This window comes from Hylobates moloch, unplaced genomic scaffold (assembly GCF_009828535.3).
Source record: "Hylobates moloch isolate HMO894 unplaced genomic scaffold, HMol_V3 SCAFFOLD_11, whole genome shotgun sequence".
Classification (NCBI taxonomy): Eukaryota; Metazoa; Chordata; class Mammalia; order Primates; family Hylobatidae; genus Hylobates; species Hylobates moloch.
Window position 1 is genome coordinate 96,732,347 of NW_026652286.1, and position 122,338 is coordinate 96,854,684.

General features: G+C 37.9%; 7 protein-coding genes across 7 annotated transcripts; 3 read left to right on the plus strand and 4 right to left on the minus strand.

The window, feature by feature from the left end:
• Nucleotides 1-7,386: 7,386 nt before the first annotated feature.
• LOC116476237 (olfactory receptor 10S1) lies at nucleotides 7,387-8,673 on the minus strand. The gene is made up of 2 exons (XM_032165914.2): nucleotides 8,477-8,673; nucleotides 7,387-8,398 (listed from the first exon to the last, which is right to left on the minus strand). Exons 1-2 carry the CDS (start codon nucleotides 8,506-8,508, stop codon nucleotides 7,387-7,389), a joined length of 1,044 nt encoding a protein of 347 aa, XP_032021805.2. The 5' UTR covers nucleotides 8,509-8,673.
• A 14,463-nt stretch (nucleotides 8,674-23,136) lies between these two features.
• Nucleotides 23,137-27,850, minus strand: LOC116476220 (olfactory receptor 10G6). The gene is given in 3 exon segments (XM_032165901.1): nucleotides 23,137-23,841; nucleotides 23,844-24,143; nucleotides 27,728-27,850. Coding segments are annotated over 3 exon segments (1,128 nt in total).
• Nucleotides 27,851-36,440: 8,590 nt separating this feature from the next.
• Nucleotides 36,441-42,003, plus strand: LOC116477463 (olfactory receptor 10G4). Its single transcript, XM_058446854.1, has 2 exons — nucleotides 36,441-36,555; nucleotides 38,832-42,003. The coding sequence occupies exon 2, from the start codon at nucleotides 38,859-38,861 to the stop codon at nucleotides 39,792-39,794; it is 936 nt and encodes a 311-aa protein (XP_058302837.1). The 5' UTR covers nucleotides 36,441-36,555; nucleotides 38,832-38,858; the 3' UTR covers nucleotides 39,795-42,003.
• Nucleotides 42,004-46,192: 4,189 nt separating this feature from the next.
• LOC116477465 (olfactory receptor 10G8-like) lies at nucleotides 46,193-47,115 on the plus strand. Its single transcript, XM_032168149.1, is given in 2 exon segments — nucleotides 46,193-46,352; nucleotides 46,355-47,115. Coding segments are annotated over 2 exon segments (921 nt in total).
• A 7,652-nt stretch (nucleotides 47,116-54,767) lies between these two features.
• On the minus strand, nucleotides 54,768-55,712 carry LOC116477466 (olfactory receptor 10G7). The gene has a single exon (XM_032168150.2). It carries the CDS (start codon nucleotides 55,701-55,703, stop codon nucleotides 54,768-54,770), a length of 936 nt encoding a protein of 311 aa, XP_032024041.1. The 5' UTR covers nucleotides 55,704-55,712.
• A 19,642-nt stretch (nucleotides 55,713-75,354) lies between these two features.
• LOC116476221 (olfactory receptor 10D3-like) lies at nucleotides 75,355-90,227 on the plus strand. The gene is given in 3 exon segments (XM_032165902.2): nucleotides 75,355-75,906; nucleotides 75,909-76,291; nucleotides 89,978-90,227. Coding segments are annotated over 3 exon segments (1,185 nt in total).
• Nucleotides 90,228-114,440: 24,213 nt separating this feature from the next.
• On the minus strand, nucleotides 114,441-121,690 carry LOC116476222 (putative olfactory receptor 10D4). Its single transcript, XM_032165903.1, has 2 exons — nucleotides 121,659-121,690; nucleotides 114,441-115,404 (listed from the first exon to the last, which is right to left on the minus strand). Exons 1-2 carry the CDS (start codon nucleotides 121,688-121,690, stop codon nucleotides 114,441-114,443), a joined length of 996 nt encoding a protein of 331 aa, XP_032021794.1.
• Nucleotides 121,691-122,338: the final 648 nt, after the last annotated feature.

Here is a 122,338-nt window from a genome sequence, read left to right on the forward strand (position 1 = left end):
GTATTTGCAATATATTTTGATGTCAATTAGTGTGAAACCTCTAGCTTTGTTTTCTTACTCAAGATTGCTTTGGCCATTTGGGGAGTTTTGTGGTTCCATATGAATTTTAGAATTGTTTTTCTATTCTTCAGAAAATGCCATTGGGATTTTAATAAAAGTTGCATTATATCTGCAGATTAATTTGGATATTATAAATATTTTAATAACATTTTCATTTAATCCATAAGCATGAGATCTCTTTACATTCATTTATGTCAGCCTTAATTTCTTTCATCAGTGTTTTCTAGTTTTCCTTGTACAAGTCTTTCATCTCCTTGGTTAAGTTTATTCTTAAGTATCTTATTCTTTTTGATGCAATTGTAAATGAGATGGTTTTCTTAATTTTTCTCAGTTCATTGACAGTGCTTAAAAACATACAGCTGCTTTTTGTATGTTGATTTTGTATCCTACAAATTCATCAAATTAGTTTATTGGTTCTAATGGTTTCTTTCACGTGTGTGTTTGTGTGGGTGGAGTATTTAGCATTTTCTATATATACGATCATGTCATTCACTGAGAAAATCTTAGTTTTTCTTTTCTTATTTGGATGCATTTTATTTCTTTTTCTTTCCTAATCCTCTAGTTAGACTTTCAGTAGTACGTTGAAAAGAAGTAGAGAAAGTGAGCATCATTGTCTTGTTCTTAATCTTAGAGACAAAGCTTTTACCTTTTCACAGTCGAATATGATGTTAGCTGTGGGCTTGTATATGGGCTTTATTGCGTTGGGGTTCATTCCTTCTGTACTTAATTTGTTGAGGGTTTTTATCATGAAAAGATGTTTTGTCAAATGCTTTTTCTGCATGTATCGAGATGACCTTATTAATTTCTATTCTTTATTCTTTCAGTGTTGGTATTATATTTACTGATTTGGGTATGTTTAACTATCCTTGCATCCCAGGGACAAATTCCACTTGATCATGGTGTATGATCCTTTTAATGTGCTGTTAAATTCAGTTTGTTAGTATTTGTTGAGAATTTTTTACATCTATGTTCTTTAGGAATATTGGACTGTAATTTTCTTGTAGTGTTATTTCTGGCTTTGGTATTAGGGTAATGTTGGCTTTATAAAATAAGCTTGGAACTTTTCCCTACTTGCCAGGTTTTTGTGAAAAATTTGAGAAGGATTGGGATTGAATCCTCTTTAAAAATCTGGTAGAATTCACCAGAGAAGCTGTCGGGTCGTAGGTTTTCTTTAATGGGAGATTTATTACTGGTTTAATCTCCATACTAATTGTCAGTTCAGATTTTTTATTTCTTCATGATTAATCTGTTTTTTTTTTTCATCAGTGTCTCAATCTTGTCACACAGGCTGGAGTTCAGTGGTGTGATCTTGGCTCACTGCAGACTAGACTTCCCAGGCTCAGGAGATCCTCCGCCCTCGGCCTCCCAAATAGCTGGGACAACAGACATGCACCACTATGCCTGACTAATTTTTGTATTTTTAGTAGAGACATGGTTTTGCCATGTTGTCCCTGCTGGTCTTGAACTCCTGGGCTTAAGCAATCTGCCCATCTTGGCTTCCCAAAGTGCTGGGATTGCAGTCATGAGCCACTGTGCCCAGCCTATGATTCAATCTTGATAGGTTGTATGTTTCTAGAAATTCATTTTTTTCTAGGTTATAATATCTAATTTGATGATGAATGCTTGTACATGGTAGTCTCTCTCTTTTTTTTTTTTTGAGACAGAGTCTCACTCTGTCGCCCAGGCTGGGGTGCAGTGGCGTGATCTTGGCTCACTGCAAGCTCCGCCTCCCGGATTCACGCCATTCTCCTGCCTCAGCCTCCCGAGTAGCTGGGACTACAGGCACCCCGCCACCGCGCCCGGCTAATTTGTATTTTTAGTAGAGACGGGGTTTCACCGTGTTAGCCAGGATGGTCTCAATCTCCTGACCTCGTGATCCACCCGCCTTGGCCTCCCAAAGTGCTGGGATTACAAGCGTGAGCCACCGTGCCCGGCCTGTACGTGGTAGTCTCTTATGATCCTTTGTACTTCTGCAGTATCAGTTGTGTCTTCTCTTTCATTTATAATTTTACTTGAGTCTTTTTTAACGAACACCTTGCTAAAGTTTTATACAATTTGTGTATCTTTTCAAAAAAACGAATCTAGCTTCACTGATCTTTTAAATATATTTTTGTCCCTATTTCATCCATTTCTGCTCTGATCTTATTATTCTTCATTCTGCTAACTGGTGTGGGTCTGAAGTCTGCATCTGTGGGGATGAGTCTGAAGCCTGGGACTATGTGGGTTGGCCTGATGCGGGGTTTACTGGGCTGGTCTTGGTGCACAGGTCCACGGACAAGCCTGAGGCTGTCATCACTCTCCTTCCTGTGCTGTCTGTGGTTGGAAGAAGGGTGACATGGATGATGTAAAGCTGTCCTTCCTACTGTCTTATTTCTGTGCTTCACTCAGGTGCTGTCACTTGGATTCTTTAGTTCTTGCAAAGGTATTTTTGCATGTGAATACTTGCTCAAACTGGTGTTTTTTTGTATTAGGACAAGTGCTGGAAACTCCTATTCTGCCGTCTTCCTGATGTTCTCTTTGTGTTATTTCTTACAACTACCTGTAAATCTACATTTATCAAAAATAAAAGTGTAATAATATATGAATGTAAAATGAATAAAATGAAGACTTTTACAGAAATAACAAAATCAAAAGAATTCATCACCAGCAGACTTCTGGTGTAAGAGATGTTATAGATATTAAAAAGTGTTCATGACATTAGAAAATGATACTACATTGTAACTTGTATATACAAAAAGAAATAAAGGGTACCAGAATGATAACTAGATGGGTAAATATAAAGCCATTTTCTCTTTTTTTTAGTTTCTCTCTAAATCTTTCTTTTTTTAAAAAAAACTTTTAGGTTCAGGGTTACATGTATAGCTTTGTTATATAGGGAAATTGCATGTCATGGGAGTTTAGTGTACAGATTAGTTTGTCACCTAGGTAGTGTGCATAGTACTTGATAGGTAGTTTTTCGTTTTCTCCCGCCTCCCACCCTCCACCTTCAAGTAGGCCCCAGTGTCTGTTATTTCCTTCTTTGTGTCTACGTATACTGAATGTTTAACTTCCACTTATAAGTGAGAACGTGTGGTGTGCATATGTGTATATATATACACATATATACACACATACACACACACACACACACACACACACACACACACACACACACATATAGTTTTCACTCCCGTATTAGTTTGCTTAGGATAATGGCCTCTATCTCCACCCACGTTGCTGCAAAGGATATGATCTCATTTTTTTTATGGCTGTGTAGTATTCCATGGTATATATGTACTACATTTTCTTTTATACAGTCTACCATTGATGGGCATTTAGGTGAATTTCATGATAAAGCAAAATTTTTATTATTTAATATCTTTTAAAAATAATGACTTATTCGGAACGAAAAACCCACAATAACAATATTGTGGAGTTTTAAAAAGTTGTGTAAGTACAGTGTATGAGAACGATCTATTAATAATTTTGTATCAGACATTCAAGGAAATAAATAATACCAATTACCAAAAATTGAAGAGTTTAGAATACTTACCATCTCAGTTAATGAAGACAATATTATTCTGATACCAAAAGTAGACAAAAACATTGCAATAAATAAAATATATAAGCCAATATCTCTCAAGAATATATACAAAAATACTTAACAAACTTCTGGCATATCAAATTCAACAATATGTAAAAGGATAATACATGAAGACAATTGGGGTTCATTCTAGGAATGTAGATTGGTTTAACACTGAAAATCAAACATTGTAACTCACCATATTAACAGACTTAAAGAAAAATTAGATGACCATCTCAGCAGATGGAAAAAAAGCACTGGACAATATCCAGCACCCATTAATAAAAACTCTCAATAACTTAGAAGAAAAAGGGGACTTCCTCAACCTGATGAAGGACATCTATGAAAATCCTACACCTAACCTAAGCAAATATCTTGAAAAACTAAATGCTTTCCCCTAGGATCAAGAACAAGGCACGTATGAAAGCAAGTTATTTGGGATATTGTTGTATTCACCTCTGGAAAGTACAACATGTCTCAGTATTTTAGAATTTTGGTAAATTTTTGAGTGTGTGTGTGTGTAATAGAGAATGATCTAAGTTCAAAGACCTCTAATTCAAAGATTGAAGAATCTGTATCTCAAAGAGAACCTCTCTTGATTAAAGACTGATAAAACTGGTTCTGAAACATTTGACTCCAAAGCTTATACATTTCTACAAGATTCCTTGGTCAATGTTATCTCACCATAGCTGTGCTACAGTTTGTGCTCTCCTGGGTTTAGTGTTTTCAAACATTTATTCTAATTTACATGGCAGAATTGTTAGTAATAATGTAAGCAGGAGGTGGATATAAACTTGACAATAAAAACTCTCACAGAACATCTTTAAAGAAATGCTATTTTATTAAATCCTGGCACTGCCAATGATGGTGGACACAATTATACATTTTACAGATCTTCCTCTTATTTAAACAATAGCCTGAAATCACAAATCAGTTGTATATTCATGATTTGAATGCAATTCCTCCTGTGGAAGTCCTTCATTCTCTGAGGGCATTTAGTCAGCTTGATTACATGTATCATAATTTCCTTTGTACAGTCAACCTTCAAGAGTACTGGTAAACTTCTTCCTCAGAAACTCTATGCCATAGGATGAACAACAGCAAGTTAGTGAGTCACTCTTACAGCATGTCCTTCCCTGCAAATTATCCTGTCCAAGTAATGCTTTTGTTTCCTTTCCATTTGACATATATTTATTATAAGGAAAATACCAGTTTGTGTACTATTTTCATTATAGGGAAGCTGGGAAGATGATAATCTTATATAGTTCTCCTTTTGTGAAGTTTTTTTTCCATTATCATTAATACTAGTTAATTTTCTAGTCCCCCTTCCTTTTAAATTTCAAGTAAACTTGTACTAGTATATACACCACATCTCATAAATCTGAAAATCAGACCCAAAGATAGAAATATCCAAAAGAAGAAAACAATTGGAATTAACAAATTTCTTTCCCTTACTGGATACAAAACAAATATTCTTATTCAGTAAATTTGTTGTGAAAAATGTGTATGTGTCCTGTTTTATTTTCAAATCCTGAATACTTGACTGAACAATTATTTTACCTGGTTTCTTTGCTTAGAGCACATAAGAAATATAAGGGGTCTTTGCTCTTCAAGTTCTTACAATCTAGTTATGCAATGAAACATTTAATAAAAATATAAGGCAGGATATCAAGTAGTGCCATTTTGAAGGACTATTAGATGCCAATGTGTTGGAGAATTCTTGCTGCCAGTGTTAAGGTCAAAGTTCAGAAAAAGAGAATAATTGGTATTGTACAGCCACAGTCTTCTTCCATAACTTATCCTTTCATTTCTAGAAGGCAGCCATTTAACAAGATTGAGGAATGCTGTAAGACAAGACCATAGCTTGTTATCAAGACCATAGCTTGTTTCAACACCATCTCCCATTCTACATCTGACTCTCATACGTTCCACTTTCACTTCAAGTCTACTCTAACAGGAATGATGAGTTTGCCTGAGCTACTTCCTAGAGATACATCAGTGCCTCTGAGACAATAGAACAAGGGAGAACCGCCCTGAGTTCTGGATGAATGCTGCATCTTCACTGCATTTCTTTCTTTTTTTTTCTTTCCGTGAATGCTAGGTTCAGTTTCTGCATTTACAGTGGAATAGGCACTATTCAAAGGCCAAGGAATCCTTATCTCAAAAAGTGCCTCTGTTTATTAAAAGCCTAAAAGGATTTTGAGACCTCTAATATATAGGGTAAAAAATGGGGTGGGATTTGATTATCTCTAAAGTACTATTGTCTAACTGAAATGTGTAGTCTTTGAAGACGTACAGATTTGAGTTGAAATCCTGGCTTTAACAATTACGGTTGGCATGGCCTGGTAAAAGTTATTTTATCTTACTTTATCTGTATATCATAAGTAACAATAAAAATATTGCTGCAAAATATATTTCTTAGGAGGATTAATACAGACCAAGCAACTAGCACAGTGCCTTGTACATATACATGTCAAAAATTATTATAGTTATGATTTCTATTCTAATAGTCTAATAATTTTTTCTCTTCAAAACACTTCTGATCTAATTCTATAAAGTGTCTCTTCATCTAGGTTTAGCAATACTTTTATTATCTTATGTCTCTGATGTTATAATAGTTTATAAACTGGCCATTCTACCATTTGTCCTTTTTTTCTCTCTCTTTTCTAATTTATCTCATGGTTTAGCATTTAAAGAAGTGGCTTCTCAGGATAAAGGTATTTCTATAGATGATAAGGAGGAGGAAAAGTAAAGAGGTAGGATGCCTAGGGCATAATCTGAATTTTTTAGATTGGCATTCAAGGACATTTTCATTTTATAGAATAGTGTAGGTGAATACAACACAACTCCTTCCTCTTGTAAGGAAGCTGGTTTAACTAAAACCTTGAGTTATCTTTTATAATTTTGAAGTCTAGAAATGCCCTTTCTTTTGTAGCTGCCCTATAAACTCAATGAAGATATTAAAACCTTGCTAATCCTTCAGAAACAATTTGAACCTTAGCTTGTATGATAAGCTGTCTTTGATTTCTTCAACCAGCTTGGTAAGAAATATGAGCACCTATTTTACATGACACAATATAATTATTTTATTTAGACCTCACAATATCCTACAAAGCAATTATTTTAAATCTTACTCTTAAAAGTGGAGACTAAAACTTCAATTATAACATCTGTACAAAATTCTACAACTAGGGCTGGTTGGATCAGTATTAGAATACTGGTAGGTTCAATTGACACCAAAACCCATGTTATTTTCTATCTCTCGGTATGGCCTTAATTATATACCACCATGAGTGGGAGAATAAAGATAATGTCACTTTCTAAGTCCCCTTGGAGAAACGCTTTTCTCCTTGTATTTTATCATTTTAAAAAATGTGGTTTCTAAGCTGGGAAATATGTATACAAAGGTTATTTTCATTGCATTTTATATTTTTGTTTACAGTATCCTGTATTTATGTATTTAATAAAGTTATTTCATAAAAAGTAAAACAATCATTTACTAATACAAATGAGGATATGAATAACATTTCACATACCTCTGAACCATAGAACTTAGATTTTGGAGAGACTCTAGACATCATCTAATCCAGTCTCCTCATTTTCTAGATAAAGTGTTTGCAAGGGAGAGAGTGAGGTAGACCATTTGGCCAAAGCTGGGGGAAAGTGTGTGGCTGAGTTGCAACTCAGTTATTCTAATTTCCACCTGAATGAGATGTGAATAGCTGCTTTCCTGGCAGGCAAATTGTGAGTTTTGATAGCACAGACTATGGGGGTGGGCTGCCTGCTGTAGACTCTCGAAAGCTGCTGCACAAAAGCCTTTGCAGAGCTTGCTTCACCTCCTTGTTCCGCAAAGTGTAAATGAAAGGGTTGAGCATTGGAGTTACGATTGTGTAGAAGACAGCAGGGGCCCCAGCTCCTGCCTCGCTGGAGCGAGGCTGCAGGTAGATACAGACAGGTGGCACGTAGTACAGGAGCACCACAGTGAGGTCGGCAGTGCAGGTGGAGAAGGCCCGCTGCCGGCCCTGGGCTGTGCGGATGCGCAACACAGCTGCCGTGATGAAGATGTAGGAAATAACGATGAGGATGAGGCAGACTGCAGCCACGATGCCAATGCTGGCAAGCATGACTAGCTCATTAATGGCGGTGTCTGTACAGGCGAGCTTTAGGACAGGGGGTATGTCACAGAAGAAGTAGGCAATGTGGCAAGGCCCACAGTAGGGCAGGCGGAAGGTGAGGGAGGTGTGGATTGCAGCGTGCGTGGCACCTATGGCCCCGGTGATTCCAGCCATTTCTGCACACATCCTTCTGTTCATGGCCACTGGGTAGTGCAGGGGTTGACAGATAGCCAGATAGCGGTCATAGCCCATGACTGTGTACAGGAAGCACTCAGTGCTGGCCAGAAAGTGGAAGCAATAAAGCTGTACTGCACAGCCCTCAAAGGAGATCACCTTCCCATCCGGAGTCAGCAGGCCTGCCATGACCTTGGGCACTGTCACTGTAGACAAACAGGCATCCAGAAAGGAGAGGTGCCCCAGGAAGTGGTACATGGGTGAGCTGAGGTGAGAGCCAGAGCCCACAGTTAGGAGGATGAGGAGATTCCCAGCCATGGTGATGCTGTAGATGAGGAGGAAGAGGAGGAAGAAGAGGCTAGGATGTTTAGCTGTGTACCTCAAACCCTCCAGGAAGAAGTGGCTCACCACAGTCTGGCTGGGGTTCTCCGTTGTCATGGTCATCTTCTCACACACAGAGCGGCTAGTCATCCCCTTTGCAACAAAACTGACATTAATGGAATAAATAGCTGTATCCCTTTCCTGAGATGTCATTATCCATCAAGCCACACCACCTTGGTCTTACCCAGTAAGCAAGAGAAAGATGTACAAGTTCATCTTACAGTTTTGTTCTGCTCTAGTCTAGTGCTTCCTTGCTGTTTATTTCTTCATAATGAATCTTTCAATACAAGATCTGCAGTTTTGGTGAGGTATATAAAGGACTGTAAGAATTATTTGCAAAAATGTACTTCCTAAATAACAGCAATAAAAATATGTATTGTTCTGCACAACTCTCAATGAGTATTTTTTGCAAATATTTCAGAACTGTGATGCCTCTGCCCTCCTACTCTATGTACTCTGCCATGTAGCTGTGGAAAGGCAGGTTCTTATTGCTGTGTCATCAGGGAGATGCTTCCTATTTTCAGGTGAGACTTGCCTAGAGTTTTGGTGCTATTACATCAGCCAGAAACACAGCAGCCCCACCCATTACTCACCCAGAGGAGTTCTTTGGAATTTCAGTTACCCACAATCCTCAAGTGTGTAACCATGGAGCCTTGGAGAATAGACTGAATAATTATCAGGACAATTTTTTTCTGTACATTTTGTGTTCTTCCTGTAAAGCTCTGTATCAAAATTTGGGGGATTGTTTGCCTTTCCCTTTCTTGTTGAGCCTTTCCGCTGGACTGTAATTGAGATTTAAAGAGTTCTCTTTGATTCTTCCATCTTTCACCTCATTAGCCTAACAGATGTTGCATTAGGTGAAAAATTTCCTTAAACTGCTTTTTTTCCCTGTTGTCTTTTCAATTCCCGTAGATTTTACCTAACCCTGCCTCTTCATATTTTACACCTAGATTTTCACAATGGCATCTTATGTCCCATCTCTTACTTACTCTCTGATATACCAAATGATGCAGTATTCAACTTTTTTGTGCCAGTTTTCTTTAAAAAATTCGAACATATCTTTTCTTACTGTTCCCTAGTGCCTGAGATATAAAATGTATCTCTGTCCTATATTCAGAATTATCTATAAACTATTTCTATTATCATGAAAAAAATCCTTATCTCCTGCAATCCCCTAAGAAACTCCTGTTATCCAGGGATGCTATTTGCCTCATCTCCTCAATTTGCCATAATCTCTCTCTGATCTTGTCACAGGATCCTTAGGATGTCACTTTTCCAGACAGAAACCTCTGTGGCTGGTGCTTCCTCTGCTTGAGTTTTGCTCATGCCTGCTGGGCTCTTTCCACCCACTTGGCCTGGCAGGCTGCACTTGGCTCATGCTACCAGCCTGGATTCCATGCTTGCCAAGGGTGGGAGCGGTGAGAGGTGTGTGAGTTAGCAAGCACAGGGGTCTGGCCACTGCACACAGCCAGGCACACTTGCTGCTGTGGTGGGGTGGGCAGCTCCAGGTGCCAGCAGATGCACCAGCTTCATGTGAGGCTATAGTTGGACTAGGCATACTGCAAGTGGCTTCCATTATGGGCACCAGCATCTGGATGAGGGGAATATGGGGGCACCCAAAATCTCAGAGATGCCAGGAACTGCAGAGCCCAAAGAGGGTATTACAGCCAGTCACAGCCCTGGCTCAGGGAGTCCTGAGGTCTGGGCTCCCAGAAGCTCTTCTCTCCTTCTTGTCACCCACAATGCAGCGAATGAGGGGGTGAGTTTGGGGGTTTGTGTTTCGGTCTGTTTGTGTTACAGCCCTTTCAGTCCCACCGCCCCACTCTGACCTGCAGCTCCTGGGCTGGCCTGGCCCGCCTCTGCTCCCTGTCCCATGGGGTGGCCACCCAGCACTGGCAGAGGTTGGGAGGGCTATAGTGTTACAGCAGCTCTGGCTTGGGGAGTCCCGAGGTCTGGGCCACCAGGAGGGTCACCACTTTTTACTCCCATAGTCCGGGAGCATGTCACCACCCACAGCTTGGCAAATGAGCCAGGAACATGTTACAGCACCTTTAGCTCCTACTCTTCGGTGGGTCCCAAGTTCTCATCCTGCATCCAGGAAGAATGAGGATACTAGAGGACAACTAGAGGGTGAGCAAGGTGCAGAGGAGCTTTATTAAGCAAGAAAACAGCTCTCAGGAGACCTGAAGTCAGTAGCTCCTTTCTGCAGGTAGGTCCCCACCATGAGTGAGTTTGGCTGCATCTGAGGCTTTTATGTGCTTAGAATGGAGGAAGTGCATGCTGATTGGTCCATGGGTGGCTATAGGTGGGTCTGGAAAAAACATCATCCAATTGGCCAAAAGGTGTCAATGAAGTTCTCACTCTGGGTATGGACTTCACCCAGAACTGGCACCCCAGACCCCAGGCTCCAGGCTGTCCCTGGCATGAAGGTGGGGTTTCACTGGGGACCCACCCCTCCCACCTAGGAACATGTCTGCCTCCTGCCATCCGTGATACACAGGCTGTCCAGGCCAAGGGGTGCCTGCAAGCCTGCACTGAGCCACCCTCAGCCCCTTGGCCTCCCTCCTGTGCTCTTTGGCACCCAAAGTCCAGAGGGAGACAAGGTGGCAGGGAGCTAGCTGAATGTTATTGCCTAGGTTTTCTTCTAGGGTTTCTATGGTTTTGGGTTTCACATTTAAGTCTTTAATCCATCTTGAGTTAATTTTTGTATGAAGTGTAAGGAAGGGGTCCAGTTTCTGTTTTCTGCATGTGGCTAGCCAGTTTTCCCAGCACCATTTATGAAATAAGGAATATTTTTCCCACTGCTTGTTTTTGTCGGGTTTGTTGAAGATCCGATGGTTGAAGACACGTGGTCTTATTTCTGAGGTCTCTATTCTGTTCCATTGGTCTATATGTTTGTTTTGGTACCAGTACCATGCTGTTTTGTTTACTGAAGCCTTATAGTATAGTTTTAAGTCTCATAGTGTGATGCCTCCAGCTTTGTTCTTTTTGCTTAGGACTGTCTTGGCTGTGTGGGCTTTTTTTGGTTCCATATGCAATTTAAAGTAGATTTTCTAATTTCTGTGAATAAAGCAGTTTGATGGGAATAGCATTGAATCCATAAATTACTTTGGCGGTATGGCCACTTTCACAGTATTGATTCATCCTATCCATGAGGGTGGAATGTTTTTCCATTTGTTTGTGTTTTCTCTTATTTCCTTGAGCAGTGGTTTATAGTTCTCCTTGAAGAGGTCCTTCACATCCCTTGTTAGCTATATTCCTAGGTATTTTATTCTCTTTGTAGCAATCGTGAATGGGAGTTCATTCATGATTTGGCTCTTTGCTTGTCTATTGTTGGTATACAGGAAGGCTCGTGATTTTTGCACATTGATTTTGTATCCTGAGCCTTTGCTAAAGTAGCCTATCAGCTTAAGGAGTTTTGGGGCTGAGACAACAGGGTTTTCTAAATATAGGATTATGTCATCTGCAAACAGAGTCAATTTGACTTCCTCTCTTCCTATTTAAATACCTTTATTTCTTTCTCTTGCCTGATTGCCCTGGCCAGAACTTCCATTCAAAACCGTGTTCAATAGGAAGGATGAAAGAAGGCATCTTTGTCTTGTGCTGTTTTTGTAAAGGAAATGCTTGCAGCTTTTCCTCATTCAGTATGATATAGGTTGTGTGTTTTTCATAGACAGCTTTTATTATTTTGAGATATGTTCCATTAATATCTAGTTTATTGAGAGTTTTTAGCATGAAGGAATGTTGAATTTTATCAAGGGCCTTTTCTGCATCTGTTGAGTTAATAATGTGGTTTATGTCATTGGTTCTGTTTATGCGATGGATTACAGTTGCATATGTTGAACCAGCCTTGCATCTCAGGGATGAAGCCGACACGATCGTGATGGGTAAGCTTTTTGATGTGCTGCTGGATTCAGTTTGCCAGTATTTTATTGAGGATTTTCACATTGATGTTCATCAGGGATATTGGCCTAATGTTTCTTTTTGTTGTTGTTGTTTTGTCTCTGCCAGATTTTGGTATCAGGATGATGCTAGCCTCATAAAATGATTTAGGGAGGAGGCCCTCCTTTTCAATTGTTTGGAATAATTTCAGAAGGAATGATACCAGCTCCTCTTTGTACCTCTGGTAGAATTTGGCTGTGAACCCATCTGGTCCTGGGCTTTTTTTGGTTTGTAGGCTATTTATTACTGCCTCAATTTCAGAACTTGTTATTGGTCTATTCGGGGATTCAACTTCTTCCTGATTTAGTTTGGGAGGGTGTATGTGTCCAGGAATTTTTCCATTTCTTCTAGCTTTTCTAGTTTATGTGCAATGAGGTCTTTATAGTGTTCTTTGATTGTAGTTTGTGTTTCTGTGGGGTCAGTGGTGATTTCTCTTTTATCATTTTTTATTATGTCTATTTGATTCTTCTCTCTTCTTTATTAGTCTAGCTAGTGGTCTATCTAGTTTATTATTTTAGTTTTTCAAAAAACCAGCTCCTGGATTCGTTGATTTTTTTTAAGGGTTTTTCATGTCTCTGTCTCTTTCAGTTCCACTCTGATCTTAGTTATTTCTTGTCTTCTACTAGCTTTTGGATTTGTTTGCTCTTGCTTATCTAGTTCTTTTAATTTTGATATTAGGGTATTGACTTGAGATCTTTTTAGCTTTCTGATATGGGTGTTTAGTGCTATAAATTTCCCTCTTAACACTGCTTTAGCTGCTTCCCAGAGATTCTGGTATGTTGTCTTTTTGTTCTCATTGGTTTCAAATAACTTATTTCTGTGTTAATTTAGTTATTTACCCAGAAGTCATTCAGAAGCGGGTTGTTCAATTTCCGTGAAGCTGTGTGGTTTTGAGTGAGTTTCTTAATCCTGAGTTCTAATTTGATCACACTGGGGTCTGAGAGACTGTTTGTTATGATTTCCATTCTTTTGCAGTTGCCTGAGGAGTGTTTTACTTCCAATTATGTGGTCGATTTTAAAGTACCATGTGACACTGAGAAGAATGTATATTCTGTTCTTTTGGGGTGGAGAGTTCTGTAAATATCTATTAGGTACACTTGATCCAGAGCTGAGTTCAAATCCTGAATATCCTTGTTAATTTTCTGTCTCATTGATTTGTCTAATATTGACAGTGGCATATTAAAATCTCCCACTATTATTGTGTGGGAGTTTAAGTCTCTTTGTAGATCTCTAAGAACTTGTTTTATAATTCTGAGTGCTCCTGTATTGGGTGCACATAGATTTAAGATAGTTAGGTCTTCTTGTTGAATTGATCTCTTTACAATTATATGATGCCCTTCTTTGTCTTTTTTGGTCTTTCTTGGTTTGAAGGCTGTTTTGTCAGAGACTAGGATTGCAACCCCTGCTTTTTTCTGCTTTCCACTTGCTTGGTAAATTTTCCTTCATCCCCTTATTTTGAACCTATGTGAGTCTTTGCCGTGAGATGGGTCTCTTGAATACAGTGCACTAGTCTTAACTCTTTATCCAGTTTGCCATTTGGTGTCTTTTCATTGGGGCATTTAGCCCATTCATATTTAATGTTAATGTCATTATGTGTGAATTTGATCTAGTCATCATGATGTTAGCTAGTTATTTTGCACACTATTTGATGCAGTTTCTTCATAGTGTCATTGGTCTTTATATTTTCATGTGTTTTGCAGTGGCTAGTACTGGTTTTTCCTTTCCATATATAGTACTTCCTTCAGGAGCTCTTGCAAGGCAGGCCTGGTGGTGATGAATTTTCCCAGCATTTGCTTGTCTAAAAGGATTTTATTTGTCCTTCGCTTATGAAGCTTAGTTTGGCTGGATATGAAATCCTGGGTTGAAAATTCTTTCCTTTAAGAATGTTGAATATTGGACCCCACTCTCTTCTGGCTTGTAGGGTTTCTGCTGAGAGATCCACTCTTAGTCTATTGAGCTTCCCTTTGTAGGTGACCTGGCCTTTCTCTCTGGCAGCCCTTAGCATCCTTCATTTTGACCTTGGAGAATCTTATGATCATGTGTCTTGGGGTTGAACTTCTCATGGAGTATCTTAATGGGGTTCTCTGTATTTTCTGAACTTGAATGTTGGACTATCTTGCATGGTTGGGTAAGTTCTCCTGGATAATATCTTGAAGTATGTTTTCCAACTTGGTTCCATTCTACACGTCTCTTTCAGGTATTCCAATCAGTCATAGATTTGGTCTTTTTACATATTCTAGTTAGCAGCTCCTCTTTATCAAGGTTCTTAGCTTCTTTGCATTGGGTTAGAGCATGCTTCTTTACCTCAGTGAAGTTTGTTATTACCCATCTATTGAAGCTTGCTTCTGTCAAATCATCCATCTCATCCTCCATCCAGTTCTGCACCCTTGCTGGAGAGGAGTTGTGATCATTTTGAGCAGTAGAGGCATTCCGGCTTTTTGGGTGTTCATCATTTTTTTTTTGCTAATTCTTTCTCATCTTCGTGAGTTTGTCTAGTTTTGATTTTTGAGGCTGCTGACCCTTGGATGAGGTTTTTGTGAGGACTTTTTTGTTGTTACTGATGCTGTTGTTGTTGCTTTCTGTTTGTTTCTCTTTCAATAATCAGATCCCTTTTCTATAGGGATGCTGCGGTTTGCTGGGGATTCACTTCAGGCCCTATTCATCTGGTTCACTCCCGCACCTGGAGATGTCACTTGAGGAGGCTGGAGGACAGCAAAGATGGATGCCTCCTCTTTCCTCTGGGATCTCTGACCTTTAGGGGCACTGACCTGATGCCAGTAGGAATGCTCCTATATAGAGTGTCTGACAACCTCTGTTGGTGTCTTACCTGTTGGGTGGCACAGATAGCAGGACCCATTTAATGAGGCACTTTGGCTGTCCCTTGGTGGAGGGGGTGTGCTTTGCTGGGGGGAAACTCACTTGTCTAGGCTGTCTGGATTCCTCAGAGCTAGCAGGAGGAAGGACTAAGTCTGCTGGTCCATGGAGACTATGGCCACCCCTTCCCCTAGGGGCTTAGGCCCAGGGAGATTAGAATCTTTCCCTGGCTGGAGTTGGAGCTCCTGCAGGGAGGCCCTGCAGCCACAATATTGGCTGCCATCCCTCCTCCAAGGAGCTCAGATGGCTTAGACTGCAGGCAGCCACAGCGGTTATGACTGCCCCTCCCCCCGGGAACTCAGCAGGCTTAGGCAGATTCTAGTCAAGTGGGTGCTGAGAATCTGCACAGCTCCGTGGTTGAGGCCCAAGACTCCGGTGGCGTGGGGTCCTGAGTGGGATCTTCCAATCCATGAGTTGCACAGTTCCGTGGAAAAAGCATGGTTTCCCAGGTTGGGTGGCACGCTCACTCACTGCATCCCTTGGCTAGGGGTTGGGGCTCCACTGCCTTCTGTGGCTCTCATGTGGGCTGCTGCATCACACTGTTCTTCCTTCCTCCCCATGGGTCACGTCAGCCGCCTAGTCAGCCCTTATGACAGAACTGGGATGCCTCGGTTGGCAGTGCAGGGTTCACATAGTCTTTTGGATCTTTTTGATGAGATCCTCTGATTTCCACTGCTTTTAGTTGGCCATCTTGGCCCCACCCTCAGCAGTTCTTCAAAATGGTAAACAAAGAGTTACCATATGACACAGAAGCAGTTTCACTCCTAAGTCTACTGAATAGAATGGAAAACATATATTCACAGGAAACTTGGATATGTGGGCTGGGTGCAGTGGCTCTTGCCTGTAATCCCAGCATTGAGGGAGGCTGAGACTAGAGAATTGCTTGAGGCCAGCAGTTTGAGACCAGCCTTGGCAACATAGTGACACCTTGTCTCTATAAAAAAAAAATTTAATTAAATCAAAAAGGAGATTCGAATGCAAACATTTATAGTAGCATTATTAGTAATAGCCAAAAGGTAGAAACAACCCAAATATATATGAACTGGTGAATGGATAAACAAAATGTGGTATGTGCATATTATGGAGTACTATGAAGCTGTAAAAAAGAATGAAGTATGTGCTACAGTGTGGGTGAACTTCAAAAACATGCCAAGTGAAAGAAGTCAGACACAAAAATCTCACATGGTTTGTGATTACATGTATATGAAATGGATAAGTACAGAAAATACATTAGTGGATGCCTGAGCCTATGGGTGGGAACGCAAACTGACAGCAAATAAGCACAAGGTGATAGAAATCTTCTAAAATTAGATTGTGGAGATGTTTTCACAACTGGTATAAACTTGTTTAAAATTATTGAAATGTATAAATAAAATTTTTAGCTCTTATCTAAAAAAATCTGTTTAAAAAACAGAAAACACAACTTGGATACTCCAATTAAGTTAGTATCCCATGTAATGAAAAGATTGTACATTTCATGATCTTTAAGACACTGTGATATAGAGAAATGATATGATATGAAAATATATATGTATTTCACTATATGATGTGAAATGATATCAACAGAAAGGTCTGGACAGAGGTAGATCTACATTTAAATCTGGCCCTCATAGGAGCTTTGTAGCTTGGTAAACTCCGTTGAAATTTCTAAGCCTCAGTTTCCTCATGTGTAAGTGATTTTAAAATAATCAAGTTTAACATTTTAACAAGAAATATATCTATAAAGTGTGTGTATATATAAAATAGTAATTGTTGAGTAATTTACTAATTAATTGGTAGCTTTTATTATTGCATACCAAATATTCCATTATTTCATGCCCTCCTTTGAAGTAGTTCTAATGTCTATAATTCTATTTTTCTACAATCACTATACTTAATAACTTAAACTCTCACATTTGGCTTATTTTAATTTCTGTTGGTCACATTGACATATGTCACCATCCTTCTCTAAACTTTTCCCATACGATGCTTTCGCATTGACCATTTTTCATTTTCCGCTTAAAAGATGGAGATTCCACTGTCCAAGGCATAATCTAAACTTTTCAAGACAGGTTAGCATGCTCTCTGAGCATAGCACTTTCTTCCTAAGTAAATAATCAATTCTTTTTTATTAGTGCTTTATCCTCCATTGGGTTATATTTATATTTCCTGCAGGGCTTAGGAATTTTTTAAAATAATTTAGATAGTAAATAAAAATAGTTTAGTAAAGACTAAACAAATGCTACCTACATCACAGTGATACAAAAAGAGAAACAGAGAAAAAAGGGTAAGGTTCTGAGCCCATAGTCATTAGGATGAGAGGTGCTTAGTCACAGTGACACTAGGTGTGGGTATTGGAGTTGGGCCATTCGTCCTCATTACCTTATTTTCATTCATAGTAGCTGGTTAGTTACTCCCCTTTTTACTTAACTGAATTCATTCCTTTGATTTAACATATTCTTTTCCTCTAAGAAGTCACCTCCAAGTGCAATTTCACCATGGTACATATAAAGACATGTAATATTACTCTGAAGATCCTTATTATTACTATTGTCTGCTTTTTCTTTGAATCTCTCAGTAGAAGAATTGTTAATTGCATTAAGCACACAAATTATAGCCAAGTGATGTTAGTACTAATCTTCTATTCAAATAAATACCTAGTCTCCAAAAGGGCCTGGAAAATCCACTTCCTATAGAAGTCTTATAACAGTGGATTTCTTCCAATCTTTTTCTGTTCCTGCTTTTGTTGGATTCTTCAGTAGAGCTACAGATGGAGATGGGCAGTGCCTTATTTCCAGGAGGCATGGGAAATTTCATCCAATACCTGTGAACTTTTGCCTGGAGTCTGAATTTCATTACATCGATAAGAGTACAGGAATCCCACCTGCCGCACACCCAGAGCGAGTCTTGGAATCTGAAACTCTTTCAAAGCTTGGAATTGTGTGTTCACTTAATAAGGCAATTTCTGTGGTTTGTAGTATTCTCTGGATTTCATCTCTAAATTTTTAGGACTTGTCTTACTACACACACCCTTTCTATTCTCTTCAATGGGTAAAGCTTGATATCAGAATTCCATTTGAATTTTTCTGGTTTTTAAAAAACATGAATAGCCTTTTTCTTGAAATGTATGTCTTATTTGTATCTGCATTTAATTTTTTTATAACCATTATCCTTAGTCTCTCATTTCATAATGAGATGAGACCCATCATAAGTCATTCTCATAACGAAATGAGAGCCTGAAGGTAATGGTCATAAAAGACTTATTTCCTGATGAGTCTCTCATTTCATTACGTCTGAGGGATTATAATTATAATCTCCTACAAGGTCTTCTCAACTCTCACCTCTCCCCTTTAATGAATCACTTCATCCTGCATAACATTGACTGATCAAATTTCAAAAGAGTTTATCTCACTGGTCCCCTCCCACAAATGCTAATAATCCCAATTTCACATACTGATTTACTGTGCAACACAAAATTCTCAATTTATAACTCGAAACTTCTAAAATGTGATTGGTATCCATTTATTCTTATCCCCTACAACTTTTCTCTGCTCAAGTACATTTCTCTGTTCAATAAGCATTTCTTTATGCAAATAGATTTTCTCAACCTCTCCTAAATTTACTGTTAATCTCCTCTTGTTCTCCTCACCCTACTCAATCCCACCTTGAAGAAATCAACTTCATTTTTATCTGATAACATCTCTAAAGCTTCTCGGACTTTAGTGTTCACATGAGTCACCTGGGACTCTTGTTAAGCTGCAAATCCTAATTCAACAGGTCTGGAGTAGGGACTGAGATTCTGTCTTTCTAATAAGTGCCTAGAGATTTCCATTATGTGGTCTACGGCCATACCACCCTGAACGCGCAGGATCTCGTCTGATCTCGGAAGCTAAGCAGGGTCGGGCCTGGTTAGTACTTGGATGGGAGATTTCCATTATGTGGTTCCATGAATTGTACTTTGAGTAGCAAGAATCTAAGCTATTATTCGAGGTTAAGATCAAGCCTGTCCTCTCCATGTTGTCTTTCTACCCTAAGAATGCTTTGGTTCCCCTGTAAACTCAGTGGCATTTAACAGTGTGTTTTGATATGTAGCCTGTTTAAAAACTCTCAGCAAACTTCTACACTTTTCTATGTGTATGTGATATAGTTCCCTAAGAAGAAGAATGTTTTCCATAAACATCTTTGAAAGAGTGCCAAAAAATGGCATGAACTATGAAGTTAGATGGACTTGGGTTTATTGTCCTGTCACTGTCACCTACTGGTTGAAGGATATTTGGCAGATTGCTCACTTCCTCTTCTCCTCTTGCTATATACATCAATTCCACGTCTTTAAAATGAAAATAATAATGCATAAAGAGTGTCCTATTAATAGTTGCTATTAACCCTGGATAGTATGTGAAATAACATAAAATCTTAACTTTTTAAAAGTCAGTTACTCAAATCGCTGATTTTTACATGACCCTTTCAGTATGAGAATGTCACTACTTCACAGAAAAGCCAATTCCAATATTGGACTGTTCATATACAATTTATACCATATACTGCTATACTGTTCATACAATTTAAATCAACATAACTAAACTTCCCCCAATTATTTTTAGCCTAATCCTTTAAGCTTAATGAAATAGTCAAAATACCAAATAAATGCAAATAGAAATAATTTTTTGAACAAATCATGCTTACTGTATTTCACCACCTGCATGTAGCATAAAAATGGTAGATGAGAAAAATTTGGCTAGTGACTGTCAACCTGACAAAAAAATTGAGAGTTTGCTATGACACCTCTTTTCTTATCTCTTTCCTAGGAGTGTTTTCCTCCATACTCCTCAACTTAGAATGGAATTAATGTCCTGATAAACCCATCATAAGTCAAAAATATCATAAGATGAAAATGCATTGAATACACCTAACTTACCAAACATCATAGCTCGGTTTAGCCCACCCTAAATGTGCTCAGAACACTTCCCTTAGCCTACAGTTGGGCCAAATCATCCAAAAGAAAGCCTATTTAATAATAAAGATTTGAATATCTCATGAAATTCATTGAAAACTATTCTGAATATGAAAAATAGAATGATTTTGCACAATCATAAAGTTGAGCCATCATAAATTGGAGACCATCTGTATACTCATTTTAAAAAGCATATATCATGAACTTTTATGAACTCAGTGGGACTGGCACAATTATAGAACTTTTGAATATCAAAATATGGAATAACTTAGAGATCATCTTGCTTAACTTCATTTTACAGATAAAGAAAATAAATCTGGAAAGACTAAGTAGATACCGACAAATTGAAATGTCTTCTAGGAATTTAGAAATAAAGATAATTAGGGTTCTTGCTGAGAATTAAAATTTAAGTATTACCACATAAATGATCTGAGCATATAAATACAAACTTAGAATGGCTATCAGGTCATGACAGGAAAGAATGTATTTATAAAAAGTAAGACACTCTAGTGAGGTATATTCAGGAAGACATGAACAAGCGTAGGTATATCTCTTTCTAAGACAAAAAAGGCTGAATATAATGTGAATGGTAAATAAATTTAAAATGGTTTCTATTTTTAATATGAGTTCAGTTAAGATGGCAGAAATGTTTCTGTTTATTTAGTACTTGATAAAATATCTGGAAATTAATCTAAAAAAACAGATATGAGAAAATGGCCCCAAATAATCTGAACCTGATTAGAAATGAATGAGAAAATAACCTTACTAGATGTTTAAAAGTATATTAAAGCTGCAGCTGTTTTTAAAGTTTGGTACTAACATATATATAGTAATGATATCTGCACATATGTCAGCATATATATTTGAATTTTAAAATATACAGCCAAAGAATAAAAAGACACCAAAGAATATTTAATATTCAAACTCTAAACAGTAGTACGTTTTTAGCTTCTATTTTCAAGAATGGAGAAATATTCATACAGTCTAACACTACTTTTCCTTTTCTGTCTTATTTATCCATTTTTTATTCTCCATATTAGATAACCTCAAAACAAACTTGAAATCAAAATACCCTCTTAAGAAGTGAAGTTGCATAAAAATACTACCCTGTGTAGCTCTTTCTAGTGGAGAGTTCAAATGCTGGGCTCACAGAAATAAGTTCACATATTAGCCCTGCTGCTCATTGACTGTGTGGATACAGTATAAAGTAAAATTTGCTGTTTGATGTTGTTTGTGGTAGTTTTCTTAATATAAAATAATAAGATGTATTTTTTATTTCTCTATTAAGAGCAAAACAACCAATTAATTTTTTTTGTTATGTGACCTTTTTCTGTCTGTGTGATGTGTCATTGGCCCTGATGAGAAAAAGAAGTCCTCATGTTTGCCTTAATTTGACTTTAAGTAGGCACTTCTCTGGGATCAGAGGACTGATTACATAATTTCTGCCCCCCTTTGTGCCAGGGAGTGTTTATGTGCCCATTGCACTGCAGTTCTGTAGGTCTGCCAAATAGAGTTTGTAACTGTCTTGGGCTGCTCTTCCTAAGACAGTTAATTAGGCTTCTCTGGAGCATCCTCCTAGGATTATATCAAGGGTTTGTTTTCATCACAGGAAAAAATCACTGCCATCTGACTGACTAGATCTTACAAGACCTTCAAGCTACAGATTATCTTAAATTTTTCAATAAGCTAGCTTTATAAATTCCAGGTTTAATACTCTCCCTCTCTCTCTGCTTCTCCTGAATAATATTCATTGCACACTGAATTATACCAGTCATTTCTTATTTATTTTATGGTCATATGTTTTATCTCTCTGCCTCGTATATAAATGCATTTTCTTTTTATAAGATTATAAACCCATTTGGAATAGACAACAATGTCATGGTTTTAGCGATACACTAAAAAAAATTGTGTCACGTTGAATTGGATTGCCTATTCATACATATTTTGATGTTTAACCTTGCATCTCTGCTGTTCAAACAAGCAAAGTCACTGACAACACACATTTTTCTCAGAAAGCTTCTGGTGCACAGAAATCAATTCTCCATTATTCCAGTGTTTTTACAATTGGAATTGAATTTGGGGGAATGTAGTGATCTTCTTGGACTGTATTTGCCCACATACATTTGAAATATCAACAAAAGCATCTGTAGCACCCAGGGGGTCCTGAGGGTGAAGGACCCACATTTAGACACTGACAAGATTGTTATAAGACATAAGTGACTAGGACATGCTTCAGGTTACTACTGACTCATTTTGTTGCAGCCAGGTACATGCTTCATCCCATCTGCCCCACACTCATACTCAAAAGCTTTGTAACAAATGCAGGAGTGTGGTAGCACATGCATTCGTCTACTATCTTAGATGCTGTGCTTCCTCAACATCCACAGAAGCATCAGGGAGACCCAGTTTATGTGGCACAGCAGGAAAGCTTATCCTTGATACACCCACATCAATCTTACAAAAGTGGGGCTCTGTGCAAGCTCAGATGACTTGGCCTCCGCAGGTCCTAGTGCAGTGCATGCGTAACCGGCTCCCTCACCTTGAGATGAAATTGCCCCCTCAAGTTTAAGTCCAAGGTCATGACCTACCATTTTCATCAAGGTAAAAGGCAGAGAGGAGGAAGTTTGGATAAGCCTTTTACTTGAACTTCAGTTTCCCCACAGTTACATGGGAAAATAATACCTACCTCACATAATTATTGTCAAGGTCAAATCAGGTGGTTTGCAGGAAAGTTATTTATAGCCTGGAAAGAGATAACAGGTATCAATGCAGGGACTAGAAGCAATAATAGACATGTAGATGAATGCCACAGAGAAGCAGAGGCTTCATGCAGACATTTTCTTATCTTGGGTCTTTTTAACAAGGTGCCACCCTTGCTGAGTTGCCTTAACTGCTTTTCATTGTCACTGAAGAAAGATATATGGAAAATCATGTTTGAGAACAGGTTACAATGTGGAACTTTCTGAGTTCCCACCCAAGAGTCCTCTATTCTCTGCGTGAATCTTTCTTTCTATTTCTGCTTTAAAATTTCCACTTATTTGGCGTCCCATCCAGGGCCCTGCATTATAGTGTTTCCTTCATGTCCGTGATGGATGAAGTCAGTGAGGCTGCCCTTCCTTGTGGCCCGCCAGCCTCTGTAATGCTGCCTTCATTTCTTTGTTATGCAGTGTGTAGATGATGGGATTAAGCAAGGGAGTGATGACAGTGTAAAAGACAGCTACCACCCCATCCAGGGGCTCCTGTGAACCAGGCCGCAGGTAAATGAAGGTGCGGGGCACGTAGTAAACAATGACAACAGCAAGATGGGCAGCACACGTAGAGAAGGCGTTGCGGCGCCCATCTGCTGACTGGATTTGCAGGATGGCAGCCACAATATAGCCATAGGAAGTGAGGATGAGCACGAAGCAGGTGAGGGCCAGGAAGCCAATGTCTGCAAAGGTGACCAGCTTGTTGATGGCGGTATCAGCACAGGCTAGACGCAGCATAGCAGGAATGTCACAGAAGAAGTAGTCGACCCGACTGGGGCCACAGAAGGGCAGCCGGAATACAAAACTTGTTTGGAAAAGTGAATGGATCGTCCCTCCCAGCCAGGTGCCTAAAACCAGGGAGTTACAGACTCTGCGGGTCATGATGGTAGCGTAGTGTAAGGGCTTGCAAATGGCAGGGAAATGGTCATAAGCCATAAGTGTGTAAAGGAAGCACTCAGTACAGCCTAGGAAATTGAAAGAAAATAGTTGGATTACACAGCCCCCAAAGGAGATAATCCTACTATCCAAGAGAAAGCCAGCCAGCATCTTGGGGACAAGATAGCACAAGAAATGGTCATGTCCAAGGAGAGGTGACACAGGAACCAGTACACGGAACAGTGGAGCCGGATGTCCAATAAGACAGTGAGGATGATGAGCCCATTTCCAGAAACTGTGAGGAGATAGACGACAAGGAAAGCTAAGAAGAGTGGCGCTAAGAAGAGTGGCGCCCCCAGCTGTGGTGGGTGGTGCAGGCCCACCAAAATGAAGTGAGACACAGAAGTCTGGTTTCCACTTTGCAGTACCTTGCTGTTCACATCTGCCAAAAGAAGTAGCAGACGGAGATGCTCAATACCCCTCTAAAATCTCTAGGCTCAGCACATCAATTCTGTGTCACTCCCAAATAAGGGCAGAAAAAGATTCTTACTTACCTATTATCTCTATCTATCTATCTATCTATCTATCTATCTATCTATCTATCTATCTTCTATCTATCTATCTATCTATCTATCTATCTATCTATCTATCTATCTATCTATCTATCTATCATCTCTCTATCTACCTATCCATTCTCTCTCTCTTCTCTCTCTCATTCTTGCTACTGGTCTTTATCATTCTCTCACCTTACTCCCCACCAACTCCTGATTCTGAGATTCTGCTTGGTGTCAGGGAGCAGTTGTTCTCTCCAAGGTTAAAGGTAAATGATGATGTGTACATAATTTAGGAGAATGAAGGAAAGACCATACACAGAAGAAGTAATCTTCCTTTCCAGTCAGGAAGAAGTGCAATCATATAAAAGCTAAATTAATTGATAAAGGAAGATCCGTTCCATTGTTTTCCTTCAGTTTGATCTCTGATCTGTACACCAGAGAGTTAGCTTGCATCTTATTGATTTTCTAGGAACATCTGAGTTGTGATTATATTTCCTATCTAAGTGTGCCCAATAAAAAAATTTGCAAGTTAAAAAAAATATACTATCTGACCTGCACAGAGAACCTAATACATTCAGAACCTCTGATGTTTTAGCTAAAAATACCTATTTTCAAAAAATCTATATAAAACTTTACATGTCATTTAAAATCTTTCAGAATAGTGGAGCAGTACAAAATCTTAGCCCCAAGGCAGTGGGTTGCCTTTTTTTCTCTCTACTTCTGGAAAGTAGAGTCCATTTGTCTATCCATCCATCTGTCCATCTGTCTATCCATCCATCTATCCACTCATCCATTTACCTGTACACCCATACAGTAGGGCACTATATATTGTATCTTATGAATATGACCTCTGAAGTCTTACTGGGTTCAAAGACCTAGTTTACTTATACTTGTTGGTAATCACATTTTTAATATGTTTTTACAATTATAAGTGGGGATAATAATAGTGTCTACTTCATAGGATTGTTTTAAGGATTAAATAAGTTAATTCACATAATTTACAGTAGCACTCAATCAACATTAGCTATGATTTTTCATCAAATATATGTTGTAATCTCATATTGTTAGAAAAATTCCGTATTTGCATGTGTGGCTCTGGTCTGAAGTGAACCTGTGGTTTCTAGCGAGTTGTTCAGTGCTCGATGACACCCCTGCAAATTTGGAGCAGCATCACAAAGGGCTTCTTCTCCCAGGATTACTGGTGAATGGGATCAGCCAGGTGTCAGGGAGAAATCAGGAAAGCAACTGAGAGCAATGTGAGGTGTTCTTCCTTGTGTCACTTTACTTCCATCAACTTTTTTTTTTTTTTTTTGAGACAGTTTTTCTCTGTTGCCAGGCTGGAGTGCGGTGGCATGATCTCGGCTCACTGCAACCTCCGCCTCCTGGGTTCAAGTGATTCTCCTGCCTCAGCCTCCTGAGTAGCTGGGACTACAGGCGTGTGCCACCAAGCCCAGCTATTTTTTGTATTTTTAGTAGAGACGGGTTTAACCATGTTGGCCAGGATGGTCTCGATCTATTGACCTCGTGATCGCCCCACCTCGGCCTCCCAAAGTGCTGGGATTACAGGCATGAGCCACTGTGCCCGGCCCCTTCCATCAATATTTACTCTAATAGTCTGTTTACAAATTGGAGGCAAATATCCAAATGGCGTGTCACCTTCAAGAAGGTTCAAGGACAACGCTGAATGTCTCAGAAGGCTTCAGAGGATGTGGAAGGAAATAGGGCTTCCAGCTGGGCTCCTGGTGGGTGAGGGAGCTGCAGTTATAACTGCCTGCCCTCTGATTACTTCTCTCCCCTCTACACTATGGATTGCCTCGCATCCCTCATCAAAGCCTCTCAATCTTTAGTGCCACAGAGACTACACTTCTCGGTAAAAGTAACTTTGCTGAGGATTGAGCAATTTCCAAGGTTGGGACTTTCTGTGCTAAACCTAAGAGTCCCTGGTAAACCGAAACAGTTGGTAACCCTAAATAAGAGTTTAAACTGCATCGAAGCTGAATAGTCTTTCCCAAGGTAGCTATAAAATCTATTTTGAAACAACTTCTGGGGCAATTCTTAGTGATTTCTTAGGCAATTCCTTGATTACCAACCTTTAATGGTACCACATTGCCCAAGGGGAAAGTGCAAATTGACTGGCGTGGTTGTGTTGACCTACTTCTCCAGCCTCCTCTCAGCACTCCATCCCTTAACTGTGCTTTAACCAAACATTTTCTGTTTCCTTATACAGTAGCCCCTTTAATCTAGAATGGCTTTGCTCCTCTGATGTCTGAAAAGTTTCCACTGACCTTTCAAAATCCCATTCAGATGTCATCTACTCAGTAAAGCCTTTGCTCTCTTTCCTCCAAATGGCCACTCATTGTTCACCGCCTCCACAGTACTCCATTCACATTTCTGTGATAGGCTTACTATGAGCATGCTGAAATTTACCCTGTGCCTGTGTCTAATTTCTTCGTTAGGCTGTGAGCTCCTACAGGAGCTTTGTCTCATCTTTCTTTTCATCTCATTTGTAGCATACCTTTCACAGAAAGATTCTCAAATAGTATTGAGCAAAGGCATTTCCCTCTGCCTGGATCAGTCTGTTATTTAGACACTGAATCTAGAAGAGTATCAGTTAGATCTTGTATTCTGACTTTCAAAATCATAAGAATTTCAGTACCATCACTACTTATGAGCTATATTATTTTGGACAAATCTCTTAAAATTTCTAGTCTCAGTTTCTCCTTTTAAAAAAAAGAGGGAGTGTGGTAGGTGTAGATTTCTAACCAAAAAAAGAAACATCAATCTCTTTTGCATCTATATCAATTCCCATTTTAAATTTTGTTCTTACACAAAGAAAAATCAATATTTCTCCTAGTCCCAATTCTCTTCTGTACTATAATTTTTTTCCTTGCCATCTAGCTACTATAACATCTCAGTTTTCATTCACTTTCATAATTTATTTTCTCTACAGAGAAATAATATTATTTACCCCTGGAGAGAGATAAAAATACCCCGCTTTATCCATTAATAATTAAAACTACTCCAGTTACTTGGTGTATACATTTTAGTTAATGTCACATTATAGTATCAGCATGTGATATGTTCATCTGTGTAAGGGGAAAAGAAGCAATTTTCACAAGAAGTCTTGGGAATAAAAGGATATTAGTAGCCATATACTAGCTTCATTTGGCCATTTCAAACCCTGTTTGAACTGAACTAGCTTAAGGTAGACCCTGAAACACATGTGTCTCAGGAAACTTGGGAATAAAAGGACATTAGTAGCCATATACTAGCTTCATTTGGCCATTTCAAACCCTGTTTGAACTGAACTAAGCTTAAGGTAGACCCTGAAACACATGTGTCTCAGGAAACTCCAAGAGGGAGACTGGCCTTTGGTAAGCAGAATATAAAGACTCACCCCTCCCCAGGTATTTGTAAAGCGTAATGCCATTAGGAGGACCTAATGTGCCTTCTGTGTTCCCAGCATCTCTAACATGCATTTAATCAAATGGAAAACAAAAGGAGACAACTACCTGGCTGGGAATCTGCTGTGAGGCCATCGTCTGCTGCTTGCCTTGCTTCTCCATGCTCTTTACTGTTCTTCGTGGAGACTCCTTTTTGAGCTCAATAGGTTGCCTCGTCTTTGCCTTTGACATGCCCCTTCTTGCTTATGTCATTGCGCTCTTTCTGTATGCTTCCCTGGGCTCCCCCTTCGCATTTGTAGCCCATTTGAAGCTGTTGGTGGTGGCATTCCTAAGCCCTGACCCCTGGAGTCTCACTTTCTGACAGGCAGCTTTTTTCTTCCTCTAGTCCCTGTAGGGTGGGAGATGGGGGGGTGGGGGCTGACATCACTTCTGCTTTGCCCTTCAGGAGCAATTAACTTACATGGAAATAAATTGCAGTGGGCTTTGTTTACGGCAAAGCCAGTACTACTGCTACTCGAGGGAGTTCACTTAGTTGCCAGTGGTGCCCCTGTAGCATAGGATCCTGCTAAAAGCATGCACTTGATCAGGAATCAGGAGGCCCCCTTCAATTTCTCTGGGATTTAGTTTTCTTGCTATAGAGACAACTAAAGATTTACTCACTTACCTATAAAAGCATGAGGATACATTTGAAATAATTTAAAAGCCACAGGTACTAAATAAATGCCATATGTTAATTGCTTTTAAATGTACCCTATGAATTTAACTCAGAAGGAGTAAATTACTAGAACATTGCATTAGGACAGACAATACTATTTGGGGCAGAACTGTTTAGATCATTTAGTATGCAAATAGGAGACTAAGCTAGAAGGAATATGAAAAATGTAGCAATCCTCAAAAGTCAAACACACTTAGGCTGGAGCTAGAAGGACCTTTAGAAAAATGACCCAGAGTGCATCTCCATTTTATACATGAAAAAACTGAGTTCTAAAGAGAATAAGGACTTTTCCAAAGATAAAAGCTCATACAGCTTAGTTAATGGATAAAATCTCGTATGAGTCTATATAAATAAATTATACAACTTACCTAACTCTGAGAAGAGAGGAGCTTGTAGTCCTGAATCAGTACTAGGCAAATTGTAGCTCAGTAAATAGTTGTTAAAATACTTTTGGTCTGGTGCTGAATATGTTTTAATTGCTTACTTTGAGCCATTGCTTGTTTGTGATGTTTAAGTAGTGTATTATGAAACACAACATTGCACTTGTTCTGTTTTATGAACAAGCCATTTTCCACTTAAGAAATTATATAAGGTCAGCATTAAGTATTTTAGTTTGTATTACTACATATTCTTACTGCAAGAATATGATGCTGAGTTTAAATTAGATTTAGGGTTCTGCTAATAGGGAAGCCTACATTTGGAAAGGAAGATGGAAGAGACTTAAGACTCCAAACACCTAACCGTCCCTTCTCACTGAGAGTTCTGTTCCGTGATGTCTCTAATGGAAATACTGTGTATATTTACATAGAAAAAAATACAATACAAAGGAATACATGATTACAAACTGAAGCGTTGGTTCCAAATTCCAATGTGGATGCTTGACCTTGGGAAGTTAGAAAAGGCCTTTAATCTACATTAGGAAGCCTTAGTGGTTGTTCTTTACCCTAGAACTCCTTTTGTTTTCCATTTGATTTTCTATGTGGATGAGGACATGGAAAGGGTGGGGAGACTTCTTGCAAAAAGGAGCTATCATCATCCACTTTTGAAGCAGAAGAGAAAAAAGATGGGAGAAAAGGAAATTAAAAATAAATGGCTCAGTTTTATCCAAATGGGGGCAGATCCAGTTCCCTTGCTCTCTCAGGCCAAGCAGAAGGAGAAACAGGTAAAGATACCACCCTCAACTGGGATCAAATATTTAATTAATCCATTTGCTTAAAGCAGTGAACTCGACAATTCCCATGAATGGATCAATAAAATACCCTGCAACTGACAAAAATATTTGTTAGTTCCTCTTTTGGGGCAATGTGGGGTGGCATGTGGAGGTGAAGGGTAGAGTAGTTGGAGGGGTGAAACATGGGGAGGGTATCTTTTTCCAAAAAGTCAGCTTTGCAGCCAGGTCTTGTGCTAAAAGCCTTAGGACTACAGCATAAAATCTGTGAGTGAGGCATGGTTTTAGTACATAATGTGCCATGGTGCGCAGCATATGATAATAAGCTATCAGTAAGCATATTTTAGGTAGAATAACTGGGGGAAGGAAGGAAGGGAGGGAGGGAGAAAAGGAAGGGAGGAAGGAAAGGAAGGGAGGAAGGAAAGGGGGAAGGAAAAGGGGAAAGGAAAAGGGAAAGAAGGGAACTAGGTAGAGAGGGGAAGGACATCTGAGACTTACGAAATTGGGAAAAAAAACCCTTCAGATTTGGAAGGAAAATGATTGAATGAACAGGTCAGTGGGCCTCAGAGTTGGAAGTAGAATGAGCTAATGAACAGGCCAGTGGGTAAGATATTCTGGAAGAGACAAAGGGTTTTGATTGGGTTTGTCGGAGTACATAAAGATCTTGTTATGCGTTAAGAATTATAGAATGAGACTCACAGTCACCGGAAACCTACCAAAAGAAGACGATGATACAGGAGAAATTGAAAATGAAGTAAAAATGATTTGAGGTTGAGGTTATGCCAGGTAAGACTGTAGGTACCTGGCTAAATGATACCCATAGCCTTCTCTCAAATGGTATATTCATAGATTGACAGAAAAAGGGATTGGGCAGATATGAGAATTACCACGACACTACCAAAGTTAGTACCTGAGAGTACACAATGTGTGGGAAAAAATTATAGTGGCAGATCAAAAGTAACCTATGAATTTCCCTAAAGTTGGTCTCATTTTTTGGTAAGGGAACTGCTCCATCTTTATCTAAGTCACAGCACAGCACAGGCAGGGAGATTGTAGCCAGTGAGCAAAAAAAGAGACAGAACAGGGGGTCAAAATGTCACAAGAGCCAGAGGAGAATCATAAAAGACATTTCAAGGTCCAGAGAGTGGAGACACTAGCCACATGCATGTTATCCTCTGTGGGGTGTTTTGAACCAGAGGGGGTATCAGGTGAGAAAACTTGAATGAATGATAATGTAGGTTTGATCAACTTGGGAAGATTTGAAAGTGGTGAGTGAGGATTTGAATAGAAATTGAAGAAGGCCATTGGTAGCTGATGACATTGGATGCTCAGTGTCAGAAGTGTTAATGTTAAGTATTAATTGTGGTCACCCAAGTTGAAGACATTTGCATTAGGAAGGTTTTCTGGCCTGGATGTCTGGTGTAATAGATCATTTAGAAGAATACATGGAAAACAAGGACTGTTGGGTGTTGACTGCTTATCTGTAATGAAGATCTTAAAATCACAGTCCTCAGATGTTAAATTTCTAACTTAATACATGGACAGAAAACCAGATTATTTCTATAACTGTCTGAGCAGAATCTGCTATCTCTTATAGAACTGGGGATAATATAGTTAAGTTAATGAATTGCAATGTAGGTTAAATACACATACCTGCTACATTTCTTTTGTGGTGGTTAAGACATTCACTGTGAAAGGGTGGGACACTGGGAGTTGGAATGGGGTCACTGGTTCTCTACCTCTCCTGGTGATTTTACATATCATATTAGTAAATTTATTTTCTGCTTATACCTAGGAAAGGCACCAAACATTTAAGTTATTTCGGAATGGGATGGCAATTTCTAATGCAAGTAGCAGCTTACAGGAAGGGTCTGAGAGTTTCAGATCTGCCATTTTCAGTTAAAGGATATACGGAAGCCCAGGGACATTCAGTGATTGTGATAAAATAATGTCTTATTTTGTTGTGGCCACTGGTTGAAATAGCAAAAAACAGTATGTTTTTGTTTTTGTTTTTGAGACAGAGTCTCACTCTGTCACCAGGCTGGAGTGCAGTGGCACAATCTCAGCTCACTGTAACCTCTGCCTCCTGGGTTCAAGTGATTCTCCTGCTTCAGCCTCCGAAGTAGCTGGGACTGCAGGCACATGCCACCACGCCCAGCTGATTTTTGTATTTTTAATAGAGACGGGGTTTCACGCCATTGGCCAGGATGGTCTCAATCTCTTAACTTCGTGATCCGCTCACCTTGGCCTCCCAAAGTGCTGGGATTACAGGTGTGAGCCACCACTCCCAGCCCAACACATATCTTTTGAATGTAGATTCTTAATTATAATATCAGATGAATTTATTTTTCCAAGGTTCTCATGTAAAATTAGGAAACAATTTAAAAAGAACAGGACTCTAAAATGCAAAGGAGATTAGTGGCAAGATTTGAATAATGCAGTGCCCTGATTTCCCAACTGCACATGGAAGCTTCATAGCCAGAAAAATTGGTTTCTACTTCTCTGTCTGATGAGGCTATTCCTATCTTGCTTCCAGATCCAAGATGCTGCTCCAAGAAAGAGTTTTCTTCGGTCACACATCTCAGATGCCCTCCCTCCCTCCCTAGTTCACATGCTTTCCCACATTAATTTTTATCGGGTGAAAATAAATTCTGAAATTTTTTTTTCATTATTTTTTATCTATCCCCTCAAGCATTTATCCTCTGAGTTACAAATAATCCAATTACACTCTTTAAGTTATTTTGTAATATACAATTAAGTGATTATTGACAAAAGTCACCCAATTGTGCTATCAAGTAGTAGGTCTTATTCCTTCTTTCTAACTATTTTTTGACCCATTAACCATCCACACTTCCTCCCCAACTCCCCCATTACTCTTCCCAGCCTCTGGTAACCATCCTTCTACTCTCTGTGTCCATGAGTTTAATGGGTTTGATTTTTAGCTCCCCAAAATAAATGAGAACACGTGATGTTTGTCTTTCCATGCCTAGCTTGTTTCGCTTGACATAATGATCTCCAGTTCCATCCATGTTGTTGCCAATCACAGGATCTCATTCTTGTTTATGGCTGAATACTACTTCCTTGTGTATATGTACCACATTTTCTTTATCCATTCATCTGTTGATGAACACTTAGGTTGCTTCCAAATCTTGACTATTGTGAACAGTGCTGCAACAAACATAGGAGTGCCATTGAAGGTTTGTATGCATTCTCAACATAAGCATGTTTTCCAGACATTCTGCAACCAATGTGCCAGCTTGCTCAGATAATAGTAGTCTTATGTTATTTACTTACTGATTGGTTGATTGACACTTAGGCTCAACAGTAGCTTACATTAAATAAAGTTAAGGTGAAGGGACAGAAATCTAATGGCTTGGTAAACCAGATATATGGAAGTGGATTTATCAAGTGCCACCTGTCTACCTGTGTGTAAACCATATTCCCTGAAAGAGCAAGAAACGTACTCCCTTTACCAAGTATCTAAAAATTACATTGAGGAAGGAAACATTAGGGGCCAAGGATACTAGTAGACGGATGCAGTTTAAATGAACTTCTCAACGTTACAATGATTGATGGATCATAAGTAGTGGGACTTAACTACCAGAGGAGAAGTGGAGAAAGTTATTAGAGTGAACAATAAGAGCACTGTGGTAGTCTAAATGGATCAACCAACAAAGAATTTTGGCAAACCTGAAAGCCTTTCCCGTGATCACTATAGAGGAAACATTCAGCACTTCCCAGGTAGCGAAAATACTCCCCACGAAGTGAGCCAAATGCTAGTGGCCCAGGAGGGCACACGTGCTCCCACTCATCATCCTGGCATATCTGAGTGGGTAACTAAGAGTGGATAGTTCTTAGTGGGCAATTCAAAATTAGTAATATAATTTAGTTATCCATGTGAAATTTATTACATGTATAGGTCTCAGCATTAAACATTATTCCAAACCACCTGCACAGTTATAATTCTTTCACAGATTATCTAAGACATTTTTAAATTCACAGCTAGATTTTTATTTAGGATGAACATGCTTGTAGTATCGATGCATTTCTCATCAATAGATTTTTTTTAACTTTTAAAAATATATATATATATTGTAGTTGGGTCTCAGGGATACACAGTGGAATCATTCATATATGTGAGCTGATGATATGCTTTTGTATTTTTTTGTGTGTACACAAAAATTTAAGAATTTACAATCGTGGGGGATATTGTTTAAGGATAACAAATATGAGAGGTCATTTTTCTGTTTGTGGCTATTTCTGTTTATCTTTTTGGTTGTTTTAGTATATCTATGTACTTGTACATGTATATACATATCCAAATGTATGCAAAAGAAAGCATATAATATATAATACATAGATATGTTAATGAAAATTCAACACACACACACACACACACACACACACATACATTTATATGTACATATATCCCCTAAAATATTATTTGTAGAAACATCATATTAAATTGGCAGAGATAGCAAACTATTCAAAATGACTATCAAATAATGAATGTAATATAAATTGTTGTATATTCACACAATGGATTACTATACAGCAATGATAATATATGATCTATAGCTACATGTAAGATGATATATGCATTTATCTTTTGTGTCATTTACTTATGTTTATTAAGATTCAGTGTAAAAAAATTAAATATCTAGATCAGTGAGGGCAATCTTGCCCTGCCAGTTTTGCTTAGCAATGTCTGGAGATATAGTTGCAGGTCACAGGTGCTCGCATCCAGTGGCTAGAGGTCAGGGATGTGGGTAAACATCCCACAGTGCATAGCACAGACCCTCATCACAAGGCTTACCTTGCTGGAAACATCCATTGTGCTGAATATGAGAAACCTTGATCTGACTTTAAGTAAAAATGTGTGAGACCACTACAATAGAAATAACAAGATATTTTCAAACAAATATAAAAGTTGCTGAAGAAATTGGGCATTACTATATGCATATAAAATGGAAGATTCATATTTTAAAGTCACCAATTCTCTTTGAATTGATCTATAGATTCAATGTAATTCCAATAAAATCCCAGCATTTGATTTTGCAGATATGAATATGTAGATCTACAGTGTATCTTGAAATGAAATGGATCACAAAAATGGTCAAGGCAGTCTTGCAGAAATAAAATACAGTTGAAAGATACACAACACCAGATATCAAAACCTATTATGAAGCTATAGTAATTCAGAAAGTGTAGAATTTGTATAAGTATTTGTATGGAAATGAAGAGAGGATAAAAGAAATAGACTTGTATATATTCATATAACAAAGATGGCACTTCAGTGCAGTAAAGCAATAATGGTTTCTTCAATACATTACTTTGAGTTATTGGGTTTTCAGAATGAAAAAATAATCTTGACCCTATCTCATACTATACACAAAAAAATCAATTACAATGGATAGGAGATAAAAATATGGTAGATTTTATGACATTCAGTTAGTAAACATATTTCAAAGAAAACACAAGAAGCTAACCATAAAAATGATACATTAAAGTTATTACATTTTGAAATAGAAAATTTCCAGCTTATTTTCTTTGCATATAATTTAATAAAACCAGAGTTTAATAAGCAAGTTATAAGACAGAAAACAAAACCATGAGAATATAAACAAAATCCATAAAAACACCTTCTGTTAATGAGGTAATTATAACTATAATTAAACTTATATAGCAAATGAAAACATCCTGATGTTACATGTGAAGTAAAATTAATTTCCAATGAAATAGGGATATAATGAAGGAAAAAAACTTGAAGCATTAAATATTACATAAGTGAGGCCGGGCGCGGTGGGTCACGCTTGTAATCCCAGCACTTTGGGAGGCCGAGGCGGGCAGATCACGAGGTCAGGAGATCGAGACCATGATGAAATCCCGTCTCTACTAAAAATACAAAAAATTAGCCGGGCGTGGTGGTGGGCACCTGTAGTCCCAGCTACTCAGAGGTGAACCGGGGGGGACTTGCAGTGAGCCAGATCGCCACTGCCTCCACCTGGGCGAGAAATCCTTCTCAAAAAAAATTACGTAAGTGAAAAGTAATAAACCTCTGTGCAAGAAAATCCTTCGAAAGCAAAATACTAACATCAGAAATATATTGGAATCAATTCATAAAATATCCTAGAACATTAAAAGCATCTGTACAAATAAAAATTATTTAAATAACAAAAATTTGAGAGCACATTTTATCTTACAATAAAACAAAGGATTAATGTCTTTAATTTGTAAAACTTCAGACAAGTTAAAAGGATAAAGACTATTATCTAAAAGGAAAGAAATCAGTAAAGATCTTGAAAAGTTAATTTTCAAAAGGAGATATATGCATGAAATGTTGAACAGTGTTTACTCATGCTTGTAAAAGCAATGAAAATTATGACAGCAGTACTATCTAATTATTACTTATACAACTGGGAAATAATTATTTTAGGTAGGTTTATCTTTGGGGAGGAGCTGCTCTGAAACTCTAAACAACAAAAAAAGGTTGGGAATTTGGTTTTGAACCACTATACAAAGACCAATGAAAGAGTGATGCTGAGCTGCAGAGCACCAAGTAAGGACAATTATGGATTCTGGAAAATTTTAAGTTGAGAGCAAGCAGTTGTGAGTGTCTCTCAATCACTGGTGAGGGAAAAGAGTAAGTCATTCCTCCTTCTTTCCTCTTAGATACAAATATTAGTTACAGGAAGATAAGGACTCTTCTCAGGAGGGTTCAAATAAGAAACACTAAGGAAATGCATGCATGCTTATGAAGAACTTTTCATTGGTCTCTTCCTGTTGTTCTGTGCTCCTCAGGGGAACTCAAAAGCCCGAGAGCAATCCCATCCTCTGAGACACAAATCAAGTTCCTGCCCATGTTCATTTCCATTCCCTACACTTCAACTAGTTTGGTCCTTAAATAGAAATGGACCACTCTTTCTCAACACTGTACACCAGTCGTTTGAGTGATATCTTGCAAACTAGTGCCTATACATAATGGGTAGAAAGGGAAAATGGGGGGAAAAAGTTAGATGAGTTTTACTACTGAGAAGAATCACATACTGCAAGGTGAGTCCTTAGAAATGCAGATTTAAACTTATTTTCTCTATCTTCCCTTCTTTTCTTTATCTTAACTTTAATTCAGAGCTAAGATATCCAGGAATTATTAAAATGTGTTCTAAAATTGATTTATCAAGGTAGACTGATGTAATTGAGGGTATACAAATAGGACCCAAATGTCTTCATCAGGGATAGCCAAGGTAAACATTGTCTCTACTGATTGAGACGCCTGCCTTAAGTATCAGGGAGCAATGGACTTCACCTCATAAAAATTTTCACATTTCATAAAATCTGATTATGCTGCATTCCTGAGGATTGGGTCCTGCTGGTACAGTAGAAATTTCAGAGTTATAGGTTCTATTTTTAAGGTTCTGATATCCATGTTGGTGATTATAATAATGCTGCTTCTGCTATTTATTTACATGTTTGAAAAACCTTGCTTTAATGTAGCTTCAGCTGCATTTCCTGGTGGTAATATGTCAGGATACATTTTACCTGGGTTCTGTAAACTGCAGATATCCTGGTTTCTTCCATATTGGTGAATCAGTTTCATAGTCTTCCCCACAGAACAATTCATAACAAGCCTAGACTAAGAAAACATTTTGTATTCAGTTAAAAACATCATTTCAACCTGAATACCAATTGTACAGAATCTCAGCTTTTCTTGACATCACGCCAATATATATCCCTTCCTCTTGTATTGGTTCTGTTTTCCTGTCTTAGGCGGTAGGTATTAAAAAAGAAACATAGACTTGAAAGAATTGTCTTTTATTATGCATTGCCTGGGGTTATGAATATGTGGAGGAGGGGAAGATGATGGGGGGCAAAATGTGATCTCTAACAAAGCCAATATTAGGAACATTTACACATCTAGGATAGAGTGAGGTACAATAGAAAGCTAGCCCCTATCTAGTAGATTGTAGTTGGAAGAGCACATATGAACATCATGTTGTTAGAGCCTCCCAGGGGATGGCCTAGTGTAAGAGAAACAGGGCCAGTCATGTATGAAGCTTGGTGCTCTCTGGATCATTTGGGAGGTGGGAGGTTGTAGGAATCCTGCTATAGAGTTGTGCTGAGATTCTTACCTGCTCTAAGAGACCTTGGAGAAGCCCTTTAAAAACAGGCAATAGTAAGGACATCAGTAACAGTATTGGGCATTAAATAGTCCACAAAGACATAGCTCTTAGATTAAGAAGGGCTCTCTGAAAACACTCAAAGAATATATGAACTCTATCTAAGATAAAAGACAAATCCGTAATACTGCTGCAAGGCACAGTGTCATAAGACTCACTATCATTTATCGAGCAGTTATTACCTGCCAGGCATAGTATTTAGCACTATACATATATAACCTTATTTAATGCTGAGAATTTCTCAGTGAGGTAGGTGATGTTAGTGATGTCAGATATAATAACATATGAGGAAACTAGTGGATAATTTATGTGTACTGTGTTTCATTCCTAGTAACAATTAAATTCTTGTTCTTTTAAGTTTTCCCGTGAACTCTGCAATGAAAATAGAATATAGTAGGTGGAATCCCAAGGAGCCCTCTAAATTGCTGCCCAATGGTATACATTTCCTATTTAATAACCTTTCAGTGTGCATGGAACCTGTCACTGTGATGGGATATCACCCCTGATTACAATTATGTTACAGAACATTTTGCCACAGTAAACTGGACAGAGATTCTTTTCCTGAGTTTGAGGAAGTAAACTGTCATGTCATCGAAGGCCAGGTGAGGAGGATTTTAGGACATAGGGTGACCTCTGTAAAATGAGATTGATATGTCCTGCCAAAAACCAGCAGAAAAACAGAGACCTCTGCCCAGAAACTGCAAGAATGGGATACCGCCAACACCTGCAATAGGCTTGAAAGAGGATTGTGATCCTCCTGTGAGATTTCAGCTTCTGGGGACACATTGATTGAGACCTGTTGAGACTCTCAGCAGAGGGTCCAGCTGACCTGACCCACAGAGAGGGTGAGATAAAAATTGTACACGTTTTATGGCACTAAGTTTGTGGTATTTTTTAATATATCAATGGAAATCTAATATAGTGTTTCTCTACTTTCTTCTGAATGTGTGTCTCTGTGTGTGTGCACCTGTGTGCATGTGTGTGAGAGAGGCTGAAATAATTTCATCATCATCTCTGTGAGGGAAGCTTTGTAACAAGCAAAGTGCAAGATAACTCCAGAATTATCTACCTGGTTAATGCAGTTTCCACATAGAGAATGGATTCTCATTTCTCAATTAACTGCTAAATGCAGGGTGCTCTTTATATCCCCAGAGGGAGAGAGACCAAGGGTGAGAAGAAATGTCCAACGCCAGCCTCCTGACAGTGTTCATCCTCATGGGCCTTCCCCATACCCCAGGGCTGGACGCCCTCCTCTTTGGAGTCTTCCTGGTGGTTTATGTGCTCACTGTGCTGGGGAACCTCCTCATCCTGCTGGTGATCAGGGTGGATTCTCACCTCCACACCCCCATGTACTACTTCCTCACCAACCTGTCCTTTATTGACATGTGGTTCTCCACTGTCACAGTGCCCAAAATGCTGATGACCTTGGTGTCCCCAAGCGGCAGGGCTATCTCCTTCCACAGCCACGTGGCTCAGCTCTATTTTTTCCACTTCCTGGGGAGCACCGAGTGTTTCCTCTACACGGTCATGTCCTATGATCGCTACTTGGCCATCAGTTACCCGCTCAGGTACACCCGCATGATGAGTGGGAGCAGGTGTGCCCTCCTGGCCACTGGCACTTGGCTCAGTGGCTCTCTGCACTCTGCTGTCCAGACCATAATGACTTTCCATTTGCCCTACTGTGGACCCAACCAGATCCAGCACTACTTCTGTGACGCACCGCCCATCCTGAAACTGGCCTGTGCAGACACCTCAGCCAACGAGATGGTCATCTTTGTGGACATTGGGATAGTGGCCTCTGGCTGCTTTCTCCTGATAGTGCTGTCCTATGTGTCCATCGTCTGTTCCATCCTGCGGATCCGCACCTCAGATGGGAGGTGCAGAGCCTTTCAGACCTGTGCCTCCCACTCTATTATGGTCCTTTGCTTCTTTGTTCCCTGTGTTGTCATTTATCTGAGGCCAGGCTCCATGGATGCCATGGATGGAGTTGTGGCAGTTTTCTACACTGTGCTGACACCCTTTCTCAACCCTGTTGTGTACACCCTGAGAAACGAGGAGGTGAAGAAAGCTGTGTTGAAACTGAGAGACAAAGTAGCACATCCTCAGAGAAAATAAATACTAGGAAGTAAATACACTAGTTTGTTTAAAAATAGTAATCTAATATAGTTATTCATGTGAAATTGATTATATGTATAGTTCTCAGTGTTAAACATTATTCCAAAACACCTGCACAGTTATAATTCTTCCACAGATTGTCTAAGACAGTTTTACCATCACAGCTAGACTTATATTTATGACAAACATGATTATATTCTGAATTATTGACTCATTTCTCATCAATAGGTTTATATTAAGTTTTAAAACATTTTAATCAAATCTCAGGGATAGATGATTAATTCATGTTTATAAATTGATAAACGGTTTTTGTGTTTTGTTTTATTTCATATGCACATAAACTTAAGAATTTATCATCATGGAGACATAGTTAAAAATCAGCAACAAATATTATTCAAAACCAGCAAAAAATATCATTTTTCTAATTGTGGCTGTTCAAATTTCTTTTTGGTTTTAACGTATCTATATATTTGTATGTGTATATACTAATCCAAACATGTATACAAAAGAAAGTGCATGACATCTAGCATATTTAACATATAGGTTTTCATATATTTATGTATGTATATGTATTTGTCTATTTACATATATATCTGAAAACATTTCTAGAAACACTATTTTAATTGGCAAGAATAGCTAGCTATTAATATTTAAAATATTACCAATGAATCAATTAGAAATTGTATATTCACAGAATAGATTACTGTCCAGCAATGATAACAAATGATCTAACAACTACATATATAATTGTTTATGCACTTTATACATTTGCACCCATTTTTAATGTTTGTTAAAATCCAATATAAAAAATTAAATCTCTTAAATATCTAGATTACTTGGGGCTGTTTTGTCTCCTAGTTCACTTGGCAATGTCTGGAAATATTCTTGCTTGTCACAGGCGCTGGCATCTATTGGCTATAGGTCAGGGGTGTTAAACATTCCACAATGCACAGGAGAGACCCTCACAACAAAGCTTATCATGGCCAAATGCCGATAGTGCTGAGGATGAGAACCTGGAGCTGAATTTAATTTTAAGCAACATGTGTAAGACCACAACAATAGAAATAAAATATTTTCAGATAAATATAAAATTTGCTGAATGAATCTAGGATTATAAAGTGCACATGGAGACTCATATTTTTAAAATGCCAATTCTATTCAAATTAATCTATAGATTTGATGCTATTCCAAGTAAAATCCCAGCGTTTGATTTTGCAGCTATGGACATGTGGATCTTAAAGTGTGGATTGAAATGGAATGAGTCCCAAAATGGTCAAGACTCTCTTGAAGAAATAAAGGATAACTGAAAGATTGACAACACTAGTTATCAGAACTTACGACAAAGCTATAGTAACTCAGTGTTGTATTTGTATGAGACTAGACAAATAGAAAAATGGAACTGAATACAGAGTAAAGAAATAGACTGATGCATATTTGTATGACAAAGATGACACTGCAAAGCAATAAAGCATGATTGCTTTCTTGAATAAATTATTTTGGGGTATCTGGATATTCAGAATAAAAAAATCAGTCTCGATCCTATTTCATACTATACACATAAAAAACTCAATTGTAGTAGATAGGATATATAAATGTGGTGGACTGTATGACACTTGTTTAGGTAAGACACTTTTTAGTAATGCAAAACCTTCTTGGAAAAAATTAAAATACTTTTTAAAATTTATTTTATTATTATACTTTAAGTTCTGGAGTACATGTGCACAACGTGCAGATTTGTTACATAGGAATACATGTGCCATGTTGGTTTGCTGCATCCATCAACTCATTGGTTACATTAGGTATTTCTCCTAATGCTATCCCTCCCCCAGCCCCCCACCCCCCAAAAGGCCCCCGTGTGTGATGTTCCCCTCCCTGTGTCCATGTGTTCTCATTGTTCAGCTCCCACTTATGAGTGAGAACATGTGGTGTTGGTTTTCTCTTCTTGTATTACTTTGCTGGAAGATGTTAGTTTCCAGTTTCATCAATGTCCCTGCAAAGAACATGAACTCATCCTTTTTTATGGCTGCATAGTATTCCATGGTGTATATGTGCCACATTTTCTTTATCCAGTCTATCATTGATGGACATTTGGGTTGGTTCCAAGTCTTTGCTATTGTGAACAATGCTGCAATAAACATACATGTGCGTGTATCCTTGTAGTAGCATGATTTATAATCCTTTGGGTATATACCCAGTAATGGGATTGCTGGGTCAAATGGTATTTCTAGTTCTAGATTCTTGAGGAATCGTGACACTGTCTTTTACAATGGTTGAACTAATTTACACTCCCACCAACTGTAAAAGCTTTCCTATTTCTCCACATCCTCTCCAGCATCTGTTGTTTCCTGACTTTTTAATGATCGCCATTCTAGCTGGCATGAGATGATATCTCATTGTGGTTTTGATTTGCATTTCTAATGACCAGTGATGATGTGCATTTTTTTGCAAAAAAAAAAATTAATAAACAAACAAAGGAAGCTAACCATAAAAATAATACATGAGACTAAATTCATTACATTTTAAAATAGAAATTTTGCCACTCATTTTATTTGATGATAATGTAATAAAACTAGAGGTTAATAAGCAAAGTATAAGAGAGAATATAAAAATAATTGGGGTCTTAAATTTTTTAAGAAGAAACCCACTTCAGTTAATGAGGTAATTACAGCTACAATCTCAAATTATATAGAAAATAAAAACATGCTTATGTCACACATAAAGTAAAATTAATTTTAGATGAAGTAAAGATTTAAATGAAGGAAAAAAACCTTAAAGCACTAAATATTACCTAAGTGAAAACTGATAAACTTGTGTGCAAGACGATGGTTTTGTTTTTTGTTTGTTTGTTTGTTTGTTTTTTAGACAGGGTCTGGCTCTGTTGCTCAGGCTGGAGTGCCGTAGCACCATCTCCACTCACTGTAACCTTGGCCTCATAGGCTCAAGTGATCCTTCCACCTCAGCCTCCTGAGTAGCTGGGTCTACAGGCACTCACCACCACGCCTAGCTAATTTTTGTATTTTTTGTAGAGACAGGGTTTCACCATGTTGCCCAGGCTGGTTTCCAATTCCTGGGCTCAAGTGATCTGCCTGCTTTGGCTTCCCAAAGTGCTGAGATTACAGGTGTGAGCCACCAATATAGGCCAAGAAAATCCTTTTAAAGCAAACTACTAACATCAGAAAACATAGTAGAATCAATTTATAAATTTCCTAGAACAGGAAACATATCTATACAAATTTAAAAATATTTAAATGGCAATAAATTTGAAAGTACATTTTACCTTACAGTGAAAAACAAATCAATGCTTTCAATTTTTAAAACTTCAGATAATAAGATAAAGACTATTACCAAGAAAAAAGCAATGAACAAAGATTTTAAAAGGTTAATCTTCGAAAGGAGATGTACACATGAAACATCAAAAGTGTTTATTCAGGCTTGCAAAAAGCAATAAAAATTATGACAGCAATAATATATAATGATTACTTATACAATTATGTTAGGTAGGTAGATCTCTGGGGAAAAGCTACCCTGAAACTGTAAACAACAGAAAAACTTCGGGAATTTGGATCTTTTGAACCACCATACAAAGATGGTGAATGAGACGGTGAGGCTGAGCTGGAGAGCGCCAACGAATTTTCCAGGACCTTTATGGATCATGGAAAATTTAGAGTTGAGAGCGAGCAGCTGTGAGTGTCTATCAATCACTGGTGAGGGAAAAGGATAAGTCAGTCCTCCTTCTTTCTTTGTATGTATAAATATTGGTTCCAGAAAGACATTGGGCTCTTCTCAGGGGCGTTCAAATAAGAAACACTAAGGAAATGCATGCATGCTTATGAAGAACTGTTCATTGGTCTCTTCCTGTTGTTTAGTGCTCATCAAGGGAACCGAAAATCCCAAGAGCAATTCCATCTTCTGAGACATCAATCAAGTTAAGTTCCTACTCATCTTCATTTCCATTCCCTGCACTTCCATTAGTTTGGTCCTTGAATAGAAAGGGCCCACTCTTTCTTAACACCATGTGTCTCTTCTTTGAGTGGTATCCTGCAAACTTGGCACCTGTACACAGCTGTGGAAAGTGACAAATTGGGGCAAAAACTCAGATGAGTTTTACTATTGAAATGAATCACATACTATAAGGTGAGTTCTTAGAAATGTAGATTTAACTGATTTTCTCCTGCTTTCCCTCTTTTCTTTATCTCAAACTGTAATTCAGACAATTAGAGAATGGTTAAGACTTTGTTATAAAATCTGTTAGATAGACAGACAGATAGATATACTACTATACACTAATATTCAAGTCAAACTGACCCTGCGGATTGAAACTCTTGCTTTAGACTTCACTGGATGAGGATTTTCACATTCCGTCAAAACCAATCATGAAGCTCCGCTGGGGATTGGTCCTCTTGGTACAGTAGAAATTTGAAAGTAATACTGGTTCCATTTTAAAAGTTCTGATATGCATGCTGGTGATTACAGTAGCCTCCTTTCTGCAATTTATTTACATATTTGACAAACCTTCCTGTAACGTAGCTTAAGCCACATTCCCTGGAGGTATCTTATCTGGGCTGTGAGAAGAGCAGAGACTATAATTTCTCTCATATTGATGAACAAGTTTCATAGTGTTCTCCCACTGAACAATTAGTAAGAATCCTGAACTAATACAACATTTTGTATTAAGTAAAAAATCTTACTTTTGCCTCAATTTCCGTTATACATAATTCCAGCTTCTCTTGACATCAGGGTGACATAGGCCCCTCTTCTTGCATTGGTTCCATTTTTTCCTGTCTCATATTCTAGGTCTTAATTAAGAGACATAGACTTCATAGAATTGTCTTCTCTTGTGAGATCATTCACTAACTGGATTTATGAGAATCAGGAGTAGAGGAAGATGGTGAGGGGCCAACATGTGATATCTAACAAAGTTAATATTAGAATATATTTAGAAACCTAGGGTAGAAGGAGTATGCAAGACAGCTGGCATCTACCCAGTAGATTGTATTTGGGAGAGCACATATGAATGCCATGTTCTCAGAACCACATAGGAAGTATTCTAGGGTAACAGAAATGGGGGTGGGGGCAGTCATGTATGAAGCTTGGTGCTCTCTGGATGATTTGGGAGGACGTGGGAATCCCACCATAGAGTTATGCTGAGATTCTTATCTGCTGTTAGAGACCTAGGAGAAGCCCTTTAAAAGCAGGCAGTAGTGAGGACATCAGTAACAGTATCAGGCACAAAATAGTCCACAAAGACCTAGCTCTTAGATTCAGAAGGACTCTCTGAAAACACTAAAAGAATATATGTACTCTCTTTCTCCCTAAGATCAAAACTGGAAATTCTGTAATGCTGCTCCAAGGCACAGTGTGATGAGACTCACTGTCATTTATTGAGCAGTTACTACCTGCCAGGCACAGTACTTAGTACTTTATATGTATCATCTTATTTAATGCTTATAATTTCTCAGTGAGGTAGGTGATGTTAGTAATGTCAAATAACATATGAGGAAACTAGAGAATGATTTAGCTGTACTGTTCAGTTTTCAAATATTCCAGCCACTAACAATTCGTGTTTTTTTTTTTTAAATTTTCCCATGAGCAAGGAAGCAAAAATGAATGTGGTAGGTAGAATTTGCAAGTAGCCTTCAAGATTCCTGCTGTCTAGTACATACTTTCTATTTAATAACCTTCCTTTGAGTATGCCTGGGACCTGTTAATACAATGGAATATCACCCCCATGACTGCATTACATAACATTATGTAATACTTTGTCATAGCAAACTGGAGAGAGTCTATCTCGTCGGTTTTGAAGAAGTAACCTTTGGTGTTTTAAGAAGGCCAAGTAGCTCAGACTTTCTTGGACCTAGGGTGACCTCAGTTAAGTTGAGAGTTATATGTCCTGCCAACAAACAGCAAGAAAACTGGGACCTGAGTCCTAAAACTGCAAGGAACTGAATCGTGCCAACAACCACAAGAAGCTTGGAGAATGATCCCCAACCTCAGATGAGATTGCAGGCCTTGGTGATATGTTGATTAAAACCTGATGAGAGCTAAACAGAGGGCCCAGGTGACCTGACCCACAGAGAGGGCGAGACAATACATTTGCATGTTTTAAGCCAGTTAAGTTTGTGGTAATTTATACACCTATTAAAACCTAAGACAATGCGTTTCTGCTAATTTCTTCCGCATGTGTCTCTGTGTTTGTGTATGTGAGACAGAGACTAGGAAATCACTTCATTAGTTTATGAAAGAAGCTTTGTAACAAGCAAAGTCCATGATAACTCCAGAATTATCTACCTGCTTGATGCAGTTTCCACATAGAGAATGGATTCTCATTTCTCAATTAAGTGCTAAATGCTGGGTGCTCTTTATATTCCCAGAGGGAGAGAGACCAAGGGTGAGAAGAAATGTCCAACGCCAGCCTTGTGACAGCGTTCATCCTCATGGGCCTTCCCCATGCCCCAGCGCTGGACGCCCCCCTCTTTGGAGTCTTCCTGGTGGTTTATGTGCTCACTGTGCTGGGGAACCTCCTCATCCTGCTGGTGATCAGGGTGGATTCTCACCTCCACACTTCCTCACCAACCTGTCCTTCATTGACATGTGGTTCTCCACTGTCACGGTGCCCAAAATGCTGATGACCTTGGTGTCCCCAAGCGGCAGGACTATCTCCTTCCACAGCCACGTGGCTCAGCTCTATTTCTTTCACTTCCTGGGGGGCACCGAGTGTTTCCTCTACACGGTCATGTCCTATGATCGCTACTTGGCCATCAGTTACCCCCTCAGGTACACCCGCATGATGAGTGGGCGCTCGTGTGCCCTCCTGGCCACTGGCACTTGGCTCAGTGGCTCTCTGCACTCTGCCGTCCAGACCATATTGACTTTCCATTTGCCCTACTGTGGACCCAACCGGATCCAGCACTATTTGTGTGACGCACCGCCCATCCTGAAACTGGCCTGTGCAGACACCTCAGCCAACGAGATGGTCATCTTTGTGAACATTGGGGTAGTGGCCTCTGGCTGCTTTCTCCTGATAGTGCTGTCCTATGTGTCCATCGTCTGTTCCATCCTGCGGATCCGCACCTCAGAGGGGAGGTGCAGAGCCTTTCAGACCTGTGCCTCCCACTGCATCGTGGTCCTTTGCTTCTTTGGCCCTGGTGTTTTCATTTACCTGAGACCAGGCTCCAGGAAAGCTGTGGATGGGGTTGTGGCCGTTTTCTACACTGTGCTGACGCCCCTTCTCAACCCTGTTGTGTACACCCTGAGAAACAAGGAGGTGAAGAAAGCTCTGTTGAAGCTGAAAGACAAAGTAGCACATTCTCAGAGCAAATAAACACTACGGAAGATTACATATCTTAGCTCTTGTGAATGGTGCTGTGAAAAACATACAGGGGCAGGTATCTTTTGAATGTAATGAATTCTTCTCCTTTGGGTAGATACCCAGTAGTGGAACTGCTAGATTAAATGGTAATTCTATTTTTAGTTCTTTGAGAAATCTCCACACTGTTTTCCATAGAGGTTGTACTAATTTACATTCCCACCAACAGTGTATAAGTGTTCCCTTTTCTCTATAGCCTTGCTAACATCTGTTATCTTTTTAATAATGGTGATTCTGACGATTTTGTGGCTTTAATTTGCATTTCTGTGATGATTATTGATGCTGAGCATTTTTTCATGTGCCTGTTAATCACTTATATGTTTTCTTTTGAAAAATGTCTATTCATTTCCTTTACCAATCTTTTAATGAGATTATTTGCTTTTTGTTGTTGTTAAGTAATTTGAGTTCTTCGTAAATTCTGGATATGAGTCCCTATTGGATGCATAGTTTGCAAATATTTTCTCCCATTCTGTTATTTCTGTTGATTATTTCTTTTGCTGTGCAGAAGCTTTTTAGTATGTCTTATTTGTTGATTTTAATTTTTGTTGCCTGTGCTTTTGAGGTCTTAGTCATGAATTTTTTTGCCTAGACCATGTCCAGAAGAGTTTTCCTGAGGTTTTCTTCTAGTATTTTTATAGTTTCAGTAGACTGTGCTTTTTTTTCTTGCCTGTTAACATGTCTTATAATTTTTTGTTGAAAGCTAGACATGTTGTGTCAGGTAATAGGAACTGAGAAAAATAGGCCATTAGAAGGAAGATTTATGGTAATCTAGTCTGGCTAGAAGTTGGACTGTGTGTCATGTTTGTAGGGACCAAAGGCTTCAAATTCCTCTAGTGTGTTGTTTTGCCTTGCCCATTTATTTTATGAATCCTTAAATACTAGTCCTCAAAGAGAGTCTGTGACTAGTAACTCTTTCAGCTCTTCAACTCTTTTATTTACTGTTATTTACTGGAGCCCTGTTGGTGTGGTTTTAAGAGTTGAGGGAGGAGTATTGTCCTGTAAAATTCTGATTCAATGCTTATGTTTTTAGTGGGCCTGTCTTTAGAACTGTGACCTTCACAAGTGTTTTCATAAGTACCTCCCATCTCAATTCCCTGTTTCTCCCATTCTCTTCTCCAGCTACATTCAACATTCCCAATCTATTCCTCTAAAACTGACCCATTTAATATGTTTTCCCCTTTAAGTAAGACAGGAGGGCTATAGGGGTCAAACTCAAGTTGGAGAAATGCCCTTCCCCCATTTGGGATAAGCATCTGACAAAGCCTTTACCCAGGGAACAGATATCTGATGTAGAAGAAGGTCTGGGTATGTTTCACAATGGTTACCTATCCCCTAACTCTACCAGAGCCAAGAGGGGATTTTTTAAAAAATTTTATTTTTAGCTTTTCATGATAGGAAACTGGAGGGGGTTCATGAAGGTAAAGTCCATAAACACGTAGGACCCCACCTAAAATAAATTGACCCTTTTAGCTTTTTATGAGTAGACATTTTAAAAAAGTCCTTATGTCTCTGAAATACTTCTTACTTGAAAATTCACTTTATTTGCTAACAATATAGTCATATTAGTTTTTTTCCTATTATTTTCTTGGCATAAATTTTCTACCCTTTAACTTTCTGTGTGTATGTGTGTGTGTGTGTGTGTGTGTGTGTGTATTTGTATTTAGTGTAGTTGTTTTTAAACCAGATATAATTAGATGTTGCTTCTTTTATAAGCTGCCTGTTTTACTTATTTATTTATTTATCTTTTTTGTAGTGCGTTACTGTATCTGTAATAGGCTAATATTTTGTTGTTTTCTATTCTTACCTTAAATTCCTTTTTCTTTATTCATGTTTCTCAATCTTTTTTGTATTTTTCAAAATATTTAATGTATTAATCAAGTATTTTCATTACTTTATTTCATTTTTCATTACTTTTAAATATTTTTACTTTTTATTATATTTTTATGATAAAGTCAATTATCATTTCAATGCATTATAATCTGTTTGCGTTAGTACCTTACCATATTTGAATAATCCAAGAATCTTACATTTAGTTCCATGTAATGGCTTTATACATTTTTTTTAGAAATACTTTTGTCCTTTATTTAATTTCTAACTATGTTATAAACCAGACAAGATGTTACTGTTGGGGCTTTAAACAGTCAAAGGTCTTCTCGTATGTTTATGTACGTATTCACCCTTTCCTGTGGTATTTAGGGACTTATTTATTTTGCACTTCTATCCTTCTATCTAGGATTATTTTATTCAATTTTAGAATATCCTTTAGTAATTTGTATAGTGTGTGACTACATTTTATATAGTTTTGAAGGGAGGTTAGGTCTGTACCAGGTACTTTGTCATTGCTCTTTAGAAATAAGTTTCTCTTTTTTGTTTTTAATTTGTAGTTTGGCTTTTTGCCTGCTCTTTTATATATATATATATATTTATGCTTTAAGTTCTAGGGTACATGTGCACAACGTGCAGGTTTGTTACATATGTATACATGTGCCATGTTGGTATGCTGCACCCGTTAACTCATCATTTACATTAGGTATATCTCCTAATGCTATCCCTCCCATGTCCTTTGTAGGGACATGGATGAAGCTGGAAACCATCATTCTCAGCAAACTATCGCAAGGACAAAAAACCAAACACCACATGTTCTCACTCATAGGTTGGAATTGAACAATGAGAACATTTGGACACAGGAAGGGGAATATCACACATCAGAGCCTGTTGTGGGGTGGGGGGAGGGGGGACTTTTTGCCTGCTATTAAAAACTTTATTGGGAAAGAATTTGTTTTTAAAATGCAAAACTTTATTGAGGTATAGTTTGTATCCATTTTAGGTGCACAGTCTGATATGTTTTAACAAATGGAAGTACCTGTGTATCTACCACCACAATCATGGTAAAAACCTTTCCAGTACCACATATAATCTGCCGTGTCCCTTTTCATCAGTCCTACACTACCCTAAGCCCCAGATAACTACTGATCTGCCTTCTCTCACTATGGATTAGATTTGTCCTTTTTAGAGTTTACTATGAATGGGATCATATAGTATATACTGTCTTGTGTCTGACTTGTTTTGTTTGTCCTAATGTTTTTTATATTGATTTGTGCATTTGTGTGTATCAGTAATGCATTTGTCATTGAAAGGTAGTCTATTATATAAATATGCCATAATCTATTACCTATTGCTTTCAGTTTAGGGAAATTATTAATAAAGCTGCTACATAGATTCATTTGCAAATATTTGTTAGGCATATGATTTAAGCTCTCTTGGGTAAATATTAAAAAACAGATTTGTCAAGTTGAATGATAAGTTCAGTGACAAATATGTATTTAATATTTTAAAAAATTGGGTTTTCTCCAAACTGGCTGTACCGTTTTATATATCTACCAGAAATGCATAAAAGTTCTTATTGATCCACATTCTCAATCATATTGACTTTAGGTTTTTAAATTTTGGCCATTTGATTGTGTGTAGTCTTATTATGTCTGAATTTATATTTCACTAATGGTTAATAATGTTGAGCAATTTTTCATCTTCCTGGTGCCCAAATATCCTTCTTTGAGAAGTGTGTGTTCAGATCTTCTGCCCATTTCTCATTGGGTTGTTTTTAATTATTAAATTGTGGTATATCTTTACAATTTTTTATTCAGTTCTTTATTAGATGTATGCATTACAAATATTTACATCTAGTGTGTTTTTTGCCTACTCATTTACTTATTAATATCGTTGGAAGAGCACAAATTTCTAATTTTGATAAAGCCCAACTTTTGACTTATTTCTATGGTTCATGTTTTCTGTCCTCCTTAAGAAATCTATATCTACCCCAAGTTTATGAAAGTTTCTCTCCTACTTTTTTGTCCTAGAAATATAATAGTTTTAGCTTTTACATCTAGGTCAATAATCTCATTTAAGTTAATTTTTGTATATAAAGTGAAGTAATATTCAAAGTTTGGTTCTTACTTAGGGATAGACTTTTAGGCATAATTTGTTGAAAGTATCACACTTTTTTCTTCAAAATGCCTTGGCACTTTGGCTAAAAGTCAACAGACTGCTATGCATAGGTCTCTTTCTGGACTCCGTATTCTGTTCCACTCATCCACGTATTATCTCCATCTTTAAACACACGGGTTTTATGCTTCTGTGCCTACTATGTGCACCATGTGCCTTCAATGTGCACCTTTATTTCCCAAATCCTCAAGTGGCCCTTTTATTATTTAAATTAATCTTTTTGACACTTGATTTTCTTTTTAATTTCCTTCTAGTATCCCCTCAATGCTATTAAGATCTAACCTATTAAAGGAGTTTAATAGCATCAGGGAACTGAAAGAGCAATAGTGGTGGCCCTTTCATCCTTTGCTATCTTTCATGACCATGCCATCAAGAAGGAGCTGCTTTTATAAGTACTGTCTCTGGACTTCTTTGAATTTACAACCCTCTAGAAAGGTCTTTGAGTGTCATTGTGAGAAATAATACTGTAAGGAAAGGTCCAATAACAGATTTGTATAAAACTCCTTAAAGTTTCCTTTCTTGGACTTCCTCGAGAAATGCAGGAGAGGTGGTGGTTGCTTTGTCCTGATCTGACCTCTCTTCATGCTACTATTGAATAAGATATGTTTCCTTCTTCATGTTAGGAAACGAATGTTTAACAGCCAGCACAAAACAAGGAATATAGTGACCAGTCCTCTTGCTTACTTAACTGTGTAGGCTTCTGCATCTCCCAATCTACACCTTCAACCAAATAATTTTACCTGAAACTTCCACAGGCACTCGACCTAAACATTTCCAAAGTCAGACACTTTCATTCTACCCTAAGAACATATCCCTGTTACTTTCTCTATTTTGATAAGTTATATCACAATGGCCAAATCATAGGAACTTCTCCATCGGTTTTGCCTCGTCACACAGCGGGCTCCTATTTGCTGTCTCTTTCCCCACTCCCAGTTCCCTCTGCTGTTGTCTGAACTTGGACTTTGGTGTTTTTCTTTCTTGATATACAGTCAAAAAAGCTCTTTAGTTGCTGCCCTAAAATTCACCTTCCTTCCATCTGTCTTCCATGTTACCACAGGTTATGTCTCTAAATAAAAATGCTATCATATTACAGTATTTCAATAACTCTCCAGAACTTGCAAGATAAAAATCCTTCTTCCTAGTATTGTATACACATTTTTTCATGATTTGTTTGATTTTTGTGACTCATCAACCTATGAGCACTATACATCTTGTATATTGGGACTACAAACTTCTTAAAAGGAGGTCTATGCCTGTTTATTTTGTTTTGTACTAATTGTACATAGGACACGATAGCCACTCAGTGTATATTTATTTATTGAATGGATAAATAGGTAGATTGAGCCAGGTCAAAATTAATTAACATACACTGGTGTTAAAACTGTATAGTATTTAACAAATATACACGTGAGTAAAACTAGAAAAATCTGAATAAGATTTGTGGATTATAATAATGTCAATATCCTAGTTGTGATATTGCACTACAATTTTGCTAACTGTTACCATTGGGGGAAACTGGGCAAGGTATAACAAGGATTCTCACTGTGTTATTTCTTACAACTTCACGCGATTCTAAAATTATTTCAGTAACATTTCCAATTAAATAAAGACATTGACATTCTTCTTATCTTTATCAATAATTTACTTTCAAAATGGTTATGTGTGATACATATTGCCATAGTATTTTGAATCCTTTAGCGTCTTTCCAAGTCAAAACTAATAATTAATCTCTCCTTGGGCATCCATTGCACTTACAACAATGTAACCTGGACAATGCAACATATTTTTCCCCCTTGCCAGACAATGACTTTGGTGAATGCAGAGACCTTGTCTGTTGTTTTTGCGTATCTACTGTTTAGCACGTGACCTAACACCCAATAAATATCCCATAACATTTTAGGTAATGGTAAGTTAGATATAACAGCGTGATGTTACAGAGAAGTGTAAGAATCCGAGTGAATCCAATGACTAAGTAATTTTGGTTTATGTCTACCTCAGTTTCTTCCTTTGAGAAATGAGCTGAATTATATAATTGGTCCATAGCAATCTGATTTCTTGGTGTGAAAACCAAAAATTTACCTCTTATATTGATCATTGTGTCATGGTTTATGTGGTTCATGCTTACCAAGTTAGTATGTTTTTCTTTTCAATATCACTGCACAGTTTATTTGGAGCAAGATATGGAAAGTTAGCACAAAGGAACATTCTTGCTAAAGCATCTTTGAAATGCGGCTGCTGCAAATCTGAGTAGTTTGAGAAATGCTTTTCAGTTCTAGCAGCTGCCTTCTAGTTTTCTTTTACTCTTCATGCTATGCTAGGAAGAGTTGGCAAGACTAGGATACCTGCGGTATTTAAATTAAACATTTATTTTGAGAAAAATTTATTTACACTTTAAATATATGTATTTATTTGGATGACAGATTATAAGGTTCATGGTCCGAGCCTTACCTACCCAGAGAGTGTACAGAGTCCATTTCATATACTTTAAGTCAAAAGAATGTGACTTACAGACATAGTCTAATTACATGGGAAATATTATCTAGTACTTTCTTCTAAATTAAGGGATACTCTCAACCGTTTTTGACTGCATATTTTTGTCTCTAAGATGATTTGATCATTTTTGTATATTTATCCTCTGGTAACTTATAAAAATAATTTTTAAATTGCTGAAAATGGAAACTTAGCATTGAGGATAAGAGATTGGCAGCTCCACAAATATGGAAGGAAAGTCTAGATAGTTGTTATCAGAGACCAGTACAATGTGTGCAGTGTCACAGTGCATAAATGGACAAATATTTACTCTCAGAAATCTTTCAGCCCAAAGTAAGAAAAAAATATTAAAGAGTTATATGGTTTTTATTGGCCCGTGAATGTGAATAAAGCCATTCTTCTTGAGAACCAAGCCTTTTTGTCTAGTATTTTCTAAACTAAAAATTTTATCATATGGATATTAAATTATATAGTTATTTATGAATGCTATAATGAATGTTTCAATATAGAAAGTTTAAAACATGAAAAGATTTTTATAAGGCTTTGACCTGAAATACACAAAATAAATTGTAAGAACATTATACTGCAATGAGAACTCATGGACACAGGAAGGGGAACATCACACTCCGGGGACTGTTGTGGGATGGGGGGAGGGGGGAGGGACAGCATTAGGAGATATACCTAATGCTAAATGACGAGTTAATGGGTGCAGCAAACCAACATGGCACATGGATACATATGTAACAAACCTGCACATTGTGCACATGTACCCTAAAACCTAAAGTATAATAATAAAATAAAAAATAAAAAAAGAACATTATACTGAATAGCAATTCTGGAAAATATTTATATAAGAAAATAAACTACTTTTCTGATTACTTAATGGAACATGAAAAGAATAGACTATTATCCTTTCTCTTAGATTATTACCATGAAATGGCTGCTTTAACTAGGATTCTAACAAACACTCCGCAGAAAAAAATGAAAAATTAATTAACTGTCTAATTAAAAATTAAGACTGAATAATTGAAATGCTCTATTCAAGTATAATGCTCATGTTGAAGGTTTAATTTAATTACAAATAAGAAAAGTTAGCTATATCTGGCCTTTCTTAACTAGTCACCCTGAGCTAATACTGACCCATTTTTCAGCTTCAACAGAGCTTTCTTTACCTCCTTGTTTCTCAGGGTGTACACAACAGGGTTGAGAAGGGGCGTCAGCACAGTGTAGAAAACGGCCACAACCCCATCCACAGCTTTCCTGGAGCCTGGTCTCAGGTAAATGAAAAGACCAGGGCCAAAGAAGCAAACGACCACGATGCAGTGGGAGGCACAGGTCTGAAAGGCTCTGTGCCTCCCATCTGAGGTGCGGATCCGCAGGATGGAACGGACGATGGACACATAGGACAGCACTATCAGGAGAAAGCAGCCCGAGGCCACTACCCCAATGTTCACAAAGATGACCATCTCTGTGGCTGAGGTGTCTGCACAGGCCAGTTTCAGGATGGGCGGTGCGTCACAGAAGTAGTGCTGGATCTGGTTGGGTCCACAGTAGGGCAAATGGAAAGTCATTGTGGTCTGGACGGCAGAGTGCAGAGAGCCACTGAGCCAAGTGCCAGTGGCCAGGAGAGCACACGAGCGCCCACTCATCATGCGGGTGTAGCTGAGCGGGTACCTGATGGCCAAGTAGCGATCATAGGACATGACCGTGTAGAGGAAACACTCGGTGCCCCCCAGGAAGTGGAAAAAATAGAGCTGAGCCACGCAGCTGTGGAAGGAGATAGTCTTGCTGCTTGGGGACACCAAGGTCATCAGCATTTTGGGCACCGTGACAGTGGAGAACCACATGTCAATGAAGGACAGGTTGGTGAGGAAGTAGTACATGGGGGTGTGGAGGTGAGAATCCACCCTGATCACCAGCAGGATGAGGAGGTTCCCCAGCACAGTGAGCACATAAACCACCAGGAAGACTCCAAAGAGGAGGGCGTCCAGCCCTGGGGTATGGGGAAGGCCCGTGAGGATGAACGCTGTCACGAGGCTGGCGTTGGACATTTCTTCTCATATATGGGGCTCTGTTCTTACAGAAAGGAAGGGAGATAGCATTTACTGTGAGCATGTTTTATATGAAATATGGCAACTATATTTTTCTGATTGAGAACACTAGGGTTAAATATTTTTTATATTTTATAAATTCCTTTTGCTTCAGTATAGGTCTTTGAAGAGGAATAGCACTTTCTTATTCCAGTACCAGAATAAGCCATATACAAAGCAGGAGGAAATTAACATAAAATCAGCCAAATTTTGAAAAGAAGAACAAATTTTGTATCCTATTTTCTGTAGAATTGGAAAAGATATACTCAAATTAGCAACACTTAGGTGCTGGCAAGCTCTTTCCGGGGATAAGCCTTTATTCAAGCATCTCTGTTTTTCTCTCAGACACACACATATAATAGATACGCATGCACACACACATTCTCTCTCTGTCAACACACACACACACACACACTTTCACACATACCGATTCAGTCTCTTTGATCATTAGAGAATTTCCATTACAAATACAAATTTCTAAAGCAATCTTCATTTTGGATGGCTGGGAGAAAACTGCCTTCTCAGAGCTCTCTGGCCAGCTGCAGAACTAAGGCAGGATTTCAGCAATGGTTTAGCATTATGTGGAGCCAGTCTTCTGTTCCTTTGTCTTACCCTAGATCAGGGGTCCTCAAACTCCAGGTCAGGGACTGGTACTGGTCCATGGCCTGTTAGGAACCAGTGCGCACAGCAGGAAGAGAGCTGCCAGCAAGGGAGCATCACCACCTGAGCCCCGCTTCCTGTCACATCAGCAGGGGCATTAGATTCTCGTAGGAGTGGGAACCCTATTGTGAACCGCACATGGGAGGAATCTAGGTTGTGTGGTCCTTATGAGAACCTAACCAAGATCCTCCCCCTCTGCACCCCAGGCCCCACCCTGGTTCATGTAAAAATTGTCTTCCATTAAACCAGAAACTGGTCCCTTGTGCCACAAACATTGGGGACCGCTGCCCTAGATCCTACCTTCCTGGTCATATACAAAGTTTGACCCCAAACTAATGCAATAATGAACAGTACCATCATTTTCTTTAACTTCCCTCATTCTGTGTCTCTTTCTATTTATACATTTTTTATTATTTACTTCTCCAGAATTTTAGGCAATTAAGCCTTCTCTTTCTAAAGTATGATCAAATAATCTCACAACACATTCTGAGATAGCCAAGAAGAATTGAACCTGCTTGAGTAGTAAGAAAGACTAAACTTTCTCTGATGTTTGAGTTTCAGAACTGAATTAAAATAATAATATAGTTATTATAAAAATACAAATGCCCTTCTAAAAATAAAAAAAGTCTTTTATTTCCATTATTTCTAGGATTTCTATTATTTCAAAGCTCAGACTCAAAGTTTTTCTTTTTTTCTTTAACATATGGACACAATGTCCCAGACATTAAATTTTCGAGAGAAAATAAATTAAAATTTATGAAGAAATATAACGAAATGTGATTGGAGACCTGGACCTCTCTGATAGAAAAGAAGCATTTCTTTATTAATTTCTAAAATGTTTCTGTCATACATCAGCAATACATTTTTTTGGAGGGGGGCTCTGACAGAAGCAGACTTTTCCATCATGGAATTCAGCTGAAACTGAGTTGGAAACTCAGAGTTGCAATGCTGAGGTTTATAGAAGAAGCACTTCATTGATTTATGATTTCACAGAATTTTTAGTCTTCTACAGAACCACAAAAAGTTGGCTCTGTACGTCATGACTAATATAATCTAGCTTCATTAGCCAAAGCTGACGAAAAATGAAGAGAAACAAAACTATGACCATAAATACATCATAATCACCTCCTCTCAAAAAGTGTCTAATAACGAAAAATGCTGAAGTGTTGCCAATTTTTGCTACTTACCAATTTTACAACTAGGTTTTGGATCATGAAGCAGAATTCAAGATTTAAAGAAAATGTCAGTTCTTGATGAGTAGTATAATTTTTCTTTTCTTGCAAAGATGAAACCACAGAAGAAACTCTTTTTAAATAGAACTTAATAGGAATTTGATAGCTTAGGAGATACTCCCTTGGCTCTAGAGTCCTTATGAGTGAAGATAATGTTTTGACATAATGATAAGCACTTGGAATTTTTTCCAATGCATCTGCTAAAGTTGATTCTGCATTTGATGGCCGTCATTCCGTAAACCTTTTTATTTAGCCAAAAATCAACTTTCGAAATGAGTAACTATGACACTCTGGATTTGAAAACTCCTTGTGCAGGAAATGATTTTTTTCCCATTTCTTTTTAAAATTTAAAAATAGAAAATATGGGTTTTAGTTATAAAGGAGCTAATTATATGAAGAGGTGCATAGTCTCTCTGATAAATCTTTAACTTTCTGGTGAGTCACAAAAAGAAGCTCTGGATTTTCTGTGCTCCAGGGATGATCAGAGTACTACTCCCTGTAGATAAACATCTTCCTAATTAAACTTCCTCCTTCTGGGGCTTGGCAGACTCTTACTGTGCAAGTTCCTGGCCAAGAATGGATGCTAGTTCAGAGATTTTCTGTTCGTCTCAGAGACTTTGCCTTTGTTCTTTCATATCTTCTAAGCTTTAAAACGTATTTAAATTTTCTGTGAAACTTTCTTTTATTTTTTAGTTTGAATTAATACAATTAAAGAGAATGAAGGTATATTTTTCTTCCATAATTAATATAATTTCTTAGTTATTAGGAAAAAGCTTTTATGAAAACAAGAAAAACTGGTCTAATGTAGATGCCCAAAGCACTGTTAGTTTTGGAGGACAATTGCAGTTTCATGAGCCTTTTGTGCTAATAGAAATGCTCTCATCTGCATATGGAAAATATAGTCCTATATGGAATAGAATTTGAAGAACTGAAGTCCCCTGAATTAATATTTTTTTCCAATTAAATTAACAAGTTACCCATTTTTCTGACATTGGTTATCCATTTAGTATAAGGCATATTTAATCAATGTAAAATCACAATACTATTTTAGTAATTACTTTCAATTTAGCTCCAGTTATATTTCAAAATCTCTTTATCAAATATATGCTATCAATTTTTGTTAATTGAAACTTCTATCCAACTTTCTGTACTTATCTTTGTGAATACTATTAACTTGTGTTTTCAGTTTAACTTATCAGTTTTCTTGGTATACAGTATATAGTTACATGATCTTTATAAAATGATACTTTTGTCTTTCTTTCCAAAAGTAAACATTTGTTATCTTTCTTTTTCTGTCTTGCTGTATTGGTAGAAAACACTATTGTCACCCACCTAGCTATGGTTTAGGAATTACTTAGGTCTGTTGTGAGTGCTGCACAACTTGTGTGTGCCTTTTTCCAGGAAGAGGAGTTCAACAGTAACATTTGCTGAGTTTTAACTTCTTCAAGAAAAAGAAAGGAATTATCCATCATTTTTGGCTGTTTCACTAAAACCCAGTGGGATTCTATGTGATAAACACGCCAGAACTTCTAAACATCATCAAGAATTCTGCACTGATAGTTCTTTGCACATGGAAAAAGGCACAGCTGAATCCAGCCACACAGTCTGGTGACTTGTTGATACTCTAACAAAGACTAGAGAAGGGTAGAAGTCCAGGCATTCCTGTTTACCAACCGTGTTCATCACTGGGCCTCCTCTGCCACTGAGCCATTTCTCTGTTTTTTTCACAATTACTTTTGCTATTCAAAGTCCTTTGCGGCCGGGTGCAGTGGCTCACACCTGTAATCCCAGCACTTTGGGAGGCCGAGGCGGGCGGATCACAAGGTCCCGAGATCGAGACCGTCCTGGCTAACACAGTGAAACCCCGTCTCTACTAAAAATACAAAAAATTAGCCAGGCATGGTAGCGGGCGCCTGTAGTCCCAGCTACTTGGGAGGCTGAGGCAGGAGAATGGCGTGAACCCAGGAGGTGGAGCTTGCAGTGAGCCGAGATTGCGCCACTGCACTCCAGCCTGGGTGAGAGCGAGACTCAAATAAAATAAAATAAAAAAGTCCTTTGCGTTTCCATATAAATTTTACACAAAAACGTTGTTTATTTACACACACAAAAGCCTGCTGTGATTTTGATTGGAATTGCATTCAATCTATCAATAAATTTGGGAGAATTGCTACCTTAATAATACTGGATTATGTTTGATCACAAATACTGTTGATCTCTTTTGTTTCTCTCAACAATGTTGTGTCGTTTCAGTGCTCATATCCAGTACATTTTGTCAGGTTTATCACTAGGAATATTTTATTTTGATGCTATTTTAAATAATACTTTTAAAATTTCAACTTCCAATTGTTCATTGTTAATACATAGAGTTGATTGATTATTGCATATAAATCTTATATCTTACAACTCAGCTAAACTCACTTATTAGTTCCTATAGCCTTTTTAGATATTCCATCAGATTTTCTACATAGATGACCATGTCCTGTGCAAACACAGACCGTTTACTTCTCCTTTACAATCTAGATTCCTTTTACTTCTTTTTTTTAGCTAATTGTCCTGTCTAGAAACTGTAGCTCAATGTTGAATACAAGTGGTGGCAGTAGACACACTAGGTTCTTGATCTTAGGGGAAAATATCTAGTTTTTTACTACTAAGCATGACGTCAGCTGTGGGGGTTTTTTTTTGTCGTGTTTGTTTGTTTTTCTGTTTAATAAATGAGATTGGTTCCTTCTATCCCCTAGTTAGCTGAGATTTTTTTTACCAGAAATAGCTTTTGCAATTTGTCGAGTGCATTTTCTGCATCTATTGAGACAATCATATAGTTTTTCTTTTTCAGTTAATACGGCAAATTATATTGCTTGAGTACTGAATATTAAATTATACTTACATTCCTGGAATCAACCTGGTTGATTATGATGCAAATCATTTTTTCCATATATATTAAATTCAATTTGGTATAATTTTGTTAGGAATTTTAATATATTTGTTTATAAAGAATACGAATTGATAGCTCTTTTCCTTTAATGTCTTTGTCTTGTTTTTGTATCAAAGTAATACTGAAATCATTGAATGAGTTGGGAAGCTTCTTACCTATTCAATTTTCTGGTAGAGTGTGTGTAAATTCTGTACTATTTATATATTTTAACTCAGAACTCAGTTCCTGCAAATCAGTAAAACTGTTGTGCTCTGCTTCAGACCCCCATCCATGTACCATGGCTCAGAATGTGCTCACCTCATTTGCTTTTCCTTTCTTGGGGATCACAGTCTTGTGCTACTTGTTGTTCAATGTCCGAAAATACCTGTTTTAATATATATTTTGGGGCCCAGTGTTCTATGTCTATATTGTGAGAGGAGAAATCTAATCCTTGTTATTGTATCATGGGCCAGAATTGAACATCTCCAAATTAACTATTTTTGTTTTCATCATTTGCGTTGTGTTGTGAAATATAAAGTAAATAGATAAAAGTTCATACAGGCCAGATTTATTCTAAAGCAAACATTCATGTCTCCACCACCCAAATTAAAAAAGTAAGTACTGCCAGCAACCTTTGAGCCTTCACATCTCTTCCTGAAGTCAATCTCCTTCCATTCTACTATCATGAGAATATCAATTTCATATTAATTTTGAGGGTATCTTTAAACAATACAGTTAAATTTTGCCTTTTAAAAATTTATGTAAGTGGAATCATAGTTAAATTTAATAGAGAGTTTCTGTATGGTTGGGCAAGAGTAATTGCGGTTTTTGCTATTGCATTTAATGGCAAAAATCGCAATCACATTTGCTCTAATGTAATATTATTTAAAATTATGTTTTGAAGACATGTACATATTGATATGTATAGCAATAAATTTATTCATTTAATTCATATGCATTGTTCCATTGTGAAATATACACTTGGTAGATACTTGGGTGTTCAAATTTTGGTTATAACAAAAATCCCACCTTAAATACTCTTACACATTACCCTGGGGCACATATGCCTAAGTTTCTACAGGGAAATGTTGATATGTGAGGAAGATATCTTCCAGCTTAGTTGAAAGTAATAAACCTTTTTTTAAAAGTAATTCTATAAATTTATATTCCCTTTAGCGATGTGTGAAAGTTCTTGCAATTGACAATTTTGACATTTACTTTAGGCAAAATTTTAATGCAATTTTAATTTGCATTTCCCTAACTCTTAAAGTGATAGAGTAGATTTTCTTTTATTTATTGGCCAATTGTATTTCTGCTTTTGTGAAGCCTGGCCAAGTAATTTACCTACATTTATATTGGATTGCTTGATTTTAATATAAATTTTAGAAATTCTTCATATGTTTTGAATACCAGTCCTTGATGGTAATAGTTGTTATAAGTAACATCTTTTTCACTTTTTATTTTTATTTTTTACTATTTTAATATTATTCTCAATATTAAAGTAACCAAAACGAATGATGTTTCTTTTATTTCTCTTAGTTTCTATACGTGCATCAGAAAGTTCTTCCCCAATTCAATTAGTAAAAGCCGTATTATTTGTTATAAAAATTTGAGTTTATAATGCCCCTGGAATTGATTTTGTGTATAGTATGTGGTAAGAGATTAATCTGATTTGTCCCATGTTGATTCAGTTGTCCAAGCATAATTTATTGGAAAAATACATTTCCCATACTCTTCCATGCCAGCTTTGACTTAAATCAAATATGCAAGTGATGTGTTTTTATGCTGTCTATTCTATTCCATTTTTAAATTAATCTAGTCCCAAACCAACCTCACTTTTTTTAGTTGCTATAAAGAAAAATAATAAATACAAATTTGTAAATATGTTTAGCCTTAGGAATAACCAAAAATGAAGATTAAAGATAGTTGGTTGAAAATTGCTTATGGTAAAAGCTTTAAAACTTTTAAATAATTAAATAATAATGCTGGTAAAGTTGGCTCTTGCAAGCACTGGTGCTAACAAAGTAAACAATTTAATAATAATCTTACAAAACCATAATATTCATTAATTGTATAGTATTTCTGCTTAGGTTTACTTATCTTTAGTAAAGTCTCAAATATGGATAACTACATGAGTTAATAAGATTATCATAGTGTATTATACATGCACTTATGTCTACCTATTTTTCTAACAGTACTTGTTTATTTGGGAAAATATTAAAAAACTGTTACAAAATTAAATATCCATAAAAATGAATATGGTTGAGTAAAGTGGCCATAGGGAATGTAAGTTAACATTATGGAAAACAGTGTGGGGATTTGTCTAAAAACTAAAATTAGAACTTTCATGCAGCCCAACAATTTCACTATTGGGTATTTATACAAAGGAAAGCAAGTCAGTGTATCAAAGGTGCAGTAAACATGCTCCTCCATGGTATATACACACAATGGAATACTATTCAGCCATTAAAAAGAGTGAAATACTGTCATTTGCAGCAACATGGATGAACCTGGAGGATGTTATGTTGTGTGAAATAAGTCAGGCACAGATATATGAATACTGCATGTTCTCACTCATATGTGGGAGCTAAATTTTTTTTTTTTGAGCTCATGAAAGTAAAGAGTAGAACCGTGGGTATTAGAAGGGGAAAATGGAAAGAGGTTGGTCAATGAATACAAAATTACAGCTGAATAGGAGGAATTAGTTCTGGTGTTCTGGAGCACTGTAAGGTGACCATAGTTACCTATAATTTATTGTATATTTTGAAAAAGCCAGAAGAAAGATTTTTGAATGGTCACAACACAGAGACATGGTAAGTGTGTGGGGGATAGACACACTAAGTACTCTGAATTGATCACTGCACATTGTATACATGTATTGAAGTACCACGCTGTATCTCATAAATATGTACAATTTTTATGTGTCAACTAATAAAAGGAAAACAAAAAAAGATAGTTGTAATAATTGAGTAATATGGAAAATATTTTGATAAAATTGTAAACCAAAAATAAACTAAACAAAAAGATGCAAAACTACATATATAGCATAATTGGAACTAGTTAAAATATTCCTTATCAGTATAAAAACGTTGATAATACTAAAGCAGAGGAAGTGTGTGGGTTTTTTTGCCCCTTTGAATATTTACCACGTAGTTTATAAACTTGTGATGCCGCTTTCATCGTGAATATGTCATGTCTTATGAAATAATGAGGTAGGGAATAGAAAGGGCATGAGAAAAGAGAGGAAACCCTCTAATTATTCCCTTTGTTCTTTCGTGCTTTTAAAGTCTGGGGATTAGGCCATTGCGGATATTGTCTGTAAGGAAACCAGGTCCATTTATACTTTCAAGTTTGAAAACTTATAAATTCAGAATTTCAGGTGCATTCTAATAGCGGGACTGAGTGTGGCATCTATGTGTCTTGTAATCCAGAGGAGAGGGTGCAATACCTTGGCTGTATGCCATGGCATCTTATATAAAATAGAGTTTTGGCTTTAGGAACACATTCTTCTTGCCTAGAAACTTGAGAAAAATCTTTCTACCCATATTCGAAGTGCTTCCCATCAGTTGGTAGGTGCCTAAAACTTTGCCTGCTTCTGTTTAAATACTTTTTAAAATTTTAAGTTTTGTGGGTACTTAGTAGATGTATATATTTATGAGGTGAAGGAGATACTTTGATACAAGCATTCAATAAATCATAATCAGATCAGGGTAAATGGGGTATCCATCACCTCAAGCATTTATCATTTGTGTTACAAACAACCCAATTATACTCTTTTAGTTATTTTTAAATGTACGACTCTTGTTCTACACATATTTCTCTTTCCTTTTCTTCTTTCCTAGTTTTTTACAGTGTTAAATTTTTAAATTTCTTTTGTTTATTTTAATAGTTTTGGGGGGTATATGTGGTTTTTGGTTACATGGATGGGTTCTTTTGTAGTGAATTCTGAGAGTTTAATTGCACCTGTCACCTGAGCAGTATACACTACACTCAATGTATTGTCTTTTATCTCTCTTCCCGCGCCCAACTTCCTCCACCCTGAGTCCCTTACTGTCCACTATATCACTCTGTGTGTTTTTGCATCCTCATAGCTTAGCTCCTACTTATAAGTAAGAATATATGGTATTTGGTTTTCCATTCCCAAGTGTCACTTAGAATAATGGTCTCCAGCTCCATCCAAGTTGCTGTAAAAGACATTATTTTATTCCTTTTTATGCCTGAGTAGTATTGCATGGTGTATACATGCCATATTTTCTTTATCCACTAGTTAGTCGATGGACATTTAGGCTGGTTCCATATCCTTGCAATTGCAAATTGTGCTGCTATAAACATGCATATGCATGTGTCTTTTTCATGTAACGACTGCTTTTTCTTTGGGTAGATACCTGATAGTGGGATTCCTGAATCGAATGGTAGATCTACTTTTAGTTCCTTAAGGAATCTCCACACTGTTTTCCATTGTGGTTGTCCTATTTAGATTTCCTGTGTGTCTTGATCATTTCACCCGCTCATCCAATTGAAGGAGGAGAATCGTGGACATTAAGAAAATTCTTGTAGGTTGCTAAGTTCAGTGATCTATTAGTACTCTGGCAGTGAGAAAGAAATGGAAGCGAGAAGTCTTAGGGCTAAGTGTATATGCGTGTCAGGAGAAAGACTTATAGGGGGAAGGTGGATGATATTGAAGATGAGAGTCTTTGTTCAGGAACCTTATTTTGCAGTTAGTATAAAAATTAGAAATTACCCCCACTCTCAGTATCTATTGTTCTTATCAATATAAAAACTTCTTTTAACAAGCATATATATTTTCATTCTGTTATTAAAGACTAAGGGATAAAATTGCAAATATCTGTGAGTGTGATGATAGTGAAATCCAAAATTTATAAGAAGCTAATAATACAAAAATTTAAAATTAGAGTTGGAAGAAAATATCTAGTTTGCCTTGCTTTGCAGGAGAATAATTTTTTTTTCTGTTTCCCTGCAAGATGAGCCTACACGTTGAAGTTGGAGATCTTCAGTAATCAAAAATCAGTACTTTCTCAGTGACTCTTTTAATGATTAGTGGAAATCTATCTGATCTTAGATTTTTTGGCCTTGACTGATGTCAGATACTTTTGTAAGAATGGGTTTGGATGGAGGTAACAGCACTGAGTTCTGACTGCAGAGAAGTGAGAAGGATTTTGAAAGTGTATCTAAGGTAATTTGCGATATTTGCACTTTTGCCCAGGACAAGTTTGGACCAGACACCCGTGCCATTTGGAAGTGAGAATTCGGTTCCTGAGCTAGAAACAGAATGGTTCAGATTAAAGGGAGAGTTTGTGCACTTCCAGCCTGCAAAATGATCTTTTAATTCTACCAGTATATTTACCTAACACACTGTTTTGAGTCTGAAGAAAATAACATTTTTTCTGATCTGTGTGTCTTTCTATGTCTTTTAAAATCTTGCAGATTTTACAAAGTTCATTTCTTTTAAAAAATTCTTCTTTCTTTTTTTTATTTTTTAAGAGGTGTGGTCTTGCAGTGTTGCCCAGGGTCTGGAGCACAGTGGCTATTCACAGGCATAATCACAGTGCACTATAGCCTTCAACTCCTGCCCTCAAGCAATCCTCCCACCTCAGCCTCCTGAGTACTTTTTTTTTTTTGAGACAGAGTCTCGCTTTGTCACCTAGGCTGGAGTGCGGTGGCGTGATCTCAGCTCACTGCAAGCTCCGCCTCCCGGGTTCACGCCATTCTCCTGCCTCAGCCTCCTGAGTAGCTGGGACTACAGGCATCTGCCACCAAGCTTGGCTAATTTTTTGTATTTTTAGTAGAGACGGGGTTTCACCGTGTTAGCCAGGATGGTCTCGATCTCCTGACCTTGTGATCCACCCGCCTTGGCCTCCCAAAGTGCTGGGATTACAGGCGTGAGCCACCGCGCCCGGCTCTGAGTACATTTTTAATTATATCTTCATCACATGTGCAATGCTTTTGTTATTACTACATTATCACTCTTAACTTAGTCATGTATACTCAAGCCTTGATTGTTAAACCAACTTCATTAAACATTTACTACTACATACCAAAGCATTTTATATCCATTATCTCTTTTATTCTTCACATAAACTCAGTGAGGCAGGACATATTACCCATTTTTCTTTTGAAGGAGATGAGGCACAGAGAGGTTAAGTTAGCTACTCAAGGGCCCAGAGGTAGCAAATGGCAGAGTCATGTCAGGGTTAGCAACCGGTAGCATATAACTCTAGAGTGAGCTCTTCAAGGGATGGTATTTTTTAATTTATCTTTGTATTTCTAGTGGGCAGAGAGAAAAGAATGTTTGTGAGATTAAATTGATTGCCATGGCCCAAAGTCAGTGTTTAAACATTTTGGGCTGGAAAAGAGTCTTTTTGTCTTCCTGTCTATGTATTTGCTAGGAACTCAATCTATCCAAATATTTTGAGCAGGATCAGCTTTATATAGGGCCTGGATATATAGATTGATTACAACAATGGTCTGAACAGCCCCTGCTTCCTTCATTTTTGCATTCTTGGCAGTAATTTTAATCATTAAGATTTTTGTCCATGATATTTTTATCTTTGTAAAAATTGTAACAATGCAGGAAATGATAACATATCAGCAATATATAAAGTAGTATGAATAAATTTATCACATCATTTCCTGTGAAAAAATATTGGTCATAGCAGAGGGAAATTAGTTATATCTAATGACAGTGTATGGACAGCTAACACAAAGTAGGATGCAAGCAAACATAAGGGGAACTTGGGGCTTCAGAAAATATAATTCAGGTTGCTTGTTAGGTTTGTCTAGGACTGATACTAATTAATAAAGCTAAATAATATTAATGCCATTGAAATTAGCTTTTGCAAGATCTGTAGCAAAGAAAGAAAACCTAAGTCTGGGTGCGGTGGCTCATGCCTGTAATCTCAGCACTTGGGGAAGCTGAGATGGGTGGATCACCTGAGGTCAGGAGTTCAAGACCAGCCTGGCCAACATGGTCTCTACTAAAAAATACAAAAAATTAGCTGGGTATGGTGACGGGCACCTGTAATTCCAGCTACTCTGGAGGCGTGAGCCGAGATCATGCCACTGCACTCCAGCCTGGGTGACAGAGAGAGACTGCATCTCAAAAAAAAAAAAAAAAAGAAAAGAAAACCTAGCCGAGGAGAAACAATTTCTGGTGAGATGCAGTAAAATTTCTATTACCTATGCAATACCTTCAGTTAGGCTCAATCCAATTTCTATGTGTTTAAGTGGGTTATAAATACAACAACAATAGTGGACTGGATAAAGAAAATGTGATATATATACACTATGGAATACTATGCAGCCATACAAAAGAACAAAATCTTGTCCTTTGTAGCAATGTGTATGCAGCTGTAGGCCATTATCCTAAGTGAATTAACACAGGAACAAAAAGCCAAATACCAAATAGTCTTAAGTTGGAGCCAAAATTGGGTACAAATGGTCACAAAGATGGCAACAATAGAAACTGGGGACTGCTTGGAGGAGGGGGAGGAGAGAGAGGGGCAAGGGTTGAAAAACTACTGGGTACTATGCTCAGTAGGTGGGTAAGGGGATCTTTCATACCCCAAACCTCAGCATCATACAAATGTACCAAGGCAACAAACTTGCTCATGCACCTCCTGAATTTAAAATAAAAGTTGAAAGAAAAGAATATGGTTTAGATCTATGGCCAAATATACTTCTTAATCTTTTCCCCAGTGAATGCCATTTGGTTTTCTTTTTTCTAGTCTCTGGGATCCCCCTCAAATATCTTAGTTTAGATTCCTCCTTTTCTTACATTGCAATGTTGGTGTGTTTCCCACTGTAGCCATAGCTGGGTTATCAATTTTTAAACCACATAATAGCATCATAACCCTACTGTTAGTAAGCAAGCTGGGCATTCAGGCATCCAGGCACATATGCGGTTATGATATAAGAAAATGTGAAAGGAGGGAAGACCTCAGATTTTTAACACAGTGGTAGCCACCATTTCAAAGTGAACTATTACTATTTCAAATGGCTTGTTGTGGTTTCAAGCTATTTTGAAATAATTTATCTCTGGCTGTATTAGGGTTCTCTAGAGAGAAAGAACTAATAAGAACTTTTTATATATATGTATATATATACACATATATACGTATATATACATATACATGATGTTAGATGTACGTATATATGTGTGTGTGTGTGTGTGTATATATATATATATAGGAGTTTATTAAGTAGTATTAACTCACATGATCACAAGGTCCCACAATAGGCCATCTGCAAGCTGAGGAGCAAGGAAGCCAGTCCAAGTCCCAAAGCTGAAGAATTTGGAGTCCAATGTTCAAGGGCAGGAAGCGTCCAGCACAGAAGAAAGATAAAGCCTGGGAGGCTAAGCCAGTCTAGCCATTTTACATTCTTCTGCCTGCTTTTATCCTAGCCATGCTGGCAGCTGATTAGATTGTGCCCACCCAGATTAAAGGTGGGTCTGCCTTTCCCATCCCACTGACTCAAATGTTAATCTCCTTTGGCAACACTCTCACAGACACACCCAGGAACAATACTTTGCATCCTTCAATCCAATCAAGTTGACAGTATTAACCATCACACTAGGCGATGTTAGATGTATCACCTCTGTGCACTGTGTATATAAAGTGCCATAATAGGCTGACCCAAGGGACCAGGGAAGGAGCACTTTTTGAAACAGTAAGTAGTAAGAATAAATATATAAGAAGTGAGATTAGATGTCCATGGAAATCATTCTGCAGCATAGTTTTATTTTATTAGCTTGTCATTGATATCAAGAAGAAGATATTGTGATAGTGTTATCAAAGTGTCAAAAAAGAATTTGCAAACTTTGGTGATAGACAAAAAGAACATGAATGCACACAAAGATTTGTGTATGAATATTCATAGAAACAATATTCTTAGTATTTAAAAAAACTGGAAACATCTTAGATGTCCATAATCTGATGAAAGGATAAATAAAACATGGTATTTTCATATAATGAAATATTATCTTGTAATAAAAGTAGACAAACTATTTTTACATATTATGGCATAAATGTACCTCAACAATAATAAGCTAATTGAAAGAAGCTAGATTCAAAAGGCAACATACTGTATTATTCCATTTACATGAAAAGCCTAGAAAAGACAAATGTATAGAGAGAAAAAGAAAATTAGTGATTTCCTGAGGAAGTGAGTAGGAGTGAGAATTGATTGCAGTGGGCTCTGGGAAATTTGGGAAATAATAGAAATGTTCCAAATTTCAGCAATGTTTGCACAACTCTATAAATTTACTAAAAGCCATTAAATTTTACACTTAGAACAGGTGAATTTTATGACCTGTAAATTATATCTTGAGAAAGTTGATGAATAGTAAAAAGGAAGTGGACTCAACAAATGGGCATAGTATATCCCTACTGTCCAGGAGAGAGAAAGTACCAACTGACAGGGACATTTCAGCCTATTGACAGCAATACTGATAACAACAACAACAACAAAAAAAGTGTGTCAAATCAATGTAGCAGAACACTTGGTTACAATCATCCAGTTTACTTCGCTTTAACTTGGTACTCACTAAGCAGTTTCCTGAGAGAGTATTTTGCTTTTTTTTTTTTTCTTTGAAACAGAATCTCGCTCTGTCACCCAGGCCGGAGTGCAGTGGCACTATCTTGGCTCACTGCAACCTCCGCCTCCCGGGTTTGAGTGATTCTCCTGCCTCATCCTCCTGAGTAGCTGGGACTACAGGTGCATACCACCACGCCTGGCTAATTTTTGTATTTTTAGTAGATACGGGATTTCACTATGTTGGCCAGGCTGTTCTTGAACTCCTGACCTCAGGTAATCCACCCACCTCGGCCTCCCATAGTGCTGGGATTACAGGCGTGAGCCACTGGGTCCGGCCGAGTATTTTGCTTTGAATCTATAATTTTCCTGTTTGGAAAAGAATATGCCAACCCATCAATGCATCTATTCTAATGAATATGGCTTTTTATTTCTCTTTGTAAATTTACACATTGGCATTCAATATATATCATATAAAATAATATGTTCATAGATTCTTATATAAATTATATGTAAGTCTTTTGAGAACCAATATCCCTAATTTAATCTGGCTGGTTGACAACTACTAAATTTCTTTTTTTTATTATTATACTTTAAGTTTTAGGGTGCATGTGCAGAATATGCAGCTTAGTTACATATGTATCCATGTGCCGTGTTGTTTTGCTGCACCCATTAACTCGTCATTTAACATTAGGTATATCTCCTAATGCTATCCCTCCCCCCTCCCCCCACTCCACAACAGGCCCTGGTGTGTGATGTTCCCCTTCCTGTGTCCATGTGTTCTCATTGTTCAATTCCCACCTATGAGTGAGAACATGCAGTGTTTGGTTTTTTGTCCTTGCAATAGTTTGCTGAGCATGATGGTTTCCAGCTTCATCCATGTCCCTACAAAGGACATGAACTCATCATTTTTATGGCTGCATAGTATTCCATGGTGTATATGTGCCACATTTTCTTAATCCAGTCTATCATTGTTGGACATTTGGGTTGGTTCCAAGTCTTTGCTATTGTGAATAGTGCCACAATAAACATACGTGTGCATGTGTCTTTATAGCGGCATGATTTATAGTCGTTTGGGTATATACCCAGTAATGGGATTGTTGGGTCAAATGGTATTTCTAGTTCTAGATCCCTGAGGAATCGCCACATTGACTTCCACAATGGTTGAACTAGTTTACAGTCCCATCAACTGTGTAAAAGTGTTCCTGTTTCTCCACATCCTCTCCAGCACCTGTTGTTTCCTGACTTTTTAATGATTGCCATTCTAACTGGTGTGTGATGGTATCTCATTGTGGCTTTGATTTGCATTTCTCTGATGGCCAGTGGAAGCTGAAATGAAATGGAAGCTAGGGGCTCATTATTGCCTGTATCTCTTTTCTCTCTCTGTCTCCCTCTGTGTGTGTGTGTGTGTGTGTGTGTGTGTGTGTGTGTGTGTGTGTGTTTTAATGAGTCATAGGGATAGTAATTATGAGATGTATAAGCCACTTGAAGAAGTAATTCTGGAATTACTTACATGCAATATGAAATACTCAACTTAAAATAATGGCAGTTGAAAAAAGGAAGATTGGGGCACATCAGTAACTATAAATCATCTCAGTACTGGGCTGATTTTCACCAATTCTATAATGTTTTTTATAGTGATACAGAAGAAAGAAATTGAAATGACAAGCTGAAACTGATAATCAAAGTCATATATATTTTTTCCACAATTCACATGCTGAACTGTTTAATATGTGATACAATCCAAAATAATTCACTTTTGACTAGATGATGATAATGATCTTGATATCTTCAAAGCATTTCTATGTTTAAACCAATAATCTTTTAAGGGCTTATATGCACTAGGAATAAACTTAGAATCTTAGCCTATGGTCCAAGAGATGTAAATATCCATACAATGGAAAACTATTTGTCGTTATAAAGGAACAAAACATTGGTACATGCAACAACAGAGATACCTTTTAAAAACATGATGTTTACTGAGAGATGCCAGATCAAAATGAACACATATTTTATAATTCCACTTAAAAGAAATGTCCCCAAATGGCAAATATATAAAGAAAGAAAGTAGATTTGTGGTGGCCTAGTGTTGGGGATAGGAATGAGAATAATTATAATGATCGTGAGGCGTCTTTTTAGTGTGAGGGAAAAATTCTACAATTAGGCTGTGGTGATAGCTAAAAACTCCATAAATATACATTCTTTGCAAATATGTATTTACTGAATTGTACATTTAAAATGGGTGAACTTTTATGTACATTATTTCTCAATAAAGCTTTTAAAACACATAGAAATGATCACTAGTTACAAAAATTTAAGATTTTATGTTGATCTGATTTAACACAAAACTAAAGAACAAGAAAATGGGTGGGAATGAGTGACTCAGCATGTTTACTTTTGAAATTAGTATTAAAAATATTTATTCTATTTTGTTAGAATTGGGCATAAATGTTAAATGCAGTCAGACTGAAACTCAAATTCACACTCTATTATTGACTTTTGGAGTCAACTTTGGCAACTATTTTAACTATTTGAGCCCTATTTTTGTCTTTAAAAGAAAATAAAATTTAACTAATGGGGCCAATGCAAGAATAAAACAAAGGGGCCTTGGGCAGTCTGGTTTATAAAAAGAAAGATTCTCAGTAAGCAGTCATTACTATTTTAAAACATGGAGGTGGGAGTCTCTTCTGTATTTTTTCTGGCATAAAGAAGCACGATAATTATAAAAATGCTGATAAACTTACTTATTCAACAGTATAGTTGTAATTTCTGTGCCTTCTATATTTTCTCAAAGGGATTTTAGTCATAACATTTTTAATAAACCCATTTGCTTTTTGTTTGCTAGACAGCCAGTAAAAATAACATGCTCACAGATGTACTTAATCTACCCTTGTCCACTCTGATCCATTCTCTACACAGCAGTCAGCAGACTGAATTCTTAAAATATACATCCGACAAAGTTGTGGTAATTAACGTATGCTAAAATTAATGTCAGTAGCAGTCTTAAAGGAAAATAAAGAGAAAACGTGCATGTTCTCACTCATAAGTGAGAGTTGAACATTGAAAACACATGGACGCAGAGGGGAACAACACACACCAGGGCCTGTTGTGGGGTGGGGGTGAGGGGAGGGAACTTAGAGGACGGGTCAGTAGGTGCAGCAAACCACCATGGCGCATATATCTATGGAACAAACCTGCACATTCTCCACATGTATCCTGTTTTCTTTTTTTTTTAAGAGGAAACTAAAAAAAGAAAATGAATAAAATATGAATTCAATCAGTTGTGGAAGTGATAATGGGGGATTATAAAGCAAATTGTAGAAAAAACAGGTGCAGCTGTGTTTTATTTTGTTTTTAACATCAGATGGGATTGTTGCCTGTTTAAGTGGTTGCCTTCCTAATTTCCAGCTCTTTCTTCAAACCCAGATTCTCCAGGTAAAGGATCACTGGGCAATCTCAAACATCTGAACTCCAGGGATGGCTCTCTCCTAGAGGAAAAATAGCCCAAGAATTATTTTTAATTAAAGAGCTTTAAATTGAATATAACTAAATGCCACTGTAGAATTGCATTTCAGTCTAAGAATTAATGAGGTAGAGGCAGTGGGGAGAAAGAGAAGGGAAGAGAGGAACACCTCCAGTCTAATTGCTCCCTTGGTTCCACACTTCCTTAGCACCCACTAGGGAAGAGGGTCCCAAAGAAACTGAAGACATTTATTCACTCTTGAACCATGATTGCTGCTACTTCATTCAGGGGCCAGGGGCACTGAGATTTTCTGGCCTGGCTGGCTGAGTCTGAAAAAGAGGAACATTCGGCTTTTCTAGCCCCAGAGCCACAGATGATCCACAGCACCTAAAAGCAAAGGAAACAGGGCTGGGTGGACGTAGGGCCTGGTTTTCAGCCCAGGCCAGCCACATTTCTCTTCAGTCTGTGAGTGCCCTTTCTCTGGAGTGCTCCCCTCTCATCTTCTGATGAGTTCTATGCACTAGAGGAAGGTGGGAAGAACATGGGAATTGGCTCTGTTTGACTTTGGGCTAAATCTGACTTAGTTGACTCCATGGTATTCTATTGAGCTATTACCTGATTAATGTAGCTTAACTTTAGAAACTTTTAGGAAATGAATAAGATATAAAGTGATAATGGGGAATTATAAAGCTAATTCTAGGAAAAATGATTATTTGCAGTCAAGTCACAGATATAATTGCTATTGGACACTAAACTCTATTAAAAGAAATGGCTGTTTTTAATATCAGTAATTATCTATTGCCTTTTCCTACCTACATATCATCTTTTCTATTCTTTTATTTCTTTATTTTTATTTAATTTATTTTTGGGACAGGGTCTCACTCTGTCACCCAGGCTGGAGTGCAGTGGCATGATTTTGGCTCACTGCAATCTCTGCCTTTTCGGCTTAAAGGATCTCCCCACCTCAGCCTCCCAAGTAGCTGGGACTACAGACATACACCACCACACTCAGCTAGTTTTTTCTTTTTCTTTTAATTTTTGGAGAGACAAGGCGTCGCTGTATTTCCTAGGCTGGTCTCAAATCCCTGGGCTCAAGCGATCCTGTCACCTTGGCCTCCCAAGCTGCTGGGATTACAGGTGTGAGCCACCATGCCCAGGCTTCCTTTCTGTTTTACACCCACTAGACAATTCTCAGTTTTCAGTTACTCTAGCTGCTGATTGAGAAAGCTGCCTCCCCGATCAGTCACATGAATAGGTAATCTGAGAACTGCTACAAGTCAACTTATAGAAATGCTGTGGAATAAGGCACACATTAAATAATTTAATGAATAAATTTTTTAACAAAGATGGGTAGGAGCCAAAATTATATAGGTACTTTACAGACATCAATGCATTAATGTACACAAGAACCATAATACATTATTTTACTATTTATATATATTCAGAAAAGATTTAAAGAGTTGTTTTCAAGGTCATCTGATGTCAGAGTGGGCAGCGTGTTTCGTATGTAAACTCAGATACTTCCAATTGTAAAGTTTATTCTACACCTTCTCTTCTGTATCAACTCTAGTGTTATCTCTTCATTTTACTTATGAGGAAACAGATGAAAAATAGATTAATAACTTACCCAAATGTCACTCATTAATTAGTGACAGGATTGAACTGACTCCTATTTGGAAGTTCTCCGCTCTATGTAGTTATTATCAGTTTGCGAAAGGCTCTATAAAGATAGTTTTTTGCAGGAAAACCTCATCTCAGTGAGGCCATTCTTTGATGTTCCAGGACTAATTTGACATGAAGATAAAGAATCACACTCCAGTAACTGAGTTCCTCCTGATGAGAATCCCTCACACAAAGGGGATGGAAAATGTGCTTTTTGTCTTATTTCTGGCCTTCCACCTCTTCACCTTGCTAGGGAACCTACTCATTCTTCTGGCCGTCCTCACTTCCTCCAACCTCCATACCCCCATGTATTTCTTTCTGGGAAACCTGTCTGTGTTTGACATATTTTTCCCTTCAGTGAGTTCCCCCAAAATGATGCTTTACTTAGTGGGACAAAGCCGCACCATCTCTTTCCAGGGTTGTGCCTCCCAGCTCTTCTTTCACCATTTCCTGGGTTGCACCGAGTGTTTCCTGTACACTGTGATGGCCTATGACCGATTTGCAGCCATCTGCCACCCTTTGCGATACTCGGTCATCATGAACCGCAGGGTGTGTGCCCTCCTGACGCTAGGCACCTGGACGGGGAGCTGTCTGCATGCCTCTGTCCTCACACTCCTCAACTTTAAGTTACCCTACTGTGGCCCCAGTGAAGTGGACAATTTTTTCTGTGATATTCCGGTGGTGATATTCCGTTGGCCTGCGCAGACACCTCTCTAGCATGGACGGTGAGTTTCATCAACGTAGGTGTTGTTGCGCTCATGTGTTTTCTTCTTATCCTCACCTCTTATGCTTGCATTGTTATCTCTATATTGAAAATCAGTTCCTCAGAAGGTAGGCGCAGAGCCTTCTCAACCTGCAGTGCCCATCTGACGTCCATCCTGCTCTTCTACGGACCAATAGTCCTCATTTATCTCCGACCTGCTTCCAGCCCTTGGCTGGACTCTGTGGTTCAGGTGTTGAATAATATTGTTACCCCTTCTCTGAATCCTTTGATATATACTTTGAGAAACAAAGGTGTAAAGCTGGCACTGAGAAAGATGCTTATTCAAGGAGTACATAATTGTGGAAGGTAAGCTTTATATCATGGTCTGTCTTTACAGCTTTGTCTTGAATTTATCTGGGGGCAATTAGCTCCTATTTTTTTGTTTGATTACTAAGTACCAGGCACTATTTACAAATACTGATATATGTAATGATTATAATAATCATAAGAAGTAGATAATATTATTATCTCAATTTATGAGGAAAAAATTAAGGCACTGAGAGGCTGAGATCTTTCTGCAGTATCATGGAGTTAAAAACTTGCTGGGCGAAAATGTGACCCAAAGCATCTTAACCATGTGCTAATGCTGCTTCCGTAGTGTCTAAATGGTAACATAAATACTTCTCTCAGGAGCTTCTTTTCGGTTTACACAGAATATTCTTCAATTTGCCAGCAAATCTAGTTCATTAAATTTGCTCCATTGATTTCTATAACTTTTTTTGAGTCTATATTTTGATGGATGACATATGTATGAGTCTGATACCAAGAAATTATCTGGCCGGGTATGGTGGCCTATGCCTGTAATCCCAGCATTTTGGGAGGCTGAGGCAGGCAGATCACTTGAGCTCAGGACTTCAAGACCAGCCTGGTCAACATGGTGAAACCCCGTCTCTACTAATAATACAAAATTAGCCAGGCGTGGTGGTGGGCACCTGTAGTCCCAGCTACTCAGGAGGCTGAGGCAGGAGAATCGCCTGAGCCTGGGAGGTGGAGGCTGCAGCAAGCCGAGATCGCAGCACTGCACTTCAGCCTGGGCGACGGAACGAGAGACACTGTCTTAAAACTGAAAAAAAAGAAAGAAAATAAATTCTCTTTAGAAGTCAATTAGTACCCATATATCCAAAAAGATGTATTAGTATAGGCTATCTCTCAGGTAAACATATTCTTTCTTTATAACAACAATTTCAGTTCTGTAAGAGGATTACAGGTTTGCTTTCGTTCGGTCAGGGACTAAATCTGAATTCCAGAGCTTATGGGCCTTCAAAAATAACAGTCATTGTTTTCTCATGTAAATAGCTTCAAAGAAAACTAGGACACTGCAAAAAAGTAAAATGAGTAGAAATTACTCACTGATCCTACCACCAAAAGATAACCACTGTTAACATTTTGTCATTTTTCCTACCTCTCTCATTAGTGATTAAACTGGAACTAGGGTTTCTGACTTCTTGTTTAAATTTTTTTTCATTTCTATCTATGTCATCTATATCTATATTTATATTATGTATCTATATATGTATATATTTTAGAGATTTATATAGTTGTGATTAGCTCACATATATATTTTCTTGTTTTAATCATGTATCAAGAATTTTCAATTGCCATAATTTTTTAAATAGCTTTTTTGAGATATAATCACACACCAAATAATTTGTGAATTTAAAGTGTACAATTCAATGGTTTTTCCATATATTTACATATGTACCACCTTTACCACAGTCAATCTTAGAACATTTTAATCACCGCAAAAAATGTCCTGTACCCTTTAACCATTACCTCCCTATTCCCACATCACCCTTAGTAAGCAAACACTAATCTACTTTCTGTATCTATAGACTTGCTTATTCTGGACATTACATAAAAGTTGAATCATATAATATGAACCTTCAAAGCCAGTCTTTTGTGACTGGCTTATTTAAATGAGTATAATATTTTCAAGATTAATCTATGTTCTAGCTTTTTTTATGTTAAACAATATTTCACTGCATGAGTACACCACAATTTGTTTTTCCATGCATCAGTTGATTAACATTTGAGTTATTTCTACCTTTGGGTATTTTGAATAGTACTGCTATTAACGTTTGTGTGTATGTTTTGTTTGAACACCTGTTTTTAGTTCTTTTGGATATATACCTACTGAAATTGCTGGATCATAGAGTAATTCTTTTTTTTTTTTTTTTGAGGCTGGGTCTCGCTCTGTCACCCAGGCTGGAGTGCAGTGGCGCGATCTCAGCTCACTGCAACCTCCGCCCTCCGGGTTCACGCCATTCGCCTGCCTCAGCCTGCCAAGTAGCTGGGACCACAGGCGCCCGCCAACCACGCCCCGCTAATTTTTTTTTTTTTTTTTTTTGTATTTTTAATAGCGATGGGGTTTCACCATGTTAGCCAGGATGGTCTCAGTCTCCTGACCTCCGGATCATAGAGTAATTCTATGTTTGCTCTTTTGAGGAATCGCCAAACTATTCTCCACAGAGGCTGCACCATTTTACATTCTAGCAAAGTAGAAGTGTTCTGTTTTTACTACATCTTGGCCAACACTTTTTAAAAATTTTATGTAGCCATTCTAGTGGCTGTGACACGGTATGTCATTGTGGTTTTGATCTGAATTTTTCCGATGATGAATGAAATTGAGCATCATTTCACATGTTTGTTGGCCATTTGTATGTCTTCAGAAAATAAAATGTCTATTCAAGTAATTGACTTTTTTGACTTTTTGTTGTTGAATTGTAATAATTCTTTATATATTCTCAGATGCCAAATCCTTATCAAACATATAATTTGCAAATCTTTTCTCTCATGCTGTGAGTGGTCTTTTTACCTTCTTGATAGTACCCTTTATGCATAAAAGCTTTAAATTTCAGTGGTATCCAGTTTATCTTTCTTTTGTTATTTGTGCTTTTGGTGTCATATCTAAGAAATCATTGCCAAGTCTAAGGTCATGATACCCATGTTTTCTTTTAAGAGTTTTATAGTTTAGTTCTTACATTTAGGTTTATGATTCTTTTTGAGTTAGTTTTTATAAATGGTGTGAGTTAAGGGTTCAAATTCATTCTCTTACCTGCGACTATCTAGTTGTACCAGGACCATTTGCTGAAAGACTTCTTTCCTATTGAATGGTCTTGGCTCCGTTGTTGAAAATTAGTTTACCATAGATACATGTCTTGATTTTGTTCTATACTCTCAGTTCTTTTCCACTGACATATATGTCTATACTTATGCTGGTGTCACAGTCTTGATTACCATGGTTTTTAGTAAGTTTTGAAATTGGAAAGTGTAATTACTCCTACTTTCTACTTCTTTCAGGATTGTTTTGACAGATTTTTGAAATTCCATATGAACTTTAGAATCAGCTTATCAACTACAGAAAAGATAACTGGATTCTGATAGGGATTGCATTGCATCTGTAAATTCATCTGGGGAGAATTGTTATTTCAACATTATTTATTCTTCTAACCCATGAGCATGGGATCTTTTTCCATTCATCCAGATCTTCTTTAATTCTTTTTAGTTTAATAGTTTCCAAGGTGCAAGTATTTTACTTCCTTGTTTAAATGTGTTCCTAGGTATTTATTCCTTTGGTGCTACTGTAAATGGAATTGTGTTCTTAATTTCCATTTAAGATTTTTAATAGCAAATATATAGAAATTTAATCAATTGATTTTTGTATATAGATCTTGTATCCTGTTTTGCTGAAGTCCTTTATTCTAGTATTTTTTTGTGGATTCCTTAGGATTATCTGTATGCACAGTTATGTCATCTGCAAGTAGAGATAGTTTTATGTTTTCCTTTTCTTTTCTCTAGGGATATCCTTAGGTTTTTAAAATTCTCTTTCTTGCCTAATTGCTTTGGCTTAAAATTCCAGTGCAGTGTTGAACAGAAGTGCTAAAAGCAAGTATCTTTGTCTTGTTCTTCACTTAGAGGCAAAGAATCTAGTCTTTCACCATTACATATGATGTTTGCTGTGTGAATTTTTTATAGATGCCATTGATCATGTTGAAGAAGTTTCCTTCTACTTCTAGTTTGTTGAATGTTTTTTCATCATGAAAGTGTATTGATTTTGTCAAATGATTTTTCTGTCTCTTGAAATTATCATGTGGTTTGGTGGGGGTTTTTGATGTTGTTGTTTGATATAGTGTATTACATTAGTTGATTTTTGAATGTCAATCAAAATTTGCATACCTGGGATAAATCTTCACTTTGTCATGGTATATAATTCTTTTTATACATTGATGGATTTAGTGTGGGAAGATTTTGTTGGGGGTTGTTGTATTCATATTCATAAGAGATATTGACTTCTTTTTTTCCCTTTGATTTGATATTTTTGGTATCAGGGTTATCCTGCTTTTGAAAAATGAGTTGAGAAAAGTTTTTCCCTCCTCTGTTTTTTTTTGGAAGAGTTTGTGAAGAATTGGTGTCAATTCTTTCTAAAATAGTTTGTAGAATTTAGTAGTGAAGCCATGTGGTCCCGAATTTTTATTTGTGGGTGTATTTTTGATTATTGATTTAATATCTTTACTTTTTATAGCTCTATTGAGATTGTCTCTTTTTTCATGAGTCAGTTTGGGTAGGTTGTGTCTTTTTAATAACTTTTCCATTTTATGTAAGTTATCTAGTCTATTGATACAGTTACTCATACTATTCCTTTAGCATCTTTTTTATTTCTGTAAGGTTGGTAGTAATGTCTCCTTTCCCATTTCTGATTCTAATAACTTGATTCTTCTTTTTAAATTGGTCAACCTAGCTAAAGTCTTGTCAGTTTTGTTGATCCTTTTAAATAATCAACTTTTAGTTTTATTGATTTTGTGTATTTTTAAAAATTCTCTTTTATTAATTTCTTTTCTAACTTTTATTAGTTTCTTCATTTAGCTTGCTGTAAATATAGTTTGCTCCTTTTTTCATTTCTTTGAGCTGGAAAATTAAGTTATTGATTTCAGATCTTTCTTCATACGATAGGCATTCAAAATACAAACTTCCTTCAAAGTACCACGTTAGCAGCATCACATAAGTCTTGTCTGTTGTACGTTTTTTTCTAATTTAACTTCTTATTGTTTGATTTTCACATATTTATTAATTTTCCAAGTTTCCTTTTACTATCAGTTCCTAACTTTATTTCATTCTGTTTGAGGAACTTAGTTTATATGATCACAATCCTTTTAAACTTATTAAGATTTGTTTTATGGACTTGCATATGGTCTATCCCTGAGAGCATTCCATATAAACTTGAGAAGGCTCTGTATTCTATGTTGTTGGGTTGAGTTTTTATAGGTTTTTTTTATGTCTAGTTGACTTATAATGTTGTTCCACAGTCTTTTATTTCCTTGATCTTCTGTATTGTCATTTTATTCATTATTAAAAATAGGCTATTATTGAATTGCCTTTTTTTTTTCAAGACGGAGTCTTGCACTGTTGCCCAGGCTGGAGTGAAATGATGCAATCTCGGCTCACTGCAACCACCGCCTCCTGGGTTCAAATGATTCTTCTCCCTCAGCCTCCAGAGTTGCTGGGATTACAGGCACCCGCCACCACATCCAGCTAATTTTTGTATTTTTAGTAGAGATGGAGTTTCGCCATGTTAGCCAGGCTGGTCTTGAACTCCCGACCTTGTGATCTGCCTGCTTCAGCCTCCCAAAGTGCTTGGATTTACAGGCATGAGCCAACACACCTGGCCTGAATTGTCTTTGTTACACATTCATTTCTGTCAATTTTTGCTTCATGTATTTTGGTAGCGCTGTTATTCGGTGCATATGATTATAATTTTATCTTCTTGATAGAGGCACCTTTTTAATCATTAAAAAGTATCTGTGTTTAGCTCTAGTAATTTTTTTTGTTTTAAAGTCTATTTTGTCTATTAATATAGCCACTTCAGCATTCCTGTGGTTGCTGTTTACATTATATGTTTTTCTATGCTTTTACTTTGATTATGTTTGTATCTTTGAGTCTAAAGTGTGTCTCCTGTAAGCAATATGTAGCTGAATCATGATTTTTTGTCCAGTCTGACAATTCTGACTCTTGATTGAATTGTCAATTCACTTACATTTAATGATAATATTAATATAGTTGGATTTACACCTACCACTTTACTTTTTGTTTTCTATATGCCTCATTTTATGTCTTTTTGTTCCTCTATTTCTCCTTTACTTTTTTTCTTTACATTAACTTCAAATATAGCATTTTAATTTCTTTAATGATTTTTATGGTATTTTTTGAGTCATTATCTCAAGGGCCTCCCATCTTACATCATAACTTACCACAATTAGCTTCATATTTATAATAAGTTAATTCCAGAGCAATACAAAAACATCACTTCTATCTAATGCTATTCTTTTTTCCTCTTTTGTGCTATTACTGTTATATATATTACATACATGGATATTATAATTCAACAATGCATTGCTATAATTGTTATTTTATATAATTTCATGTCTTTTTTATAGTATAATGCCTGTATCGTGGCTGACTTTTATGGAGGAGAGTTTTTTTTTTTTCTTCAACTTTTATTTTAAGTTCTGGGGTACATGTGCAGGATATGCAAGTTTGTTATGTAGGTAAATGTGTGCCATGATGGTTTGCTGCACAGATCAATTCATCACCCAGGTATTAAGCCCACCATCCATTAACTATTCTTCATGATGCTCTCTCACCCCACCAATTTCATGTCTTTTAAAGAAAGTTGAGAGAAGAAAGGAAAGCGAGTATATATTCATAGCTTTTGTTATAATAAACTTCTTACTTACTATTTCTGGTTTTCTTTCTTTCTGTGGATTCAAATTACCATCTAGAGTAATTATCTTAGCCCAATGCAGCTCTGCTTCCACCCACCTCTTTTCTACTATTATTGGCAAATATATTACATTTATATATGTTATATGCCCTAAATTACATACACATTGTTTTATACAACTGCTTTTAAACCAGTTAAAGGAAGGGAGAAAATATGCATTTATACTATCTTTTATAATTACATAATTACCTTTACCAGTTTTTTTTCTTTTTCCATGGGAATTCAGATTGCATTCTGGGGTCACTTATTTTCAGTCTGAATAAATTCATTCTTTCTTGTAGGGTGGATCTGCTAGAAACAAAGTCTCTTAATTTTTGTTTATCTGAGAATATTTTTACCTTCACTTTTGAAGATAGCTTTGTTGTACGTAGGCTTTTGGTTGACTTTTAGTTTTTTCTTTGAGCACTGAAATGATTATTCCCCCTCCTTTGAGCTTCTGTTGTTTCTTATGAGAAACTAATTTTATTGGAGTTCCTTTGTAAGTGATGAGACTTTTTTCTCTTGATGCTTTTCACATTTGTTTTCCTGTGCTTGGATTTTAATATTTCTACTATGATTTATCTGGATTTCTTCATGCTTATTGTACTTAGTGTTCATTGAGCTTCCTGGATATGCAGATTGTTGTTTTTCATTTTATATATTTGGGATATTTTTAGTCATTATTTCTACTGATATTTTTAATGCTCTCTCTCTCTCTCTCATTCTCTCTGCTTCTTCTGGTATTCCCATTAAGCATATATTAGTGTGCTTAATGGTGTTTTACATTTCTCTGAATCTTTTTTCATTTCTCTTTATTATTTTTCTCTCTGTTTTTTTGGCTTCATGCTCTATATTGATTTATCTTTATCTTCACATTTGCTAAGTCTTTCTTTGATCAGTTAAAATCTACTTTTGAGTTCCTTTAATATTTTTCATTTAAGTTATTGTATTTTGAACTCCAGAATTTTTACTTGTTCTATTTCTCTTTATTGATATTCTTTATTTGATGCAACATTGTCATCGTACCTTCTTTTGCTTCCTTGGTCATGAATTCTTTTAGTTCTTTGAACACAATTAAAATGGATATTTTGAAATCTTTGTCTGTTGCTAAAATCTGATACGTGGTTGCTCTCACAAGCTGTTGTTGTTTTCTAATCTGCTTTTTTTCTTGATGTATGGGCCATGCTTTCATGATTCTTTGTATGTCTTGTAATTTTTTGTTAAAAGCTAGGCATTTTAGGGAATATATTTTAGCATCTGGGTGCTGGTTTTCATCTCCCTCCAGGGCATGTTATTATTATTTGCTTGTTTGTTTAGTGACTGGCCAGAAAATTTTAGTGAAGTCTATTATGTCTTCTGTGGTGTCAAGTCTCACTATACTCAGGTAACAGTGTTTTGGGCAGGGTTCACTTTAATTGTCTATTTCCCTGGCCACACCTAGCCATTCAGCTCCACTAACTGCTGACAAATTGTTGTGTTGTTTTCAATAATACCCTGGGACCTAAATTGTTCTGTAGACCAACCCAATCATATTTGGGGTCTTTTATAGAAATAGTTCAGAGGGTCAATCAGTGTTTGAGATTTGTCCTGATCTATGCTTGCTCCTTCCAGCTGTTTCTTTCCTACATTTTCTGCTTTTTCCCCTAGGCATAATCTCTGAAGCAGGTCTCTGAAGCTGGAAGTGGGCACAATGGCTGCTTGTCTTTGAGTGACACCCCCACTGTAGAAATTAAGTCTCAGTGGGGAGTGAGAAATGGGTAGTAACCTCAGCTCTTCTTAGCTTCCTCTTCCTAGTGTGGAACCATGAGCTTATGGGTTGGGGCAGTGTCAGTTGAGACTCCTGTATTTTCGGCAATGTCACAACCGAGGTTGATCTTCCATCCCACAGGTAAGGACTGGAAAGAAGAAGGAAGCCCCTCACCTTTAGCCATACTAACTTGAAACTTAGCTCCAGCAACAAGTAGCTGGGGAAAGAATGAGACATGCTGACATCCTGCACTTTCTGGGAAGATAGCCCTCTGACTGGAAGCTGAGAAAAAAGAAAGCCTTGTGTTCTTGGCTGCTCCAGTCTGGAGCAGAGTTTCTATGTCGCTAGGCTGGACAGGGATGGTAGGGTGCAGATCTCAGTTCAAATTCCAGAAACTCTCTCTGTTATTACCAAATTATAATTGATTTTCTCAAATAAATGTTTCTTTTTTTCCTATATATCCTTAGAGCTATTTCTAGAGACTTTAAATGGTTCTTTTCACCAGTTTTGCTAGAAAGTAGTTCCACAGAGCTCTTCAAGCTGTTACGCTAGAAATCCATTATCACTATAAAATATTAATAAGGAAATTTTAAAAAGCTGCATAATATTCTATTTTATCAATATGATAATCATAATTATTCCTATATTACTAAGCTTATAATTTGATTTTAGTTTTTCACCATTAACCATAACTCCACAGTGAACATATTTGTGCTTAAAGATTTTACCACATCTCTATTATATTTTTAGCTGTGGTATTGCTGGGTCAAAGAATATTGGTTTTTTGTTCGTTTTATACACACTGCCACAATACTTTAGAGAAATGCTATAGCAACTCCTAAAAATATATTTCCCCCTTTACTATGCAAAATACTATCATAAAGGTTATTAAATTAATAACTTGTTGAAATGATTATTTTTATTTCAAATGAGATAATATGTTTTATATGTTTATTTGAATATCCTCTTTTGTATAAAATCAGTTATTGACCTTTGTAAATGTTTAATGAGACCCTGAGAAATTTTACATTATTTTGTATTCTTCATAAATTTAGAATATTAATTTCTCATATGCATTACATTTTCATTCACCTTTTCATTTGTCCTTTGTTTTCCTTTACAATATTTTAGGTACAGAAGTCTTTTTTTATGTTACTGAGCACTAATCTTTTTTCTCCTTTTCTATTGTTTTTAAACTTAGAAATTCTTATAACTCATCTCTGATAAATATTTCTAGGGGTTTTTTTGTTTTAGTAAACTCTTTAATATACCTGATATTTACTGGATTACAGGTGGAAGTTTAATTTCTGCTTATCTCATAAAACTAAACTTTTGTTTTATTTATTTTTTAATTTTTTATATTTTAAAGACAAGATCTCGCTCTGTCATTAAGCCTGGAGTGCAGTAGCATGATCATAGCTCACAGTAACCTTGAACTCCTGGCCTCAAGTGATCCTCCCACCTCACCTTCCCAAAGTGCTGGGATTACAGGCGTGAGCTACTATGCTCAACTTTATTATTCAATATTTAATGCATTACCAATATTAAATTATCTGTGGATTGCTAGAACAAACTGAGTAGTCATTGGGATGGGGCATTTAGTATTTCTTGTATTTCATTTGCTTGAAATTTATTCAGAGATCACATCCATTTTAATTATGGATTTAGTGACATGTTTTTGGAATTAATTTTAGTTTCAGATTTGTTACCTTTATAAAATGAAGTGGATAAACATTCTATGCTCTAGAAAGAAAAACACAGGAGGATCAGCTGTTTCTTGAAATAGAGTACAAAGTCATTTGATTCTAATATAATTTTTATACCTAATTCTTGGAAATGGTTTTTAATTGTTTCATGAACCTTAATCTATTCAGATTTTAATTTTTTTCTTGGTTTGTTCTTGTGATTAATACATTTCTAATAAAAAAGTCCATTTTATATAGATCAGTGGCTTTCATACTTTAATTATATTAAATTACCTTGGGTCTGTGAAGAGTTAGATATTACAAATTTAAAATATAAGTTTATCTGTGTCATCCTCCACCGCTTGTCACTCTTCAGCAGTAGTATAGCAAGTTTCTTCTTATTTTCTTCCTGCTTTATAATCATAAGCAAAAACAGTTGCTGAATATAGAAACATACAAGTATTCTGAAGCCGATAGTATTCAAAACCTCATAGTATTTATGCATGAAATAGAAAGTTTCTACTCTCAGAATCACCTAGATCAGATACTGCAGATGTTTTTAGCTTCTATTAATCTCAGTACTTCACGGATCATGCTATTTTCTCCTAGTCTTACCAAGACTCCAATATCACCTGTTTGCATCTGCATAAAGCCTTAATTTTATTTAATTTTACTGTGGCTCTTATCCTGGTTATTCTCAATCATCACCATGAATGCAAGTCCTCCCCTAACTCCATCCCTAAGCTCTGCACCTTCCATACTCATACACTGAAACTGCTGTGTGCTGTTTCCACGATTCTCCCATGCTCTAATGGCCCATTTCCAAGCTCTTCCTATTGTCTTCTGTAAAAACTCTTGGACAAAGGCAATGCTATATGTAAACCAAATTATGTTTTATTTTATTTCCCTGAAAACATATAGAGTATTTTTGACTCCTTAATAGTTGCTTTGGGATCACTATACCGGGTTCTGGCCAAAGGGATATGGATATAAGGTGAAGTGATGCAAATCACTCTGGAGGATGGCTCACAAAATCAACCTGAGTGACCTTCCTGTCCTCTCTCCCCCTGACATGGGGACTCTGGAAGCTATCGAGGGAGTCTCCCATTCCATCTAAAACTTTTCATGACTGAGAAATAAATCTTTGTTGTGTTTATCCACTGCAGCTTTGGGTTTACTTGTTATCACAGCATAGTCTATTCTATACTGACTAATATAACTCGCCCTGTATTTTGTTGTAAATAAAGACTCATACAACCTTACCTTTTTAGAATGTTACTTCCACTTTCTGTCTTAACTGAAAAAAAAGAATATTCTTTAAACAGAATTTGTATTTCTTATCTTAAAATTCTCTATGTTCAAAAAACTAGGTATGTTATTACATATTGGTTGTCAAGTTAATTGTTGATAATGCCTCTGACATTTCAGATAACCTAGAAATGCAGATGTTTATGTAAAGTTTACCATTTTAAAAGTATTGAAATTAACTTAATAGAAAAAATAAATCTATCTTCCAAAACCCACCCATAGAGAGCCAGGTTTGAGCTTCTTCAGTTGGTTACTTCTAGTCTTCAAAACCTTCTCTCCTGATGAAGTCTAAGCAGCTCTTATCCTAGTCCCTTTAAATCATCTATTCTTACAATAATGCATGAATATTCACTGAAATATTTGGTAGAAAGGGTACATTTTTCCTGCAACCCAAGCCTGCTACAACCTTCTGTAAGCTTAAAGTCTTTGGCAATGAGCAATTTATCACCCAAGCCTCAAAGCTCTCATGCATGTGGTTCACTTTCATTTGATTTCAGGTTCACCACCCAGGACCATCTCTTGGATCCTGCCTTCACCCTTACCTGCCCACTTCTGAACATTCAAACATGAATATCACACTCTGAATATAACATTTACTTCTAGGTCTGTCATTTCATTCTCTCATTAGACTTTCTCTTCTACCCCATTAAAATTGCATCCATTTTTTCACTGTTTTCTCCTGGCTTTGCCTTCTTCTCTATTCAGCTTTGAATATATAACACCCTTGGTTCTACTTTCTATGTATTAAGCATAGGTTTATGGGTGCCTAGTCCCATCACTTCCATGTCCTCAGCCTAATGTTTTTCTAGAGCATGCTCCATGCTGGCTATTCACACACTTACCACAAAGGAAACTCTGACCTAAGACAACATGTTCAAAGCCCTTAAGAGACCAGCTTCCTGTCTTCATCTGTTCTCGTGCTTGATCACTCCTTTCATACACAGTCAAACTCCAGCCATTTCATAACACTGAAATGCGAAAAGAACTATTTTATGATTTGTGTTTCTATATGTTTGCATAAGCATCCTTCACTTCCTCTTCTAGCCTCTCACTGAGAGATAATGGTGGGACAATCACATGATTTTTGGAGACGAGAGTCTGTGGCTCATCTGACCTCATCACTCTCAGAGTCTCAGTTGTATTATCTATAATGATTCATAGACTTCTGGTTTTGTAAAAATTAAATGAGCTAATTTGCTCAAAGTGTCTTACTATCAGGTCTGTGATAGGCTCTCAGAAAAAGACAACTTTGTATCATTCTATTCTTACCAGCATAGTTCTGTTATCTTCTACTCTGGGACATTCTCCCTAATCCAGCCTAACTGCACTGGTTTCTTCTTGTTTCCTATCACTGTGTCTAGAACATAATTATGATTAAGCTTAAAATAGTGATTTGGAATTTGTTCATGTAACCCTCCCCAGCCCACATTCACATAAACACTATACTGTGAACTCCTGTGGACAGAAATCTACATTATTAGCTCTGTATTTCAGGCATCTAGGTTGCCAAATACATTTTTTAATTAAGTGAAATGCATTGTGTCTGTACATAACCAATTTTGTTTTGTTTTTTCATTTTACATCTTTTAGGTCCAATAATCAGCATCAATGTTATACTTAATAAATTGAATTGCTTAATGAGACAAATTACACGACACATACATTCACACAATTCATTCCTTTCACAGACTAAGTAAGGTCTTAGATCTTATGTGCAATTGTGGGAGAAAAGAAAACCCTGTCTAGCTACATTCACCCAATTCTAGGGTTGTATTTCCAGGTCTAGAACTCATTGGTTCCCACATACACATTCAGGTCTGTGTCATCATTATCATCTGAGGCTGTGTTGAGTAGCTCTTCCCTATTCCTTGACCCTAGCTCAGATATCCTGACTGGTGGTGGGGCTACCTGCTAAAAGAACTAGCTACATGCCAGACTATCTAATTTGATTGGGAGCAGAGAAGAAGGGAATCATCTGATGATTTGCAAGAAGAGAAATAACATGGGGACCAGGAATCATGGCACAGAAAATGAGCTGTGGATCTCTAGCATATAGGACAAAGAGGTGAGTGGTTAGCATACAATAAGGGCAAAGATAAAGGGCTTAAAGGGAGGACGTGTAAGCAACCCATTCTAGGTGTCTAACTTTCTGACTCATTCCTTCCAATCTTACCTAAATATAAGGAAAAATTATGAAATGAAATGTGGGCAGAAAGAATGGAAAGTTGAGTGCTAAATCAATTTTATTAAGCTACAGAAAAGGAATATTTCCACAGTGAGACAGGATGGTATAACACGGTGGTTTTGAATGAGAGGAAAGGAGAAATGGATGAATGTAGTGAAAAAAAATCTTACAGAAATGATATAAACTATTTCAGGGGATAAAAACATGATGGTACAATTTCATTCTATCTATTGTAACTTCCTATATGGCACTCTTTGTTCGGCTCCTTCTTCCCCATTTAATTAACTGATTTAAATTATTTCCAAAGTAGATTATGTGTTAAAGTGGGAAAAGTTCCCTTAGCCCCCTCACAGGGCGTGCGATGGGGGTGTGGCTCGCCTTTTCGGTGCCCCGCTGCTCCAACCTCTAGGGGGAGCATGCAGACCGGCAGGTTGTGGGGCTCTGACCTCATGGCAGCGTCTAAGGGTGAATGTTACAGCCGAAGCCCCAGTGGGCGTGTGTTACAGTGTGCTCTTTCAGTTAGCCGTCCGTTGGCAGCTTGTGTTAATCAGCTCAATTAAACCCTCTGCCTTATCACAAGGACAGAGGGCTTTCTGTATCCCGGGGTTCTTGCTTTGGTGTACCAGAAGAATCAGATCACATGTGGGCTTGGAGAATGAGTGCCAAGTTTTATTGAATGGTGGAAGTAGCTCTCAGCAGATGGATGGGGAGCCAGAAGGGGAGCGGGAAGGTGGTTTTCCCGTGGAGTCAGCTCAGCGGCGTGACTCTCCTCTGACTGCTGCAGCTACCGTTTCGTTCCACTGGTCAACGGCCTGCCGGCGTCTGCCGGTGCCTGTCGGTGTGCTCTTCAAACCAAGTGTTCCTCTTTTTTTTTTTTTTTTCCAAGACGGAAACTTTTATTGGATAATAATTTTGTCAATGGAAAACAACAAAGATACAATTTATAACTGTTTTTTTTCTCCCTTTACAAGGATAAAATTAGAATTTATTCATTTAACATTTGTTGAGCACGGAAATCTGAGAAACGAAGATGACAGTGATGTCTACTTCTTGAGATAATATATTTAGTATATTAAGTATGTAAGTGTGTACAGAACTTAGAACAATGCCTGGCAAGCAATAAGTACTTCATAAATAAGTATTACCAAGTATTGTACCAAGTGTTCCTCTTGATGTCTCGCCGCTTGTGTGTTCTTCTGCTGCTGTGTTTCTCACGATGTCCGGCTGCTGTGTCTGTGCCCACTAGGGTCTCAGGGTTTTTATAGGCACAGGATGGGGACATGGTGGGCCAGGGTGGTCTTGGGAAATGCAGCATTTGGACCTAAAGACAGGAGTGCCTGTTCTCACCTATTTCCGTGGGCACAGGTCCAGGGGTGGAGCCCTCGCCGGGGACCTGCCATTCTCCTCTCAGCCCTTCCTTGCCCTGCTCCCATATCAGTACTATGCAGAAAAACTGAATTATGAAACTTATAGTGAAAAGGTCGTTAAATGTTATCAAGTTCACATTTTCTCCCAGTGGAGAACCCACTCTGCTTGGTCCCTCATGTCTATTTAGCTACCTTCTGTAGAGCAGAAACCTTAGATCGCCAACCTTGTTTGTGTCACAGCTATCATATTCACACACACTACTTCATGTTGTGGAATAAAATGGAGCCCTAACCAAATTTGTTTAATTATACAAAAAATAAAGTTTAGTTACTTTTTTGAGGGTCTTGCTCTGTCTCTCCGGCTAGAATGCAGAGATACAATCCTAGCTCACTGCAGCCTCAACCTTCTGGGCTCAATCGATCCTTTCACCTCAGCCTTCGAGTAGCTGAAACTACAGGCATGTGACACCATGCCCAGCTAAGTTTTATATTTTCTGTAGAGACAAGGTTTTACCATGTTGCCCAGGCTAGTCTCAAACTCCCTGGGCTCAAGTGATCCTCCTGCTTGGATTACAGGTGTGAGCCACCACACTTGGCCTAGTTCCCCTTTTAAAACCGTTTACTTGTTGACATATCTGTTTGCTGAAGGTTTTAGAATGCTCTTGTCAGAATAAAGTTTAAAAAAGACTATAATTATTTTTCAATAATTTTATTTTTGTAGGTTTTCACATTTTAGAATATTAATTCTTGTTTAAAGAGGATTTCTGATTATAAGTAGAATATCCTTTTGTGACTATAAGAGAGAGGGAGAGAGAGGGAGAGAGAGAGAGAGTGTGTGTGTGTGTGTGTGTGTGTGTGTGCGCGCGTGCGCGCGCGTGACTGTTTCCATGGTGGAGGTGTAGGAAAGTAATAGTAATAGTAGTGTTCTTTCATAGTGGCCTCAGATGAGGAAGTGGGAAAGACTAGAAATATCTTTCCTGCTTATAGTATGTTAAAAAACACTTATGTGTGAATCAGCAAAATACCGGGGTTCTAACAGTCGTTCCACTAATAATAGCCTGTGTGGTCCTGAATAAATTGTTTTGTCTCTATGGCTTTAGTTCTAACATTTATAAAATGAAGAGGTTGAACTAGATCATTTTACAGGATTCTTTCACACCTACAAATTGTGTACCGTTATAGGGATTTTCATTTAGAGGAAGATGTTCATGGCTTTGGGGGAAAAAGTGTCTAGAGATCTTCTAATTTCTGATTTGGTAAGGCAATGATTTCCATTTCCAGTAGTACTCTTGATTTTGAAATCCCGCCCTTGAAACAGGACTCCGAATTAAGGTGAAATACCTAACATTGGCCGGCAGATGGCACTATTGGGGCACCGACAACTAGACTGCTCTTCACTAACAAGTAGCTTGCAATAAAGACCCTGGAGCTGAATCAATAGGATAAAGAATGGTTGCAATGATTATTAGAACTGTGTTAGAGAAGTCTGTGATGCTTATGATTTCTGATGGCACCACCATGTGCTATAGTCTTTCCAGAGAGCCAGTTAAATAACCAGTCAATTGCTACCATTTTTACAAATTGGTGTCAGTAGATGCACGACTCTTTGTGTGTAAGCAGCCATTGGGTTCACAAGGTGTTTCAGGTAAGAATAGAGAAAGTCTTGATGGAAATAGAGCTGGCAAAGGTCACAGGACCCTGCCTATGTTTATAGACTGCACAAGAACGACAGAGCGGCTTCAGCACATACCTTCTTCATTCCTCTTCTGAGCTAGTAGAGAAGGGAATTTGACTTTTTTTTTTTTCCTTCCATAGAACGGGGCTTGAATTCCTTTGGCAGGAAGTCCCAAAAGTTAATTTTAACCCAGGAAATTGTACATTAATAACATGATACAAGTTTTACTTTCAACAAAAGAAAACAGAATAAAAGGAATTTCCCAGTTACAGGATATTCTGACTATTCTGTGACATACAGTTTGATAAAACGTAAACTAAATCTGACAGAAAGGTTTGCGATGGAGAAGGAAAGAGAGAAGTGCTTGTCCTTTTGTCTTATGTAGTCCCACAGGAATACACTGACTTATTTCTACCTTTTCCACATCGTTTCCTTTTCCTTTCTTTCTTGTTATTTATTTATTTATTTATTTATTTATTTATTTATTTATTTATTTATTTTTGAGACGGAGTCTTGCTCTTGTCACCCAGGCTAGAGTGCAGTGGCGCGATCTCTGCTAACTGGAACCTCTGCCCCCCAGGTTCAAGCAATTCTCCTACCTCAGCCTCCCGAGTAGCTAGGATTAACAGGCATGTGCCACCAAGCCCGGCTAATTTTTTTTGTATTTTTACTAGAGACGGGGTTTCTCCATGTTGGCCAGGCTGATCTTGATCTCCTGACCTCATGATCTGCCCGCCTCGGCCTCCCAAAATGCTGGCATTACAGGCGTCAGCCACTGCTCGCGGCCTCCTTTTTCTTTCTTCTATTTTCCCATAACTCATACATATTTTTGTTTCATTTTGCTTTTCCTAAAAGATCTCTGACATATATATTTTCCTTTCTTCTCCAAATCAAAAATGCTAAGTAAACTTGAAACTGATAGAGGTAAGAAACAGCTTACTTTCTCCTCCATTTTAATTCCTGGTTGCAAGTAAAAACATCCTATTATATTCCTCATTTTGCATTTGTTAAAATTCTTCCTGCCCTTTTCACTGTCTATTTTCAAAGTTGTTTCTTTCTGTGAAAACTTGCTAATCTCCAGATCTTAGTCTTAAAAATTTTTGCCTTTTTTATTAAAAATTGCTGCCATTTAAGAATCTCAGAAAAATGAAAGAGAAAAGATTTCCCCTTTCCATAAAACCATAGCAAGAAATAGCATTTAGAATTGTCAGACCCTTTTTGATAAAATGATACAGGAAAACATTCACAAAACTATGGGCCTTGAGAAAATGTATGGTGTTGCACTTCTTTTCTTTATGATTTTTATAAAATCATCCCCTTAAACTTTCCTTAATAATGCAAACTTTTAGGACACTCACCTTGATTGGAAAATTGTTCTATGTCCTCTAAAATGTAATGCTTCATCTCTAAAATATGTTTTGCTATCTGGTTGTTTTAGTTAATAATATGTTACCTTAGTTTCAGTTTTTACACATAAATTTCTATTTTTCTGAAACTATAAATACTCCAAAGAATTCTTTTAGACATAATTATTTTCCCCTTCTTGGAACTGCCTTTGCAAAGATTATAATACTAGCCCCAGCTACTCAGGAGACTGAACAGGAGAATTGCTTGAACCAGGAGCCAGAGGTTGCAGTGAGCCAAGATCACACCACTGGACTCCAGCCTGGTAACAGAGTGAGACTACGTCTTAAAAAAAAAAAAAAAAAAAAGAAAAGAAAAAGAAAAAAAGAAAGAAAAACAGAAAATTATGGCAGTGAAATACGTCTGATCTAATCAACCTGATGCGGGCAGGGCAGGAGAGCCCCAAAACTGAAAGCTTAATCCCAAACTTATGACCGTCAGAAAAATTTTTAACAAGTAATATAAAAAGGTTTTCCTTTCATAGTGATGTAAAAATAATCTGGGAAAAGACATAAGAATATAACTATGTTCCTTTGCCTTTATAAAGCAGGGAAATAACCAAGATTATACACATATGAATGAACTCTACATATGAAATAGGTGTCTCAGTTGAGATGATAGTTTAAAGTGATTGTTCATTATTGTAAACTCTTAAGGAAAAATATTTCTGTTAATTGGTTAAGAATAATTTGACTTATTCATAAAATGAATTTTTATAGTCATTCAAATTGAGACAGCTATCTGTTACTGATGTGAAAAAAAGCTTTAGGGAATAGGAAAATTAGAGTATACTATCATAGTTATAATATTATTTACTTGTGTAAATTTGTGTGTGTAGCATATACACGTGTCTTTGGTGGAAAGATGATCACCAAATTGTTGAGTGGTTATTTCTCGATAGATTTCAGTAGATTAAAAACAATTATTCTTTGTATTTTTCTTTATTGATTGTATCTTTACAAATTCAACATTAGCACATTTCAATATAAAACATTAAGTTGTTTTATCAGAACAGGGTCACAATCCAGACCCCAAGAGAGGGTTCTTGAATCTTGTGCAAAAAACAATTCAGGACAAATCCACAGAGTAAAGCAAAAGCAAGTTTATTAGGAAAGTGAAGGAGTGAAAGAATGGCCACTCCATAGGCAGAGCGGGACATTCCCAAAAGCAAAAGGAAGAATGTGTCCACCTTAGGTACAATGCTTGTTTATATATAAGAAGCAAAGCAAAACAATTGTGGGGGAGGTCTACTGTTACGGGATCTTTGGGGTGTCACTTTTCTGACCGGAAACTTCTGTGGCCAGTGGCGCCTTTGCTTGAGATTTGCTGGGGCCCACTGGGCTCATTCTGCCTACTTGGCCTTGCAGGCTGTGCTTGGCTCACGCTACTGGCCTTGATCCCATGCCTCCAAAGGGTGAGTAAGATGGGAGCGGTGAAGGGTATGTGAGCGAGCGTGAGGTCTGGCCACTGCACACAGTCAGACAGGCTGGTTGCTGCAGTGGGGTGGGCAACTCCAAGTGCCGGCATGGGTGCTGGTTCTTTGCAAGGCTGTGGCCAGACCAGGTGCACTGCAAGCAGCTCCCACAGTGGGCACTGGGGACCATGGTGGTGCCTGGAAGTTTGGAGATTACAGGGCCCCAAAGCGGGAGTCACAGCCCTGGTTCTGGGAGCTCCCAGGTCTGGGATCCCCAAAGGGCCACAGCTCTTCTTTCCTTCTCTTCGCCTGCAATGTAGCGAGCAAGCAAGGGGCATGTCAGCCCTGTTTGTGTTACAGCTCTTTTAGCTTTGCCATTCGTTGGGTCACGAGTTCTTGTCCTGTGACTAGGAAAAGTGAGTTATGCAGACAAGTGGAGGGTGAGTAAGAGGAAGAAGAGCTTTATTGAGCTATAGAACAGCTCAGAGGGGACCTAGCAGAGAGGGTAGTTCCTCTCTGCTACAGAGGTCATCTCAACAAGTGTTGAGGGTAGCTCCTCTCTGCTGCGGGTCCTCCCATTGTTTGCAGCTCCAAGCAGAGAAGAGGCTCTAAAGTGGGTGGCTCCTCTCTGCAGCAGGTCATCCCATTGCCTCTGCAGCTCTCAGCAGAGAGTGTAACTCCTCTCTGCTGCTGGTCATCCTGTCATCTCTCCATCCTTCGATCTACTCTGCTATGGCTGATCCCAGGGCTTTTATACACCTCAGAGGAGAGGAAGTGTGTGCCAGTTGGTCCATGGGTGGCCATGGGCAGGCCTGGAAAAGGCACCACAAGACCCCACTCCATCAGCAGCCTGGCCCCCAGCCTTCAGACCCTCCCTGGGGGACCTGCCCCCTTCCATCCAGAAGCCTTTCTGCCTCCTGCCACTGTCCATGGCGCCCAGGCTGCTAGCCCCCAGGGGCACCTGCAGGCCAGCACCTAGCTGCCCTCCGCCCCCCACCACTCAGCTTCCCCCATACCCAGCCTTTGTGCTCCTGGATGCTCAAAATCTGGAGGGGGCCGAGGCAGCAGGGGGCTGGTGTATCAGTGCTGCCCACAGCGTGGACACTCCCGGCTACACCCAGCCGGGCTGTGACAGCTCCAGGTTTCATTCAGCCCCAACCCTGCTCTGAGATTGGAGTGGGTGCCAGGAGTGGCGAGAGGCTAGGCAGTGGGAGCAGACAACTCTGAGCCTTCGCGGGAGGGCCTTCCAGGTCCCCGAGGGTACAGACAGCAGAGATGCCAGGGTCCTGTTCCTGGGAGGGTGGGGCTCCCCTGGCCTCCTGGAGCTTGCAGGCAGCCCTGGCCACGTCTCCTCACAGCCTGGGGTAGGGGTTCCGGATGCTCTGCCTGCCCCTCAGTGCCAGATTGTGCTGGAGGGTAGCTTGGCCCAGCCCCATTGCGGTGGCCCTCAGGGTGGCAGGCTTTGGGGGCAGGGGGAGAGGGTGCTCCTTCTTGTCCTTGTCCCTAGCTCCCACCGGCTCCGTGGAGGATGGCACTGCCTCAGGCCCAGCTCCACCTCCTCCCTGCACCCTCCCAGCAGTTGCTGCAGGTGAGAGCGGCGATGGGACCAGGGTCCAGAGCAATGGAGGCTCCGTGCCTGGGAGCGGGTTCTGCCGGCTGTGGCAGGATAGGGGTGGCACAGTCGGCCGCCTTGGGGACACAGGACATAGGGGACCCACCACCGCCACTGCTGCTCCCGCAGCAGCTCCTGCCGCCACCACCCCCGCCTCCTTGCAGCCGGAGTGATGACAGCGGCTGCTCCGGGCCACCCGCAAGCGGCCATCACTACAAGGGATTAACCGTTGTGTAACTACTGTCTGCCACAAGAATCTCGAGTATTATCTTTAAAGTGAAACTTATTCTTACACTAAAAATGTTTTCCTAATATATTGGGACACCAGGATTATTAATCGTTGTGTAACTACTGTCTGCCACAAGAATCTCTATTATTATCTTTAAAAATGCTTTTGTTCCTAATGTATTGAGACATCAGGACATTTCCTGGGTATGTTGTTTCCTGGGTCTGTTTGGTAAACCTTGTTAACCTGTTCCCTTCACTATAAACATCCTATGACTTAGAATGCCTGGCCTCTTGGGAACGCATCCCAGCAGCTTCCTCATTTTACCCAGCCCCTATTCAAGAGGGAGTCTCTCTGGTTCCAACACCTCTTACAGTTTTGAAAAGGAAAAAATAATCCTCTTGAATGAATCTTCTGATAATTCTCACCTAATGTGATTGGAATCTACTGAGCCTACTAGATGGAGCTGGTTGAAAGAGAGGGGAGCTCTATGAGCTCCAGAAATACTTTAAAAAATAAAAATTAGAGAACAAAAAGAAAGATTTCCAAGGGGTGATATAAAATAGGAATTGGAGGATGGAGAAACAATAGCACACCTACCTCTAGAATTTCATAAAACCAGGATATAATACCTAGAGAAAATGCTGAAAATTATCAATTTTTAATTTTCTTTATTCAAAAAAAATCTTTGTATGTTACTTCTGGGTGATTCTCAGAACTAAATCTTCTGGTTTAGTAATTTATTTTTGTTAGTCTGATATTCAGTTATCATGTTAAAATTTTTGCTATAATATATTAATTTTATAAGATTTGTATGGGCATCTTGTCATATAACTTTTGCTTGCCCTGTTTCAGTATTTTCTATTTTTGTTTCAAAATAATATTTTTCCTTTTATGGCCTCTTTAACATTTATATTTTAAATTCTTTTAGATGCTGTAGTCCATCTTCTTTCTTTTTCTCTTTCTTTCTTTCTCTCCTTCTTTCTTTCCTTCTTTCTTTTTCTCTTTCTCTTCTTTCTTTTCCTTTCTCTCTCTCTCTCTCTCCTTCTTTCTTTCTTTTTTTGAAACAGGATCTCACTGTTGCCCAGGCTGCACAGTGGCACAGCTCACTGCAGCTTCAACCTCCCTGGAATCAGGTCATTCTCTCACCTCAGTCTCCCCAGTGGCTGGGACTACAGGCATCTCCACCACACAGCTAATTTTTGTATTTTTTGTAGATGGGGGTTTTGCCATGTTGCACAGTCTGGTCTCAAACTTCTGGCTCAGCCAATCTACCTGCCTTGGCCTCCCAGAGTATTTGTATCTCTTAAGCTGTAAATTGTTCTGATTTCAGAGTTTGTTGTGTGTGTTTTAAGAGTGTTCGTTTCCATACATCTTTTGATCATAACTCCTGCACAGTTCTCATTTGTGAGTCCCTCCTGGATTATTCTCCAGCACAACCCCTGACCCTGGTGAGGTGTTGCACCGGCCTCACAGCCTGCTTGGCTAGTGGATTTCTGCTCCAGCCTTGCTGGAGCAGCTTTGGTCTTCAGTCTCAGATGGGTGGTGTTGGTGCCCTGATTCAAGATCTTCTGGGTTTTTTTCATAGTTTGTGAGTGGCATAAACGACACTCAATGTGCCTATTTCCTACTGTCTCACTCAACGGCAGTAATCCACATGGGGGACTTCTGTTGTGGGGACAGGGTTCCCCACACACCAAGCGACCAATCAATTCTGCTGCAGACACTAGTTGGGTGTCCTCCAGTTCTATTCTGACACTATCCTCCTAGAGATAGCATCAGATGCCACAGGTTGAGGGCTCAGTCCCCAAGAAAGACTGCCCTCCCAACCCCCCACTACTTAGGCTCCAGTCACAAGTCAGGGCCTCTGGAAATTCTGGCGTAGGGTTGGGGTTCCTGCAACCTCCTTTTTGGGCTCGATTATTTTGCTAGTGGCTCATAGAACTCAGGAAAACAGTTTTTATACTTACCAGATTATTTTAAAGGATTCTACAAAGGATACAGATGAAGAGATGTGTAGGGTAAGGTATCATGGAAGGGGTGAGGAGCTTCCCTGCCCTTCCCAGGTACAACACCCTCCAGGAACCTCCGCGTGCTCAGCTATCCAGAAGCTCTCTGAACCCTGTTTTCTGGGGCCTTTTATAGAGGCTTCATTGGATGGGCAAGATCAAAGCGTAGGCAACCATGTAGAAATATGATTGGAAAACAAAGGTATGATCTAACACTAATAGACTGAGTGGGGAAACCTCGCAAGTCCTGCCTGTTCAGATTCCTTTTGGCCTCTCTGTGCCGCATTCCATCCTCCTGGGTACAGGACAGGACCCTCTCTGGAATGACAGTTTTATGACCCCAGATCAGAAAGGCAGGGGAAGATTAGAGTCCTGCTTGGGCTGGTGAGAAGAGAGCAGGAAAAGGCCAGAGAGATTCTGTTTTCCGAGGCCTAAGTGCCCCAACATTATAACAAAAGACCGTAACTAGAGTTATGGGAGTTATGAGCCAGGAACCATGAATGAAAACTTATATATTTTTTATATATAAGATATCACAGGCCGGGTGCGGTGGCTCATGCCTGTAATCCCAGCAGTTTGGGAGGCCAAGGCGGATGGATCATCTGAGGTCAGGAGTTTAAGAGCAGCCTGGCCAACATGGTGAAACCCTGACTCCACTAAAAATAAAAAAATTACCCAGGCGTGGTGGCGGGCATCTGTAATCCCAGCTACTCGGGAGGCTTAGGCAGGAGACTCACTTGAACCCGGGAGGCGGAGGTTGCAGTGAGCAGAGATCATGCCACTGCACTCCAGCCTGGGTGACAGAGCCAGATTCAGTCTCAAAAAAAAAAAAAAAACACACAATAGAGAATTATTTTTTTCTTGTTTTCAACTGTAGTTAGTATTTATTCCATTTTCACTGTAATTTCTCTATGTTTAGAGAAAGAGATCAAAGTTTTAGTACACACTCTTTCTTCTAAAATCAAGTCCCATTTTTTCCATGATGATTTCCTAAGGTTTTGATACTTTTATTTTTCTAACACTCTGCAATGACAAGTGGTAAACTCTTTGGAATTAAAAGGAGGTGGCACGTGTGACTCATTTGAACATAGCTACACTGGGAATTATGTGTCTTTTTCATATTCTCTGCCAAGGAGAATAAAGCCTAGGTGAGAAAAAGTGAAAAGTGATAGTTGGGGATAAAAGTAGACAGCAGACTGATTCTATAGGCCCTGTAAATAATTAAAATGGATGCATAGCAAACAATGTCAGGAACGAGTAGACGCAAGGGTATTAATGAGTTGGAGGCCAGCATGGGTCTTCAGGAACAGAGCACTGGAAAACATAACAACTGTGCTCTATCATGCAGCTGTGAGATAATGTGTTGTGTGTCTTAAGGAGATAAGAGGAAACTGGCCCGCATCTCAATTCAACATTCGGTATTTGACAAGATATCTCACTTTCCATCTTATTATCACCTATCACTGAGGACTTTTAGTGCCCTTAATGCCACTTAAAATTAGGTACATTTTCATTTCTGACCATTTCTCTGGTTATTTCATTCCTATGTAGGTTTTGCTAGAATAATTCAGAGTTCTTTGGAGATTTGCTTCTGTTGACCCAATAACTGTCATTAGCAGGATCTTATATTTTACCCTTCCCTAGGTAGATGCAATCTAGTTTCCACCGAGAAACTCTACTGAGAATCTTCTGACTGGGTCCTAGGAAGAGCAAGAGATGGCATGGGAAATCTAATCCTGAAGTTCTTTCCCCATGTAACTCTGCGTTCCTAAGGCCACAGTATAACCTAAGCTTTAGCCTTCCCTCCCTGTTGTTGGGTCATCTTTCCCAGGGACATAACAGAAAAGGCTTTATCTAATGTCTTTTCTCATTTACCTCCCTGGAAGGTGTCCCTTCAGTACTGTGTGTCCTTCTTGCTGCTGCTGAACTCTGTCATGCTCTCTAATCATTTCAACACCTGGCACCCCTGGAGAGACTATGGAGGAGAGAATGCAGGTGAGCTGCCACCAATGGAGCTCTGAGGTTATCACAGCCTGATAAACGAACTCACAGGACACTCTCAATCCAATACGGCACTGATGTAGTTTAAGACACTGATGCAGATGAGAAGCACAACTGCACAGCATGTGTACTTCTAGTGAGAATTCATAAAATATCCCAGGCACAGCTTCCAGACCCCACCACTGTGTGGACCGTGCTTGTTTGTAAAAGGTGAGTCAAATATGTGAGGATTCTTCAGCACAAGGAAGCTGGCATTGCATATTAATCATGTAGATCCTTCCTGGGCATGTGACCTGCTCTGTTTCGCTGCAGCCCATCACATTAATTACATCATATGGTAAGGAATCTCAACAACCAGGTTCTGTTGCTCTCAGTATCCTCAGAACATTGCACAGAACTTGGCAACCTTTAAAATATGCCTCATTTATGATCAGTTGAGCAGGTTCTTCATCTAGGTAGTGTGATCCATTTGGACATCTCTGGGTCTGTAGATGAGTTTGACGGTCCAGCTGATGAGGCCTCTCCTTTCAGTGAAACAGACCGCACTTCCCCCTCATGTTTATTTTTCTTTATTCTTCACACTATCCCCCAGGGTTGTGAATATATACCAGATGTTTTAATAGGTGTGATACAGAGAATTCTATAAAATATATACTGCAATATTGTTTTTTTCATGAAAAATTCACCCAAGATATTAAACCCTTTGCAGAATCAGATATGGCCAGTTTTTAATCTTGCTTCATTCCCTTCATGCCCACCCTTTTCTATAACAAGTAATCAAATTTCTAGAAAGCCTAATCCCTACCTATGAGACTGAATTTCACCCTGACCTTCATCACGCTACATCCAGCGGCACTGACTTCCACCAGTTTGTTTCAATATTCCTCTTTGCTACCTATGAGCTACCTGCTTAGCCTTACAAATCTCCCATGGGAAAACATTAATTTTCAGAATCAGTAAAGCCTGTGTTGACGAGAAGAAACATATAGTTTAAGCTGGGATAATTTGCAAGATTGCCTCTCTCGCAATGGAATTAGTGTCTCACATTATTGGTCAGAGCACTATCAATTTCTTTTCTACATTCTCCCTTTCAATTCTGCCTCCTTATTGTATATAGAAATAAGCAATAGGCTTAACAGTGAGTCACACACTTTTCAATTGCCTCCTACTGGATGCTTTGACATTTTGATTAAATCCTCAGGCCAGCAGTTCAGTAACAGAAGTCAGCATGCATTAAAAAAAAAAAAAAACAATATTTTATTTAAACAACATTCCTTGAATTTTCCTCTTATGAATAGAAAAAAAAAGCTGGATCAAAGATAATCTAAGATAATTCTCACCATATGAACACAAAGAGATGCAATATCATTATGATAATTGAGGTGAATTTTTCTCTATATGGCTTAGCTTTATTCCAAAAAAGGAATCCTGCCTTATCGAGAAAATCTTAATTTTTTGTTCATGTACAGAAATTGAAAAATGTTTAATTTTGAGTAAGCTTTCTTCTAAAAAATGTTTAGATTCAGTGTTCTGACATAAGGGAGATTATGATTTTTAGTGGATGTTTTTGCAGTGATACAGGCTGTCTTCCAAGGCTTCTTCCATAGAAATCAGAAAAGAACCAAAAATTGTTTACTTTGCAGGCAAATCCAATGATAAATAGCAATTTAATATCTGCTTTGCGCATAAGCTATATTTACTTTAAAAGCATGGGTACTAGCAAATTTTCATACTAAGATACAGGGTTTAGGAATGAAGTTAAAGACACATTACTATTTAATGCAAAGTTTTTTTGAAAGCTGCTAAGAAAAGAATATTCAAAATTCCTTTAGAAGTTCATCATCTTCTCATTTATTTTCATGAATAAAGTTTGTTCTTTAAATATTTTATTTGAAGCTTATTTCACACTTTCGTTTCTCAGGCTAGAGATCAAGGAGTTCACGGAGAGGGTCACACACAAATTTGGTCTCTGAATCACAGAATCGCAGAGAGCTCTCAGTCTGAGCTTCTGTCCATGGCCACAAAGAGTTGCAGACTGGTGAGCAATGCAGGTTGAGAAAGCTCCATGAACACTGTCTGCAGAGATAATTTGTGGTATTTCAATTTCATTGCAGATATAAGATATGGAAATAATGGAAGAGAGAAAGAAAGAGAGAGAGGACAGAGAGAGAGACTGAGAGAGAGAGACCAGCATAGGAACACCTACCCTCTGGGCTTAGTATATGCTTGCATAGGTCACAGTTTGACTTCAGGAATGTGATGGGAATGATAGCCATAACTTCTTTGGCACAGGATTAGGGTAGCTGCCTAATAAAGCATCGGGAGATTGACATGTAGCTAGCAGCCTCTCCAGGGCCCTGTGGTGAGCAGTATATACAGTTTGTGTGTAATGGTGTGCATACCTTGCAGTGGATAACCAATGGCAATAAAAGGGTGGCACTGTGTCAGTGAATGCAAGAACATCTCGGGGCAGTATAGGCAAGGAAAGGAGAAAACATGGACAGCAGAACCCTGAACATGGATGGCTCATTTCTGCGTTGAAGGTAAAGCAATCATTGAAGACAAACTCACTCGTGCCAATCACAATGATATTTTTCAAAGAAAAAAATACATGCATGATGTGTGAAATCCCAAGGAACAAACAAGGGTCCTGAATATAACATTTCCCAAAAGGGTACAAAATTTACAAGATATAATCAGGATAATGAAATACAATCTCCAGCCCTCAGCCATTCACAGTAACAAACTCAGACATCACTGTGTGATTTCTCGTTTTAAAGTAGAATTGACACAGGGTATCAATGAAAGGAATATTTTGCTTAAGGTAAAAATCTTTCTAAACAAATAGCCTTTACGTACAACAAGTAGAAAAGCCATAAAAAACTGTTGCTAATTTATAACTTGGATTGGCAGGCATTCTTTTTTTTTATAGTATCTGTCTCTAAATTGCACTTTCTAATTTCAGATAATCCTCATTAGCACCCTTCCCAGAGGAAACTCTTTGAATAGAGTCATTAGTTTTTCCATATGTTTTCACCTTATAAATCTTCATGAAACCAGCAAATCACACTCTTCCCTATTCTCCCACCCTTAGCTTCTGTCTCCCTCTACATACCATGCTGACCTCTGTGCTGATCTGATTTTATTAAAACTGCAGACTCTTTCATGAGATGAAGAAAAATGCATAAGGAGAAGACACGCATTTTTCCTACCTCTAAACTCACCTCATCATATAGGAGCATCAACAGATTAGAATGGCTATCATAAAAAAGATGAAATGTAACCAGTGTTAGCAAGGATGTGGAGAAAAGGGAACCCTTGCATACTGCACTACTGGTGGGAATGTAAATTCATGCAGCCATTATGGGAAATATAGAGTTACCACATGATCCAGCAATTCTACTTCTGGGTATGTATCCAACGGAACTGAAATCAGTATGTTGAAGAGATATCTGCATGCTCACGTGCATTGCAGCATCATTCACAATGGCCGAGATATAGAAACAAACGAAGTATCCATCAATGGATGAATAGATAAAGAAAATGTGGCATATGTACACAATGGAATACTATTCAACCTCAAAAAGGGAGGAAATCCTGTCCTTTGCAACAGCATGGATGAACCTGGGGGACATTATGCTAAGTAAAATAAGCCAAGCACAAAAAGACAAATAGTCCTAGATCTCACTTATAAATGGAATCCAAAAAAGCCAAACTCATGAAGTAGAGCTTAGAATAGTGGTTACTGGGGCTGGAGTGATGGGGCTGGGGATGGGGAGGGTGGATGGAGAAAGGAGAGGCGTTGGTTAAAGGATACAACGTTTCAGTGAGATAAGAGGAATAAATTTTCATAATGGAGTGACATGGTGACTATAGTTAATTATAACATATGTCAAATTCACTAAAAGAGTAGATTTTAAATGTTCTTACCACAAAGAAATGGATAATTATGTGAGGTGATGAATATGTTAATTAGCTTGCTTTACTTTTCCACAGTGTCCACCTATATTGTAATACCACATTGTACTCCATAAGTATGTAGGATTACTATTTGTTGATTAAAAATAAAATAAATAAATTGGAAAGGATTATGGAGAAGATAAGAACACTGTCTCAGTGAGAACACATAATGACTAGGAAGTGTCTTTATTAGGATCTACAGAAAAAGAAAAGTCACTCACAAAACATCTCATCAGATTTTTGTAGATATCCTGGTTTCTACTTACTTTTGCTTTAAAGGAAACAAATCTCTCCAAGTATTTGAGAGTTTAAATAAATTTGGCCTTCTTTTGGAGATTTGTTTTTCCTGTAGTCATAGTTTCTATTATGGAAAGATTAACTGTTCTTATTATAAACTTTGGTGATAATAAGACTCTTAATTTTGGAATGAAACATGGTTATGATGTCTTTGTAAAATCAGTTTTAATTGGAGACCATGTTTGCTGTTGTCAAAGCTACTGAGTTGGCCTGTGTCGTAGTATAATAGTTATGATCATTTTATATAATTCTTTCTTGTCCTTCCAAGGCTAATTTCAAGTTGCTTTGTATCTCTGAAAGCACATAGATTAATTTTCTTTGGCATCATAGTTAATCAATAAATGTTTGTTAATTGACACTGGCCTATGAATGTATTTATTAGTAATAGTTCATTACTTTATTGACTACTTATTATTGTACTAGGTGCTTAAGGCATTGTACTAGGTGCTTAAGATTTACAATTTCATTAAGAATCTCATAACCTAGCTAAGAAGGAGAGGGAATTAAATAAAATAATTAAAAATTACTGCTTTAGCTCTGAGCCAGCATTGTGATGTACTTAATAGATAGTACATCATCCTGCCAATATCCACAGGAGGGGAGGTGGGAGGTGTATTATTCAGAGCCAAAAGGGAGGAAACTGAGGCTCAGGGAGTTCAAGTAATAGGCCAATGCTATACAGTGAGTAAGAAGTGTTTCTGGGTATTCAACTCAGGTCTGCGTTCCCCACAGCCTCTAAAGTATGCTGCTGAAGGAATTCCATCAGTAACTCACAAGCTAGAGAGAAATGAAGGAGAAATCAACTTCTCCATTGGGATTATGGAAGAGACACCATTTGAGAGCAGTCTAGATTGAAGAGTTTAGTAGAGGTTTATCAAACATTCTTCATCCCACAGCACAGTGTGTTTGAGAAGCCACAACTCAGTTTCATACACGGGCATGTGAACAGAAAGGCCTGCATGATCTGGTGATAAAGATTCTTACCCGATATGCTATAACATTTGTACTTCATCCTCCAGGCTGTGAAGAGTCACCAGTGAACAATGTAATCAGATGGTGTTTTAAAAATGTGTTATCATATGAATCAGTGTGGACAGGCAGCTGGACAGGGGCCGGTGCAGTGGCTAGGATTCCTTTTAAGAGGACATCAGGGTGTGATCAAGGTGTGAAACAAAGTGGGAGCAATTGATAGGGAGACTGGATGATAATACAAAAAAGATTAAAAATTAGAGTAATGGAACTGAATGGATGATCGGTCGAGTGGAGTGTCCAAAGGTAGAGGTGTGCTCTTAGTTTCTGACTTGGGCATCTCAGCATGATGTAAAGTCATTATTCTGAAGATGGAAGACAGAAGGGAAATGCTAATTTATCGCAGGCAGTAGCACATCTTGAGCCTCATTAAGAGGCTCTGACAACTGATAGATTACCTTCTTTGTAGTGTGTTCAGCATGAAGCTTAGGTTAGTATGCACTTTAGAAAGTATTTGTGATGCTTCATTATACATATGAGGTTGAGGTTAGGAAGAAATTTAAACATGGTTACTGAATTCTAGTTCATAAATCCATTCACTTACCTATAAGCAACTTGGACTGTAGGAAGCACCATAGCAACCTGGGAATAGAATGATGCTATAACGTATGCTGAGGGAGCCTAATCAGTCACCTTTCTGCCCACTTCCTCGTCTCTGTGTACCAAATATTGATGAATAGAAATAAAGATCCAATTGGATCAAAATGTTAGTATCATTAATGATAAAACTGGATTAAGAATGCAAGGGAAAATCCTATCTCTCTTCTTCTAAAGCCTTGGAACCAGCAGCATCTCAGATTGCCTTCTCCACTGCTGGGGGAAAAGCACGACTCTGACTTCAGCCAGCTTGTTGCCAGGCAACCCAGGGAGAGCTGCGGGAATCAGCCAGCAGGATGCCCTGCTTGGCTGTCTTCAGAACACAGTGTACATTGATTTAATATCAAGGACACACTTCACTCTCAGCCAAAACTGCATTCTCTAATCTATTTCTCATCACAAATTGTCTAGTCATAGCATTCAATATAGCCCAAAAGAAAAAACAGTAAAATGAACATTCACAAGTGTTAAAATATGCCAAATAATATAATGCCAACAAAAACCGCACACAAATATAAATTCTAAATATGAATTTTTCGTATTAAATTTTCAGAAAGTAAATACAAATATGAAATATCCTTTTGTCATGTATTAAAGTCCAAAGAATTACAAGTCCAACATTTCTCCCTCCACAATTTTATATTCATGTTACTCTAAGGCTGAGTACCTTATTTGAGGCCACAGGTCCTTCTTCTGTGGCTAACCTCTAGGCTTTCTCTTGATGAAATAGGGTGGGGCTCCTTTTAGTACTTCCAAATTTGAATGCTCCAACTCAAAGGCTGTTTGTTAGTTTCCGCTTTCCCAAGTGGAAATATATGAATTTCACAATACCAACCTAGTATCTAAAATAGTAAAAAAACAATAAAAACATTCCTAGCCATGTAGTAACATTTCAAGCAAAATAATATTCCCAGGACCCAGTACGTGGTATAATTTCAACCAATGGCTACTGCAAAAATTATATGAGAGAACTAGTGGTCTGGAAGTTAGGAGTGTAACTTCTAGAGACAGTATGAGAGAAAGGAGAAAAATCTTGATGTCATCCTGTCCGGATACTAGTCAGTCTGTGCAGGTTGCCTGGAACCCATAAACAGTGAGTCTGGATTTAGAATTCAACTGCCGGTAATATCTTATTGAGAGATTCATATGGTATTAGCCTGCCATATCCTGGGAAATAATTTACCTATAGATACTTCTTTCTCTCTTTGGTAAATAAATGTCAAGTATTCCTGTTTTTATGAAACATTTAGATATTTACAGCGGTGACATCATAGTCTCCAAGTTTTACTGAAGGCTCCCTTCTTCCTTTGATGTAAGTTTCTTAAAGGTAGGGCCCATGTTCATTTTATTCACCTCTGTACTCGAAGATCCTAACTATGGTACAGAGTATGTCAACAAATAAGTGCTGAATAATCACATGCAATTCAGTATATGCTTAACCTATTAATTTCCAGTCCTTTTGAGCCTTGTGTTTCTGACACAGCAATTATAAAGGAAGTACAGTTATTCTAACTCATAATCAGGGGACCCTACATTTATAACTCTGCAAGCCATGTTTATGGTTTTGTATTCTCTCCAGACAAAATCTCCTTCATTCTACAGAGGTTTTTTGCTCTATGCTCGGTTGTATCACACCCTCTTCAGTGCTCATCTTCTACAAATGTCCAAAAACTGTTTAGGGGTCTGCCATTTAACTTATTGCCCACTTAAGTGAGTTTTAGACAAGGTTATTTCGTATCATGTGCTGAAGGTGATAATTTACAGAAAACCTTGAAAGTAAGATTTTAACGAACAAGTAAATCACGTTTTAAAAATGTTCTGGGCCGGGCGCGGTGGCTCACGCCTGTAATCCCAGCACTTTGGGAGACTGAGACGGGCAGATCACGAGGTCAGGAGATCGAGAGCATCCTGGCCAACATGGTGAAACCCAGTCTCTACTAAAAATACAAAAAAATTAGCCGGGCGTGGTGGCGGGCGCCCGCAGTCCCAGCTACTCGGGTGGCTGAGGCAGGAGAATGGCGTGAACCCGGGAGGCGGAGCTTGCAGTGAGCCGAGATTGCGCCACTGCACTCCAGCCTGGGCGACAGAGCGAGACTCCGTCTCAAAACAAAACAAAACAACAAAAAAAAGTTTTCTATTCCCAGTGCACTTGACTTAGGCCTTTTGACTAGTATAGAGTGCAAGGCAATTATGTTTTGTAGAAACTGAAATTTTTAAACAGCTTTGGGTGATGTAAAGGTATAGATTGAAATAAAGTCCTGATTGAGATGGACGTTGGAATTCTTGATGTGATTTCCCAAGAACTCTGGGAAACGGATTCATTTTCTAATTCTGCAGCACCTAATTCAGAAATGTTTTCATAGCAAATGCTGTAGACTGCAGAGACTGAAAGCAGTGGTTTAGGACTTTGTGACGGCGTGAGTTTACTGTGCACTCTATTCTGTAATCATATTGTGTACTTGTATAATGCTGAGATTGACGAGGTATAACTGCTTCTGGCTGAGGTATTTGGCAACACGTACATACAGGAATGGTCAAGCCATATATTCTAATGTACAGTCTGAGGGGAGTGAATGATGTTTCCAGACACTCTAATGTAAACTTATTCATTCCTCTATTCTCATGAACAGCCCTGTGTTCAATGGTGAGATTTGGGTCCAGGGAACTTGCATCTCCTGTCTTGAAAAATGTTGGTGATCTCTCTATAATACCGTGTCTCTTCTTAAAACAAATAAATCCTGTTATTTGCTTGACTGTCGTTATTGCCTAGTATTTAATATTTAATATTTACAACTGGCGGGTACCAAGCAAGTGAAAGAGGATTTTTTTTTTTATCTGTTGGCTGATTTACAACGGCTTCCTAACCCCCCTCCCTCCCAGGCTTCCCATAGGCCATTTCTTCCTCTGTCTGTGCTTCCATTTTTCCAACGATGTAAGTGATTCTACAGTTATGAGACAGCCATATGGAATCACAGAATTAGTATTTCAGAGTTGGAAGGTAACTTGAAAGTCATCTAGTTTAGTGGAAGGATGTCCCTTTAATATTTTTTACATCTCCTCTCTTAAAAAGGGATATTCCTCCTCCGATGAGAGATAATATCCTAGTATAATTATCTTCTCCCATGATTCCAGCTGACAGAGCAAAAAGATTGGTATCACGTGGTTTATTCAATTAGTTACAGTGTCATTTTGATATAAATAGAGGGAGAGATAAAGATCTTCTTTATAGTAGAAAACCAATGACCAAATGTGGTAAGAATAATTAATTTGGAAAGTTATTATTTGGCAATTATAATAATAATTCAGACAAGAATCATCTATGGACGCTAAAACCAGCAGATAAAATTGAGAAGTAATAGGATACGTACATACTTGCAAAGTTTCCATCCCTCCAAAAAATCATTATTAATTAGGAAGGTAAAATAACAGCTTTATGGTTGAGTAGTCTGACAGACACTGCCTTAACCAAACGATAAAAGTTAACCTCACTAGTAATGGAACAAATTCACAGCAAGCAGCTCCTGATATAATATACTAGAAAGAACACAGCGTCATTTCGGAGTTGGTTCTGTCAAAAACGTATTACCTGAATCTAATCAGGAGAAAACATTAGACAAACTCAAACTGATGTATGTTGTACAAAGTACCCATCTTAAAATATTCAAAAACAGTAATGTCCTGGAATACAAAGGACTCAGGAACTATTCCAGATTTTTAAAAAAAGATAAATAACATTATGCAATATATAATCCTGGACATTTTGTGCTTTAAAAACATTATTAGAATAATTGGGGAAAGCTAAAGAATACCTGTAGATTAGATGATAGTATTGTATTCATATTCATTTCCTGGTTTTGATAACTATATTATAGTTATATAAGGGGACACCCTTTGTTTTAGGAAATAAACTTTAAGTAAGATATGGGGAAAAGGATCACATGATTGCAACTCACACACACACACACACACACACACACACACATAATATTGGGGGAAGGGGTAGAGAGAGAATGAGAGAGAGAAGGAATAAAACAAATACAATATGCTGATAATATTGGAAATCTGAGTAACAAATATACATGGACTTTATATTACCTTTTCAACTTTTCTGTAAGTCTGAAATTAAGTCTTTAAAAGTCAATTTGATGAAACGTGTAGGAATGCTTTAACAGAAAAACTAGAAATTATTTCTTTTGTGTTAAATTTTTTATTTTTAAAAACTTTCAGTGTTTTATATTAGAATAAATAAATATTCTGACTCAACAGATACATTCTTACAATAAAATATTTATTTTTATTTAGTATATTTATTGCTGTTATGACTTGTGCAAAGATTAATTAAACTTATGTTGCATCAAGGTTATCCATAAATTTCTCACTTGGCGTTATAAGTTTGTGAAGTAAAATGAGAACTGAACCGAAAATCAGAAGACCTGGATTCTACTTTTGGTTCTTCCATTAACTAAAGAAATTTCTGAATCCAGGTGCTTCGCCTGTAAACCTGAGCCTTGGATGAAAAGTGAAGAAACTGGGAGAGAAGAGCTGGAATGACATTTTAATGCACATTAGAGGAAACTGTCAGGGAAAAATTCAAAGAGATTTTCTAAGCCATTGTAACTTTACAAGTGATTATTATTTTTTAGTATTGCCATCTGTTTCTTTGTAGTGACAAGTGGCAACATGCTTAAAACAGAAGTGTGTATGTGTGCATGTGTGCATGTTAAAAGACAGAAGAGTGGAGGTTGTGAAACATATGGCTGTTTCAGCACTTGCCTGCCAAAAAGAGAAGACCAGGAAAGAAAACATGGATATTAAAGACAGGAGTGACTGTTACGTGTCTTGGTTAACAGAACATTGAAAATTACAACAACTTTGCTGTAATGGATAGTTATTACCTGTTTTGATGTCTATATTAGAGAGATAAAGGGAAATAAAGCCATTATTTGCATTATCTTTTAACAGTTGACATGTTTAATATTACAATCCAACTATTACTTATCTGGAAGGAACTTCAGTGTTACAAAGACTTCTTGAAATTGAATAAATAAGTATTTTATTTCTAGATAGAGTAACTATCTAGATTGTAAATAAAATAAGTCTATTTTATTTCTAGATAGAGTAACTGACTACCTGATTGCTTGTGAGGTACACTTATGGTTATCTCATCTTAGAGGCTCTTACACAGCACATCACAAATCACCGGTCACCAATGTGCCTTCACTGGGGCTCATTTAATATCTTTTAATAGCTCACTGCAGGCTCAGTGTGGTGACTTACAGTTTCCATTTGGAGAACTGATGTTCAATCACCTGTGTTGATAGGAATTGAAGGTAAGAGGAGGAAGGTAATAATCATTCCATTATGAAGTACTATTTTAGCTCTAAATACAGCTTTCTATTTACTTTTCTCTTTCTTTCCTTCCTTTCTCTTTTCTCCCTTTCTTTCTTTCTCTTTCTTTTCCTTCCTTTTTCTTTCTCTCCCTCCTTTCTTTCTTTCTTTCCCTTTCTTCCTTCCTTCCTTCCTTCCTTTCTTTCTTTCTTTCTTTTTCTTTCTTTCTCTCTCTTTCTTTCTTTCTCTTTCTTTCTTTCTCCCTCTCCTCTCTCCCTCTCTTCCTTCCTTCCTTCCTCCTTCCGTCTTTCTTTTTGTCTATCCTTTGCTTCTTTACAAAAAGGACTTCACGTAGCTTAAAAGAAAAGGCAGACAACTTGGAAGCAAAATATAAAAAGAAACAGAAAACAAAACCAGGAAAAGAGAAACTTTCATTATAAAATGTAACATTATTTCCATAAGCAAAATTTACCTACTTTTTCCCCAGCATTATGGAACACAGAGATTAGAAGAAAAATAAGTTATACAGATTGTATTATGAGAAAAAAAGAAATGTACTCTTTCTCAGGTGGACAAATTTATTATTGCTACCTGAATTTCAATGAAAATTCTAACATCGGCTTTCTATGACAGACACAGAAATACATCTACATTCCTTTTTAAATTAAATTTAATTTTTTTTTGAGAAAACAGTACACATAACCTTCCAGGGATTTAATAATACAAGGAAAATATATATATTCCAAAGGAATCCGTATGCTAGAAAAATCTTGAAATCACACAAGACTGAATACTAGAAGGATTACCTTAAACAGTACTTAAGTTACTTTGAGTTTTAATATTGATTGGCAGAAAATTAAATATTATAATCTGCAGTAAAGTAGGATTTTCTGATTTCTTTCATTCCTTCCTATATATATATATAAATGCACTTTTAACAGGGACTATGATAGGAGAAAGCAAATGTGTTCTCTTAACTCTTTCAAAGGTTTAAAGAACAAAGAAATGTTTGGAGTGAAGGTGTGTGACAGTGGTGTTAACAGAATCCTTACTACAAAAGAATTGAGCCCATGGAGGTTGCAGTGAGCTATTATTGCACCACTGCAATCCAGACTAGGTTACAGAGCAAGACCCTGTCAAAAAAGAAAAAGAAAGAAAGAAAAGAAACAAAGGAAAGAAAGAGAGAGAGAGGGAGAGAGAAGGAAAGAAAGAGAGAGAAAGGGAGAGAGAAGGAAAGAAAGAGAGAGAGAGGGAGAGAGAAGGAAAGAAAGAAAGAAAGAAAGAAAGGGAGAGAGAAAGAAAGAAAGAAAGATGCAATGTCTGCTAAATTACTCTATTAATTACATTTAATTATAGGCCGGGCTTAGTGGCTCATGCCTGTAATCCCAGCACTTTGGAAGGCCGAGGCGGGCAGATCACTTGAGGCCAGGAGTTTGAGACCAGCTTGGCCAACATGGTGAAACCCCAGCCCTACTAAAAATACAAAAATTAGCCAGATGTGGTCCCAGCGACTCGGGAGGCTGAGGCAGGAGAATCGCTTGAGCCCGGGAGGCAGAGGTTGCCGTGAGCCAAGATCACACAACTGCACTCCAGCCTGGAGTGCAGCAATTACACATTATTCCTTATTACTATCTTTAAGCCCTCCAAAAGTCAAAAAAATTTAATTCTAAAGTATAGGGAAATATACCAACAGACAGATATTTTAAAAGAGCGAGATTAAGTAGTAGATTGATTCAGAGTACATTTCATTTCAACATACCTTGGCAGCAGCAGATGGGAAATTTTCTTAGGGTGTGGAGAATCAAACTTTAAAATGAAATCAAAATCTTAAATCCAGCAAAGCTTTAAATGTTCTCATTTATTTCCCACAGCAAAGCTTTTCTTGGGAAATACATTCCTCAGGGCTGATTTTACATCCTTATTCCTAAGGCTATAGATTAGTGGATTCAACATTGGGGTTACCAGATTATTCAATATCTGAATTATGGCACCAAGCAAGGCACTGGGATTGGGTTGTAGATCGATAATGATGACTGGCCCATAAGCACAAAGGATTGCAGTGAGGTGAGCGCTGCAGGTGGAGAAGGCTCGCTCCCTGCCCTCTGCTGAGCGGATTTTTGATATGGAAATCCCAATGCAAGTATAGGAAACAAGGATGAGAAAAAAGCAAATGAGAGACAAAAGACCAACATTTGTAAAACCTACCCTCTGGGCTAAGGATGTGTCCTTACAGGCTAGGGGTAACACTGAAGGAATATCACAGAAGTAATAGCCCACCTTGTTAGAGCCACAGTAAGGTAATTGGAAGGTGAGGGACGTTAGGATCATGGCATGGACACAGCCACTCATCCAGGTCCCTGTGGCCAACATAAAGCACACCCTGTGGTTCATGATGACCATGTATCTCAAAGGAAAACATATGGCAACAAAGCGGTCACAGGCCATCACTGTGTAGAGGAGACACTCAGTACAGCCTAGGAAATGGTAGAAGAAAAGCTGGGACACGCAGCCTGCATATGAGATAGCATGGCTGTTCCCTGAAAGGTAGAACAGCATCTTGGGGGCAGTTGTCGAAGAGAAACCCAGGTCAAAGATGGAGAGGTTTCCCAAGAAAAAATACATAGGAGTGTGAAGTCGAGTGGAGGAGATGATAGCTGTAAGAATAAGCACGTTTCCCAAGAGGATGCATAAATAAAATGAGGAGAACAGGAATAAAAGGGCTGTCTCTAGGCTCTCTGTCTCAGGGATTCCCAGAAGGATGAATTCAGTCACCATTGTGTGATTTCTCCTTCTTGGGGAGGAGTCAACTCTTGGGTGTCTGTGAAAAGAAATATGTAGTTAAATTTAATATGCATGTAAATTACCTGTGTTTAGATCAATGAAATGGAAAAGAAGCAAGAGATCTAGATAGTTACAGAGGAATGCTTCCTGGTAGAATCATCTTGGTCTGCCTGCTTTGCTCTGTACTGGATATCATTCTGCAGTGGTTTCTTTTCTTGTTTATAACTTTTTATTTTTACAGATTTAAGAGGCACAAGTGGATTTTTGTTACATGAATATATTTTGTTACATGGATATATTGCCAAGTACTGAAGCCTGGGTTTATAGCATACTCATCACCCAAATGGTGTACATTGCACCCAATAGGTAATTTTTCTTCCCTCACCACCCCTTCCCACCCAAATCGACTTTTAGAGTTATTCCACTCTGTACGTCCACGTGTGCCCGTTGTTTAGCTCCCACTTATAAGTTAGAAGACTGCAGTGCAGTTTCTAATTGCAGATGCCTCTCATTTAATAATTTTACCAAGAAGCCTTGCACGACTAGTCTTGTAGCTGCCATTCTTCATATTTACCATTAAATAGCATAAATTATATATGCTCTAAAAGGACAAATGTAAATAATTAATGTCTTCATAACAAACAAGGTCTCATCCAAATTTCTTACATTCATCTAAGAAAATTTTATTACAGTAATTCTCCAAAAGTTATTTATAATTCTGTAAGACATATACAAAATATAAAGTATCTTTCCCTCATTGTCTCCCTGGTCATGAGGGTCAACAGTGAGCAATTATTCAAAAGAAGGATCTCAGATAGCTCTTAATGAACAGAAAATTGCAATAACAAGTTCCTTATCCTCTGCAGTCACGTGAATTCAGTGCACGTGAGTAACCGGTAGACTTCATTTCTGTCTCCAAAGTCTGTAATTGTCTAACCAGACCCAAGTTAAGCCACATCCTAACTTTGTGGCAGCAGAAGGTACAGGGGTAGCAGTAGTAAAGACTCCTTTCCAAGTTTCATACTTTAAAAAAATCTATATATTTTTCTACTTGTTTTAATTTTTTTTGACGGTGAGATCTATAAATTATAGATCAACCCGTATATTCTATTACCTAAGATGATTCCTTTTCTCTCTCTTTCTTTCTCTCTCTCTCTCTCTCTCTCTCGTTTTTCCTGGAGATTGTGAAGGGAGGACGACAGTGAAAGCCAAGATAAAAAGTGAAGGGCAAAATGTGTGCACTTACGTGGCAAACAGGGAACATAATTGGCTGCTGCTTGTTGTCTTCCTTTCCTTCCCTAGCAGAAGGAAGGTTTGTGCCTAAATCCCCATCAGCCTAGAGTCTACAAGTAGGTGACTTGAATTCTTTTTTTTTTTTCAATCACTTTCAAATAGAATGCCACAAATCTAAATATGCATCAGCTGCCTTACAGTAATTTCCTGTCTAACTCTAGGAACTGCAATCATTCCTCAATACAGGACATTTTAAATAACCTTGGTCTTCCCTGGGGTATTAATCCCTCAACTCAAGGAACTTTTTAAGCAAGGGAGCAATTAACTACTTGGTATAATTACACCTTAGAAATGAATGAGAGAAGAGAAGAGAGAGAGAGGGAGAGAGCAAGAAAGAGAGAGAGAGCCTGATTATTATCATTTCCTTTGTAAAATATACTTCTGTGGAAGAATATTTTTAAACATTCCTTTGATGCATATATCCACGTATTTATTGTGTATTTTTATATTTACTGCTTTTCATGTGTATATACTTTTTTTTATAAATAAATTCTACCTTATTTTCCTATATACTATTGACAGAATTGACTATTGCAAGCAACAGTAACTGGGGCAGCTTAGAGAACTAAAGAAACTAGGGGAAAACTAGGCCCAGGAAGGGTGGGAAGTAGGCAGCTGGAGGAACCTTAGCTGTTAGAATTCATGGAGCAGCCTCAGGGCGCCGCCAATCAGCTGGTTCTACCTCAGCTGCCTTTGCTTCTGTGTGCCTCACCCCAAGGTTCGAATCTGACTTCCTTGGTTGAGTCACATGCCTATCTCTGTGAGCAGGGTACAGGCTACGGTGGGATGGAGATGGGCAGTTCTCCAGCGGGGAGTAAAAGGGGCTACTGCCAGAAGAAAGACGGAATAAATATGCTGGGGGTTCAAACATAATGATAAGCTATCACTTGAAGTATCTGTCCTTATACTACCTGACATCTATTAAAGCTTCTGAGTTAAATACTTTCAATACTCAATACATATTAGGGGTTGAGGTGGAATACAAACTTCCTCATTGAATACATTCTTTCATTTGTTTATTTATATATACATTTACCTTAACAAATGTCGAGTGCCAATCACCTGTCAGCATTGATTATTTGCCAGGAGAGAGAAAGGTTGGGGGTGGGTGAGGTGGGTTAGACATTGTCTGTTTACTCAAAAAACACATAATCTATCTGGAAGAAAAGTCTATTTTACAGTTTTACTTAAACCTCAAAACTCTGGTGAAGTCCTCTACAGATGAGGAAAGTAAAGGTCAAAGAAGTTATCACTTTCTTAACTTGGAGGGAGTTTAGATTTGGTGTCTTCTTTAGGATTTTGGCCATAAAGTTTCAGTGTTTAAGGAATGTTTAGGTAGTTGCACTATTCCAAATACATCTGGAATTTTTATATGAAAAGAAAACTGTTTTGCTGCACATCTAGCAAATGATAAAAGAGTAGAAAATTCAATAATTCTGCCATTCTATTTATCTTTGATTATTTTTAATGTTTTGAAACATGACTAACTAGAAAAAATATTTTGTACAAAAAAAAGAGGAAATAAACTTTTAACTAGCAAGTAACATCTCATGAAATTTACTGGTCTGGTAAAAAATGTATTCAGGGAAGTCAAATGCCATGGACTATTTTAGATCTTCAAATAGAACGTTTTAGAATAAAAATGGCATGTGCTAAATTAATGGGATGGTCACAGCAAAAACACTCATGTTCTACGTTCCCAAAGGTCAAATGTTCTCAGTGACAATACCTGTTACAGAAGAAATAGTGATCAGATCACGGCAGGAAAGACTTCAATACAGTAACTAAAATGTTTTCTGGTCAGTCGCGGTGGCTCACACTTGTAATCCGAGCACTTTGGGAGGCCAAGGAGGGTGGATTACCTGAGGTCAGGAGTTCAAGACCAGCCTGGCCAACATGGTGAAACCCTGTCTCTACTAAAAATACAAAAAGTAGCTGAATGTAATGGCTCGTGTCTGTAATCCCAGCTACATGGGAAGCTGGGGCAGGAGAATTGCTTGCACCTGGGAGGTGGAGGTTGCAGTGAGCAAAGATGGCACCATTGCACCCCAGCCTGGGCAACAAGAGAGAAACTGTCTTAAAAAAAAAAAAAAAAACAAAACAAAAAACCCCACAAGTTTTCTTATTACTGCTTACAGTTCAATTATCATAAGTAACAAAAGTATCATTGCAAGTTGTATTTTGTCTGCATTTTAAAGCAAAGGTTCAATGTTTGATCAATTTTCGTGTTAAAAGTAGATTCTATATGTGTCTTGAGTATGTTAAATATTTATATTTAATAAAATTTAGCTTTATTTTAATTGACAAATAAAACTGGTACATACTTATGGTGTACAACATGATGGTTTGAAATATGTATACGTTGTGGAATGGCTGAATCAAGCTAATTAACATGTATTACCTCACATACTTTTTTTGTTGTAAGAACACTTAAAATCTATTCCCTTAGCAACTTTTAAGTATACATTATTAACTATAATCACCATGTTGTACATTAGATATCTTGAACTTATTCCTTTGGTTTAACTGAAATTTTGTATCTTTCACCAACATCTGCCCCATTGCACCTGATAACTATTATATCTTTCTACTCTTCTGTTTCTATGAATTTCACTTTTTTAGTATCCACATACAAGTGAGATCATGTGGTATTTGTCTTTCTGTACCTGGCTTATTTCACTTCTCATAATATCCTTCAGTTTCATCTACACTGTCACAAATGACAGGATTTCCTTCTTCTTAAAGGCTGAATCAGCCAGGCACGGTGGCTCACACCTGTAATCCCAGCACTTTGGGAGGCCAAGGTGGGTGGATCACGAGGTCAGGAGATCGAGACCATCCTGGCCAACATGGTGAAACCCCGTCTCTACTAAAAATACAAAAATTAGCCGGGCACGTTGGCGTGTGCCTGTAGTTCCAGCTACTCGGGAGGCTAGGGGAGGAGAATTGCTTGAACCCGGGAGGCAGAGGTTGCAGTGAGCCGAGATCATGCCACTGCATACCAGCCTGGGCGACAGAGTGAGACTCTGTCTCAAAAAAAAAAAAAAAGAAAGGCTGAATCATAGTTCATTATGTAGATATACCACAATTTCTGTATTTATTCATCCACTCATAGGCACTTAGAGATTGAAAGATTGGCTATTGTGAATAGTGCTGCAATGAACGTGAGCAAGGAGATATCACTTCAATATACTGATTGCCAAGAAATACAAAATTTTTAATTTTTGTTTCATTTAATTTTACACAGCAAAACCGTGTACTCAGGATTTCAATTTTCTTCAACAGATGAAAGTTACGTTAGGAAAGTTATCATGCAAAAAAAAATTATCCAGTGGGAAATTTAATTTTAGAAAAAACTAATATTCATTCACAAAGCCTTGCAATGTATATAGCACTGTGCGCAATAGTAAAGGTCATATAGACAACTAAATGATAACATGGTGTACTTGACCTAGGCTCTCAATATGGGACAGAGAAAGGGTAAATATTACAGAGAACTAGTGGGGGACACCATCCTTCTTCCCTTCTCTCCTGGCTTCAGCTTCCCCCTGTGACAGGTGGAATAAATCAGGTAGCTCTTGGGCCGCAGGTCCTGCTGTCTCCAATTCAGCCTAGAAAGAAGAGTCTCCACTTAGGCTTGGATTAAGCCACATTTTCCACTCAATTTCCGAGAGAACTTCATGATTGGGAATATTGAGATCTTGCTGACCTTTTCATTCTCCATTTGCTGGTGATTTCGATTTTCATTCTTTGTGAGTGAGAGCCTAGAAGTTAAGTAGAAGTTTGAGACCTCAAACTCGTGAATAGTCATTCCGGTAAGAAATAGGATCAATACTGTAGAAGAAAAGTATTAAAACTGCTAGAAAACCCTAGAGGTAGACAATAATAAATTTGTAGGGTTGCTGACCTGCTTGGTTTGTGATTTTTCTCTAAAAGAGCGTAACAGGGTGGGTGTGTGAATGGAACAGGCAGGTGAGCTCACTGAAGACTGGGCGGGAAGACATGATGGAGGGAAGGATTTTAGTAATTTAGAACTAATTATAATAATGTTTAAGACATCTGAAGCAGATAAGAAGCTAAGCAAAGGCAAAGGCCAGAAATGGCTACAAGAGGAGAAAAGTTTACGTGAACAAATTAGAGATTTTATTGAGGTCATTTTAGCCTTTATTAGGTCAAAAATTTATTAGAGCTACCATTATACACAAAAACAGCCATGTTCTGGTGAACAGGAACTAGCCATGGTCTCTGTCCTCAATGAACTTACAGTCTAGTAGAAAAACAGAGGCACTGGTCAAATAATCCTACATATATAAATGATAATTATTTAAGGTGGTAAGGGCTAGGAAGAAGTGCTGCAGATTGAAAAGCTATCATGGTAGAGTATTTGTATCCTATTCACGTTCCTCTTTCATATCAGTAAATTAAATATGTATTCACATCATGATTTATATGGCTAGCCGATGTTCCTTGAAGGTAAAAGAGGACTTCCCTGAGAAAATGTTATCCCAGCTGAGATCTGAAAGCGAAAACCATTCTAGGCGGGGGTAATAGCATGTGCAAAGCCTTCATTGGAAAGATGTAAAGTATATTTGAAGAACTTGAGGAGAGAGAGGAAAAAAATTGAGATAAAGCTTGAGAGGCAGAAAAGCGAATGATGACTAAAGGCCCTGCTCTTTAGAGATTGCGGTCTCTACATTAGGAGGCTTAAGAAAATGTAAGACAGTTTTGAGCAGCACTGAGTTTCGGTACATTGTGGAAGACAGAATGTGAAAGATAATTCTAGCTACAGTCAGGAGAGCAGTTGTGGGGAGCAAGAGCACCTTCAGGGAGACAAATAAGGAAGATCACTGGGCTATAGAATTTTGAGATACTTGGTCAGGAAAAAAAGAGGAAAGATAGTCACTAGGGCAAAGAAATGCTGTGGGGAATGTGTGTGGATTAAGGCCCTGCTTTAGCCTCGTGTGACAATGTCAGAACAAAGCTTCATTTTCTGCTTACGTTTCTATACCTGAATGTGCAGTACGAACCATACTTTAATTATCAGGTAAAGCCCCACACAGGTATCTTCTGGGAATATCCAGAGGATTAGAACCAACAGAGGATACTAACAAGATAAGAATGAGCATAATCGCACCCCACTCTGTGGGATTAGAATATTTTATTACAAATGAGTTTTCTCTCAGATGAGCTTTCATGCATCTGAGAGATTGAAAGGAAAAAAAAAAAAAAGTTGGGGTAAGTTTTTTTTTGAGGGGGGTGTGGAAGGCCAAATGTTTATTTCTGAAGTTTCATCAAATTTGCTGTATTGTGCATAGCTGCATGAAGATCTGAGATTCCCATTTACATCCACAAAGTAATTGTGTGGCTTAAAGAAAATTATCTAACATCCCTAAATCTCATTTCATCTTCTGTAAAATGATCTCACAGAACTCATATGTAAATTACATTAGATAATATATAAAAAGCAATTACGCAGTGCCTGGTGAGGAATAAGGACTCAATGAATGGTAGCTTATAATTATTACTCTAGGCAGATCTTCTGAAAAGCTACCTTAGACCACACTTCTCAAACTCTTTCTCTGCCCGCACCAAATGGAGGTATAAAAAATAAAGAAACAGTGATTTGAGAGGGTTCAACTACAGTAGACGTAGTTACAGGAAAAAGGAGATAACTAACA

What these genes read in the sequence shown, in the direction of transcription:
- LOC116477463 (XM_058446854.1), top strand. Translation starts at nt 38,859, where the DNA reads ATGTCCAACGCCAGCCTCCTGACAGTGTTCATCCTCATGGGCCTTCCC.
- LOC116477466 (XM_032168150.2), bottom strand. Translation starts at nt 55,703, where the DNA reads ATGTCCAACGCCAGCCTCGTGACAGCGTTCATCCTCACGGGCCTTCCC.
- LOC116476237 (XM_032165914.2), bottom strand. Translation starts at nt 8,508, where the DNA reads ATGAACTTGTACATCTTTCTCTTGCTTACTGG. An exon ending in ATCTTTCTCTTGCTTACTGG is followed by an intron (nt 8,399 to 8,476) that starts GTAAGACCAAGG and finishes CATTAATGTCAG; the next exon opens with TTTTGTTGCAAAGGGGATGA.
- LOC116476222 (XM_032165903.1), bottom strand. Translation starts at nt 121,690, where the DNA reads ATGGTTCGTACTGCACATTCAGGTATAGAAAC. An exon ending in GCACATTCAGGTATAGAAAC is followed by an intron (nt 115,405 to 121,658) that starts GTAAGCAGAAAA and finishes TTCTTTTCACAG; the next exon opens with ACACCCAAGAGTTGACTCCT.